Source organism: Anguilla anguilla, chromosome 6 (genome assembly GCF_013347855.1).
Source record: "Anguilla anguilla isolate fAngAng1 chromosome 6, fAngAng1.pri, whole genome shotgun sequence".
Classification (NCBI taxonomy): domain Eukaryota; kingdom Metazoa; phylum Chordata; class Actinopteri; order Anguilliformes; family Anguillidae; genus Anguilla; species Anguilla anguilla.
The window spans coordinates 14,470,002-14,614,180 of NC_049206.1; the positions used below are offsets into that span (position 1 = coordinate 14,470,002).

Here is a 144,179-nt window from a genome sequence, read left to right on the forward strand (position 1 = left end):
GAAAAGCACATCAAATATTATATAAATTACACAGATAAACATAATAAGAGGGCATTCCCAGAACACATGAAATGTTCATTTTGGTAGCAAGGGTAATTTAATATTTCCTAATAGGCCGTGAATATGAATGGCGTCCAGTCAATCTAGCAATTTCCGTGGCAAAAGATAAGGAGTCCGTATCATCACTAAGCCTTAACAGTATCCACCTCGCTCCTAGTCCAGGGCTCAGCGCCGTGTCTCCTGGACTAATGCAGCTCACTGGTGGGTCTCAGAGCCATTAAACGTATCCTGCTCGTCCAGGATGAGGCAGCTCCTCTGCTTCTCGGCTCCCTGGAGAACGCCCGGCGGTCTGCTGGCGTGGGCTGAAGCGCACCTCTACAGACACGTCCTGTCCTCCTTTATTCACAGCAGCCCTGGAAATCAAGTTGCCGGCTACAGCTACAACCGTACCGCTTTATCTATCTGACTTAAGCTCCTTCCGTTTTTATGGCGATATTGATTTGTACTAAGAGCACCATGACACGTACTTGCGCTTAATATCTCATTTCATTCCCTAAAGTAGGGACTGAGGATGATCTGCTTTGCACTAAATGCCTATTGTGTTACTGCCTCCTCTGTGTTCTGGTGCCTGTAGTTACCCTAGGTGTTTGCACTTGCCCTTTGCTATATTGACTCATCAAGCACTTTGAACAAAATGGTCTGCCAAAGAAATAAATATATGGATTTGCTTTTTAATAGGCTTCTTGCATTACTATGATTACTGAAACTCACATTATGATTCTGATATTCTTGCAGGATAGCATAGCATCTTAAAAAATATTGTTTGAAAATGCAGCTAAAAAGTAGCGTTGCATGGAAACAATGCTAACATAATACTAAAGGTTCTGTAATATAAACACTGATAACATTGCAATGTTTTGACTGCAACATTATTGAATATGATAACTGCGTAATTGCCTGGCTAAATATCTAATCCACCACTTCAGAGTGTCACTAGAATGCAAAGTTGGAAATCAGTTAAGCTTTTGAAGAGCTACTTAGCTAATCCCATCTGCATTTCAGTTGTATTCACCCATGTTGGTTAACATCAGCCTCTTCAAACACTCTGATAAAATTAATGCTGATAAGGTGGCTGTATTTTCGCATACATTTCTTTAAAACCAAATGCTGACAAATCAGCTCTTCTGAATAAGCATGCAAGCAGAACTAAGTTTCCAAGCAACCAGAGAGAAGGCATCTGTGTGGCATGGCTTCCATTTATGACAGATATATCAGAACGCAGCCTAAAGTTTGGTGGTAACTTCTCTTCTTAGGGTGGGATTCAGGCAATTAATATGAAGGTCCTTCCCCACCCACCCCAGGCCAGCCAATGTCATGCTTCACTTCAGCCCTGGTTTGGCTGCTGTTAGAAGACTGCAGATTTTGGCCAGGTCCATCCTTGAAATGCCTCCTCAACTGTCCCTCAACAAAAGGTGACTCAAGCCTATTGTAGCATTTGAGGACTCATGCTAAAAGTTGTATTTTGGCCAAACATATGCTGCCTGTACTGGAACTATATCCTGTAGTTTTTCCCTCAAGTGCTATACAGTTGTTGATTTGTAAAGCAATGAAGTGGAGGAGCTGATCATCCTGACATTGCTTTGTTAAGGCTTTTCAGGAGTGGAAAATGTTACAAAGGTCAGAAAAATCACAGTCTGCACAAAACACACAATCAGACTTAGAAGCAGATTTTGTCAGTCATATTTTGCAAAAGTCTAAAACAGCTCATGAACAACTGTCATGACATACATGCTGCAGAGAACTGGAGGTTCTAAAGCTGTTGCACTTCCAGCAAATGTATAATTCATACGAGTCTGAGCCTGTTCAGTTCTCGCTCTCTCCTGCATCTCTCATAAGGTCATATTACATGATAATCACTTGTTTCCTGTTAGGCATGCTGTCTACACCTGCACACTTCTGTCTGCCACACCTGAGGCACTGCATGTTCTGATAGCCAGGAATAATCAGGACCAACACATCGAGAAATCTACATCAAATACCAGCATATAGAGAAATGTGAACCAAATACCAGCACATAGAGAAATGTATACCAGTTATCAACATAGAGAAATATCTATGCCAGCCATTACAAGTCCAGAGAAATCAACACCAGCCATTACAAGTATAGAGAAATGTAAGCCAGCCATTATGAACACAGAGTAATCTACACCAGCAGCCATCACCTGCACAATAGTAAATCAACATAATTACCTGCACAAAGATAAATCTAAACCGAACATCTCCAGAACAGAATAACAAATTTACAAAGGCAATCTTTTCTGCATTAACCATAAAGTGTATATTATGTGTACGGACATACTGTATTGACAAGTTAATTCACAAAATCATTTGAAGTTACCAATAAATGCAAGGTTGATAAGCAAAAAAAAAAATCTTTCTCATAATTTTTGGAAACATTTTACAGATGAGCTTCAATGAGTTAGGCTATTAAATAGCCATGTAGCAGTATAGTGCAGACTACAATAAAGAATGGCACTACCATAACTATTTTAAGAAAAAATTATCTAAATATATTTTATCATAATACAAGATCTCTTTTGTTGTGAGCATTCACTACCCCTACCGGGCTTCCTACTGACTTACCAGCCAAGCTAGTCACTAAAGAGTCTCTAGAGTAAGCAGACACACTCCAATACAAAAACTTAATTAAAAAGACATGTTCAAGAAACCCCAGCGGGGAATCCACACCAGCGGTAAGCAACCCTGGTCCTGGAGAGACAGATATGTTACTGTACTTGTGTTTGTTCCTTCCAAGCATGACGGTTCGGTTTTACCTATTATTCTAAGCTTAAAACAGGCTATTCACACTAGTTTGAATATGCTGAGTACTGTACCTCCAGAACATGCACGTCTGTGTTCGCTAAACCTCACAAGTAATGACACTTTTGACTTCTGATTGAACAAAAAGCAGAAACATCACTGCCAGTTCAGGACCGGGTTGCCTATACCATCTCTATAATGTGGAAGTTGCTCTTTCTCTAATGCATTTCACGCAGCACATCACAAATGATGCTCCCTTAAGGCCACATTCAAGCAAAGACTTAAGTCGTTAGGGTACTGGGCTTTTAATGCCCTATAATTGCCATTAAACATATTAGCTGAAGACACTGCAAATCAAGCACCTTTCAAGATATGTTTCTTAACCCAAAAAGTTTGCATTCATTTCCAACAAGTCCATGACACAAGTACATCTGCTAAAATTGATAAAGATTAACAAGACTCAATAGCATCATAAACACCAAGATCCTACTCCTACAATGTGTAAAACAAAACCATTCAACATTTCCTTAAATCTTGTTAATGCTTTTACAGTGTTAAGCTTAGTATTTATTATGAGCATGCTATTCATGCACATCCATCCATTATCTATACCCGCTTATCCTGAGCAGGGTCGCGGGGGGTGCTGGAGCCTATCCCAGCGTGCATTGGGCGAGAGTATTCACGCACATAATACTGGAAATCCTTAACTCATATGCTTTTACCTGCAGTACCTGCACACTGAAGTAAACAATTCATCATCACAATACTGCCTTGAACAGTCCTGATCTTTTTATCCATTGATATTTATTTTTACAGCACCATTTATAATACCACTGTCAAACAAAATAACAGGGAAAATCCCATTTGTGCCAATGTCAAAACACATTCACTGATCCTTAACAGATGATTGAACTCCTGATAAATAATAGAATTCAAAGGTTGAAAAGAAGAACAGAATGTTAATAAACTGAACACATAAAAGAATACATGAGGTCAATACACATAACTAAACAGTCCACTCAACCCAGGTAAGTTTGTCAGTACCAGTCAGTCTGAAGCAGTGGTGCCCACACTTTTTTTGCTTGCGATCTAATTTCAGAATGGCCAGACCGACGTGATCTATCAACCAGATGGAACCGATGTCGTACCAGGGAGTCATTGACAATTCATTACAAATTACAAAGTACCAGTAAATTTCTCTCATCAATTACTCCGACCTGACATTACAAGCCCATAGCTTGTAAATCCAGTGATTTATTTTTGAGTCTACTTAATAATATTGCGTACAACCACTATCCAACATTTCTTTAGTGTAGTGTTCTATTTCTATTGAGTGTTGGGCAGAGCTAGTACCTTAACTACATTTTCCAGTAGCATGTGTGTAGTTTAACTATTTCCAAAATAAGTAGAATTGTAACTGTACTGGCATGAAAGTAAAATCATTAGGCTAGTATCATATATTGAAAGTGAAATTCCCTGCCTAAAAATGAACCAGATTTATTGTGTCACCTCCATGACTGCTCTTCCCCATAAAATGCATTGGCAAAGTTATTGTGTCATGATCACATATAGTAATATTGGACGTTTACTTGACCATACCAGAGAATTTTGAGTGGACAATTGTGTCTATATCATGAATGGGCATCAACAGCAGATAGGCCGCATTTCATGTCAATCGTGTGTACCTGTCTGTCAGGCCAAAGCCATAGGGAAGAGGGATGAAAACAGGAGGAATCAGAATTTTAACTGATGCATTTTTAAAAATGATACGTGAACTACCAGCAATCGACAGGTCAATCGCAATCAATGTATAAGGCACACCTGGTCTAAATGGTATCCAGTGCTGTGTCAAGCATGAACTTGAACACAACAAAGGTTCTCTGCCTCTGCTAAATCACCTGGCCAGCTGTTCCACACATTGACAGTTATCAGTGTAAATAAATGCTTCCTGATACTGCATCTGTGTGGAATTAACAAATCAATTAAGGGCCCTTTAGGTCTTTTAATACCAGGACCTTTCATACTAGGAACCAATTTAGTTGCCCTTCTTGGTACTTTTTCAAGAGCTTCCCTATCTTACTTACAGTCTGGGGCCCAGAACTACCCATATGGTCTGACAAAGGTATCAAGTAAGATAAATATATTGTCCTTTGATTTATGTGTAACTTTTTTAATCTCACATCAGATCATCCTGTTCACCTTTTTTATAATGCCACAGCACCATTCCTGGACCCGGACAGACTTTGATCAACTACTACTCTCATATTTTTAACATTGAACAAGTACTAATTTTTTTGTTTTTTTAAATAATCCTGTCTTAATTTTTATCACCCAAGTGCAGAACGGTAAATTATCTATACTGAATGTTGTTGGCCAGGTTTCCACCCTCTTCTGAAGGTCATTTAGCAGCTTTCTGCCAACTTCTCGATTTTGATGTAACAAATATAATAGAGTTATGTGTATCATTTTTAAACATGATTACAATTTAGGCTATCAAAATGCAGCCTATTTAGAAATATTACACAGGTCTTTTAAAAAATTAAAGTTCAGTATACATTTAATTTCAATACAATATCTGGCCAAACTGAATTCACTGTTTGAATGGTATGCTCTGACTGTACTTATAATATACTGTTACAACTGAAAGTTGTTGCTGTTTACTGTGGTTTTTCCTGTTGGTATTGTACATTTCATTTATATGATTCTGTTTTAGCTTTTAGTGAACATACAGTCATTCTTTTTATATTGCAATTGTTTTTATCATTACTACATTTGTCTGTCAGGTTTTCATTTTGTTATTGTGATTTTTAACATATAATACATATAATTCTGTATTCTGATTGCCCCTTTTGTATACCATGTCAAACCTTATATACATGCTTACAGATTAATCTGAAACTGTTATTATTATAATTATAATATTATAACTAAACTGGCAATTTCCTGAAATAATATTTTAGGCTACTGATGTGTAAGACAAAGGAAAGAGATACGAGATGTCTGACTGAAACAGTCACTTCTACATTGAACTATACAGTTTTATATATGAATATTAATATGTAAATAATCATAACATGCATGTATTTAAATAGGTATTAGATCTTATGTTCCAGTCATATACATTATAAATATCGTAATTGATTACGTCTAGGCACAGCGTTCAAAAAATGCGTAATTTACAGTTAATCAGCATTACTGGATATGATACTGAAACACACTTAGCATCACACATCATTCATTCAAACAGCATCGGACAAAATAGCAACATATTGGGGGGGAGTTTGCTTTTCACTCTTGGAGCTGTAGCATAACTGAAGCCAATTTCAGGTTGTGCACCTCAGACAAGACTGGCACTTTTCCAGTTAGCAATTCAGTCCACTACTTGTCCTGAATTTGACTTCACAATCACAGAGTTGAAAATTAGTATTTTTTTTTTTTAACACTTTCCAGGTCAGCCGAACTAACAGATGTCTTACATCATTTCACTCACGTGGAAGCCTCCTGAACAGAAAATCGTCATCACCTGATACATTCTAACCGCACAAATCATTACATGTATTGTACGCTCTCAGTCTTGTATCCAAAAGATCTGTAAGCATGCGCCCCTTTCACCACAATAAAATAAAACGTAGAACTAAACATATCAATATAGATATATAGTAATATCGCGTACAAATGCAGCTTTTCTATTAAAATTGCATAAAGCCCAGTGATCCCATGCATAACCTAATCGAATTAATAAAACTATTGTGAATTGCGGAACTTCAAAGAAGGACAAAATGATTCTCAATCACCAGTTATCGGCACATAAAGGTACAGGGTACATAAAATTAATTTACTTGAAAAATGTTTAGGTTGAGTAAGAAATGCTGAATGTGAAGTCAGCCCGGTCCCGATTCATAGACTATCGCATGGGCATTTCAAGAGCATATCCTTTTACTGCGCTATGAACCAACGTGCATTTCGCCGATTCAAAGGGACACCAAGAAGTCCTGAAAAACTGTGAGCATCTACATTTAAACTGAGAAACGATAATCAATTTTGGAATTATTTAATTTATTTCACCTGTGTCGAGCAAACAATTTACAATGGATGATAATTGGTGATGTTACCTGAGTGTTGGCAGAATGCGTCGATGCCTACAAGTTCATTTAAATGTGGACGATCAAACAATCTCCTTTCGACGAGGCTTATTTCACAGCGCAGCGTCAATCGACTCTTCAGGGGCGACTGCGGACTGTTGAGGGGCGAGCCCCGAATCCCAACGCACAAATTCTGAAGTAGGCTACTTGCAATGTTTCACTTGGAAAATATATCGCCCATAACGCCATGGAATGGATCATAGCCCCGGCAGACTCGTAGCGCAGGTTGCTCCCGTGTATCAAACATTTTGAATGGAAAGAAATGCTGCTCTTCACTGGCAAGTTTTCAGAGGTGAAACTTTGCACCGCGATAATACATTTCGCTGAACGGACGCCGGTAGCATCTCGAGGAAAGGCGTAAAAACGCGCCCCCACCTTCCTCCTCCCCGCCTGTCACCAATACTGTTCTTTGCGAAATATTTGGATGCAAGCCTCGCGCTGCAAAGACCCCACTTTCAGAGCTAACCGTGCGTGACAGTCACGATGGTCCTTCAAAGCCACACTTCTGCTCAAACCACACTTTTAACCCGCTCTATCCATAGTTTGATACAGCAAATCATTTCAATTTAATCCTGAGTCAGTTTTTTCTGTTCGGCAAACTAAATAGAGGGTGTAGCTTACTGTGAACAGCAAGCTGTCCTTATGTTCTAATACTGTAATTTATGCTATTGTATTTACTATCATGATATTAATAAAGCAATAATATTTTGTTCCTTATCCACTCGATTAAACCAACAAACAGGGAACAGGCAACACGTCCTCCTGTTTCATTGTGCTTTTCGCACGGCTCCCCGCGAAACGCACAGCCTGTCATCCACCTCCGGCAAGCTCAGAGAGCAGCGGTGGTTCATGCGCTGGCTCACCTCCAGGCTTAAGAATTTACTAGCTTTTCTAGTCATAATACGTGGAGACGGAGCTCAGTTCTCAAGGGGGAGTTAAATTATAAATGCTGATAGGAATAGCTACAGCAACATGATGCAAATATACTCTAAACGTGTAATAAATATAATTTAAAAAAATACTACGTAAATAGATGAGCCTAAATGATCTCAAAGTATCCTAATTTAAAAACTATTATCAAAATACAGTATTAGCATTAAAAATATAATTGTGAGGAAAAAGCCTGTTCGTTGTAAAGGTTCAATTTAAATGTCAAATGCGTTGTTAATTTGAAGGGTAATGCGATATATACTTTCATTTAAAGATTGGTTCCGCAGGACGGAGACCACAATAATTGGCAAAGTCAACGAGAGTTGAGTTGTTCCGGTCTACGAGACCCTGTGTGGCATTTGACCGCCCAGATTAGAGAAAATTGAAATTCAGATCAAGTCAAAGGACCTCCTTCAACAGCTCACTTCTTATTAAGCACTATGCGCGGAAAAAAACATGACACTTCATGCCTCTTAATTATACTTGTGTTTTACAGACTCTGTAGCCTGATATAACCTCACTCCCCTCTCGCCTGCTTCTCCAAGGCATTGCTTAAATTTCCCTTAAAAAGTGCATGGGAGGGAGTCTCATTATCTCTGGTAAGAGGATGGCCTGTGGTCCTGTTTTTAAAAGAGTGAGAATATGTATTAGTGCCATATACTGCTAGACCCGTGAAGCATGATAAACAGCCTTCTTTGCTGTTTGGCCATTTGGTGCAGTGGCCTGCTGTTTGACCAATCAGCTTTCCTGGAATGAAATAAATGGAAAAGGGCATAAAATTAAATTCATTTGCAGGATAGGGTCTGGCTCAACATTTAAAGGAAAACAGGCCTTATAACTTTTTATAATGACCAGAAAAAGTATTTGAAAACAGTCCAAATTAAATAGCTTTTCATTTCCAGAGACCAGTCAAGAATGATTTTTAAAAGGCCTGGGGTTTCCAAGAACAATGCTCCAAACCCTAGCCAGGACTATCTGTTATTTTTTACTTGTGAGCCTGGTTAAGTGCTCAGAATTAATGTCCTAAGTCTTTTAAATTGTTAAAGTTTGTCACTGTCCATAACATGAATATTTTATCAGACGGGCGTAGAATAGGTGCAACTGCATTATAAAGATAAAAAATATATACATTTTACTGATCTGATTAATTGACTGGTCCCCAGTTTGAGAGGTTATCTTTTAGTATCCAACTATTGATATGTACAGTTTTAAGGGACATACATAACCTGTGGACCAATAAGAAGTAGTGCTCTATTTTGCTATTAATCTTTATTTGAGGCTTACATATTCAATGGTTTGCCTCTTTTATCTGTTTGACAGCTGTGGCTGTCTGGCTGTTGTTACCTGGTAGGCGGAAATTAATTTCTCCTTTCTCAATTAAGCTGGCGAGTGGGTGTTTGGTACATTCACACCAGTGTGCTACATTTATACTACAGCAATTGGAAATTGTGTATCTGCACTACAAGCTGCAATGCAGTGGTTTTTAACACACTGCTGTGTGAAAGCATGTTTAAATTGTGATGTCGTTATATCATGGATTAACATTTTGCCGTTTAACATAATATAAATATTTACAATCATAACAGCATTGCCAAGGATATGTAAACAAGACAGTTCATTTGAGTGTTTTTCCTATCTGAATGTCAAAAATCTGTTATATCTTGAAATATGTAAATATAAAAATTTAAAATAAAAAAAAACGGCAAAGAATCCTCAGGTGACCCTAGGGAACCCCTTGCTTTCTCAACTTCTGAACTACGCTTTGGCTAGCCTATACATCAGCACCATTTTGTCAGGCACCAGTGTTGGTTGCGTTGCCCTAACTCTCAACATGATATTATACACTCTCCAGAAATTAATTTTTCTACAGGGTACCAGACTATATAAATGTTCATTATTTCCTATTTTTAGAAACTTCTTATTCCATTGAATTTAATATGTCAAATACATTTTGCTGGAAGTATTGGACATGAGTGAAGAGTTGAATGATGGGGTGGAACAGAGAAGGACACAGAAGGTGACATTCTCCTGTGGAGACCTAGTGAGAATCGGGGGCCCTTCACGGCGAGACAGACAGTTTGAACATTCATCAAGTTTTACTGCGACTTTTAAGTATCAAACGCAGACTTTTATTGCACAACAACAAATTTATTGTACAACAAACTTTGCTCAATAATGTTCTGTTGAGCAAAAAAAACAGGATCGTCTTATTTTGCTGTCCGTCACACAGCAGTAAAAACAAGTACATTCATTATGGAACCTGTCAAATGGATACATGGTTTTCTGTCCAGGCCAACATCTGTTCCTCGTACCGCAGCCTAAAATCTGCGTCCTCGGTAAGAGAGGCAAACATTTGCAGTGATCCAGTGCATCTTCCGGAGACTTTGATTACCTTGCACTTTATTTCCATGTTGTGGAAAGTTTCAGTTGTGGCTGAACGCAGTAATGGATAAATTGCCCCTTTTTCTAGCTGAGGTGAATTTGATGGTGATTGATGACAGAGCCACCCTTGTTAGTGAGGGAGAAAATTAGCAAAGTCAGGTTAGATGTTCTCCTCGGTATATGCCTGCTCTTATTTACATTCGTGGGTGTCCCCAGGGTCCTTCAGTTAAGACTTTACATTATTTTGATAAAAGCTCCTTCAATCTTCATACAGACTGACACAACATTGATTATTCTCCTCCTCCTCTCCCGAGCGTGCCCCTCTTTATCTCGAAGGGCCTTCATTTCACAAATGCGTGAGTACGCCTGCCTGAATGTGCGCATCTGTTTGAGCTCGCGCGTGCTTCTGCGCATGCATGGCGCACGTGCGTGTAATATAACATCTGTGTATTTGTGTGTAATATAACCATGGAGGACATTGTGTGTGACTGTGGTGAATGTGTGTGTTTCCATGCTCATGTGGGTGTAGGTATGTGCTGCACATGTGTCTGTGTGTGTTACACCTGCTGACTTGGTATGTAGGAGGCATAGAAAACCTGTAGGAATCAAAATTCAGCCGTAGCTAATAAAATCTGGATATTGCTATAGAGTCAAGCATTTTCAGACACCGACATAGCATTTCTAACATGAAAAAAGTACTCATCTACAGAAAGCACATACTTTCCATGCATCCGTAAAATACACAATTCCTTAAATCTTTTTGCAGAACAATTTTGACATAAATATGACGGCAAATTAAAACTAAACGTTCGCCACTGTTTTCCAAATCTAAACAAGCATTATTCTGAAAGAATGCCACCAATATTTTCCCATATTTGTTCATTTATAATTTGCCCATTTGTTTCTTCATCTTACCATCTGTAAATAAGGACTGCCCATTTTTTGTGTCATCTTGAGTGTTCTCTGGTGTTTAAATGTCCTATCTTTACATAGCCTAGAGAGATCATGGAGATGAAGGTGTTTACTGCCGTCTTTGCCACAGGATATCATGGCCATGGCTCAGCGACTGGGGATTATTCTAACTGAAACAGCCATCCATTAACACCATTGTAAAATAAAGGATCGAAATGCTGTGAGCTGCATTTCTGACTACTTCTATACCAGCGTGCCGGAGACTGCGTATTTATGCTTGTCTACTTCCCGAGCAGCCAGTACAGTGTTTCTGGACCCACTCCAATCACTTTGAGCTCGAGGGCTTATTTGTGAAAAAAAGTTTAAGAAGAAATATTAAAAAGCATTGTGAATGATGGGGAAGCATGAAGGCTGTAATGAAGGAACAAGCAGTTTAAGGTTTTAGAGATTTTCTCTTTTGTAAGAAACTTTTTGTACTATCTAGACATTTTGAAAGTTTAGAATAGTTAAATGAAATACGATTTACTCATTATGTATAGGCATTTTAATGAATAAATAATCTTGTTTAATATTTAAACATGTCAATGCGTATCCTGATTCAGGAATTCTGTTCTCCTAATACTGTAATAAAAAGTCAAAATAATCATGAATTAAGTATTACATTACTAGGGCTCTATTCTGACAAGATTTACATATGTGATGTTATTGTGCTCTATTGTTTTTCTAGTGCAGAATGCTTTCGGTGCTTTTCTAGAGATACTGTATGAGTGTATTTGATAAAAGCTGTCACTGTACAGATTTTATCAGTTGGTTTTACTGAAAAAGGTCAGCGCACCTTTTTCAGTAATTAATTCTAATTAATTGTTTTTATATTATTCTAGTTTAAATGACTATTTATTAGTATTATTATTATTATTATTATTAGTAGTAGTAGTAGTAGTAGTAGTAGTAGTAGTGTTAAATGTTATGAAACATTCCATAACTCCATAACATTCTTCATTTATTATATTGCTTGCATAGCACTTATAGGTTTATGATTCTCCTTGCTCAGTAATGGAAGCTGTACATGTTTTTTAAAGGTTTTTTTTGCATATACTGTATACTTATATATGTTTTCTCACCAAAGTGCTCCTTATCTTTCTTTATTGCTTATCCCTTATTGACTTATTGACCCAGAGTTATTTTATTGCCATGCTCCCACTAATGTGAGCCCATCCAAAAGAGCTAAGCATCTAGTTTGGTTTAGCACCAACGCTTCCAGGTTCTCTGCGACTTTTGCCTCCTTGGACTCCGTCACTATTTTGCTGACTGCAGAATTAACAAGGCATGTATTTTTTATAGGTATATACTATTTTGCAGATGGGTGTGGGTGGGGATCATTGTTTAATGATGCAGCAGCATTTAATGTGCAGACTGTTATATAGGAAGCTTTTTAAATATGCATGCTGCCCTTGAGAGTCATAACTGATGCTGAAATTTTCAAACGCTTTATATGTATTTTCCTATTATCGGTGACAATTGGCAGAGAATTATTTTTTGTCCCCCACTGTAGCTTTCTCTTTCTCTAAAATCAATGTCGTTGTCACGAAGACAGCACTTTTATAATCTGAATCTGTCACAAGATTAGTCAGAATACACACATCCTGAAGCACTTAAGTAATTCTGCATCCGATGTCAAGCCTGTACATCAAGTCAGACCTCTAATGGAATAAGTGGATTGATTCAGATGTTGCAATGGGAATACTGTCATTCATTGCTAAGTAGTTAGCCTGACAATCAACACAACACTAATCGTTGACATGAAAAAGCACCATTATAAAGGCCAATGTGGACAACTGTTGGGTGATATTACATAACCCAAAAGAAGACAAAACTGTCTGAGGAAAAACGACTGATCAGTTGGCAAATACAGGGTAGCCAACAGTGTTCCAAAACTAGAAGTATTCGGCTGTCAGGCAAACTGGAACTATTATCACCCCACTTTAGTTAACCACAGTGGGAGGGAAGGGGGCTGGCTGGCACCATGTTGTTTTTTAGGACCATAATGTTACTCGGGACCGTGACGCTGATGACCGACTGACTAACTGACTGCTGAGAGGGATATTGTTAAGGAGCAGAGAAGCAGCTGGAGGCTTATGAAGAGACATCAGGCTCATAGAGTGAGACACTACTGATATATTTGGATTCTTAAAAAAACAAATCCGACAGTCTTTTTTTCCTCCTTTCTTCAGCTCGAAAATGCCAAGTTTCCCTTTCAAGTGACGGCTGAGCCGCCCACACCTGCACTGGCAGCGCTACCTTTGAAGTGCGCGCACACTTCTGAAAACTTGCCCAACAGTCAGTGTGTATTTCTCCGGTAAAGTTTCATTTGATGACTATCATCAAAGGTGATTTGCATTTTACTGAAGCACTTACCTCTCTGGTTTCTTTAGGGGAAACCTCAAAACATTTAGGCCGGTATTATTTATATATCCCGTACGTGCTCGTGTTATTTATACATTTAAAGTATCATTTCTTATTTTGGCCCGGTATAAATGTCTAAGTAGCTGATAAATGCACTGCGCCGCGGTTAGGTCTCTCCTCTTCAGGAAGCGGAAGGCCAAAATTAATTTAACGAGTGAAAGGTTTCATACAAGCCCAGTGCTTTATTCAGATTTCACCAGCTGAACTGCAGATCCGTTTCAATAGCCACCTAATGAAAATATACAGTACTTCCCCCATTCTTACTTTTCCTACCAGAATGATCTAAGTAATTAAAAGTTGTGAACCAGAATCAACCTGGGAACACATTACTAACTTTTATGTGGGTGGTGTTCTCAGCCTGTAGGTTGCTACAGAGTATTAGAGATGAGCCAGGTTTTTCATTACATAACATTACAGGCATTTAGCAGACGCTCTTATCCAGAGCGACTTACATTGTATCCAGTTATACAGCTGGATATATACTGGAGCAATGCAGGTTAAGTACCTTGCTCAAGGGTACAACGGCAGTGTCCTACTGGGGAATCGAACCCGCGACCTTTAGGTTACAAGACCAACTCCTTAGCCATTATACTACACTGCCGCCCATTTTTCCAGTGTGCTGTCATCCAACATATTAAAAAATATCCATCAACGAACCAGCTTGTCCAATTATAATATGTTATCATACTGGACATTTTTCAGTTGAATCTGTACTGGTATCATTCATATACATATCATTCATATTCATAAACTGTTAAATATGCGGGTGTTCTCATCACAGTCCACATACAGAAAAGCAGCTTGGTCATATACAGAGTGCATAGTGCTTTCAGAGTCTTCCTGTAGATTGGCACAACCCTACGAAAGGCCAGATAACTTAGCCCGATTGTTTCCTCGAATACAAAACTCAACTTTATTTAAACCATCATTAATGAACAATGGTATACGATGGTTTTTTTTTTTTTTTACTTTGCTTTTATATGAGGAACAGAACAGAATATTGTTAAAAACTAAATGGATAGGTCAAGGGGGCTGATAAAACTGCTGATTGAACATCAAGGAAAACTACTTTTCTATATATGTAAAATATGTTTTATTCTTCATGTTTTTAAAGAGGTGAAATCAGTCATCTGTTCATTTCGGATGAAAATGTGTAAAAATGACATACCTCAAACACATAATTTAGAGCTCGTCAGCTGTAATACTTCAATTCAAATAGATTTCTTAAAGCACCAGATAAATGCAAATGTAAATAATGTCTTCTGGCTGGGGAATTGTGGTTGTATAAATCAAAATCTGGATGTTTTTTTCTTATCCACAGACAAATCAATCAACATTTCCCTGCAACATTATTTTTTCCTTTTTCTTTATTTCCCTTACTGGCCATATGGGTGTGTTTTAGTTAACTGGACTTATGAAACTATGACGGGAGTAACACAGATTCATTTCCCCCTTTAGTTTGGAGGGCAGTTGTGGCATTTGGCCAATTCTTCACTCTTTTTATGGCATTTCTCTGTATGAGCTTCTATACAGCTGTAAGCTTGATTTAAGGTTTATAGCTTTTGATTTTTTACTTCACTAGTGGCCCATTAAAATATATCATTTTTGTGGCTCACCTGTTATTAGGTTAGCGATGTTGGTTTTTATTTTGTTGTGTGTATTTTATATACTTTTGGTCATGTTTTTTTTTGTCTTTTATATTAACTTGCCTGTCCTTGTATTCTTTTATTTTCCCTTGTTAAAATGCATTTTAGCATTTAGCATATTCTATTGTTTATATTTGTAGGCTATATATAAATCACACCGGTGGTTTACTGCAATGGTTTTGGGAGGGATTGCACATTGAAACAAAAACCGTGGCTGTACATGCATGCGTGACCATAGCTTTCACTCACCTGGGAATGAATATGACCATACAAATCACCACCTGCACCCCCCCCCCCCCCCCCACATTGCCTTATCGCACAAAGGCACAGCACCGAATCCCCATCGTTATTCAAACTCATTTCACCCTAAATGATCCGTCTGCTCACAATCCACCTGTCCTCGTTCTCCTGGGGATGGCAGTGGGAGAATGGGCAGGTGCATGCTTTCTCTTGCTTTGTTTTTGGGATGGAGGAACACTGTTCTGTTTTAATGTTGCTGTGGTGAAATGCCAAGACATGTACCCTTCAAGATAAGAAAACAATGTATATAGCTACTAACCATTGAATATATATATATATATATATATATATATACCGATCAGCCACAAAATTAAAACCACCTACCGAATATTGTGTAGGTCCCCCTCGTGCCACCAAAACAGCTCTGACCCGTCGAGGCATGGACTCCACCTCTGAAGGTTTCCTCTGGTATATTTGGATTTCTGTATATATTTGTATCTACTGTATGTTTGTATCTGATTGTGTTACTTTGTTGTCTTTGATGCTGCAACAGTGCAAATTCCCCCCCGGGATCAATAAAGTCACTACTACTACTACTACTACTTATTACATTATTGGTTTTTATTACATAAAAAATTTGAAGGGATTACATTATTGTGAGTTATTACACTATTGGTAGTTTATTACATTATTAGTTGCTACAGGGCTATAACAAGCTAAGATATTGTAGAGGGTGAATTATTTCCACATGATTCAAAAAACTCTTGACGGGTCAGAGCTGTTTTGGCAGCACGAGGGGGACCTACACAATATTAGACAGGTGGTTTTAATGTTGTGGCTGATCGGTATATATATATACATACATACATACACACACATCTGAGACAAAGACATTTGAGCATGATTTGGCTCTGTACTCCACAATTTTAGATTGTCATCAAACAATTCACAAGTCCTCATTTTCAGCTCATTTTTCGTAAAGGGTATTTTTATACGTTTTGGTTTAATCATGTAGAAATTACATCACTATTTATAAATCGTTCCTTCCATTTCAGAGTGTCATGATGTTTAGAACAAATGACTTCACAGGTGTTTCTGATTAGTCAGGTGTTTTCAATTGCTTCCTTAGTGCGTCTACAAGAGGGCTTTCGGTATCTAGTTTTGAATCTGGACCTTTGATTGCCTTTGTTATTGGCGTTAGTCGACATGAGGACCATAGCTGTGCCAATGAAAGTCAAGGTCTTGTGTCCAGAAAATTACATAAAAGATTTCAACAATAATCTTTTTAATCAAGGCCCATGAATCACTGAAGTTTGCTGATTACAGTAATACATATTAATTCCAAAATAACAAATGATAAATACATTCAAAAATTAGACTCGAACAAGTCAAGAGGACATTAGTACCAGTTAAACATCTGGTACATTCCGTCGCCAGATGGAGGTCCAACTTGTCTTTTGTGTATGCCAAGCTAGGGATGTCAGCCGTAGCTCTCCAAATGGGCTTCCTGTGTTGCCTGCATCCGCGGCAGAATGGCCCTACAGTAAACAATGCAGAGCTGTGATCCGGGGACATGTAACGTTAGCTAGGACTAACATTACATCATCATCAGCTACAAGGTAGCTACTACGTTATTCGCAGTGCAACATAGCTAATGCTAAATATAACATCGCATTGTAGTATGTTATCTTGATATGTAATCATGACAGTATGTACTTTGTTAACTTGGAAAAACACTTCTTTGTTTTGAATTAACGAAACCTCTGACCTAATCTAGCTCCATAGGAGGGATCTGACATGTCTCACACGTAAACATAATTTATGTCTTATTGTGTGTACATATGGCAAAGTAAGATGTGTGCACACATACCTTCCAAAGGGATTATTGTATATTGTTTTGCATGCCAGAAGAGCAGGTTTTGAGGTGATCAAAAGAAAATTGTGATTAATGTTCAACAGCCATGCATTTTTTTGCCAACATAAGATCTCAGCACCTGTGTAAGATAATTGTTGCACAGTAGTGTGTTTTGGGTCTACAACAAAACAGGAGTGATTTAGTTTATTATTGTCATCCACCAAGATGTAGTGTCATTTTGGTGAACACCTTTTTGTGGACAGTAGAATTTCTACTAAATATTGAACTACTTTGCGTTGTCTGAGGATAACAAAACTGTTTCTCCATGTTGAAAATATTTTTTTTTTGGCTGCACAAAAACAGGAGGAAACCAGCAAAATGGAAAAAACCTGGAAGAAGCCTGAAGGCCAGGCTGGTGTAGACATGAAAACTGTTTCTTATAGCTGAGGGGAGTCCATTTTTCCATGTCTCGGATTGTGGAAGTTTGTAATGATATATACTTTAGGGGTTCTCTCCATTCATCTGGTATGCTCCAGATGTCCACTTCATTACACCACACCCCTTCGGCAGTTACGATCACTCCACTAACAATAGTGTGTGCGAGTGTGTGTATTCATGCAGCCATGCATGTATGTACAGTACGTATGTACATATTACTGTATGTATGCACAGTATGTACATATGTATGTACAGTATGTATGTACGTATTACTGTATGTATCCACAGTATGTACATATGTATGTATGTATGTACAGTATGTATGTATGTATGTATACAGATGTAGCTGTCACCTATTTATTTTTGTGGCCAACAATACATAAATACTCTTTTTCATCCTTTGCAAAGGGGAGCTAAATGAGGAATAAACACTGATAGTCAGAAGCTACAGTAGAAACTGCCCAATTCTGCCCTGCTGCATGTGGAAAATCACCTTTGAGCTTCCGGACGTGCTGCGCCGGCCGAGCTCCCGGCAGCAGAATCCTTTAATGGCCTCCGTCGGTCCGTCTCGCCCTCCGACGCGGCGCTCGAGCGCACACCGAGCCAAATGGACCTGATTCATATTCACACGCCTGACAGCGGGGCCGGGAGACAGCGGGGCCGAGAGACAGCGGGGCCGAGAGACAGAGGGCCGGAGCGAGCGTCGGGGACGAGACGAGACGCGGTTCGAGGCGAGGCGAGGATTGGAAGCGCTCGGCGGGCGTCCCGACCCGCTCCATTTTATCAGCTTTAACATCGGCTCCAGACGCCGCCGGCTCCGGATCATTATCCGCCAAAAGGTCCTTTTGATTAAAGGCGCCAATCCTCCCGGCGTGGTTTTAGGGTCGCGCGTGTGACGGGGACTGATACCGAACGGCAGGGAGATCAATAAAATCAGAGGAGTTTAAGGGGAGTTCTTCTGACGAGGGGCGCTGAGCGAAAGTGTCACACATCTCGCTGCGCTGGTTTTTAAGTGAATCGGAGGCGTACATTCTGACCTGAGAGAGGGACCTGCGTAGCTCGTGTAATGGGAAGTACGTGGTCGTGTGCGCCGAGTAATACTTTCCCTCCGTCTGAGGACATGCTCCCAGATGGCTGGTACATTTTAACACGGGGTTCCAGTTCAGCTGTTCTCTTCCAGATCATTGCCGTTTATTGGGCACTTTATGTACATTTTGGTTGTGCAGAAGTGATGAATGGTGCAGTTTGTTCATTATTGTCCTGAAATAAAGTGCCGCTCGTGAAGGTGAGTCAAGCAAAGACATGCGTGCAACTCAAGTCAGGGGAAGTTTATGAAGCAAGGGTGTTCAGGTTAGGGGATTCAAGTGAGGGGATTGAGTGTAAGTGAGGGTGCAGGTTAGGGAAGTGTTCAGGAGAGGGTGTTAATGTGAGTGCAGTGTGTGCAGGCTAGGGGAGTGTGTTTGGGTGAGGGTGTTAAGATGAGTGACGTGTGTGCAGGTTAGGGCTGTGTGTTTGGGTGAGAGTGTTAAGGCGAGTGAAGAATGTGCAGGTTAGGGAAGTGTGTTTGGATGAAGGTGTTGAGGTGAGTGAAGAGCATTCAGGTAGGGGAGTGTGTTCAGGTGAGGGTGTTAAGGTGAGTGAAGAGTGTGCAGGTTAGGGCTGTGTGTTCGGGTGATGGTGTTAAGGTGAGCGAAGTGTGTGCAGGTTAGGGTAGTGTGTTCGGGTGATGGTGTTAAGGTGAGTGAAGTGTGTGCAGGTCAAGGTTGTGTGTTTGGGTGACGGTGTTAAAGTGAGTGAAATGTGTCAGGATAGGGGAGTGTATTTGGGTCAGTGTGTTCAGGTGAGTGAAAAGAGTGCAGGTTAGGGTTGTGTGTTTAGCTGAGTGTGTTAAGGTGAGTGAAGAGTGTGCAGGTCAGGGTTGTGTGTTCAGGTGAGGGTGCTAAGGTGAGTAGTAGTATGTGCAGTTGAAGGCAGTAGGTAAGAGCAACATGCTCACAGGGTGGGATTCACAGTATTCTATCTCACTGCACTACACATATAGGCCTCCACCACACAGACCACTTCCTCTGTACACTGTAGACCTAAATAAATATAAGCTATAAGTACATATTCGCTACACAGTGCTACCATTCATTCAATCAGTCTAAAGGTACTACCTGTAATTGCAGAGCAACTATATAAAGAGATTTTCAAAGAGAACACAATTAAATGTATAATTCAGAGGGAAATTTTTAAATCTGATTAATTTTTGATGCGATTCCTGAACGTTTCCACCTTTCAATTCAAAATACTTTCTGACTTCACTATCTCATCATGAGTCCATTTAGAACTAAGCAACAAGTAGCAAGTGCTTACTTTGTACAAATTATAATTTTTTATGTATTCATAATCACGTAATTACCTGAGACAGTTTGTCCGTAACTGTCTCTGGTAATTATGTAGCATGATTACAAGAAAACACCCTCACACAGGGGCCAGTAATGGAAGCTATTGACTCACTTGGACGGTGTTGCCATTCTGACACACCGCCGTAGAGTGATCAGGGTCCGTGAGGACTCATCAGGGTCCATTAACGAGAGCCCTTATCCAAAGGGTCTTAAAGCCAACGCGCTTCTAGATTCTATCACAAGGCACGCAAGCAGCAAGACACAAGAGACGCAGGTCATCCAAAAAAAAGGAAGCACCAATGCGACGTTTCTTAATGGGATGTTGAGCCGCCACATGTGGCCAAACCCTGTGCCAGGAGGAAATCAACAGGAGGGTCTGTGAAATACAGGCGGGGGGACGGGGGGACGGGGGGGGGGGGGGGGGGGAGGGGGCACAACTGACTACGCTGCAGGTTGACACAGCTTTCAGCTTCACACTGCTTTGCAATCACGCCACATGCTCTACCGGGTCGTGGCAATGAACGGGGAAAGATTTTTTTTTCACGCAACCAGCTGTTTTATTTTATTCATTTATTTATTTATTTCGCAATAGCAGCGCGCGCTCCGATTACCAGGCTATTGTCGTTAACCTCCCACAAATCATTCAGCGGCTAGAAAGCAGGAGGACTCAGGAACCAAGCCAAATAGATTCCGCCTTCAGGATTAAAAAATAATTAGGCCTATTAGGTAGCTAAACAAGGCAATGAAGGCATTGCTTTGGGAAATCTCCTGAATCACGGCTGAATCCAAACGCATTTGTGCATTTTAACAGCATGTTATCAGACATAAATTACAGGGGGAAATAAACACAACGATGCAGCTGAGGATGTAATGCACCCTCATGCCCCCCCCCCCCCCCCCCCCCACAACCCCCCCACCCCACTGGGGTTTACATGTGGCCAGTGTCATCCTCTGGTTCTCCCTGTGTTTTTCATCATTTGTAGACTCTCTGAAACCGTGTGCAGACACTGTAGGCATTGTGAATGTTATTGATTCATTCATGATGCAATGAAAAAAAAACTTTACAGACAGTTAACTGTGGACACAAGTTATTCTTCCCCTTTGTGTCTAATGGAGAGAATATTATTTCATATCGCGCTAGAACATGTTGAACAGAACAGATGTGATCAATATTTAGCTATTTAAGTCACTGGTTCAGCTGTTAATATAAAACTGATCCAAAGTGCAGCTCTAATGTTTCTGGGCAAAGCTAATGTTTCTGGATGTATGGCCAATGCAAGCGGCAAGCACTCAGCTTTCATCATGCTGTTAAAACTACAACAAATGCTGCTGCTGCTACTGCTACTGCTACGACATCTATCATTACATGATTGCACGGTCTGTCTTTACATATCTGTGATTTCATTCCATCATACTATCTGTCATTCTGTCTGAGGTTGTAGGCAGCATAGTCGCTACTGATTTGCATTGATTTTCCACTGAAGACAAGAAGCAATGTCATCACTTAATGATTTGAGAATATAATTCTCTGGATAATATTTACCTGTCTAAACAAATACGTGCACCACGCCCACAGAAGTTACTTGTATAATTTGGCATCGGTTGTGTTGGCGAATGAAATCTTTTAAGAAAATGATAAATATTTGAGTGAGACGTCTTGCTAAGAGGCTGCACAGTTCTATTAAAAAATGAAGTAGTGCTATCATCAGTCATACCGCCTGCACTGTGATAAAAAACCCCTGTTTCAGATGAAAGAATATAAAATATTCTGATTTCCTGAGAGGGGGGCGAGCCCGACCATCTTTTAAAGAGCCTCTCTCATTCGCTCCGGCGTCATCATTCACACTGTACGCGCGGCCCAGCTGTGCGCGGGGGGGGGCGGGGGGGGGGGGGACCGGCGGCGTATCTGCTTTTTGAGGGAGGGCTTTATGCGCGGAGGCGAGCGCTACCCTGTGTGGCTGCAGCTGGCGCGGGCCGCGGCGTCGGGGAGAAGCAGGTGCGGTCCCCCCCCAGCTGGCCCGGCTGTGTGGAGCCATTCTATCCGCTCCGGCCGTCCACCGGCGCGCCTTCCTGCGCCGTGTCGCCCATGCAAATGCGCCGTGCCGCTCCGGCCCCGCGGGATGAAGGGGGCCCTTCAGGGGCCCGGACAGGGCCGCTAATGTCCGGTTTCACAATCGGCGCACTGACCGCGGCGGGGATCCGTGGCGCGCAGAAATCGCATTCCTGCCGGCGGACTTCTCCGCGTGCGGCGCCGCTCCGTGTCTGCAGGCTTATTTTGCCGGGATTACAGCCAGTTTTCACGGAAACCGCGCCGTCAGAAACCCATTACCGTCGTGTTTATTGCAGTCTTATTATGTATAGTACTGCAAGCTCTTCTCCATTTACAGAAAAGAAAGACTAGCACAGTGTCCTTGCTTCACAGAAATAAAAGACTAGCACAGTCTCATTTCTTCACAGAAAGGAAAGACTAGCAGTCTCCTTTGTTTACAGAAAGGAAAGACTAGCACAGTCTCCTCCGTTTAGAGAAAGGAAAGACAAGCACACAATCTTCTCCATTTACAGAAAGGAAAGACCAGCACAGTCTCCTTTGTTCACAGAAAGGAAAGACTAGCACAGTCTCCTTTGTTTACAGAAAGAAAAGACTAGCACAGTCTCCTTTGTTTACAGAAAGGAAAGACTAGCACAGTCTCCTTTGTTTACAGAAAGAAAAGACTAGCACAGTCACCCCCGTTTACAGAAAGGAAAGACTAGCACAGTCTCCTTTCTGCACAGAAATAAAAGACTAGCACAGTCTCCTTTGTTTACAGAAAGGAAAGACTAGCACAGTCACCCCCGTTTACAGAAAGGAAAGACTAGCACAGTCTCCTTTGTTTACAGAAAGGAAAGACTAGCAGTCTCCTCCGTTTAGAGAAAGGAAAGACAAGCACACAATCTTCTCCGTTTACAGAAAGGAAAGACCAGCACAGTCTCCTTTGTTCACAGAAAGGAAAGACCAGCACAGCCTCCTTTGTTCACAGAAAGTAAAGACTAGCAGTCTCCTTTGTTCACAGAAAGGAAAGACTAGCACAGTCTCCTCCATTTACAGAAAGGAAAGACGAGCACAGTCTCCTCCATTTAGAGAAAGGAAAGACGAGCACACACTCCCCTCTGTTTACAGAAAGGAAAGACGAGCACACGCTCTCCTCTGTTTGCAGTCTGATTCCAGACAGTGGAGCTGCACACGCTCCATGGGCTGCTGTCAGGATTTGACTGCACTGCAGGTCACATCACTGCGCAAAGAACAGGCTCCTCAGCCGGAAGTGTCAATCACATAACATTTCACAGATACTGTAAGTGCAGCTGGTTCCAACACACGGTGAAACAATAAACTAAAGGCAAATGCATGCTCAGGTTTACTGGTGGTATTTTGCAACTTTGCAAAAGGTTGTGCACATTAGTCAGCACAATTTCTGCATCAGGATGCTTTATGCAGCTGTTTGGTTTATTTAATTCTCCACTGTTTCATAAGTATTGACGGTGATCTCATTGACATCATTTTAAATCATTTAATCAGCGAAATCATTTTAGTTAGAATTAATGTTTCTGGATGCCTTAGACAAAACCAAAATTATTTACTCATAATTAATATTGGATTAATAAATTGATTTGGATTGAATACCTTTGTTGCCTTTTCAGGAATGTTGTTTTAAAGTTCAATTAAAAACCAGGCAAAATATGACACATCACATTTAAAACATTGGACTGCTACAGGCCATAGAGATCAATCCTTAAGTGCATCCCCCCCAACCGGCCCATTATTAATGTTATACAGCCCTTAACACTCAGCCTGAAATCTGGCAACCCTGCTCCACTGGCTCCTCATCAATATTATTGTATCAACTGGCCTCAGCCTGCAATCTGGGCAATTTGGGGAGGAACTTGGATGTGTTACTCTGCAGGGGAGGGGGGGGGGGGGGGGGGGGGGGGTGAGGGGAGGGAGTTTGGGTGTCTAAATGCCAAACTGGCTCAGGTTCCCTCGAAGAGCAGTAAGTAATTACCCCAACATCTGTCTCGCCTCACCTTCTCAACAAACACCTACTTACAACCCCAGAGAAATAAAAACACACAATTAGCAGCCTCCGCCCTCCATGTCGCTGCTGGTGCGGCATATGGAGAGATACAGAGAGACGGGCGAGCGTTATGAACAGCAACGCTGATGCACGCAGAGTCCCAGGGCCAGGGCCAAGCCCTCAGCTTCTGCCAGCCTTTCTTTCATTACTTATGCTAATTCAAACTGACTGATAAATGTGAGGTCAAAACTAAGGCAAAACTAAACGAACGCACTACTAAACTGATTTAATCTTTCATGTCACAAGCTCGGGTACATAAGGAATGTAAAGAAGAGAAGTCTTCTTCCTGTCAGTGAGAAATCAAACAGGCTCACTAGAGGTCATCTTTTGTCCCAGCCAATATTTACAGTACTATGTACTCTTCTAGCAACGCAGGTCTAACAAAGAAAAATCTTACTTGCCATTTGTATAATTATTACAGGCAGAATTTATACTGGAAGTGTACGAAAAAGTGTTTGTTATAGTGAATTCATATTTGCGCAAGAATGTGCAATAACAATATCTAACAGGAACATTTAAACAACAGCACGTATAACAATCTGGTTTTTACCTCACAGATAAAAGAAAGACATGACACAGGAAAGATGTTTATCTTGTGCCAATACTGCTGGAGGTGAAAGTTCCGGTTCTGTGAGTCCTCCTGCAGGATTAAGTTGTGTTAAAGCTTTGCTTTTCCGGCGGGAGTTAGCATGAGCTTTTACTGTAATGCAGTGCAATAGATCTTACGAGCGCAAGGCATCTCAGGAGGCGCGGGGAAATCACAGAGGGACTGACAGGAATACCGAAACACCAGACTCAGCACCTGCTTTCCCTCTCTCTCGCCGCTTCCTCTGTCACTGCGGAACCATTATACCTTAACTGAGTTATGAGCCGTTGGGAAAACACAGTAACGGCGACTGCTCGCGCCGCCGCGAGAACAGAGCGGCGCGGGTAATTACGCGGAAGGGCCCAGATCAATCTGCGGAAACAAACACGCGCAGCCAAAACGTAACCTTTCCAAACGGCTACTACTTCTCAAGGATGCATCGTCTCTTCTTTAAAATGCGTATTTTGATCATTTGATTTCACTTCGTTCATCGAGATGAAAATGTGTGCATAAGTGCAATGAAAATGTGAAAATTGGAAGACAGTATAGAGATTATATCTGCCATATTTCGTACATTAAGCTAAGATGAGTGTTTTTCTCTTTGAGTTTTAAGGACTAAAGTATGTCCCAGCGCCTCATTTATCAACAGTATGTATAACAGAAAATGCATCCTGAACTAGATTATTTTTATACAAAAGTACAGTACAACTCCTAAGATAATAAGCCACCAGAAATGGAGGTAATTCAGAGCAGGGCAGTTGATGGTGCAAAATGTGACAGGGATGGCCTCCCTCCCTACCAAAAATCATACCCCTAGTCATAAAACTGCATCCAAACACACTGCACTCCATGACACATGGTAACATCGGTATACAATTGCACATCGCTGTGCCCTAGTTAATGTACACCAGCTAGATTCTCACCTCAGAATATGACAGGATGAGATTCCCTTCCACATTTTAAAAAGACACTTTTAAAGATGTAGGGTCACACAGAATACTGCAAGACAAACACATTATATAACTGATTATATCTCGAAAGAAGCGCAGGCTCAGGTCCTCAGGGAATGTGGTGATAGACATGCCATTTTGCCAATAGTACGTGTGTTCGCTGGTGCACACACACACTGTACCTGGTAATGCGAAAAAGATGAGCAGTGGCCTCATCACAGAACAGTTTGTATGACCTTGCCATCCTGCATCACACCCACTCAGGACTCAATGAACACAGCAGGTTGGAGACCAAATTAGCATCTGAATGGTTTCCTACTGTGCCATATTTAATCCCTCTGAGACAAGACCTTGTAGTTTGAGGTTTCTGAAAAGAAAAAAAAAAATCACAAACTCAATTTACAACTTTTTTCCATGAGATTCCTTGCCCTATTTTACAAACCGCCACACACTGAAACATTTTTTTTTCCCCACAACACATTGGATATCTCAGCAGGAGAAATAGAGTCCATTGGGATGTTAAAGACCAGGCTAGGCAAAGGCAAATTATTAAAAAATACACTAACCCCTAAAGCAAGGGTGCTGAAACACCAGTATTAAATGTGCTGATTTAAATACGAATGTAATGTCACCCTATCACTGCATAATACATAAAAATATCATTGTTTATTATACCTTCTAGTCAGTCTGGTCACCCTGTCCAACAGTGACGTACTGTATGGCAATGTGAAAAACTGGGATTACGCTGAAGCTCCTTCATGTCATATGGAAAACCAGCCAAACTCATTTTGCATTTAATACTCCTAATTATGACTGAAACCAAACAACAAAAATAGTAATGATTCCTATTTACTTTACACCTATAAACTAAATGACAGATTCAAGATTCATTATAGCCTCCATTATTTTTTAAGTGTTCACTGTTGGAATCAATGCCTGTCTATTACCGTGTGGGTGGGTGGGGGGGGGTGCATTTGTGCATGTGTGCATGTGTGCGGTATGTGCATGTGTGTGTGCACATGTAGTGGGTAGAGGGGGGATATTAGTCCGTTTCTGGCAGACTATATTTCAGAGCCATATGTTGAGCCCAGATGAGCCGACAGCCACTGGAGTCACTGGAAGAGTTAATATTCATTCTGATGGTAAAAAGGTTATCCAGCAGTAAATTAGAGCGGCTTATGCTCTCACTAAGTTTGTGTTTTGTTGAGGAGGTGAACTGTTGTGCACTGAAGCAGATGGGTAGAGTAGAGCCCAGGCTCTGCCAGAATTAATTAGCAGACAGTGCATCCAAATATACCCCCCTGACACTGAATCCAAACACACCCACATGTCACTCCATACAAACACACATTTGTGTTTTTTCAAAAGTTCACATATTTGACCTTAATCTAATATCTCTGACATTTAATAAATGTCTATGTTCTAAAATGGTTAATGTATTTAAATGGTAAATGGACTGCATTTATATGGCGCTTTTATCCAAAGCGCTTTACAATTGATGCCTCTCATTCGCCAGAGCAGTTAGGGGTTAGGTGTCTTGCTCAAGGACACTTTGACACACCCAGGGCGGGGTTTGAACCGGCAACCCTCCGACTGCCAGACAATCGGTCTTACCTCCTGAGATACAATACTTATTTAGCCCATATTTATGGAATATATGACAAGTTTAGCTCTCTCTATATATATATATATATATATTTAGATAACTACATTTGAGTAAATATTTCATGCATTTAACAATAAACAATAGCCACTCTGTGAGTAGGTTTCTCAACACACATTCAGAACATTTCAGAACCAGGAATCCAATGAATGAAAATAAAATTTATTTCCCATTCTTCATATAAAATATACATTTTTTGCAGTTTTACCTGGTGTATCAGGTACTAAGAAACGCAAGTGAGTGTTCATGGTTGGAGAACAGTTTGATTCTACTGTCTCATTAGGTCTTACATCGAAACATAATTTAACATGTCAATAGAAAAACAACACATATTCCACCAACGACCAAAGCATTTGACTCAGCTCCTTGGATTAGTCCTTGAAATTGATGTGGTTCCTTGGATCAGTGTTTCCTGAGATTAGTCTTTCCTGTTATAAAACTGTAACACGTGTGGAAGGCCATCACAAAAGGACATCAGTATAGAGAAACCAGGGCAACAACGTGCCCTTCAGTGCACAAGTCCAGCAACTCAACTTACCAAGTGATTCACAATGAGAATGAGTTCCAATAAGCAATAAAGTGTAAAGTGCATTACGTGCTGTATTATTAGCTAATGCTTTTTGAGTTTATTCCAGTGAACAATATTTTATCACATATAATACCGCACATTGCTCATCCAAATCCATAATTGCATTTTTCATACATTGCCAAACCAGGCTCATCACATTTTCCTTAGCCGGTAAATGTATCCCATCTTTGTTTTAATATCTTCATGTTGATTGTGAGTCTAATTTGCGCAAATGCTTAACTAAGTTTGGGATCATTTTGCTGTTGTTTTACATGCAATTGAAACTAAGTTTATTTCTTTCATAGTGCTATCTTCAGCATCTGGACAGTAACAAGAGAGAAGAAAGGCAGCCATTGGCCCATCTATCCACCTCCACAAAGTATGAAACATTTATAACTTTCAATCACTAAATGTTTCAAACATTTCATGCACTGTATGCCTGTTAGTGTGTTAAATGTATGAAACGTATATGATTGAAACATTTAACAGATATTGAAACAACTCAATAACATACATATCCAAAGCGACGTACAAAAGTGCATTTCATGGTCATGGACAACTACAAAACACAGGTTCAGTAAGATACAATACTTATTTCGTACAGCTATTTCTAGCCAAGAACACAGTTTAGTTCACACAGTGAACACTATTCTGACCTAACCTCTGCCAAGCCAACTAGGCAGAAGAACAAGCTACAATATTAGGACAAATACGAATTACCAAAAAGTGCTGGAATGGGGGTACATGTAACGAGTGTCAACGAAGTTCCTTTGATCACAGCATTAGTGTGCCTGCAGAATATTTATGGTGAATGCTTTACTCTGATGGTAAGGTTCAATATGAGTCAGGTTTAGATTCAACAGGGCTGACTGCAATCAATCCTGGCTGTGTTCAATCAGTTGAAGCTTATTAAATTTGATTAATTTGTTGATTGAGCAACTAAGGGGGCAATCACTTATTCACATGGCTAATATGAGTGTTTGATAACATTTTTCTTTAAATAAATGAAATAATCGTTTAAAAATGTTTTGTGTTTACTGTTTACTCAGTTTCTCTTGGTTTAACGTTACATTTTGTCTCAAGATCTGACGCCATTTAGTGTGCTATAATAGAGGAAATCAGGAAGGGGGCAAATACTTTTTCATGGCACTGTATATAATAATAGAAGTCATAAATGTGAGCTTTCAGTCTAATGTTTTTACATTTCTCATTTTACCATATTCATTTTTTAAGTTCCTTTTTTCTCGTACTCTGATGATGACCATTCTTCTACTCTGATGGTGATGCAGAGTGATTGTGTACTAGCATGTAATGTATGCAGATTGCTCTCATTATATGACACCAACCCACGGTGTTAAATCTTTGCTTAAAAAAAAAAAAAAAAAAGTATTTTGATATTTTAAATCTTGCAGTCCAAGCATCAATTTCTGCTGTTAAATGGGACACAGTCCATCTGCCTGCTATTTGAATTACCGCTTATTGACAGAATGAAACTGGCTTATGTTGTTTGTCTGGTCATTGCCTTGCATAGAAAACAAGTGCCTCATTCCGTGTGCAAGACCAGTCCTGTAACCAACAGGGGCGTGGCTCCTGATCCAAATGCACCAAACCATCTGCAGATATTTAAGATTCCTCTACCATCTCTCTGTGCCTCGCTGCTTAAAATCTGAAGTTTTCTCACACTGGGACACATAAATGAGTTTACCTGCACAGCGAGTCCCCTGGCTGGACTCGTATCTCTCAAAGCTGCATTTAATGAAGGCACATCTTTCAATAATCGCACACTGATCAGCTCGAACAGGTTTATTTTATGAGTTTATGATGCACGTCAATGTGCACTAAATATCTCACTGTACAACCAGCTCATGTGAAAACAAACTATACAATTTTCCTCAGATCAGTAAGCTAAGCAAATGAATACTATAACAATGATACAGCACTCGGGAGTTAACATCCTTCTTTCTTTGAAATATTATTGCTCGCTAGCCCGATGGAATCTCCAGACAAATATAAACAGGGGGGTTGTTTTGTTTCTGTGTAGCGATAAACCCATGGGTGTCAGAATCAAGTCCTGCAGGGCCACGGTGTCTGCTGGTTTTTGATGTGTTTCAGCACCAGTGATTTGTTTAAGTTGCCGATTGGATAATCCACATATCTCATTCTCATGGCCTTAGTTGGCTGCTGATCGAAAAGAAATCATGAAAACCTGCAGACACTGTGGCCCTCCAGGACCTGAGTTTGACACCCCTTCCATGAATCTTGACTTTTTTGTTTTTGTTTTTTTTGGGGGGTGGGGGGGTGGGCGATTGATTGAGCATGATGATTAGCAAACTAAGCTAATACCCTTGAAGGTACTTCACCTGAGTTGCTTCAGTAAACATCCAGCTGTATAAATGGATTGTGATTAAAATGTAATCTGTGTAAATTACTCTGGATAAGAGCATCTGCTACATTCTGAAATGTGATGTCATCATAGTGCTGAAGCTTGAAAACATCTTGGTTACATTAGAATTATAGTTATTTTTAGGATGGGGAAAATGATAGCAAAGGGTTGGCACTATTGTAAAATGGGTTTACTTAACAGATTATGCCACCTAATGTAGTGAGGGTGTGACTGATTAATGACCAATGAAATAACCCATATTTTCCCCTTTAAAAATCATGATTGCATGCCATGGTCATTTGGACTGGATGCAACAGGAAAGGTGACATTCAAATAAAAGGCCTTTTATTTAATAAAATATTCAGTGTGGGTAATTTTCTTAGGTACAAAAGCATTCATAATTCATCGCATATCTACTCCGCATAATGCGCTACCGACTAATGATTGGCCCACTGGTTCTGAGCGGAGTTTCAGCACTTTTGTCACGATGTAACACGATGGATTTTGCATTTTCAGAGCAATTACTTCAATTGTTTCAAAGGTCCAAAACAACATGTTTATTATCACAACCGCTCAACGTACAAACGGGGAGATTCTATGCGCAGCGCACTGAGAAAGAGGCTGAAAAGTCAACGAGATACACTCGGGCTGATTAGGATTGAGCCTCAGCTGTGCTTGCCTGCTGGCGTGGCTGGGGCTGGTGCAGCCCGCGGTTATGAAGGCCTCCCAGGTTTGTGAGGAAGCTGATGGCTGCCAAACAGGACGGGCAGCCCAATCTGATATTACGGGCCCTTAAGGATATAAAATGGCAGACAGCGTTACTGGCAAGAGATTATTTTTTGCTTTTTTTTTTTTTTTACAACTTTGGCTTGAGGTCAAGTTCGAAACGCGGCAATTCCGTCCTTCTTTCTAAAAGCAATATCTCACCCCCGTTTTATATCCTCTCCCATTTTTGGAACGCCAACTCGTGTTTGTAAGCCCGTCACACATCCGCGCGGCGTCCTCTGTCGGTTCGGGAGAACGCGCCGGGAGCGCGCGCCGCCCTCTGAAGAGCGTTCCGCCAGCCGCGGCTCCCGCTCGACGCGCGACGCGTTGGCCGAACAGCGCAGCCATTGTGCGGGAAGGTCTAAATTAATTCCGCTGCCAACCCTTGCATTGTCAGCCGCAGACTTGATTCATATGATTTATGAATTGTATAGTCCCCTGCCTCCATTATCCGTGGTTCAACGTGAACAAATCTGTATGCTAATTTGCTGTCGCTGGCGAGCGTCTCTCTCCCCTGTTCGCTGTCTGTCCCCATATACTGCTGTGTGGAGACTGATGCCTGCCAACGCGTCGGCTGGAAAACTTCAATTATACAGTTTTTCTGATGGCTGGACGACGCAGAGCCACAGACGGTGGAAAGAGTTATGTCGCAAATGTGAAAATTAGCTTTGTACAGATTTTTATTTTGAAAGGTTAGAAAAATGGATAGTGTAATCATTGAAACATGGCTAAAGTTCTTTCAGCGTGTGGAAAAAAAAACCTAAACCCTTTACTGGTGCAGCCTGTGCACTTTGATATCCCATTGAGAATGAATGTGTGAAGAGCATCCTATTCCAGACTGAATTTAATCAGCTCCTCCATGCATATACAGCACAATATGCTGCGCTGCAGAACATTACCAGGCCACCTGCTATTCCACAGATGTTAATGGTCCCTTTTATCCATACTAATACTGTGCCAATATCCAATAATGGGATTCACTTTTTTTTTGCAGACAGCTGACACAGAGTGGGATTACTGCATTCTCACACAAAGGCAGATGGTTCCCATCCCGCCGTTGAAATGAACAAACTTTCACATGTCCTCGTCTGAGAGTGCAAAGAGCTGGGAGAAATGCCATCACTGTATATCCTGTGGGGTTATACAACCTATATATAAGTCATATAACCTATAAGGTGGGCATCAACTGTGGGAATCAGACAGGACCGGTAAACTGGTTATCACCTGTGCAGACAGCACCAGTAAAGTGAAAAAAGTGATAATCACCTGCATAGACAGGGTCAGTAAAGTGGCCATCACATGTATAGCTGTATAGACAAGGTTTTTAATTTTGAAAGGCATATTAATTGCGCAGTATACACAGGGTGCAAATAGATTTTTCTGCGCTATGTGGTTCCCCCCGCAGGCTACCTAAATCATGGAGCCGGATCTGAAGGTGGATATCACTTATACACACAGCACCAATAGGTTGGGTCTCACCTGTACAGAAGTATTTTGTAAGATGGGTATCACTTATACAGACGAGACCAGTAAGGTGATTATCTCCTGTACCGACAGGTTCAGTGGGATGGTTATCTCTCGTACAGACAGGTTCAGTAGGATGGTTATCTCTCGTACAGACAGGTTCAGTGGGATGGTTATCTCTCTTGTACACACAGGTTCAGTAGGATGGTTATCTCTCGTACAGACAGGTTCAGTAGGATGGTTATCTCTCGTACAGACAGGTTCAGTAGCATGGTTATCTCTGGTATACACAGGTTCAGTAGGATTAAACTTCCTATTAAATCTTCCCTCCCAACATACTGACTAAGCAAACTCTAACTTGTGCTTTCTCACATAAGAATATGATTGAACGTTTACATACGGTGTGGCATATTTGTATCCTTCCCTTAATGAAATCTCTGGAACAATACTTTTCATGTCTGAAGCACTTCACACCCTGTTAGGCGACACAGTCGTTGGATGAATAAACTTCATTAGACTGAACTAATTACGTTTGGGTTAAAGGACTCTTTCTGCACAAAAGTGTTCATTATCCAATTTTCCTATTTATGTAAATATGACCAGAATGTGATTTGCCTGGAAGGAAACACAGCTTGCGTGTTAAAGGAAATTAATTTGAGTGTGTATTTACACCGCAATTCTGGAGAAAAGAGCTCTTACAACTTTCCAGCCTTGCTACTAGTATTTCATAAAAGGTTAAACGTAAAGATTAGTTTTAATAAAGTGTGTGTTTTGCAAAGTAAATTATCTTGATATTGATGGGTACATTTTCCATCACACATGTGAGTAAGAATAAAGTCATCCCAGCAGGGCAAAACCTCACACTCTTATATCCTTCACAAAAGGCATCATATCAGACCTCCTGGATTCCTCACAACTATTGCTGCCCACTCCTTCTTCACTGTCACACTAAAGAAAAGTTTTCAGTTTGATTAATTCCTTTGCCCTTTAAGAGAAACTGCTTGAATCTCCCAATGGAACATACAGTATTTCTCTGATCAGTAGACCAGCACCTTGTTCTACTTCCTGCATACTTTGTGCTGCTTCTTGCCAACTTAGTGCCGCTTCCTGTCACCATTTAATGTGTTTTGCTGCATGTTTAGCAATGCTTCCTGTATACTTAGTGCTGCCACAGATATTCCTACACATTAATCAGCTCCATTGAAAATGGTGTATCCCTTCCGTTGATACTGAAACAATCTTTGGACAATTCATGAAAGGGTGTGGCCAAGTACAGTGCAGTTTCAATGGATGCTGTTACTAACCAGAGCTTCCTGTAGAAAAAGGATGACAAAACATAGTTGATCATGTCAATAATAATATCTGTGGGGCTGCTGACAGCCATTTGTGATGCGGATATTTCCATGATGGTGGACTGAATGAATGCCCTGACATATATTGAGACAAGATACAGTACCTTGCTAGCCGGTGCTACCTATACAGCCAATAATGTTTAGCATAGCCAGCTAGTTAGCCAATCTGCTAAAGTTACTGTCAGAATCTATGCAAGACTTTTTTTTTTCAAACTTTTCTCCTGAGGTGCTACCACCTCTGCTATCCTCAGGGACCTGCTTCCCAGCTAAATGAGTCAAAACATCACTGCCTGCCACAGGCCCCCTCTCAGTTTCTACATTCTCACCTTTGTGCTTGTGTTGGGTCCTGCCAGCTGAATTTTTATTTTTGGCTATAAATGCTTTTTTTTTTGTCAGGCTCCTGTTTCATAATAAATAAAGGCCCTGGGCTTATTGCATCTCATTTTCCCTTGGTGTCTGCTTTCTGCTGATCCCTATAACCCCGAATCTCCAGCCCACAGAGTTCCACAGTAATTACACTCATTTCTAAAAATCAAATATTCATAACCTCTATGGCATTTTGTGCTGAAGAAAATACTCACTCAATTTACAAAAAAAAAAGTGACTGTCATTCCTGATTGCTTTTGCTAGTTATATACTGACCGGTACTGAGTAAACATAAGGTCCAGGTCAGAGGATATTGTAGAGTGGCGGACAGTTAACGTGTAATCAAGAATGAATGTGCTGAAGTTGGATATTTAACCTGCCCCAGGTAAGAGTCATAGTAGCGTGGTGGATATTTGAAGACCCCATGTTTCTCATAACTATTATCAGGAACAGGGAGTTTTATTCTAATCAGCCAGGGTAGAACTAGCTAAAAACCCAACAGTAAAACCAGGTTCTGCAGTGTTTATACACGCTTGATCTGAGCATCGGACTGTGTGAGATCTATAGTGCCATCCCCAAGAAACTCCCTATCCGACACCAGTCAACTCAACTTCTTGCTGGTGGGCAGTACAAACCTGTTGACTGTATAATTTGTTTTGTAATGGGGAAATGTCTCAGGTTTTTGTTTAATTTGAGAGGGATGGTATATTGACAATAGACTTTAAGTGACATCAATTTCTTTTCTGGTAGAAGGAAAAAGCTAAAGATTTAATTAAAACTTCTAGTTTATCAAAAAATGGTATGAGACCTGCAAATATATTGATCCACATTTTCAGAATAGATGACTGAGAAAACTGCCCATCTTCTATATTGCCTTTTTATTATTTTATACTTGAATTATTAAAATCACTGACTGTGTAATCACTGATATCTGCATTTTTCAAAAGGTGATTTTGTCCCGTTTGTGCGGGTAATGTACATGTCAGAAGAACTTTTTCTAAGTTAAAGCACTTTTTAATGTGAAGCTTATTTCATCCTTTTGTGCATTCAAAATGTAAAGTGGATGCAGATAAACCCCTTTTCTGAGGTGGCTTGCAGCTTTATTATTTCAATTCAGAAATGGAAAGAATAGAAGGAAATAACAAAAGAAATAACATTGTTTTAGAGTACCAAACATTAATGCAGCCAGCACTTGTTGAGTCTGTTCTATTAAAAAGGTGCCATTTTTATTGCTATGTTATAAACTTGCCAATTTAATTGTAAAAGATACACATCTTGCCCCTCCTGAATTGTATAAGAACTCGATTTCTCAACGAAGGAACATCGAGCTCTCCAGAAATTTGTGGGGCTAATTTTAGCATCAGACATTGTGATGCTGTCACCTTGGCTGCCTGTGTGTGAAGAAGGAAGGCCATGTCCTGAACCGAGAACACCGCTTCCTAAAAGATTACAGAAAATATTCTTCAAGGGCAATGCTCCAAGCCGTAATATCCCCATCATTATGAGTCATGCAGAGTAATACTCAATACGAGTTCAAAGAAAAGTGAAGGCTTTTTTATAATAAAGTTTTTATAATAATTGCTCCTTTCCCTGAAAGCAGAATCAACGTAAGGCAGCATTTTCCATATAAATAAAAAAGTTTAAAAAAAACTGTGCAGCACAACTGTTTGGGGTATAAATGCTCATTCATTACAATCCGGGGACTGTCATAATAGCCTGTGGAAGCAATTAAGCCACTGGCTACATTAGGAACCTTGGCCGACTTAGACCGAACCTAAGCTATTGAGGTAAGAACAATTTTGTCCAAAGTGAGCCCCTGGGCTAAATGTGTGACATAAACAATGCTGTGACCCAGTCCATGATTGTGAGAAACACCTTTATCAACTGAGCCACAGATGTGGTGGTACGCTGATGACAACATAGTGTGTCTTGGTTTTGACACTTACCTCATTTTAAACACTATACTGTGTACATGTGTGTGTGTGTGTGTGTTTGTGTGCGCGCACATGCGTGTGTGTGTGTGTGTGTCTCTGTGCGTTTGTGTTTGTAGTACCTGTATTTTCTGTATGTGTATTTATTGGAAGTTCCTGCAAATATAAGGGGAAGATTATAAAGAAGAGATGGGATTAGCAAAGACTCATTACTTTCACTGAATTCCCCTGCCCCCCCACTTCCAAAAAATCCTGGAGCCTGCATTGCGTGTTGTTTGCAACCTTCTCCCTATGTGCAGTGTTTTCAGGCAACACAAGGTTGATTTACTGTGGAGTTTCTCATTACAGCCAAATGGCTGAATGTCCTTCCAGAACCTTTCTGTCAAATGGAGGGCGATTATCAGTTGTGGATGTTTACCATTTCCTCAAGTGCAGAGTGGAACAGGTTAATTTCCTTGTATTTTATATTTTATCAAAAACCATCCACCACATTTATGGCCAGCTGCCAACCTTTGATTCCTTCAGTGAACACTTAAGCTATTGCCTCTGCAGACTGCTTCAAGAGCAGGCAAGAGCAACTGCAAAAGGGGAGACAACAAATCCAGCCAGCGAACTACATTCCGAAAGCACAATTCCCTTCATCTACAGGTGGGAGAGAAAGTAACATACCCCGAAAAACCAGAAATTGAGAAATTAATTTTCTGAAAGTGACTACTTTAGCTACCTGTAGCTACCTCACAAACACCGTGTTATGGAACAATGGCAAAAGAGATCAGTTGCACATACTGATTTTCATTCATGTGAAATAAAATGAGCTGAAATCAAACCTTAAAATACATTAATAAGGTGCAAAACCCACTCGCAGCTTACACCTCACTTAAACCTTACTCACAACCTAAACAACCTACTCACAGCTTACACCTCACTTAAACCTTACTCACAACCTAAACAACCTACTCACAGCTTACACCTCACTTAAACCTTACTCACAACCTAAACAACCTACTCACTGCCTGCTCACACTACATCAGCTTACTCACACCCAGCGACTCGTTTTTTTTCCTTTTCTGTGCCACACAGCAAAGTTTTCTGAGCTCCTGACACAGTGGTAGGTCAGCTATGGTAATAACTTGGCTGCCGGTTGCTCATCACATCCACCTGACTGCCTCTGCCAGGCAGTGCGGTGCTCCGATGCCCTCGCTAGAATTTTCTCTCTCCGTGTCGGGGAAAACCAGCCAAACTCATTTTGCATTTAATACGTCTAATTATGACTGAAACCAAATAACAAAATAGAAATGAATTCCCATTTACTTTACACATATAAAATAAATGACAGGTTCACGATTCATTATCGGCTTCATTATTTTTTAATTGCTCACCGTCGGAATCGATGCCTATTACTTGCGCGTGTGTGTGTGTGTGTGTGCGTGTGTGTGTGTGAGAAGAACATATATCATGATGAAAATATCATGTTCGTTCAGCTTTATGTATTGTGTGTATGTCTTCTGTTACAGAATGCACACAGGATACAGAATGACTTCAGATTATGTCCTTGTGTTATTTTACTAAGTCACATTGAGAAGAAAACCTTTTACAAGTGCGACCTAGGCAAGATGCAGCAGGGGAAACACAGAAGCAAATATATGTTTCAAATGCAAAGATACAAAACACAGGCATTACAAACACATCATAAAATACATACATCTTTCAGCAAGAGGTTTAGTTAATCTCTACTTTCTACCATAGGACTCATGTCTTTGGGTTTAGTTTGAGGAATACACAATGTGCGTGCGCTTCACATTTGAAAAGTATACGCAGTACACATGTTTACCGCTGTGACAGTGAGAAAGACTTTCCTCGAGAGAACTAATGCTAACTTCATTTAAGAACTAAAAGAGCAGAGAGGCATGCTGGGTGTGGACAGCGCAGGGAACGAGAGCAAAATAATCACCATTTTAAAGTTACACGAAACCTTTCACGCTGAGAACATAATTGGCTAATTATCACCCCCTCAGACGCGTTTCACATTTCAGCCAGCAGCTGTGCAGGGGAACGAAGCGAAGCGGAGAACGGGTCAATCACACTTTTAATGCAATAAAAGTGATTAGCGGAGCTTTAGCTGAACATGAAACAAAAATCTTTACCCGGTGATTGTGATCTGTTTATGAGTACGTGCTACATGGGCTGTGATATAACCCTGTGGAACACATTCTTACACTACTTATACTGGAGGAGACACCTGTTAAACTCTCTGTGTTTCACACAAATATCCAAATATCTCTGTCACATGCTTTTTTGACATCCATAGGTTGTTCTTAACTGTATTTTTACTGTACAGCATTTACCAACATGCTGAAGATCACTGGGGCACTAAACCCCCAACCTCTCACACACACGCACGCACGCATGCACACACACACACACACACACACAAGCACGCACACGCACGCACACACAAGCACGCACACGCACGCACACACACACACACACAGACCATGTTCCGGCCTAAGAAAATGCTGTAATCAACACACTCCTTCTGCTTAAGCAGAAAGTCACAAAATCCCTAACTCTCCTGATATTATATATTGCAAAGTATAGATCTATAACCTCAGCAGCTCCACCTGCAATCCATGTAGCCTAGACATTCTACCTGATCAGGTTTATGCCGGAGAATCCCTGTGTAACTTCACCCACACCTCATTTGTCTGTGCAGTCAAGATAGCATATCCTGGCGGGTAGCTTTCCTTATTACCTCATGCAGAGTCATTCTGTACATGTCTGCTTTTTCTGCAGTATTAATCTGTGACTGATAATCACTTAAGCGGACACTCATCTTATCTAAGTAATAAACTTGTCAGATATGTAATGCAATAAAGTGCAAACGAGGCATCAGTCTTTTCTATTTAAGCTGCATTATTCATCAGAAGTGATCAGCTATTGCCATCACACAATGCTGTGTGCATTTAATGTTGCTTGATATTGGAAGCCCTTTACCGGCAGTGCCTATTAAATTAGGGCATGCATTAAAGTATTAACCACACCTTTTGATTAGAATACTTTTTGTCAATGGCAACCACAGCTGGGAGGGGTAAATTCAGCAGGGGTGGATTACTGTCACTGCAGGAAATCCAGACTGGGGAAACACCATGGAGAAATACAAGCACTGGAGACAGCTTCCGCTTACCGGCTCCATGGATTCCTATGGGAGCTGCTCATTGGCGCATGTAGCCTGTTCATGGAGGCTGCCATGTTTGACTGTGGGGCTTTTGGCACCAGAGCATGCATACTGGGTACCTGAATGTGAAAGATCCTGGTAAACCGGTAAATGCAGAGCAGTGACGTGACCTGTAGGGGGTGCGCTCAAGTCGCGAGAGAAAGCTTTCAAGTCGAAAAAGCTTTCAAGTCGTCCGCAAAACTGACATTGCATCTAGCAGCTGGCTGGCTACGGGATTTTTTGGAAGAAAACAAGTGACTCATTGTGACAAGGACATTTCTAATGTGGTTTCTAATATTTCTGCAAATTAAAGTAATAAATGAGGCAGTCCATTTTATTTTATAGAATCATTCGGCAGCACTAGACTGTAACATTACATTAGCTGGCTACATACACGCTAAGAGATTGCAAATTCACTAAAAGAATGAACATTCATATCTTTCTAAAAGCAGTTAGTTGTAGCCTACAATTAAAAGCGGAAGGCGACGGCATTGTCGCTATGTGCAATCAACTGGAACTAGCGCAATAAGAACTTCAATGCACGTTTATATTAACTCCTGTAGCCACAGACATGATGTTTGGCCTGTCACAGCACACTGCCAAATTTTTGTGCTTACTGAGCACATTGAACTGTGAGGTAGCCAATAAATAATAGGTCGCTTGATAAAATGCAAAAAATATGTAAAATCTGTTGATAAATTAGTCGTGTGTATTGTTTTATATTCATACAGTCATCATCTTTGTAATTGACGATTATCATCCTCATCAACACCACTTCACCTTAATCAGCATCATAGTATTTTCTCAAAAATAATTTTAGAGCAAATTATATATTATGCTTTAAGTTGGCCTAATTATTTTTCATAAGTAATTACTCTTCGTCATCATCAGAATCATCATTACGCAAAGACAGAAAAACTACAACGAATAATATTTTCAATAGCCGTAATCGTTGCCTGGAGAGTAATTAGTCTATTGTGAAGAAATTTTAGAGTCAAAAGTACTGACCAAAATAATTCATTTTGGCCAGGGTAAATTCGTAGTTTTGAATGGACTTAAATGGGGAAATTTGCATTTTGGCACCAAAGGCTTACTAAACTGCAATACCCAGAGTAAACACTGGAGTTTGTGAGCTTCACGGTGAATGGCAATCCCTGGTCCCCTGGGGAAACACGCATGCCAGTGTGTGGGGACTAGGAGAACAGATGTTACAACATTGGCTCAATTTCTGGACATCATCTTTATTTCATGTGTTAAATTTCTCTCTAATCATTCTTTGTTTCCCAGTGTTGACTTCTTATTATTTACCTAAATTACATTTCTTCTACGTTCATTTTTTTAATTGCTGCTTAATCTTAATCGGCTTGATCTTTAAACCTCTGTAAAAACATTATTTTAAAACTAGGCTTGTTTTTGTTCTTTGACGGTGAACTGTGACCTTTATGTTACCATGTGATATCTTGAAGTGGCCGAACAAAAACCTTATCAAAGGCGATGTCTGGGTCATATATGCACAGTGCCAGCTGTAAGCCACATATGCATGATGTCAACTGTAAGCCAATTAATGATCTCCTTAACACTGAAATCTGACAGAAAAACTGTGTGGCTAATTAGAGAACTGTGAACTCATTATGATAAAATGGCTAACTTCATCATTCCGGACAATTAATCAACCACAGAAGACCAGCCACCAAGTAAGGGCTCATATTTAAGCCACAGGTACAATCACAGGCACCAGTTGAGCCAGGATAGAGAGATCCAGAGACCCATAAAGTCAGATCAGGTAACACTGTGGTAACTACAAATTTGTAACTCCATAAATGCACATCAGAAAGCACTTCACTTTTGATGTCCACATTGCCCTAACCTGTGCACTTCAAATCTGAAACATTTTTATCCTTTTATATCTTATAAATGTGCAAATGCGCTCGGAAATTGCATGCCAAGGGTCAGTTTAAATTCCCACCATGGCAGATTATAATTAACACTCAAATTGTTTGTTCCCAGTTAATGCATGCATACGAAAGGTCAAACGAAATTTCCAATATGCAGCTGGATTCTTTTAAAGGAGGAAATTATGGACATCGTGCAAATTATCCTTTGCAAGGCCTCTGAGGGTTTCCATGGAAACATAAAATAACCATAACCAGTTGCTGATGTCACATAACTGTTATTTAACATCTCCTCAGGATAACAGCGGTCTGTTAAACATCCTGCAAGATGTATTGCTTCCCTTGGGAGGGTGCGCAGTCGAACAGTGGCGGCCATTCCAGCGCCGCCTGTGTCTAAAGTGTGGGGCAAGGTCAGGGCTTGCCAATCAATCTCCCAAAATCACCGCCCATGAGGAGAAAGGAGCCTGCTGCACCAGTACACAAATTGGTTGTTTTATTTAGTTTGAACAAAGAGAGGTATCGACTCTCCTCCGTTCGCAGCCCACTATAAATCATGGTGCCTTGTGCTGTGGAGAATTACCACCATAAACAGATCCATAAGTGCATCACGTGTGTCCCTTTGAAAGTCGGTCGTCAAGGTCTATCGTTTGTAACAAGCCCCTCCGGAATAATTTACACCATCGCGTATCAATTATTATTCAGAAGACGATCAATTTAGAGGTTCTTCCAGAAAAAAAGTTATCCGGAGACAAAAGTAACACCTGGATATTGTACATCTTCTTGATTTGTCTGCACTGTGTTTGTATTCTCTAACTGCATTGTGTTAATCTGGGTTTTGCTTATTTTGTTTGGTACTTCATTGCATATTTTGCTCATATTTTACAAAAAACATCACAATTATCACTTTCAGCAAACACAGAGTGGCAAAATAATCTTAAAGTTTCTCAGCCACATTTGCTAAAAAAAACGCAATCATCGTCATACTCCATATAGTTCCTGGTATCTTTGCAAGATAAAAGAAAATGTGTCCTTTGACCTTGGAAAGATTTCTAGAAAGGGTAACAATTATTTTTGAAAGGTCACAAATAACCTCTTTGGGTTCAGGCCTTTAATGGACAAGTAGCAGAGTGATAAAAGATGTCACACTCGCAATCAGTTACTCTACAGGCCACTGGGTTTAATAACAGCGCATTTAATCTTACAGTGGAGAGCCATTTCCTAAAAGGTAGCCTGCTTTCCTACGGCTTCCAGTGATGGAGTGTTGTGCTGCCAATGACAATGCGATACACCTCAAGGTCGCCGCTGAAAAATGTCGAGCCTCATGGACAATCTGCCATCCCATGCAAATGAAGCCCAATTCTTCCTTCGGAGTCCATTTTCAGGTGTTTCGCATTACCCTTTCCCTTACCTGAGAGAATACAGGCTCCCGCGTTCTGATTCGACTCTCAGTTTATACAATACCGACTCAGCATTACATCACGGTGATTAATAGACAGATTAGAAGTTTTGCGGGAAACGCGCGTGTAGTTTAGCATTTCCTCGCTGCCCTGTTGAACGCGGCAGCCAAATGAGCCCTTGTTATTCCTGTGGTTTATTTGCATGTGCACCCCGGTTCGGTCCAGCTCTGTATTTGGTGCACACGAGGACAGCAGGGTGCCCTTTTTAAAATGTCAAACTCTATCACTGTGAAGGAATAGATGCTCATTCCTTTGTGACTTTTGCTAAATATGTGTGTTTCGCACCCCCGGGCCACTCAGGGAAGCTGCAAGCTGGAAAATCCCGATTAGCGCACTCAGCTAGCGTACTCAAGTTCTCTGCAGTGCTTGAACGGAACCATTTTCAGTCATGCTTGGCAACACTGCAACGCTGGGCCAGATTCTAAGTGGACCTTTTATGTCTTTTTCTGCAAACAACCCCGAGTTTAATGTCACCATGGTGACCACGCCACTCAGTTATTAAATGTTGTGCCTGTTGGGACGCTACAGTTCCCAAATGAAGAAAGATTTTTTTCGCGAGTCGATGAACCAACAGATGGTTGTGCGGGTGACGGTGGTCCGCCTCCTGATGCCGTTTGTCGCCACAGTGCAAATTATGCATCAGCATGACAAAGCCGACATAGCCCATGAAAAGGGACAGATGCTTCCTTCCAGCAGGCAAACTCACATAGGAACAGCTGGAGGCTTCCGGAGTTTTTTCAAACTTGATATAAACTAATAATTTTTGCAAATCACCCTGGCAGAGAAATGAGCACTGCTGACAAAATGTATCAGAGCATTGAGTAGATTCTGCCCATTAATTGAAGGATCTCTCTGTCAGAGGGACAGAGTCCAGGGGATTGGAGTTACGCAAGCAGAACATGATCGATATCTGTTCGCGTCTCTGAAAAGACTTCGGGGATCACGTCGGACAATTTCTGATTTCGCGTGAAGGACGCTGTTATGTTTCTCGGACAAGCATGTCGCGAACAGCTAGCACAGATAGCGTGATGAAAGCTGTCACCACTTTGAAAGCGCCAACTACCACCAGCAAGGTGAAAAGGTTCACGGGGGCTATGACTCACCGAGGGAGCACTGCTGTCAAGCTCAGCCATGACAAAGACTAAGAAGGGATTTGCCGAGGAAAACACGGGAAGACGCGGGGAGCTCAAACTGCAAAAGGCTGGAGGGCCCAACGGAGCTGATAAACAAGGAGACTTGCACTTTCCTGTCTAGAAACGCATCACCATAAGACTAAGGGCGCTGTAACCGAAAAGCAGGAACAGGCTGTCGGGTAGAGCTTAACAGCACCGAGCAGATGCGTGAAAGACATGGTAGACACCACTTTGGCAATTGAGCACTATGCGGACTCTCTGAAAGGAATTACTTTTACAATCAAAATAGAGCACAGATGTAGGCCATGGGTGGTGTATACAAATTAGGCACTTGCTCATAGTGCAATGATGCTGGTCTGTGGAGGGAAAAAGAGCAACAGCTGGCTGCAAGCATTAGTGGAGGATATTGTGATGATGAGACCAGCTCACACTTAAAACTTGGCATTCAAAACTGGAGGAGAAAATAAAATGGGGAATAAAAAAAGGACCATAAACCACAGATTCCATTTCTCAGTTCAAAAAAAAAAACTTGCGACTGCCTGCAAGAGTCAGCCTGTACGTGGAAGCAGTATAGTTAAATGTAGCTGTTACAGAGTAACTGGTGGAGAACTTGGCACAACCAAAACAGATGAAAATGGGAATAGTTATCTCAGTTAAATCATGGCAGACACTAAATAGCGTTCTGTGCAGTTGATAAACTCATGACTCACACTACCTGTATAACCTTGCATGCAGTTGATAAACTCATGACTGACACTACCTGTATAACCTTACCAGCATTCCATAAGCCTACAAATGACACTGCCTATATAACCTAACATGTATTGGATAAGCCCACAAATGACACTGCTTATATAACCTTACCTGCAGTTCACAGAAAAACAAAACATCAATGTGAAAGAGACGGCTGCCTATGGGGAACAGACAGAGGAATTCAATCATAGAAAAATAAATTCAAAGTAAAAGTAATGAGGTCTTGTCATGTGCAGGGAACTCCCAAGCAATCTGTGTTCCAGACAGTGCCCCAGAAAAGGGCTGAAGATGCAGGGTATGTACTGTACTCATACTACACCATATGCACAGGTTTATCATCAGCAGTCCAGTGAAGACCCAGCCACATTTATAACATTAACGCGATAAACCAACCATTTGTATGACTATTCCTCATAGTTCAGTTCAGAGGCTATGGTGCTGCTTGGGTCTCCAAGCAGTCTACTGAAACATAGCAAGATTTTCATTTCATACACATGAGAGATTAGATGTGTTTCATATTCAATTATAATTCATTTAACTGTACCACAGTGGCAAAGGCAACTGACATTCTACTTGTGATTTCATTAAAATACACTGTTTCTCTAGCAGCACAACGTAAACTCAAAAATAGAAAGGGCAGAATCAATGGGTTAAGGTTAACCTTGGGGCGACATAGCTCAGGAGGTAAGACCGATTGTCTGGCAGTCGGCGGGTTGCCGGTTCAAACCCCGCCCTGGGCATGTCGAAGTGTCCTTGAGCAAGACACCTAACCCCTAACTGCTCTGGCGAATGAGAGGCATCAATTGTAAAGCGCTTTGGATAAAAGCGCTATATAAATGCAGTCCATTTAACCTATCTCACAATTTTCATAATTTGCATAAAACACAATGTACTTGACTATGTTTTATGTTTATGTAGTGACTGAATGAACCGTATCTTAACTCTTGGAGAACTGAAAAGGTTTTAGTGATTAGATTAGTTAAACGTAAAGGTAACAAGCACAGTTTTGCATTCTCGTTGCAAGATGATCTTCCAGCCCGACGTGCTGTGCTTTTTCCAGTAATGAACTCAGATGTTGCCGTTTCAAGCACTTGGCCTCGGTTGCATCAACTGCAGCTCCTAATTATACATGTAAATACCACGTCAAAAAAAGAGAAATCACAGAAGTTGTGAAAGGTGGGTCCAATTAGCTGCACAATGATGCATCCTTCCTTTGGAACAGTGCTGTCATTCCGGCACAATGAACTCAGTACGTGCTAGCAACAAACATCGAGTGCAATCCTTGAGAGTCAAATTAAGGAGAAAGTAATTAAGGGTACAATAAAAAGGTACGTAATATTATGTTCCACGGAGGTACTGTCAGCAGAATATTCTTATTTCATGTAATTATTATCTTATAGCCACAGGACTATCATACATGCCCTACAGACTAGTCATCTAGCATAGGCCTTCACAACACAGAATTAATGAATATCTGTCAAATTACAGTTAACGCTTCATTACATACAAGCAAGATGGAAGACATAGTTGTAAAACATATAGAATATTCCCTGTTTGGGTCTTATCTGCATGAATCAGAAATTCATACACTGGCATACACAGATTTGTGTCTTTTCTTTTCATTGGGCCTACTTTTTATAAGTTCAGCCTCATTTTGGAGCCTGTCAATCATGTTGTAGCTACTTGTGAAATCCAAACTTTTTGTTTTCCTCCATGGGACAGTAGCAATGTCCTTGAATGATTCGTCTTACATGTATTACACGCCTTTGAGCTTATGGAATTCCCTTAAAGAGCTAATTACAGTCCCATGTTCTTGCTGAATCTCTCATTGATTCTGACTCCACTGGGGTCTCATTTATTTTCTTTATAATCCATTTATAATTACTGAAAATTCCCCTTGGTGTCACTTTATTTGAGGATACAGAGCCTGTGCTTTTTGAGTGTGGATTTAAACCAGCATGTTATTTAAGACAATGTGTACTCATACATATAAAATACAGCTCACCTATTTGGCTCCATCTCATTGTGTATATATCTTCATGATGTCTTTCATGATGAGGTTACTGTGTGTGAATGTGCCTATGTGTCCTGGACAGCTTGATTTTGACCTTCCACAAGTGATGTATTTTATTGGCAGGCTTGACTTCTTCAAATAAATCCATCTTGAAGGATTAGTTTTGGAGATATCGAGAGAGAGAAACAGAGAGAGGCTGCACAGAGCAAGATCTGCCGCTTCAGACAGCTGCTGGGGTTCTGGAAAATTCTTTATTGACTTTGTTTGAAATACCTCAATTGGTGCCCCCTTTTTTATTTACTATTTTATTTATTTGTTTTTGTGTATTTACCGCCTGTGGTTGCTGTTGTTATGCTGTTCTGTATAAATATAGAAACTTATTTTAAAAAACAGTGAATTAAATAAAACTACAAAACAAATCCACCGCACTTTGAATAATACCCCATAACTCCCGACAAATAATACAAAAATGCTTTTAATTCGGCAAGGTGCCATTACCACTACGGGATCCAGCATATTAGCCCGTAGCTGTGCCTTGAGATGAGACATTATGCCTGCAGGGAGAATGCCTAGCTTAACTGAAACACTTTATCAGATGAATGAACTGGAGACGCTAGTAAGATCCTACTGAGTTCTATTCATACATCCTTTTTTTTCCATTCAAAAATTGCCTTGTTAAGAGGCCAATTGCTGATGGTCAAAAACATGTTTGCAAGGCAAATTCAAACAACGGTCTAATGGTGATAGCTAGAGAGAGGGCATCTGGCTGTGTGCTGGCCATTTCAGGGCAGAGTGGTCCAGAGGGGAATCTGCCACAGCCTGAGGCATTACCCTTCAGCACTACTGAACCGTGCAAACACTATAGCTACCCCCCCATCCCTCCACCCACCCCGCTATGGCCACCAGTCACTAAACCCCTTCTCCCTAACGATCGCCCTCCACCTAGTGAACTCCCCCTCCCCCCCTTCAGCACCGCTATGCCTCGAAAGCCCCTCTCCCCAGAACACAGCACACCTGTGCTCTGTTCTCCTCCAGAAGCTAACCTGCGCCGGTCTCTCTTCGCTTCGCTCCGAAGCCTATCATGTGTCCTTCAGACCACGCAGTACACCCCATGCTTCACGTTCCAGCTTCCATATATAGCTGTGCTTTGGCCAGTACTCGCTGATGTGATTTATGGTGGGCCTAGAATAAATTGGCCGGCTCAATCTAATTATTCAAGCCAAATAAAACAATCAACCTCCACCTTTGGACATCACAATGTGCCACACTTGTCTTTTTCCCCACACACTGATAGGCAGTCATATTTCAATACTAAATATTTCATATTTCCACTCTAGGATAAACTTAAGAAAAGCAAACAGTGGTAGTAGGTGGGATTCAGTCAAATGTATGCGGTCTCTTTAAGAGCATATGCAATGCCATTAAACTAAAACAAACCATACTGGATTAATCCTGTGCTGTTTCTCAAAGTCTGTTTTGCTCACCATATGTCATTACATTGCTGGGAGTAAGGTCTTGTAAATGAAAATAAATTTTTAATTGTGATTGGCACCATGGGCTACATCTTGTTGGTCAGGCTGCAGTAAACATAAGTGTGTCCATTTGGGTCCCACATTTCCAGAATCTTTACATCTTCACTGTACAGCATGAGAAAGTTAGACGCCTGCCACTTAAAAATAACTAGTGAATATACTATCCTGGCAGAGTAATAAAAATTAATTAATTAATTAAAGAATCAAAAAAACACTGCATGAATGCATGCTTCTCATTGTGCTGCTTAACACGTATTGCTGCGCAAAAAGAAACAAGTAGCTATAAAGGTAATTTCAAGTCAATTAAATCATTTGGGTACGACCTAATACAGTGCCAGCACAAGGTCAACTGTGTTTTCATTCATTACAAGTATAGCCTAATGCTTAAATCTGCCACAACTTAAAGACAGAACTATTTTGTTAATGTCAGTTCTGCATGAGGCCCCATGCATGAGGCTAATTTGATTCTGAGATGCATGATATCTGAATGCAGGTAGCATTTTTTTTATCTTTGTGTAGATGGAGGTTTTTGTTTAGTGTTTTTTGTTCTTTAAAAACCAGTTGACGGTGTTCCATCACTGCAGTATTATTTCTCAGTTCATAAAAGAACTTTATTTTCCATTTTATATGTTCTATTTTATTAATTGTATTAAACCAGTGGGGATTGTAAAGCTGAAGGCAGGCAGATTCTTTGCAAAGGAGAAGTCTGTGGCCCCACCACAAGCCCAGGCACAACAATTTTCAGACCACATCATTTTACATGGATCTTTTCAGTCTTTTTAAACATCAGGTCAGGTCCTTGTGTGCATAAGCTTTGTTTGATTTAAGTCTTGTTCGACTCAGTTGCATGTGCCCTTAAAGTGTGTTTGATTTAATCTCGGGCAGTAAATCAGAGTTACTAATGAGACTGGATTACAATCTGAGGTCCACACTCATGTGATCCACGTACAGTAGGTCTGCACATAAGCATTTGAATGTAGGCCCCTCATACACGATCACTCACAAATTGTTTTCCAGTCCTGGAGGGCCGGTTTGCCCGCAGGTTTTTGTTCAAACCAATTACCTTACTTTTCTGACAGCTCTATAAACTGTGCTGGTTCACTCCTGTGCTTGAGCATGGTAAAATATTTATGACACACGTGTAGTCTGCAGCTGTAGCTGGTACTTATACAAATGTCAGATCAAGATTTGATTGAGCTAATTAAATAACTAAGAGCAGAAGTTGGCACAAAATCCTGAAACGGATCGACCCTTGTCGCGCACCCACCCTGCTGTGGGCCCAGTCATAGACTATTCTCATCACAGACCCATTCGCATTGCAGAGGAGAGGTACATCTCTCAACTAATAGGAGCCTTGTGAGCAGCAAGGGGGACCTTCAATGCAGGCGGAGCAGCTGGGAACCCCTGCCACCTCGATCGCTCCTCACCCCATTAGGATGACCCCCTCTACGTATTCCCAGTCCTTGCCTCCTAATGACGCGGGTATCTTGAACTAGCCTTGGCTGAAGGACTCATACACTCCAGATGTGTAAATGTGTTCACTGTGCTTTAGCAGCACACACGTGAAACAAATACGACGCATATAATGAATATGCAGTAAGCTAAAATGAAAAGTAAGATGAAATAGTCCACCGTGATTTGAAAAGTGAAAGAATACCATTAACTCTGTTTTGTTGATCACTCATGCAACTTTAATAAAAACAAAGGCAAATCACTTGAAGGTGGTTTGAGGAAGGATAAGTAATTAATGGCCCAGTATGAGGCTTTTTAATTCAGGCACCGAGCTTTGTGCTCATCATTATTAATTGCATTTGGATGGCAGTGCTAAAAAAGAAATTATTTCCTGGTGCTCAAATCAGACGGACACAGCATAAAGTGAGAAAGGACGTATTAATTAAATTTATGTTGCTCTGTATTTGCAGACAAAGTTCGACTCTCCTAACATAAAATTTAAGGCATCACCGTACATTTCATTTTTGTGCCACGACAGTAATCAATAATTGTGACAGTAACCTAAATGAGAAAATCACACTTGATCCCCCCACCTTTCCTGATGAATTATTTCTGAATAATTACTTTTATGGATTAATTTTTATTTACATTATTATGTTTTATTAAACGTATTGATTTTTTTCACAGTAAGCGGACATTAATTCCTGAATTAAGGGCTACTGACTGCTTTCTCGCAACATCTTTCTGTTGTGCTCACTGTTATCACTGGTGAATTTATTATCATTAAAGAAGAAGAAAATGAGTTCCTGCTGTTATATTCAATTCAGTTTAACGTAACAGCGTGTGGTGAACATCACATGGTGTCAGAAACATGTACATGGGCAAAGGCTACACTTGCTCACATGGGTGCCATTTTCAAAGATGGAAATAAACATTCCCTTTTAAAAAGAAAACATATAATGAATTTTTGAAATGCTTGGCACATAAAGAACACAGCCAACCACAGGGGCAAGACCCCACAGCCAATTAAAAAGTGCATAAGCTTCACTTATAGAGTAAAAAAATTACTACTGTGAAATCTCTCCTAACGAAAAGTAATCCTGATTCTTTCATGCTTAACAAATTCAGACTCAAATTTTTACTTTTCCAGCAAAAAAAAAAATCCTTGAGAAACTAGTTTTTAAACAACTAAATGCTTAGCTTAATTTAACTCTACATTTCAGAAATTTCAATCTGGCTTTTGTGCTCACCACAGCACTGAGACAGCTCTACTTAAAGTTGTTAATGGCCTGAGAATGAAGAAGCTCTCGAGACTTAAGCGCTGCTTTTGATACAGTCGAGCGCAGTATCCTTTTAAACTCCGGAAGTGTGTTGGCCTCTCTGGCAGCTTTAGACTGGTACAGGATTTACGTGACTGTCTCCCTTGGTGACCACTCCTGGGCTAACATTAATATAACATGTGGGCTCCCTCATGGCACCATTCTGTAATCTGTATCCATTACATGCAGCCACTGCGAAATATCATCAGGGAGTATGGGATTGATTTTCATAGCAACGTACAGAATTTCCAATTGTACATCTCTATATCACCCACTGATATCAGCCATATTGATAAACAGGTTCAGTGCATTGATCTTATTGACCTCTGGGTGTCACATACTTTCTTTCAATTAAACAGTTCAGTCAGGACCACTGTTGTCAAAGTTAGAATCTTTGTTAACAAAGTTAACACTAGAACTCCCAAGATTCCATACTACCTTAAATTGCCAGGAACAGTCAAATTGACCGTAGCATGTAAATAGCATAAAAAACATTGCATTTAATGTTAACTATTGTGAAAATAATACTTTAGTTGTGGTTGGCCAAGGTAATAAGAACCATGAAGACTCCATGTTTGTATGTCAATTAACACAGTAATATTCATTTATTTATTCGAAATTTAATAACAGACTCACTCTTGATGGTACAATATCGCACAACTCTAGCAGGAACAGCTGTACACAACCGCTGTATCGACAGGAGAAAGATGACTTCTTTGGCTCTGCCTCTGTATTTCTGGCTCACTGACCTCAGTATAACTTCCACAGACCCATCACTGTCAGTGTCATCGACATTCATTTCCTCCCCTGCATACGATTCACCCTCACTCACCTCCTGTAGCATCGCAAAACACTATGCAGCAGCAGCACAGCCTTGTAATTCTGCAGCATCACATGGCGATCAAAATGATCAAGCATGCAGGCAAGATGGTCAATTTGACCACTCACGGCCATTTAAGTAAGTGTTAATATCTTTATTTCCTTAAGCAATACTGATATTCAAATTGTAAGTTCAATGTTCAGTGCGTATGTTTAGGAAAAGTCATGAAGGGGGCGCCATATGTATTTCACAACGGCAGAGTGATTGATCTTCTTACAGTGACAACGGTCAAATTGACCGATGTGGCGTTTCTAGCGTTAAAAGGAGCCCTTTTAACGTCTGGAAGCCCTCCCGCCAATCCATGCAAGCATGAATCCATAAGACAGGAAGTTGCAGCAGCAAACTCCCCCAGAGGTTTACACAGAGAACAGATCCAGCAGCAACGAGGATTATTATTAACCTTCATTTAAATAGGGTAGGTTGACTGCATGTCTTTGGATGAGGAAGGAAACCGGAGTAACCGGGGGAAACCATGCCAACCAGTAAGGATAGTCTAATAATCATGAGGGTGGAGCTAGGGTACTGGAGGAAGCAGCCAAATGAGTGGGGGGGGGGCATTTAAATAGACCCTGTTATGTGGACAATGATCGGTAAACATCACTAATCAGCTGATTCAGCCAAAGCCGGGCTTGACTCTCATGGCCTGCCTGAACTACACAAATGAACGAATATAACAATGAGGTCATAATTATCAGACCAAAGCCCCAGAGACAGATGCTGTGCGTACATTTAAAATCCCTTGCACAAAACCCCAGGCCCCAGGTTAAAATCTTGGTGTGTTTTCATGTAGATTTGAATTTTTGAAGCCCACATCAGTAATATCACCAAAACTGCCTTCTATCATTTCAGAAATGTTGCAAAAATGCAGCTGTCTTTCTCCCAGGTAGATACTGAGAGACTAATGCATGCTTTTATCAGGAGCAGGCTAGATTGCTGCAATGCTCATCTTTCTACCCAAGAAAGTAAGTGTTATAGACATGGGCTTCATAGGAAGTGTTATCAAATATATTTATAAGATATTTTAAATTATATATTGCCTAAATAATAATATATTTATCTTAACTGTTAAAACAACATCCAACACATAGTCTATCGTATCAAAATTCACAATCCATCATGGCTGAGGTAGCAGATATCAGGGAAAACACTTATCTTAAACAATTTATCCAATTCCATCATTGGCCATTTTGTGAGGAAATATATTTAGCTACCTTATCATGATTTCCACCAATTAAAGTGAGTTGTAATATTTTTTATTACTTTTTACTTATTTCCAAAAGGAAGGTCACTGTTACTGAGAGGAGTCCGGCAAAAAGATCAGATTCACTCCCAGGAGCTATTTATACTTGAAAAACATTTTTTTTTTTTTTTTGCTCCAGGCTAAAAGACATTTAATTATTGCAGATTGAAATAATTACAAGAAATTTGCCCTCTGGCTCTCTTTTTTCATCCAAACTCATTATACTGTAATCTTTGCAGTATTTTCGCTGGTGCTTTCAGTAGCATGTTCAGTAGCACGAGTCATAATACGTGGCAAGAAAACCATTTATCCCCCGCAATCCACCTACTGTATTTAAACCAGTGCTGTGCTGGACTCTGAGAAAAACCACACATATGTACTTAGACCACATGCAGATACCATATGCACAAACTGAACTCTCAGGGAAGCTATCCATATGTAGACAGAACACACAGCAATACTATACATAAGTACACACAGGGAAAAAGACATGTATATCAGTACAAAAACCATAAAACCAAACCATACACCGGTGTAAAGAAAACAAACAGAGGAATGACATACATTCATGCATCTCAATGGTGGCACAATCTAACCAACCCCATTTAAATGCAGGTAAAAATGCTGTTTACATTCCTGGTCTAGGCCTGCTAAGCTCATGCCACAGGCCTTCAGAAGCATTAGAATGTAATAGCAAAACTGAGGCAAGGTTAAGAATACAATATTACTGATATAAACCCTAGAATTTAAAGGCGATATTGAGGAAAGCAAAAAAAAAATTTAAGTTAAAGCAAGCACTCAAATGTAATAGCAATACTGAGGCAACAAAATGTCCTGTTGTCCACTACTTTAATGACATAAAACTCTGAAATCCGGGGGGGTTTCGATGGGTGAAAACTATTTTGGATCCCTGTCTGTTTTTTGACAGGAGAAAACTTTCATGCGCGTACGTACCCCAGTGCCTACAGGTAAGGAGTGAGATCCTCTTCTACATCGCTGCAAAACAAATCTTTCAAGCTGCTGGAGGTGAACGCACAACACGGGCACAAGATGTGCTTTCTGTCCGTCACTTTCCCTTCCCCTGTATCGCGGCTGATTATTCCACTCCGAACAAGTGGAAAGTTCTAGTGAGAAAAGTTCAAGCGAGCGCAGAGATAATCTAGCATACAGATGTGTGAGGATGTGACCGGATTATTAAGGCTGAAATAGATATGTCAATACCTCAGAGGAAGAACTTATCATTTTCCTTTGATTTTAGTCCTGTTTTTTTGTAGAACTAAGCCATTTTACTGGAAAGAATAATGATGCTAAATAAATCCGAATTTAGAACCATTCAAGTTAATCATATGAGGTAAAATACTTTTGTCTCAACTACAAGTGACGGTGAAAAAATGAGCTTAGCGCCCCTGAATGAAAGGCAATAAATGACATATTTGGGATGTTGATAAAGAAAAACTCTAGGAAATTATAATTAAAGTGGTTTAATGGTGGGATCCTCCTAGTTCACGCCTGCCAATATAAACATCTAACATACCCCAGATTACTCACTAGCATATTTTATTTCAGAGAACAATGGTACCCACGGATGTATATGTGGTTGGATTGTTGTTCCCTCCGGGATATTTTTGTTCTAATGGTTGAAATGTTTCCTTCCAATGCAGTGCTTGTATCGCAGCAGCCTGCAGCACATGGGCCACATGCAGAATGGTTTGTAACTTTATTCAACGTATATGAAAGAGGCTGGCACACGTATGTCAATCACCATTATAAAACATTAGATGTTTTCTGCTTTGATGTTCCTCCATTTTTACTTAGGTCCTGTAGAAAGTTGATTGCTAGCAATGTGCTGTATCTTAGAAGAAAAGTGTTTTATATTTGTATACATGTACATTATACATTGTTTAAAATAGCCAGGCTTAGCTGAATTTTGATTGGGGCTTCTGAAACTGGTGGGTAGAGTCCATACTTAAACAGACAGGTGTGTTTACAGTTGGGTTGGACTGAGTTTGGGGTTTGGAACTCAGAAGGTATATTCCAGAATCCTTGTCCTAATGAAGAAACATACCATTGGCCACTGCATTGTAGCTTGTTTGAATTTTTGTTGTTCTGTTTATTTTTTCCTTCTCATTTTCCATTTATTCTTAGGCCTATAACTTGAAAAACATGTTTCTCCTCGATTCCCCCCACATGAATTTTCTTTAGTATTGTTGCATCACAGTGCAATAAACAATGCTATTTAAATCACAGGCCTAGCTGTGTGTGATGTCTCCCTGGATTTTCTGGTGGTGACTACCCCTTACAAACAACTCATGCCAGACGCTAGTGAAAAAAGGTCTTGAGAAGAACACACTTGGGAAATAAGAAATGATTGACCACTTTTTTTAACCACATCGTGGATCCACCTTCATTGTTACAATCTATCTGCCACAGACATCATGTGTAATTCCAAGTAGAAGTGGAATGAAGCAATATCGTATGGTTGTATACATACTGATACAATATTGCTAGTAATCATAAGTCATCATGACATATCTACAGCATATCTATAGCAACTCGGAAATACGGTCTCTGGAACAAATTGGAAATACACTTGGTTTTATTTGAGAATGGTTTTGGAAGGCAGTAATTTATAGATCACCGGAAGCAAGACTGTTGAATAAAAGAAGCAAACAAATGGTTTCCTTGACTGAGGATACACTTGGAAATTGAAATGAAAGAATTCTGGATGGTCTATATGGCTCCGGGGAACAGAATCTATGACACAGAATTTCTGCTGTGTTGTTGTCACAGCACAGCAGTCTATTGCTTTATTAAAAGATTATATTTATTTCCCTACCAATCTACCTACCTGCCATATATATGACGAGCGCATTGACCAAACAACATGACACTGTGCATTATGTGATTATGCTCTTTCAACATTATTGCCTTGGAAATGTAAGAATTGGATGGGATATCGGCTTGTTGTCATGACAGCATATGGGTACAATGTTTTCTTCTTTTTTCTTTTTTAATAACAGAGAAGTGCTTCTGCTGTCCTGTCAAAACAAGCAGTATGCAGACACAAATGTCCTGTTTTCTGAGGGGAAATTCACTGATAATTTGATTGGCCATAATGTAGTAACACACTCATCACACCCTCATGCAATCTGTTAAATCAGGGCAGCCCAATCTGGTTCTTGGAGATCTTGAGTCCTGTTGGTTTTCACTCCAATCAAAGTTTGTTATACCTGATTCTACTAATGAGTAGCTGAACAAGGTCTCTAGCTGTTGAATGAATTGTGCTTTGTTAGGGTTGGAGTGAAAACCTACAGGACAGTACATCTCCTGTAACAGGATTGGGCAGCCCTGTGTTAAACCAAACTTCTTACAGCTGTGCTACTTTCAACTATTGCCTAGTCTTGTAAACTGTAAAAATACCAAAATTTCAACACAACTACACATGCTTGTGCTGCTCTATTGTAATGAGATCTCTATGGTCACTATGGCCAATCAGGTTATGCCCTGTGGGGCTGTCAGCCAATAGGCACTACCATGACCCTTTAGCTTTCGCTTGCTCTTTCTTTAACTTGAGGCCATTTTTGTTGAATTATATTTAAAGATTAAATTGTCACTCAGCAGTCCGAAATTTCATGCAAACCTTCAAGAATAATGCTTTGAACAGATTGGTTTCCACTGCTGTTTGGTAAAGCACTCATGCATGAAAGTGTTCACACATTCAAAAAGTAGTGGCCTTTATAACTAATCTATTTTAATCTATGCAGATAACCTTTAAAATGAGACTTATGGGAATTATTAGCAAAGGTTAAGACATAGAAGAGAAGTCATTATGCTGAATTAAAGATTATGAAGGTTAAAGTTTGATATGTAAATGATTTTATCATGCTAACACAAGCCATATACTGATATGCTGAAGATGACCTATTCTTCAAAGTAATGTTTACAATAGGCTCTGTCAGTATGAGGAGTTTACTGATTGTTCTGTATGGAAAATAACCTTAATGCAAGTAACATTATGCCAAACACGTCTAATTAGGATTTAACACTGAGCTACATCTATAGACCATCTTCAGAAATGGATTGTGGAAAAAATGAGGACACGACAGCACTCTCAAGCATCCTCTCGGTATAAAACGAATTCACTTAAAAACCTCTGAAGAACACAAGAACATGGTGTACTTATGAACTAAGAAAAGGTAGACCACAGCCTATTCACCCTATCTAGACTTTGGAGTGTACTCTCTACAGAGCATTCAGAAATTCTGAAGAAGCCTGGTCTTAGACAGTCAAAGAATTCCATTACCATTATTTTTATTAAAGGATTGCTTACAATTCTGCTACTTTCTTAGCTACTCTTTGCTACATGATGAGATACTTTCCACCAGGTAAACCTGTCCATATATATATACTTAGGTGAGCTTGAAGATTTTAGCATTTCAGCAGTCCTTGGTTAAAGTGCATGTGACTGGATATGGGGAGATTCAAATCTCTTTGTACTGGGGGAACCCGTTCCATGTGATAAGCTAGAAATGTATGAATGCGTTAGAGAGAAGAGGCTTGAAAGTGTAATACCTCTAAAGTCGGAGATTTTTTTTAATCTGCCTTCATGAATAAATCCATTGTTCAAGTTATTGCCTTGCATATATATATATAATAAATATATATATATGTGTGTGTGTGTATGTGTGTGTGTGTATAGCTGTATGAATCTGATAAAGCACTGAAAATGATAAAAGTAATGTTACTGGGGTATTTAGATGGATCGGTATGGAAGATTCAAAGCAGAACAAAAAAAAACAATTATTCTGTCCTAATGCATAGTCTTCTTTATTTCTCTGCTTTTTCTATTTCGGAGTGGAAGGCATGGCAGCTGGTACTGAATGTATAGACTTCTGGAGGATAAAGCAGTTATCTCTCAGCCACAGACTGTTTACTCAAAGAAAAGATTTTCTTGTTGTGATTTCATTTCCTCCGTCTGACATGTAAAGAGTGCCACTTTCCACGGACCCTTCAGATGAAACCTAGGCTCTGCATTGTAATACAGCAAGATAGTGTGCCGTGCGGCAAGGGAGGAGATGGAGGAGTTATCCACTTGAAGCATTAAGCTGTGCTAAAGCTTGCTTTTCCAACAGGAGTTACGTTGAGCTTTACGCTCTGCTGTAGCACGGTGCGATAGATCTTACCAACACACAGGAGACAAGAGGAAATCACACGGGGGACTGGGTTCCCAAACCCACCAGAATCAGCACTGAAGCTGTTTATGGTGACAGCCAAACAAAGCAATTCCTGATAAGGTGTTGAAATGAGTATACTGAATTAGACCCATTTACAGGGTCCTGTTCAATGGATGGAAACAGCCACCAAATGCTAGCAGTCACAGGCGCTGTAAAAAAAAGTGTGTGTTTTAACAGGAAAAACACACATGATGGTGGGCAGGATCCATTTCTGTAATGAGTTAAAGTTGTGTCAAAGGTGTAACTGGCTATGCAAGGATACTGTCCAATCTAGAACATTCCATTTTAATAAGCTGTGGAGTCACAAATAGTGAGTCCTTATTTCTGTGCAATTTGTTGGTACAGTGCATGCTTTTTGCTGTTACTCTGATGTATGATTACACATTATGCCCTTAGCGCGCTGTTAAAAGGCCTTTCAAGTGACCTTTCTGCAAATAAATAGCTAATTAATGAATATAAGTTTTTTTTTTTAATTGAAATTTCAAACATGAAACATGGATACTATATCATAGTATATATACAGTGTACATTTGTATTTTATATGACTTGATTTTCATATTATATTTATAATATAACTGGAACATCTTCTTATGTCTGAGGGGATACTATTAAATTCTATGAAGTATTTTAATAATAATAATTTTTTTTTTTTTTACAATGCAGTCTCTGATAAAGCAAGGACTGTATTTTAGTTTACAAAATGACCCAAACATGCACTCAAATGTTTGCTGAATAACACACAAAAGTGACAGCCTCACAGCCTCACCTCATCTGTGCCGGTACGACGTCGTCGTCTCCGAGCTGCCGCACATCCAGTCTGCCGTCGACACCGAGGGGTCGTGGGGAGGTCAGGGCAATAACAATTACAGGCGCAACCATAAGTAACCCTGACAGATAAAGACAGCCTTTATGCTTTAAAATACAAAACGGAAGAGAAGTGTTTGCCGGCAGAAGGGATGGTGCCAAACGGTGCCCGAACAGTGACTGCTGAATTAAAACAATTTGGTCCGGTTGTGTGTAAATTAGCCAGCAGATTAATAGAGTGGAGAGTAGCACATTATTATGCAGTAAGATTGATGGCCCACTCAAGAGAGTACAAGCAGAGTATTACTCAGTGGCCAACACCCAGGGGAGTGCTGCACCGGCACAGAAAATCCAGCCCGGCTGCGAGCAGAGCTTTGTGCTCTGCGGCTATACGTCCTCGCCAGACAAATACAACAGAGGAGGGAGCTTAAGACACACGGTATTTTCATTATGGTCTGTTTCACGTTTGAATAAAAACAAATTTCCTTCGACAAACGCCGCAGCACACCTCAGGCTTGTTTCATTTCAAAAAGCGCGAGTACTTATTATTTAGACGTCGTCAGGTTAAAGGACGCTAGGCCTGACACCGAGGTTATACTGCGGTAGTATGCCTCCTGGGTGCATATCTACCTTGACAGAAGTTACAATGGCATTATGCTCACAGCTTTAAAGGCAGCTGTACATTTCCAAGTGTTTATACTTGTAAGACATAAAAAGCAGGCCGTGTTTATGTATTCTGAGCATTGTAGAAATAAATGCTCCCTTCCAGCGGGATATTTTTTCTATCTCCCTTTAGCCTTGCATTCAAAGTAGATCTTGTGTTCTAAAGAAAATAAGCCTGTATTAGTCGTATTTTAGTCTCTTCTACAAGGTAGCAGGAAATTTAGAGAGCCCTGGGAATTAAATGCAACTTGCAGCTGGGGATTTACACAGGCTTTTAATGCGGCCAAATGTTCACTACTATTTGGCTCAAGTCTCAAAAATGTAAATAAGGAACTAGCAGACAATGATTTCACGCTGAACTACAACAGCACAGGCCTGTTAAATTACTACACGATCCCTTAAATACTGCACCACACCGGCCTTAAATACTGGATCACATCCCCTTTAAATTCTGTACCACACCGCCCTTAAATACTATGCCACGCCTCCATTAAATATTGCACCACACCTCCCTTAAATACTATATCACACCTCCCTTTAATACTTCACCACATCTCTCTTAAATACTGTACCACATCTCCCCAAAATAATATACCACATCTCCCTTAAATTCTATACCACTTCTCTCTTAAATACTGTACCACATCTCCCATAAATACAATACCACACCACCCCTATATACTATACCACACCTCCCTTAAATACTATACCACACCTCCTTTTAATACTTCACCACATCTCTATTAAATACTGCACCACATCTCTCTTAAACACTGTAAAACATCTCCCTTAAATACCATACCACACCACCCCTAAATACTATACCACACCTCCAGTGATCGCCCGTCTGCATCCTTAGTGTCTTAGTTTTCAGTATTCTTAAAAAAGGGTGTTTATATTCTTGCTCTGTAATTTCAAGGTTGAAGAGGTCTTGAAATGTAATATGGCTCTGTGTTTCAAGTTGTACACAATGTTAGTCACACCCCTGATATCTTTATCGTTCAGAATGATACATCTGAAAATGCTCAGTAGCAAATGAACGAAGCCAGTCACGCGAAGCAGAGAAAGAGCAGTGATTGTAAAGGGTTAACTGCGTTCTGTTCAAATAGCCGTCCAGCCCAACTCCTTTCATCTCTTAAAAGGATGAAACAAATGAACTGAGAGCTCAAGGGTAAAACATGTCACCTTAAAAGATGAAATGCTTTGCTGCACACAAGTCTTATTAAAACCTGCACCATGGAGGAATTCACCTAGCCAAGCGCTGGGGACACAGCTCACTAATGATAAATGTTGATAAGCACACTAATTGAAGGAAACTGCTCCCTTAGTGGCTATGCTATTCATCATGGTGTGATCCAAAGGATGTTTGGATTATCAGGCCTATGCCATTCACATATACAACTTGTTACGGAGACCTATGCTATTGAGAGATTAGTTTTACAGCTTGACATTTGATTCTGGACTTACTTGAGAGATTGGAATTATTAACAATGATTTTGAGACCAATGGAACTCAGAGAGCACTTTGTTTAATTAAGGAAAAAGTATGCACAATACTATGGAGACCTATGTTATTGAGAGATTAGAATAAAACATGTTTGATATGATTTCGCAGGTCGATGCTTTAGCAATGCTAATTAGCCTAGTTATAGTTCTTCATTTCTGGATGTGGCTATACCAGCAGAAGATACAGCCAGAAAAAGTGACATTGAACTACCCAATGCCCATTTCAATCCTCTACATCAATGGAAAAAGCAAAACTAGGGGACCAGGTAGAAAGGTATCAGAACAGGGACTGGAATCTTACACAGATTCAAATGAAGGTAAGTCATTAGCAACAGCAGCAGTCCTAAATGAGTGTACAGCCAGCTCATGCCCACAGCAAGCTGTCTCCATAGGGCCTTTATGAGACGTAACAAAGGCAATGGGCGACATCTGAGCTGATTGCTGATCAGCCTCGGCAGCGTAGACCAGTGGGGCTCGCACTATGGGTGAGAACACAAGTCTGCTGGGTCATGGACTCATCAGCGATATTCAGTGTATAGCAACATTAGAGCTGCAATGCAATTAGCTACAAGAGCCAGAAATAAAAATGTGTCATTAGTTTTCTTCCCGAAGGCCCATACTAGTGTTCTCCAGAACCTTTACTTCTTATCGTTCCATTTCTTCCAAATGCTCTGTCAACACTTTTACACTATACATACCAAAGGCCTCAATCATTAATTGCCATACACCAGTTTGCTTGCTCCTACAATATTTTAAGCTATATATGATATAAATATATAATTTTTTAATAAGATATACAATTTTAATAACTGTCTCCATTGACTGTCTCGCGACAAGTACCATGTAACAGCAACGTCTATGAGGATTCCTGTGCAGTCCTAGTACTATAGTCTGAATAATAATACAAAAGAAAACATATGAAGTAGGACTCCAGGGACATACGGTAAAATGCATAGAGTATTAGGGAACTGGTCAATTTCATGATTTAGTAAAACTTATTATTACTTTTTAAAAGGAAAACAAACAGGCTGCTGGAGTACAAAGTAGCAATAAAGAAATGTTGCTACAACATGATGTGACCGAACCATCATCCGCCCCCCCCCAAAAAAGCACTGCAGCCTACAATTACAGGAGTTCTAACTAATGCGGCAGCAGTATCCCCGTTTCACTCCCATTCAAAAGCGCAGCGTGACTCACAGCAATTAGCTAAATTGCCATCAGATTGCCCCTCAATACCCCCGCTGACTGATAGACCTATAATTATTCCAAACATTTTAATGAAACAAATATAATACACGAGCACATTCTGCCACCCCCCCTTTCTCCTGAAACATGACAACAAGCGCAAGTTTAGATAAACTATAATGAATCGGCGCAGGAGGCTAAAAGGCAACATCGCCGCAGTGCAGGTACAAAGATAATCATAAAAGTGGTTCCACAAACCTGTCCAATTTGGGGCACACGCACACTTACTTTAAGGCTGTAACACAACGGATACATTATTGATAATATACAAAGACCAAATACCACTGGACAGATAGAAGATAAAATGCTGCAACGCAAGAAAAGAGAGTAATTGTTAAGACTATTCAAAAAGAAATATTAGGGACAGACATGATTAATGAGAAAGGAGAGAATACAAAATAACTTTTTCATGCATATAGAACGCATTCAGTCTGGCATGCTTAGCACATAATAACAATTTATTATCTTTGGAAATACGTGATTAATGTAGTTACTAAAAACAATGTTAATTTTTATGCTTTTAATTCAAAATGTCCACAACCACTCCCATCATTCCAGGCTAATCCTAATCATAAAGCTGGCAAACTACTTCTTCTGTCTGACACTTAAAAATCATTCACCCTGCCAGGATGTGATTTTAAGTATTAATATACCTACACCTTGCTACAAACTCATTATTGTAGCTACTACAGTTAGGTTACTGGCTAGCACTAGCTTGCCATTTAAAAAACTAGACTCATTACAAGCTCATAGCAACAGTTGTCATGAACAACTTACTATAATGGGTTGGGTCAAGCATGGATTAATAGCCATCGAGAATATGGCGGAAAAACATTGTGCACCCATGGTGTAGACCTCCCAGGTGGCAAGAGTGAACAGAAGAAGCTGACGGCAGACAAAGAGGAGGGGCTCCCTTCTTCATCCATCTATGCTCCTCCCGTCTCTGCTCCTCCCACCTTCTCTTCCCCTCCCCCTCCCTACCTGCTCCTCCCCCACTGAAATAAAGATCAGGGAAATATCTAGAGATGGGACTCAATATTGTATGTTCCACACTGTGTGTTGGAATTCAGTCTGAGACATCATTACACCAGATAGCTTGTCTTTTCGTTGCTTGGCTCTGCCAGATGGTTATAGTGATTCCTTGAGGCCTTGTTTTCTTAGAGAATGTCATTCAGGTATAAGATGAATGTTCATGGATTCAAGAAAGCTACTAACACCAACAAAAACTTTGGAATGTTTTTTTCAACGACCTCTTGGTCACTGTAAATGAACAGAGATATCAACTAAATAAAATGTATTTTGCATAACCATGCATACACAACATTGTTTTTGGATATGTAATAGCCATAAAGTATAGTTTTAGCATTATTCTCAGGGTAACTGGTCTGAAGTAAGTTCGATGCTTATGCATCACGAAGAGAGTCCACTTTCAGTGTTCATTGCTCACTCATGCTAGCTCATTTGGTTTATTCCACTTAATAACAGTAGATATAAATTTTCATATTGGAAGAGGCCATTGTGATTCATTGGAGTAATGAAACAGCTGGCCTTACCAAAGCATGGCTGAATAGGGGGCACAGTTATTAACTGATGAGTAAGAATGCCGCAGGGCATCTGCTCCAGGGAGGGCTTCGGTCAGCAGGACATCTCTGCCTCTGCAGCAGCCCCCTCTGGTTGACTGGACACCTGTGATCTGCCTGTGCCAGCTGCACAGTCCCCCAGCACAGCACAGTAACTGTGCAGCTCAGCTGGTGCATCAGAGAGCGACAGATATCAGAGGTTTCTGTTATTCATGAGGGCGGACAGCATCGTTGCTATTGTACCCTCGGAAAACTGAGCATATTTAACTCATTCTGTGCCAGACGTGTGTCTACGCATATTCCACTGTTCAACCCATGACGAGAGTACGTCCGTGATCCCTTGCTTTGCTTGCTGCGGAAAAGAGATAAAGTTACTGCCAAATTTGGTGAGTGCAATAATTAACAATAAAATGACATTCTGCTTAAAATGAAATGCAAAATATGCAGCTGTAAATAAGGTGTGGCACAGTAATTAAGGGAGGTGTGGTATAGTACATAAGGGAGGTGTGGTATAGTACTTAAGGGAGGTGTGGTATAGTACTTAAGGGAGGTGTGGTATAGTATTTAAGGGAGGTGTGGTGCAGTATTTAAGGGACTGTGTGATAATTTAACAGGCCTGTGTTGTTGTAGATTAGCGTGAAATCATCGTCTGCTAGTTCCTTATTTTACATTACTGTTACCCTCCCCACACACCAAACATTTCCTGTATTCAGTCAATTTTCAAATGTATTCCAGTCTCAAACCAGAATAGACGGCAATTAAAATAAAAAACAATTTTTTGAAAAAATTCATTTGTTTTGTTCCGGCCACCAGACAGCAACTCCCAAGCAAACGAGGACACTTCAAACTATAATACACACAAGCACTTTTAAAGTGTCGTTTTGTACTTTCTGCGAAGAGCAGTCCTTAAAAGGTCTGCAGATATTTCATTAGAAAAACCTGTCATTGCAGGTGTAGCCTATTTAATTTTGTTTTCTCCTGAGATAGCTGTCAAAACCGTGCAAATGGCAGCTGTGTTAAGCAGAGTGTTTCTCCTGAATAAAGTTAGTGACTGTCCCCAATACATCAACAGCCTCCCTCCCGCTGCAGGTGCGAGAGAGGTCTTCCTCAGAGCTGACAGCTGTTTCGCTGGCTTACTAACAGGCTTTCACTGTGTCACACCAGTATAAATCCATTATGCCGCGTTGTAAATGCCGTCCAGATAAGATGGCTTCGGTCGGCCGAGACAGCCAGAATAAAGGGAGAAGCAAATTGCAGGCAGGGCATGGAGAATCCTGCTCAGTGCCCCGCGATTACAGGGCATAATGCTGGCGTGTTTGGCAGGTGATTGCACCTGACGGTCCTCCAGCAGGGCGTGCCAGAGGAAACAGAGATTGAAAGCACCGCGCTCGCGCGCTATAAGGTTCCATTAGCATCAATCGCGCAACATCAGTCACTGGCTATCGAGCAGTGCGCTAGCTCTGCACCGGAGCTCTGAAAAGCAGTGTGAAATGTAGCGGCCGGTATACTGGGCTAATGAACGCGCCTGCTTGTGTGGTTGAATGAAAGGGTCGGACAGCCGGGCGAACACTGACGCTGAACCCAAAACCACTGTCACTCTGAAATGAACATAAGAAACAAAATTTTATTTGTTCTGGTAGCTGTTAACAGTGGAGCAGTTGTGCTTTTCAGTTGTATTGATTCGTACTGCTTTCTGGTGTTGCAGCGTGGTGCAGCGGTCAGCATTATCGCGCAGTGGTCAGGTGAACTGAATCAGTAATTCAGACACTGCAGGCGCAGACTGTGTTTCTCATTGGGAGAACCGTAATTACGCTGAAAAGGGTTCAGTGCAAACCCAGCTGTGTGACTGGACACTGTAATCCATGCTGCCAAGCACGCGAGACACCGATGCGTAATCACAAAGCCCTGCAACGAATCATTCACACAGAGTCCTTTCTACGACACGACTCCACCTGATAGAATGTTATTTACTATGAATATTATCAATGATCACAGAGCACGGTGACTTACATACTGTATGCTGTAGTCAGATGAATCTGAATCAATAACACACCACATAAACGCCAGGCGGGCAACCTGTCATGTTGTTTACAAATGTCCAGTTTACTTTAACCGCTCATTCAGTACTGTACTCGATCAGTAAAGCTCTTATCATCGAATAAACCGGTACACGTACTCTAAAGTTTCTATTACTGTACCATTAATCATTCATCCAGCTCAGTTGTAAGGCAACTCTGGGAACTTAGGGATCCATTAAAACTGTATAAGATATTTATGTATTCATAACCCCTGGGGTTCGGGCTTTTTCACTCGGTAAAATCCGATGGAACCTGCGTGGTTCCCGAAGGGGACGCTGATAGGTCACATCCTCTGGCGACCGGCAGAGCAGCGGTTCACCGCACACAGCGCGCCAGTCTCACAGCCCGCAGCTTGCAGGTCTCCCAGCGTACAGCCAGCGGGTCTCTCTTTACAGGGCTCCTTACAGAGTCATTCTATTGGTTATTTAAATAACAGGTTTCACTTTTACTGAAAAAAAAGTGATGATGTTTCAGTTTAAGAACAGAGGGCCAGGTCATGCATGCCGGAATCACGTCGTATTACTTTCTATTAGCAGCTACCGTAAGGCTATGTGCACCAACGTCTCAAATATTATTTTTAGTACAAAACAGCATATTAAACCAATCACAGCTGATACCACGTGCACCTTTTCAAACCTCACTATGAAAGGAAAGTAAATTTACAACACTTTACAGGAGTGGTACACAAGTAAGCGTTTACTAATATTGGAACTAGTGCATAAATCATGAGGAATGAATGTGTGAATCGTGATGAAGGAAGGCATAGGCTAACGTGTGACACATCAAGTGCCGGCTAATGGAGAGCCGACCCGAGCAGCCAAGCGAGTCACACATGCATGCGTTTACTAAATAAACTGCCTGAGCTCTATCGCTGAAATCAAAATGCAAATCCTTCCTTCTTTAAGTTGTTCTTTAAAATTTAACAAGAGGCAAAATTTGGAGTGAACGTAAAGTTGACTTTGCCCTAGAAATGTTTCATGCAAGTTAAACGAACAGAGAGTCGCATATAGCCCATGTCGTGCCAGCAGCAGCACAGCCAGAAAACATTTGTGTGTGTGTGTGTGTGCGTGTGTGCCTATCTGTTTACATTCTTCACTATGTATGTGTTCCACAAACAGCCTTTTCAGTAAATAGCATTTGACCAACACTTGATTCCTGCATTGTTGCAGAGCATTTGCCGGTATTATAAATAAGGTCATCTGTGGCTGGTGCAGACCAAATAAAGCAAAATAAGATGGAATACCCACAGACCCCGCAAAACTGCTGGATCATTCATCAGCCAACAGGCAGGCAAGCAGAGAGGAAGAGGCCGGCCCATCATATGACACCTCCAATTTATCTCTGCTCCTTTACAGTCCTTTACTGTGGAAATGAGCTTCCCTTACATCCTCCACCATCTTAAAAACAAGAGCAGAATCTGCACCTACAACCTGCCACCCTCCCTGACTTTCAGAGAATTCGGAGAGAGCGAAAAAGAGCGAGAGAGAGAGATAGAGAGAGAAAGGGACAAGTACAGGGAGATGGGAGGGAGAAAGAGAGGAAATAGCGAGACAGAGTGATAAGGGGCCGAAAGACACGAGGCGATGAGAGAAGGGTGAGCTAGAGTGGAGATAAGAGAGGAAGAGGGAGGGAATGGAACGAGTGAGAGAGCGATGAGAGAAAGAGAGAAGGAAGGCTATAGACAAAAGAGGGACGCGAGAGATATGTGCGGGTAATCATTAGAGAGTGGCAGGGCAGATGAGAGAGGGAGAGACTGAGGGGTATGGTAATCGTTCGACAGGTTGCAGGGCAACTGTGGAACGGAATCTGGTTTGTTATTCGGGTCGCCTCGGCATCACACCGCTACCCTAGGGTTGCCAGATAACAGGATCTTGAAGCTGCTACAACACTGATAAAGAGTGAGTGGAGCAGGGTCACCAGATTTAAGGCTGAGGTCGCAGCTTTAATAAAGGACTTGTAGAGCAGACGCTCCAGCTGGGAGATTCCTGCCTCTGTATTAGACAGGGGTATAGTAACTCTGGTCATGGATGACATAAATTCATTTCTCAAAGCCTGAAAGCTTCAGCTGAACCCAAAGGGTTGTGCCTATGGAGGAGGGGGAGGGGGGTTGTGGAGACATTTCCCAATGCAGTGTGCACATCAGAAAACTGGGGAAATCTTACCAAGTTAGATAAATAGCGCAGTTTCATCTGTCTCACTCACTGGCCACAGGGTCCCCTCTGAAAGGCTTTACTGAATACTATACACCCTGTACAGCAATCGGAGGCCCCGCCCACTGAGGCCCAGTACTCTATAGTGATGCCCTGCACGCTGCAGATCTATACACTTACGTGCTGTACTGCACGCTATGGACCTGCATAATTTAACACACTAATGTCCTACACACGGGGGCCCCATACTGCACACAGAGGCCCTGCATAATTAAACACACCATTAACCTGCACACGGGGGCTCAATACTGCACACTGAGGCCCGGAATAATTAAACACACCATTGACCTGCACATGGGGGCCCAATACTGCACACTGAGGCCCGGCATAATTAAACACACTAATGTTCTGGACACCGGGGCCCAGTACAGTGACGTCATGTACAGTAATGTACACTGGAGCTCTATAATTCCCATGGAGGCCCTGTACACTGAGGTCCTGTATTGTACTCTGGGGCCCTGTACCGCACACTGTGGCACTGCACAGGCAGTACAGCAGAGTAAGCTGGGGGCTTGGCTAAAAACAAGCTAAAGTAAATAATATGTAACCTCCCACAATCTCCTCCTATAGTTAAACTTTACAAACCTCAAGGTATCTTCCCATTCTGAAAGGTACTATATCAAGTGAAAGTATAGAATCAATACATCCCGCTCCAGAAGTGTCCTGATAAATGATCCCTTCTCCACCCCAATCATTTTCATCAACATTCGGAAACAAAATATAAACGAGTAAGGCTACTGATCTAGCAATGACTAAAAGCAAATTCCATGAAGTTGAAATAGTCAATTCCACACTTCTTTCTTCTTTATGAGTATATTTAACCACAATATTAATTTATCGTTGTTTAACTGGATTCTTAAAGTCAGCCAGGCACAACTGCTGAGTTTAAACTTCCATTGTAACAAGTCTAACAGGTTAATTGTCCATATGGGGTTTCAAAAACACAGTGTGGGTTGGGCTACCATTTGCTGTTAGTGACACACACCGATTAAACCAATGGTTTCGCTTAAACCACTCTTTTGACTGGCTCACATGAGTGTGATTGACAGGATACAGTCGCTCCAGGCATTATACGATCCGTGAAGTGTTGCTTTCCAAAACTAGTCCAACGTCTTCTTTGGGGAGCCTTCATGACCAGAATCTGACTGAGGTTCATACATGTACGGCAGAATTTCTCTGATGTTCCCAATCACTCTCAATGCCATAAAACATTGCTTACCAAAACATGGCTTACCGTCTGTCAGCAGTAAGACCGTACTGGCTAAGGATTGATGTGTGATGTCCATGGCAAAAACATAAATCATTAATGACTGAATGAATATGTATGAAGAAAAACATGCAGTACATCCGGAATCTCTTAAAGATTGAAAAAAATGCAATTCAAAATGCTGGAAATATTTGAACTAGTTTAACAGTGTCGGAGAAAAACAATGCCGGCATTGAAACAAAAGCTTTGTGGCTCCAGAAAGGAAAAGTTTCAGAAATCAGAAAAAAATGTTTTATTATATTATGTTCCAGAAGTTTTACTTAAATGGTGTTTTGAATACATTTTAGTAGTCACTGAATCATGAATCATTGACTGTATCCAAAGGATAAGTTTATGGGGCATATTGTTGTCAACTAGACATTAGAACTGGGTGATATGGCCTATAACAGTTTTTTGCACTACTTTCATTATTATTTTTTGCTAGGTAATGATAATTATCATGATATATATGAAATGGAGCCATATTCTCAGTCTGAAAGGGTTTTTCAGCTTAGAACACAATGTAAGACATTACAGATGAAGTCTGAAGAAATCAGAGGGTCCATTGATGGCTTAAATATATAATTACTTATCATAAACAGTTCCAATAGTTGACAGTGAAACAACATTATCTTAAACAAATGCCGGCCATCTGAAAGACAGTAGGTAATAAGACATATCATAATAATACCTTGTCCATAGTTGACAACTGCTGGAACAAACATGCTAAGAAAGTTAGGGTTGGTTCTGGCCATGTTGTATAAGATATCCCATCAGCCAGGGAACAACGAAAGGGTGCAGCAGTCTGTGGACTTAAAGGTGGCTTCTGACTACCTTAGACTACTTCTAATACTGTTAATAAATAATTGCACCAGTCAACATATCAAGCAATACATTTTACTCTGTACACAAGAAGGGTATTATTTTCAGTTTTTAAAGCTACGCCATTAGAAACATGTTCTTAACTCACTAGACCCAATGCATGTAGTTGCAGAGGGAGAGATATGTTTAGTTTTTTAAAGGTCATTTGACCTTTCTTAGAAACTATTTTTACGCATCAATTCCAAAAATGACTCTTCACAATTATATTATTGTTATCTTGGTAAATTTTTATCATGATAATTATCAAGACCACTTTATCACCCGGCCCTGCCAGAGATCTTTAATTGAAAACAAAACCACTGGAGAGGGATTTTTGAATAAAACTTCAAACTCCATTTGCATATTGAATGTCAATTAAATTGGTTGAAATATCACTCAGGAAGGAAGGGCTTCATTTAGCAAGGTATTCTCTGGAGTGAGCAGTGCATCCCTCCAGTGCAGTCACTGCAGCTCAGCTTGCAGAAAAAGCAGCAGCTGGCAACACCCCTGAATTCATGGAGCGTGTAGCACCAATAGGACACGCCAACAGCTGCGTGCAACAGTTGGGCTCTTAAAATTAGGCAAAAAAAGTCTTATATTTGCGTAAACCAATTACTTTTGCATTGCCTAATATTCATTTAACAGGTTGGCTCCATTTAAAAATCTCTGCTACAAGGGATTTAGCAATAAGAAACAGAGAAGACAGTGAATTGGGGAAGATTTAATATGGAATAGAAATCCACCCTGATGAGTGTATTAAAATGAATTCACTGTAAATGTATTTTTATTCGAACGCTCCATGTTGGTTCAATTTCCAGAGAGATATAAAGTATTAAGATACATTAGCATGTATTTGCATAAATTAGCATTCAGTGTGATATTGCATGGAACTGGTCTGGCTTGTTCTCTGAAATAGCTACTCACTCACAGAAAAACACCTTTGAAAACCTCAGGCGATTCTAGGCAGGCCTTAGCAAACAGCCAGCTGAAGACATGTCTGTTGGGGGTCCAAACATGGAGTAAAAACTGTTTAAGCAGACTGAAACAAAACACCACAATATAATAAATGTATTGGAACATGTCACGGGAGAACAACTGGGCATCTTTATGACTCCAACTGACTGACCAAATGTGACTCCAACTCATCTTGGGGGCTAGCTTGCACAGCAGGGTGGTGAAATACCAAATCTTAGGTAGCTAGCTACATTTTAATTCAACTTAAACTTGCAGGATACAGTAAGCGACAAAATTTCTCTTACGCTCCAAACCAGGCAGTCTACCAATAGCATCAGTTTCACACTGTCTGCTGACACTCACATGAACTGAATGATCATCCATCACAATGCCAAAGTGAGCATGTTAACCAGTACAGTCATAATAAACAAGCATCGTCCACATTGCAGATATAGCAAGTAAAATAAGACCCTCTATGAACAGAAGAAACACATTCCTCAACTTTACCTTATGGAGTATGCTAGCTAGCCAAGCTGCTGCTGCTTGTCCATTGCATGATTTGCATCAAAATTGATTATATATAGTTACTCGTTAATTCATCACTCCAGGGTCATGTCCTTATATAGCATAAACTTAAAGGATACAGTTTGATTGCCTTAAGCTAATAAGGAAATGACATGCATTATCTAAATTATATTGCCAAATAGATAATGAGAAATGTAGCTAGAACCATAGGACAAATTGACATTATTAGCATAGTCTACATGACATTGTACATTGCAATTTTTTATTATCATAAAAAGATAATTCATTGAGCAGAAATGAATCACTGTAATTGGCTTTCAAAGACAGCAGTGAGAATATGTACTCGTTTTCTAAGAGATTGATGCGACCGATGATTTGCTGTGGCTTTAATCAATGTCCGATGACACAGCGGAAACTGGCTAGGAACTGCCAAGTACCAGTTTTCGAGGGTGGGCTATAATAAATATAATAAATAAATAAATAAATAAATAAATAAATAAATGAATGAATGAAAAGAGGCCAAAAACAGAGAGGGGCCATTGGCCCCCTGGCCCCTGTTTCCAACAGCAGTGGCTGAAGACAGCGGATCAACTGTGTGCATAATATTTCAAGTCAAGTCATTTTCAAAGAAATAATTAAATGCGTCACATTGGTATTGAGCTGCTATGCTCCAACACCAGAGGAGCATTCTTACCAGTGTAAAGCCGGGTGTTTGTCATACCAGGAATGTGATGGTCGCTCAGAGGACCACAATGGACCAGACTTCCGTCAGCGCCGCCCTGCTACATCCCACAATCTGATCTGTGCGTTCCCCTGCACAGCAGGGGCCCAGTGGTGAGAGGAACAGCCACTGCACGGAGAGATGGGGGCTCCCTCCCCATCAAAACCTTACCTCCCTCCCAAGGCAACACCTACATTTCAGTTTTAGCACTGTCTGTCCCTGTCAGAAAAAAAGCTCTGCCTGACAGAAATCAGCGCTCTTTAAAGGGGACGGATCTCAGGAGAGAAGCGTGTCCGAGTGTCACAGCAATTACAATATGAAAGACTTCAAAAAATGCCCAGTTATTCTTTCACAATGAGAAAATGGTGTTCTTCAAAAACTGCTCATTTGAATCCTCTGACGCGCTGAATTCGTATGGAAATCTATGTACATTTGCATCAGAATAGTCTGTACATGTGAAATAAGCTGAAAAAAACCAACTTGATAATTGAGCAGAACAGGATCAATTACACGGGATGGGTTTCATGTGGGGTCCGTCTCACTGGCATTTTGATAGCAGATCCAAAAATAATCAATTATAGAGTATGGGTTTCATGTGGTCTGTCCCACTGGTATTTTCTGGGTGTGAAAACTTTAAAATGCAGCTTTTCATTGTTATGTTCAGCGTGCAACACAGGAAGCTATAATTAACATTTCATTGTTTAACGGGATTAAAATAAATATTACAGCCATACCTGAGGGCTAGGTTAAAACAGAATAACTACAGACAGACTTCCGTAGGGGAGTCCTTCCCATGAACCTTCACTGCTATATTATAAAAAATACAAGAACAGTGAGGAGTTTGGTTAAAATACAGGAAGGTACGGGCTTCGGTTAGATACGAGCTACAGAGCAACATTCCCACTGCTTCCCATTGACACAATTTCTGACAGGTCTGTGGTTCTTTACAGTTTTTCAGTTTGTAATCATCGAGAGACAAAAATCCTGAAGAAAATTGCATGGCTGGAACCCAGAAACACAATGTTTGATGACGGGAACAAGCCATTCAACCCATTCGAGCTTGTACTTACGAAATGAAGATGTTATTTTTCGCGGCAAGAGGCGCCTCATTTCCCATCATATTTACATGACAGATATTACCGTTCTCCCCCGTCATTTTTTTTTACAAAGTTTGCACAAAAAAGTTTCAGGATGTGAAAAGACGAGAGGGGAATGAAACATTTCCTATTTATTATTTCTTTTGCACCGGTCTTGAAAGGCTGTGTCTTCATTCTCCTTCTGATATACTGTTTATCTACGGTAATGAAACATTGATTACACTTTTTACAAATTGGCAGAATGATGAAGGGCTGTTAGGGGAACTAGATTGAAAAATGTAATGTACCATGCTTTTTACATTAGTGGTGATCCATCATGTGTCATCCACCTGTCAACCGGTGACAAACTCAATACAAGCGGACGGTGAGATCTGACAGGCGTCCTGTCGGACGGCTCTAATTCGGGCTTCGCAGTCCTGAGCCGTGTCCCGGACTGGGCACCTTTCCTTCAGATAAGACCGCGGTGTACAGCCTCGCAAGTACAGCTGCTTCTTGCTGATTCTCCGCTGGGCTTGTTTTAATGATTTTTTTTTCCTCCTGAGGCCAAGGGGGACCAAGGCTCCTGAGATGTTCTGGATCCTTCAATACAGAGATTAGGAAAAAGTTGGTATCTGGCAGGCGCCGGGTAACCTCTGTCTAGAATATCCAGTGTGTAGATGTGCTCCGTGCTCAAGCATAAATTGGTTTTCATATTACAACGTTCTTTCAGTGTTCTTTATCTCAGTGCATACAGCAACAGGTCTGTGTATATTTACTATCACACCGGGCCAACTCATACTCAATGCTTCTAATCAAATGTATCAAATGACCCTGAAACTGTTAGTTTATTAATGTCATTCACGGCATCTCAAATCAGACCAAAAGTAAATTTTAAATATTAGCACACTAACAGTAATGTATTTCAGAAATACAGCAGTGAGCTCATAGACTGCAGCATTGTACTATCAATGACAATGTGACAAAAATGAACTCTCCTGGGTATTAGCAGGTAGCAATGTCAAAAACTAACAATTCGTGTAAATTCAGTTTTCTGGTAATCTGTTTTCAGACAAATTTTAACACAGGAAAGTGTAAACATTGTAGGCTATTGGTCCAAACCAGGAGATTAAGGCTGATTTCTTAATGATGTCACACTCTAAAAGTACTGTTGCTTGAAATCAGTTAGAATCACTCTAATGACTATAGATTGATCATAAAAACAGCCAGTAGAAGCAGTGTGTCAGAACGAAGGATGCATGGAGTCTAAACGTTTGTCATTAATTTCGCGAGGCTGTTTCTGGTGACAGCCCACAGATTAACAGGGATTCAAAAATGTAAAAGCTACTCAATGTGTTGGCAAAAGCTCTAATCCCAAATGCAACTGAACTATTGCACTCAGATAAAGATACTCTCCAAAACTAATATATTCATTCATCATTGAAAGTTAGCTACGTAATGAGTAGCACTGGCTATAAACATAAAGAAAAGCACAAAGCAGCAGTCTCTAAAAAGCAGGCCGGGCCTTTGATACCAAAGAGCCCGGCAATCACATCTTCACCCAAACAAACCCAGCACATTAAACTCAAGCCAGCTCGCCTGATTCACTGAAAGGGCTTAATTGGACATGTTAATGCTAGTATGCGTCATACACCGAAGGCCTTGGAAGATGCAAAAACAAACGATCTTCAGCAATCGCATCAATCAGAAGCTTTGCCAGAAGAATTTGTTTTTATTCCAGTGTCAGCTCGCCTCAGAAGTCAGAAGCGATACCCAATTAGGCACCTTAGTTAGCTGAGAATGTGCTGTCAGTTTTAATGAGCAGACCAGGTTATTATCCAAAGACTGACAAAGCACAACTGATTCTGGAATTAAAGTCTGGCAAAAGAAGCAAGAGATCTGTCAGCAGCGCCTGAAATTGTGGACACAGTTGCGGAGTGGGTGGGTGTGTGCAATGAGGCACACCTTTCACACACGTTTCAGATCTTTAATTCTTTAAAATACATTTATTTGACAGTTTATTTGCATAACACGTTAAAGTGTGAACGAGGAAGATTGAACAAAACATTACAATCCTGTGTAGGTGTGGATAATGAAAATTGCTATGTTAATTAGTGTCTTTGGTGGATGTAAAAATAGGACAGAGCAGTTTCCTTTGGTTTGGTTGTTTATGTTAAACTTTAAAAAAAAATTTTTTTACTTAAAAGGCTTGTAGATGAGAAAAAAACCCTTAAGCCAATCTAGGCTTGTTACTGCGCCCACTATGTATAGAATATCCTGTCTGGTCTTCAGCACCCAAGGATTCTGCTTCTAATGCATGATGTGTCAAGCCATTCCATGCACTGACAACTCTGACTGAAAAAGACCTCCTGACATGCATGTGAATTGCACCTTTTACTAACATCCAAATATGCCCTCTTGTTCTTCTGAAAGAAGTCAACCTGAAATATCCTGTCTGGGTGTCCCAATAATTATAATGAGCAACCAAACGACATTAAATTCATTATTAAATTGAATAGCAGCCATTTATTTAGAAATAACTGTAGAGGTGGAGAGAACCCTCCATTGGTCCTCTAATGAGTAAAGAGAAATGGTGCTCCATTTTTGTGGTGTTCCGGTGTGATGAAAAAAAAAAGGTAACGCCCAGCAGACACCTAGGACCCTCTGACCTTACCCACAATGCATCTGGCAGCAGATGGTGTTATAATTGTATCTTCTGGGCTTTAATAACTGGAGTTGCACCCGCAACACCAAAGACTGCAAAAGGGGAAGAGAGACTGCGTGCAATAAAAGTCTTGAGGGGGAATGTCACCGGCCTAAGCACTGTCTTCCTACAGATGAGTTCCTCGGGACATCTGCCAAAGTTCGGTTCGAGGGGAGAAAATAACAAACTGCACAGCAAAGTCAAGGTGATTGATTTACTGGAATCGTTATCAGACATTTTCTATTGACCACTATTATAAGTCGACCCCTTTGAATATCCCAATACAGTAATGATGGCAAACAAGCCGAGGCCCAGCTATGTGGTATATAATTGCATGTGGTTTCATAACCAAAGTTATTGTGTCGTGCAAATCAATGGGCTTAATACAAGAGGCCCCTGGCTAAGTGTCTAATTTGTGATGCAAGCAGGGCCTAATTGCATGGATTCATAACAGTGGCAAAAAAGAAAATTTAACCTCATGACCTATTGTTGAAGTTATCTCATACACTTTAGATATAGATCTCCTTGTGAATGCATATACTGGAAGGCATTAGCGGTAATTTCAACCAGTTGAGTGATCATAAGGACAACAGAAATTTCATACAAATAATAAAATGTTGTCTAGTGGACGTTGTTGGAATGCTGATGTTTAATGCTTCGGCTCAAATGTGTCAAAAAAAATCCTTTAAGCCTTATAAATGCAGAGATTACAAATAAAGCATACAGTAAAAATTAGAGTAAACCTGACCACCTGTTTAGTTTGGATTGAGTCCTAAAACTGAATTTTCAAAACAAAGGACCAACAGACAAAGCCATTACAAGCTGTGACATTTGTCTTAAAAAGACAAGCTTTGTAATTGGGATTTGAGTAGAATTAAAGGTTGATTTAATTAAAACAGTTTTTCTTGTTTATTTAACAGGTCTTTAATTTCAATTGATCCAGACATGCACAGTCCCATCCCTGCTTTATACTGTGGTATACAGAAGAGCTTCCCATTCCCGATTTATACTGCAGAAAACCCCTGAATTCCCATTCATGGTTTTTACTGCAGAAAACCCTTGAATTCACATTCCCGATTTATACTGTAGAAAACCCTTGAATTCCCATTCTTGACTTATATTGCAGAAAACCCAAGCAGTTCCCATTCATGATTTTTTACTACCGTAAGCCATTGAATTCCCACTCCTGATTTGTTCCACATAAAACCCTTGAATTCCAATTCCTGATTTACACTGCAGTACACACAACCAGTTCCAATTCCCAGTTTATGCTGCAATAAACCCTTGAATTTCCATCCCAGATTTATGCTGCAGTAAACCCAGGCAGTTCCCGTTCGTGATTTACAATGCAGTAAACCGAAGCAACGCATGCTCTCCACCCTTGATTTCACATTCATTGCCTCTAGAAATGCTGCCAATTTTAGAGATATTTTTACATCTCATTTTTCAAATATGTTTAAAAGGACCGACGACATCATAAAAGAATGACAGGCAATTAAAATAATTTTTCCTACAATATTGAGAGTATTTAGCACCGTGTCAAGGCAGGCCTCGAACACGGTAAGGTTCTCTTTTTCTGCTAACATGACTGCTAAGCTGTTCTATGTATTCACAGCACTATATATGTAAAAAAAAAAAAAACAAACATCAAAAATTGTTTCTGTTTGACAAACAGAATTCACCCTCAAATACCTTTCAAATATCTTTGTTTACAATGCATCCTTAAAACTATGTTTTTCCATCATCCTTGCTATTCCCTTTTCAAAATGTAAAAACCTCAGTAAAATCTCCTCTAACTCATGTTTTTTTGAGCCTAAGGAGAATAAGTCCCACTTTAACTTACACATTTGATGCATGATACCAAGCTGTCAACCCTGGAAAATCAACTGGATTTATAAAAAAGGACAAGTTATATTAATGACTTTTTCTCTATGTTAAAATATGATGCTTCTTTATTTAAATCGAATGCATACCCAAAGATTACAATATTAATTAATGTGTCCAAAAGCAGTTCTCACGTAGTTAATAGTATTGATTAATATGTTAAACGTACAAAGCTTTTGATCGATGTGTTCAAACAGAATGCAAACTCGAAATGCTGGTTACTCTCATATTTTGTAATGGTATGAAGCTTGAGACCAAGAATAGCATACTGTAAAAATCCACCTAAAAATATGGCACAAATATTACAGTGTGATGGGTCAACAGATGCCACTGCAATTCCTCATTTCCCAGTGAACATTTTTGTGGTGAAAAGTCAGTGAAACGTCTAGGCATTCAGTTGAAAACCCAGCTACACTGGGTTGAAAACGGAAAGTTTTCTAGCCAACTAGGGCGTAGCCAGGCTACATCTAGGCTATACTGGGTTTAACCTAGCCCGTTTATGCCAAAACATCTCTCAAACTAGACTTCCACGCCTCTAGATGACTAGCTCGCTGGGTTATTATCCAGAGAAACCATCGTACAAACTATAAAATGTGAATACAAATGCCTGGTATTTACTATCTGGTGACAGTGAAGTAGGGAAGTGGAATCCATTTGGGCAGCAGATGGCCGTTAGTGGTGAACATTAGTGTGGATCTGTATACCCCATTAACTGGAGAGATGTCAGCAATTCTGCAATAAAAAAGATGTTTAGCAGAGTCTCGCAGGAGTGAAAACATTGAAAAGTTTTTGCTCAGTTGAAAGGGCCTTGTTGCAGCGTATTGATCTTACGCTGAATGCATTTGATTGAGCATGAAAAAGTCTTGGTGGCTGTACTGCTGATACGTCATCGGTGATTATCAATGCCCTTTATATAACAACCCAAAAGCATCACCTATAATGCTTTAGTCATTTTAATCCCTTCTGTACAAGCGTATCAACAAAACATCTGAATGAAACCCACTTACAAAGTGAAGGGTGCGCTGGATTTCACGCCAAGTCAGTATGTGATTATATGTAATATATACTGCATGCTCTTCAATCTAGTTCTTTCTTATCACAAATCATGTAATTGCATAAACATACTTGATCACATACCCACACCTATTATTCATATAGTACTTACATATCAACATATTGATATGCACATGCACCAGTATACACAGATGTACACGCAAATACACATACGCACATACACATCAGGGTCACTATGGCCTTTCTCCTCTGAGCTTGGCTCCTCATTCTATCTTTCTTTATTGCTATGTTATACAAACTGAAGAATGTTTGTGCCTGGCACCATCTTTATCTGAGTGAGAACGTCAGAACTGTTAAGGGTCAGAAAGGCATGGGTGGGATAACTGGGCATTGATGTGCAAGAGGGAGATGATTGGGGGGGGGGGTGTTGATGTATGGGAAGGCTTTGTGTAAAGAAACTTCTATAGGTGAATGTCTCCACACACGCTGTACCAATCCCCGCTTCAATACAGAAAGAGAAATTACCCTGGTATTAATCACTGCAATGCATTTTTTATACAAACGTGATCATGTGGGGGAATAAATTATGCATAAACGCTTTAGGGAAACTATATAATGGATAAGTCAAGTCCGCTGCTATTGTGTTCATACTACCTATCTTCCTTGGTGGCCACTTAACCAATTAGCAGTCAGCCCTCTAGTCAGTTCGCTCAGCAACTTTAGCTAATTAACCCCTTGAGTCCCACTAGACAGTGTGGATTTATTTGCATTCATTCCGTTTTTCAATCAATCTGGTTACACTATATGCCATTTGAAAGTGTTAAAACTCACTGTTATGTCTCTATGAACTATTTTACAATGCCAATGTTTTAGCGACAACGGTTCCTGTTTTTTCAACATGCAGGGAGGCAAAACAGGCTTGGGGTTTCCTTAGCTTCTATGCCTTTTGGAAAACCACAGATGACACAGATCACGGTAAAATCCATATCGTTACCTCAGCAGGGGTCCAGGGAACAAAATCCACAGAAGAGACCAGGATTATGCCTGTAGTAAAAACGGTTCAAGAATAGTAACCATTCTATTTTGTGAATGTCATTTTCAGGCTTGTGTTAAAAAGGGGATGCTACAGAAGTGGTTACATTAGATTTTAGCAAGTTGTATATCTAGTTAGTTAGGCAATCTGAATGCAGTGAATGAATGGGGGAAAATTTCCGGTTGTTGGCAGACAGTGTGAACCTGCACAGTGAGTACCATGTAGCTTGTTTGCAATCCTGAAGTAATTATAATAATGGATCAAAATGAATCTAAAGATAAGTGCATCTACAGTAGCCTACGCTAGCCATCAGCAGCCCCCATTGCACCATCATTTCTGCTGGTTGTCAGGGTCCTAATTGAGGTCCATTCATTGTCTCACCTACATAATATATACACTTATAAAGTAAAATTATGCCTGCAAATAAATAGCTCTGAGTAAAAGGTATTTTGATATTTGATGTCTCTTTGCAATAGTATTATCTTCTAAAAATAAAATAAAAATGACTTGTATACTAGCTACGAGTTGCTGAAGAGCATGTTTCTCCTTCCAGGAATATTTTCAAAAAACATTGTTATAACTTTGGAAAAAAACGTTCTAGGAACATTTTTAAAAAACTTCTAAGAATGTTTAGTAGAACCCTAAGAATGTTGTGTCAAGATATTTCCAAGTATTTCACAGAACGTTCTAACTTTGGGGGGAAAAAAACATTCTGGGAAAATGCTGCTTGCCACAAAAAACTTCCCTGGAACATTTCGAGCTAACGTTCCTGCAACCTGACGTAAAATTATTAGCTGTGGCAGAGCTCTCGTTGACCGGCTTCACGTTTCTCTCCCTGCGCATGCGCGTTGGTGACCAAACGGCTCTGTCTGAACACATTTCTGCTCTCTCATCCCTAGAGTTTGACTTGGGGTCTTGCAAACCACTTTGCAAAGCCTACCATGTCATTTTAATGGTCTTCATTTCACTAACCAAATGGAATGGTGCCATTTTCCTTAATTAAGGCTTGTAGGCTAAGTGTATCTGTTCACTTAACAAAATAACAAGGGACACAGCACATTCTTAAATACCAATTATTCAAATATATAAGGACGGCAAATGGTGATGTGATAATGCACATAATTCATTCTAAAATAAAACATTTAGCAAAATTGTTTGAAGAATGTATGTATATTAAGTAATTTGGTTTATTTATGTTCAGCAAAATTAATGCAAGCACGTTTCAAACCATTATCCACTATTGTGCAGAGGTAATGAGTGCTCATGAGTTTTTAAGGATGCCTGGTGAAAATCCTTGCCTGAACTTTCGAGGTTGTTTGTTCAAAAGTTTTCAAAATGCTTTCAACTTCCAAAGTAGCACAATTTTAGATGATTTCAAGAAACGACCCTTCATTTTTAGGACTGAACCCTGTACTGTAATCACACACAAAATTCCAGCACGAATGGTGTAATTTCGAGGTAGCTGTATGCCCTATTTCATCTTTCAGACAAATTTGGAGCTCCTAATCATTTTTAGAAGCCTCTCTCATCACTGTCACGCCCTCCATCAATTCAAGGGGCTACAGAGAAGCATTCACGTCCTTTGCATTTTCAGTGTGCCAGCTCCTGCCGTCCAAATATCTGCTACATTGTGCCCGCTCGATCTTGGATTCCGCCTTGGCACTCAGTGCCCACTCCTGTGCTGTACCAGGCGGGCTCGGTACGGAGTACGATGATGGACACAGCTGGACCTGCAATTACATGCCTGCCATTGCAAGAGCGGCAGAGGAGGGCACGGCTGGGGGTGAGGGTCTGCCATTCAAATGAAAACTCCCGTGACCTGAAAAATCGCCTTGTTGCCTTCCACTCATAAAACAAAGGCTTTTCAGATGCATGAAATACCACTGCCAATTTGAAACACCAAATCCAACGTGTTTCCCCCTTCATTTCTCGACTGATTAAAAACTCTTACCACAGTTTAAAAACATTGATAAGGTTCCATCTTTACACATATGTGGCTCAGAGCATATTGCCACTGTCATTTCACTGGCTTCCTATTAAATTTAGGGTTAGATTTAAGGCTTCGCTCACTATGTTAAGCGATTCATGGACCGTTACACATGCGGGGTCTGTTTGAACCTTATGTTCCCAGTCCTAATCTGCAATTCAGCAACTGCTGATTTTTTGAGGGTACAATATTCTGTTGTTTAAAAACAGAGAGGGGAAAAGTTTATAGCTGTTCTGCATCTCATATCAATTTCTATTAAATGCCATAGCTTGGAATTAAACTTCAAGCCATATAAGAGGTGTAGATAAGAGTGGCTGAAGACTGGACCTGCTGGGCAGCTCATCCTGTTAATTGCACAAGCGGCTCCAGGATCTCCCTGGGATGGGAGGGCTTTGATCAACTGGGATGACAGTGCATCATTGCGCAACAGTGACCCCTGTTGGCCAACCAGGCCCCTGCAAGTCTGTCTGTTAAACCACGCATGAAATGTCTTCCTCTGACTCGTGTCTGTGCGAATCCAACTCGTATACTGTGGAGTGATAAGAAGCAGTGGCTTCAAAGCAGGGCACATGCTTATCTGCACTCTTGTGAATGGATAGAAAGTGTGTGCAATGACCTCAGATAAAACTAAGACTGGGCCCTGCAAATTTGAGACAAAACAGTGGTATAGGCATAAACATGACTTTTCAAGGCCTTGGCTTCTCTTGTCCTAATGCCTCTCACACTGAACTTCTAGCTTATTCTGATATATTTTGTTATCGTAATTTTATTGTAAAGTGCCCTGGAATGTTTACACGAAGATATGACATAAAAAAGTTTTGCATTGTATTTTATTTATTGTGTTCAGCACTTCAAGGCTATAGCCACACTGGAAATATTGCACTGTGTCTCTTGGGCTATCATGTACGAACATACAGAGTTTTGCTGAGCCAGGGTATGAGAGCAAATATTTATAGCAGGGCTTCCTATACTTGGTGCTAAGCCAGGCCCGTGCATGTTATTCTCGTTCCAGCCATAATTGCAACCCCTGAATTGTAATGAGTTGTTAATTGTTCTTAATTAGACACTTTCATTGTCTGCTGCGAGATGATTTACCACATTACGACTACATTATGTCAGAAATATATATGCATGCCATTAAAATGAATGTTCATAATTCACATTCCATGACTTTTAATCAGACAGATCAGCTCCCAGACAACTAATGCATTCATTTTCTGTAATGTGTTCTATGGCAAATGATTCCTTTAGAAAGCAGTTTTATTTTTTAATTGACTAAATGATAGACTGGCAGGTGAAATCACACAAGGACATTGCGTTTTAATGCATGGTGCTAGTAGGCTACCGCTATCATTTATACGCTATACTTTTCCATTCGCTTTTTCCACACTACTTTCTACACTTGATTAAATATTGTGAGTCGTGCACTCTTCTTGCAGTCATACTTTAGCTTTGTCTCGTCAGACAAAAAGTTCCAAATGAATAATAAATAAATATTCAAACAATGGCAACAATCAGATATTACTGTCTTAGAATTTTTATACATTGACCTGAATTTTGCAATATAACTACTAACATAACGGTATTACAAACTTCAAAGACATTAAAGAACAGGATAGCATCTCCAATTAAAACATCTTTCCATATTATCAAATTAGTCAAATGATGACTTCAAAACATGAGTTCAAACTCTCTCTTTATCTTTAAACATAATTGGGTTTTTTAAAAACGTTAAATCAATCATCCAAATTATTGCTATTTATCCACTGCCATCACTCTGTCCCCCACCACACACACCCAAACACACACACACAGGCTACACACACACACACACACACCCACAGACCACACACACACACAGACTACACGCACACACGCAGACTACACACACCCACACACACACACAGACTACACACACACACACACAGACACACAGACTACACACACACACACACACACACACACAGACTACACACACACACACACACACACACACAGACTACACACACACACACACACAGACACACAGACCACACACACACACACACACACACACAGACTACACACACGCACACACACAAACTGGAAGCTAAACTGGAAGCTTTTCTTGTCTCTCAGAGACATGCTGGCAGAGTCCTGCTGATGTCACCGTGGCTTTTAAGTGCTTTTATGGCAAGTGACACCTGAAATTAATTCTGAAATTAGAATGGAAATTGAAATAGAGGACCTTCGAGCTCTCGAGCCAAAAAGAGGAGACTATTTGTCATACTGTCATGTCCTAACAGGCCAGGCAGAGAGAGCCCAGAGCTTTGGAATTCAGTCTACATTCAAAATGTTTTCTTCAGAAAATGAATTTAAGCTTTAATGGGATTTTAGAAACCATTCCATTTCACAGGCTTTTTTTGTCCAGAATACATGTGCATGTAGTGCATTAGCAGATGGCCGTATTTGACTAATTGTAGAGTCTTGTGTATTCAGGAATGGATACATGTGAATATTAACACTGTATTAAGAGCAGAAAATGACTGTGCCCACATGCTGCTTGTATAACACACTGTGCCCATATGACACACAATTACAGCGCTATAAATGATTAATAGCAGTAATTATAGCAACAAAAGTAAATGTCAGTGTATACTCATAATGTGCTATAATTTGACCGCTCAGTTGTATCTCTTTGTAAGTATGAAAGGGGTCTTATGTCTCTTTGGTTGTTCATTAGGGCTGAATATCAGACACACACACAAACCTGTCTGTACTGCTCTGCAGGCACTGATATTCACTTCCTATTTTGTCCTATTTTGGATTGCATATAGCTGCCAACCACTGTGTGCATCATTCCGGATCTTTTCTTGGCAGACTATGTAAAACGCTCTTGCCATACTCCTCCGTACAACCAACCACACAGTATATCATGGTATATGACGATATATTTTCAGATAGAGCCAGAAATAAAATGACTGAAGTAGCACTGCACGATTTGGAGGATTACAGGTAGTAGAATGAAATGCCCTCAATTACAGTTTCATACCGAGCCCCCCCAAGGCATCCGAGGTGAAAAAAATCTCAACGTGGAAATCTGTACTCTCGGTTTTACAATCCACACTCGGTTTTGCAATCTGTGCGCTCAGTTTTCCAGTCCATACGCTCTGTGTGTGTGTGTGTGTGTGTGTGTATGTATGTGTGTGCACACGTGTGTATACAGGTGCATGGGCATATTCATGTATTGATATGTGAGTGATATATGAATAATGGGTGTGGGTATGTGATTACTTGGCCAATGTTAAATCCATTCGTAAATCAAGGGTTCACACAGAAGCATCATAGCTACACTTCACATATGTGGAAACAGGAAAAATATTCGAGCCATATGGTGAAATAACCTGTGGTAGCCTATCACGAATATTGGCACGGTGAAAGCAGAGAACCACGGCAAACCACCTAGCCGTGATAATATTCATGATATGGGTTTGAGTGCCATATCGCTTTCATAAAATGGTGTCTAGGTACATGTTGGTGTCTATGTATATCTTATAATAGTTCACTAAAGAAAGACAATACAACAAGTTTTAAAATAATGCTTCAATAGATTGTGTGATGTGTCCTTCTGCTGAATTCCTTAGGTTACTAAGTAGGCTAATGATAATTTCTTGTTTGGACCTAACTTTACTTTAACTGGCTACATACAAACTATGTTAGCTATATAGCTAAATTTAATTGAAAGCTGGCTAGCTCCCATTACAAAACCGAGCACATGGATTACACAACTGAATGTATAGATTACAAAATGTAGAGATTAACACACTGACATATTTTGGAAATGTAGGAAAGAGTCTACTAAATGTAGGACGCAGTTTTTCCAGTGGAGGACTGAAAAAGTAAGACCTCAAAAAGGATAAGTAAAGTATTTACTGTGCTATGTTGTTTAGAAGTGAGTTTTACTGTGTTTACTGTGCTATGTTGTTTAGCAGTGAGTTTTACCGTGTTTACTGTGCTATGTTGTTTAGCAGTGAGTTTTACCGTGTTTACTGTGCTATGTTGTTTAGCAGTGAGTTTTACCGTGTTTACTGTGCTATGTTGTTTAGCAGTGAGTTTTACCGTGTTTACTGTGCTATGTTGTTTAGCAGTGAGTTTTACTGTGTTTACTGTGCTGTGCCATTTAGCAGTGAGTTTTACTGTGTTTACTGTGCTGTGCTGTTTAGCAGTGCACAGTAAAACTCACTGCTAAACAGCACAACACAGTAAACGCAGTGAGACTCACCACTAAACAGCACAGCACAGTGAAAGCAGCACTCCTAAAAAGCAGCACTGCTAAAGTCCACAGCACAGTCATCACAATAAAACTCACAGCTGAACAGCATAGCAACTTAAACACATTAAAACACTCAGTGCTAATCAGCACAGTGCGAGGCCATGGACACGGTAAAAGATAGTGATGAACAGCACAGTTCACAAACACAGGGACACAAAACACAGTGAAACTTACAACGCTAAAGATCCCAGGCACAGGGACCTGAGCGCTAAACTCTGGGGACATAAAACGCAAGACAAGGCCGCTGGCGGGGACAGTAATCAGAGGCGTGTCCGTCGGTATGAAGATTGAAAGGACTTTTATCCAAATAGTGCCGGACTTAAGTGAGAGACCCCGGGGACACATACGAGTTTAAATAAGAGAGGCCTCACGCCGGGAAGGGAGAACTGGCTTTGCCAATTTTCTCCCTCACTAACGGAAAGCCTCTGTCATCAATCTCTGTCACTTCGCCTCACCCGGAAAAAAGAGGCAATTTAGACACAACAGCGTTCTGCGCCACCTGAAGATTTGTACAGGACGGAGGAATGCCACGCAATCTAACTCCGCGGGAAATACATCGACTTGTAATATTGAAATGTATTCCTGTTTACGAGGCTTGTGATGGTGAAACAGCTGTTTCTCTCTCGAGCTCATAACACAGCCTCATTTAAATAAAATATGATTTAAAACAGTCTAGCCTCATTCAAATACTGCACAAAATAGTACAACTTTTTAAAAACCTGGTTTTGTACACAGCCTAACTTTATTAAAACATGTAAAAACACAGCCTATTATTATTCAAACTTAAAAACAAAGTTTAGCTTTACTAAAATACTAATTAAAACCTGTTTATATCTGTGAGAATGGTCTATTCCACTCTTTTTTCAATTTGACAAAATGCACTTATGGTACATTGTGCTTTAGTGTTTCCAGTGTGTGAAAGTGCACAGAAAAATAACCTTCACCTTTTTTGCAATCAACTGTTTTCTATCTCAGAACAGGGTCTGTGTTGGAGATTAACGTCAGCTAACTTATTACCTTTTCAAATTTAATTTGGGCATAAGGGAAACTCCCAGTTGGAATCAGGAAGGAACATTTTAAAGACACAAATACTAAATCAATACAAGTCTACATTGAGCTAGGCACACAATGGTGCCTAAATGGTGATTACATAAAGATTACTTACCACCACTGGCTGAACAAATGTTCACACAAATAACAGAAATGGCTGTGATTCAAGAGTGAAATCGTTACACTCATTAAAATGCTGTCGATATACCATACCTAACTTTTTGAGTCACAGTGAGCTCATGCCATTGAGAGCAGTAATTCTGACTGTTATTAAAATTTCTCCAGTGTATTCCCTCAAGTGCAGTCAAATTTGGCTCTTTAATAAGATTTTAACATCGGTCTATTTACTGATATATTTACTATCGTTCATATATCACTTCAATGATTTTGTAATTTGATGACAAAATTAATGAGAAGTGTTAGATTGCTGGATCAGCCAGCCTAGAGCTATTAATGCACTTTGAAAAGAAATTGTTTTTATTTTAACTTAATTCACCGTGGCACAACAACCAGAGCTTGCTCCTTATTAGCACATAGAACCATAGCTGATTCATTAAAAAACTTAAAGGAATCAGGAAAGTCTAACACAGTGTTTACAATGGGCTTTCGGTGCCAGTGGGAACACAGAAAAGCTTAACTGAACAGTTGCTCTGGTGGCTATCAATAAGCTGTAGGTGTAGGGTTGCGCACTTGCGAAAGCAGAATATTTATAGACCAGTCAGCATCCACAGGGTCTTGCTTAAACAGGTTTGCATGATCAGAAACAGGAGGCTGCGCTCTAACTCCTCATTGTAAAACAGTCCGGCTTCGTTTGATTAGGAGGCGGCCAGTGCCGAGCAGTGGCAAGGCCTCTGTGTTCGCTGTTTGTTTTCTCTTGATTTATGGTGGCCTGCGAACAAGCCGCTTTAAGGGGGGGGAAAAGGTGCCCTCTTCTTCCGGACACCTCTGCAGAAAGCGAGATGACTCTGTTTGCCTGAGATAACATTACACACGGGGATGATATAAAGAGCAGAAAATCTCCTCACCTCTACTTCCTTGCTGAAGGAAGACGGTGGAAGATGCAGCAGGATTGGTAAACCAGGGTCAAACGAGGTGAAATCAGGATACGATGGGGAGACAAGGTGGCTCCACGTGTGACTATGGGGAAAAGGGGTGGAGGCGTCTGGATCATAAACCATAAAGGTACAAGGTGGCCATGACAACCATGCCCAGTTCAACTCATAAGAGTCCAGTCATAAGGTCCAGGAAACTGAAATCGGTGGATTCTTGGCTGAGGTGTTGTTTTAATACTTTTCTGCATTCACAAGTGGCCCAGAAATGTTTTTAAATGATTCTTGAAAAAAAAATTATTCTTCCTTTCCCCCTTGGCTAAAAGCCAGGTTTTCAGTGGCTGGGGTTAGCAGGGTCCAATGTCACTAAATGCTAAGACTGGTTTACTTGTAATATGTAAATGATGCTCTTGCCACTTTTGTGCAGACAAGCAAAGTTGGAAATGCCTAAGAATTGTGCCTTCTCAGGATGCAGTAAACCAATATGTTTTTTTCTTTTCCAAAAAATGAGGAGACCCACAAGACATGGGTTTCATTTCTGGAGCCCCATGGGCACTGTGATATTGCAATAACCCCAACAGTTAATATTTGTAGTGCCCATTCGCGAAAAGGACCATCTATCTACAAAAACAACGTGGCTTTGAAAAGTTAGCGCTGGTGCATGGTGCAGTGCCTCCTCTCCCTTCACCTACCTCCCAAATGTTGCTGTAATGACACCCGCGGTTGTCACAGAACAAACACATAATGGATCGGTAAGTCAGCCGTTAGCTAGCAAAAATTAACTAGTCTTGTAAATGTAAAACAGTGATAATTCTACAGAGGAAATTCACAATGTCAAGCGAAGAGGTGAGGTGGTCAGAGATATTAAAAATAGCATTTTAACAACATGAATGATTCCACTTTGGTGGTAATAGTAGTTATGCATAACGATCTTTACACTGAGTGCACCTCTTAGAATAGTGCCCGTGCAGCCATTTCGATTTTCCTTTCCTTATTGTTTAGCCATTCTAGGCACTGTTTCACGTAGCAGGATTACTGTAGCTCAGAACTCTCCCAAATCTGGAACATATATAAAAAAAAAAACACCCGTTCTGGTTTTTAGTCCAAGCAGTTATCCAGCTAACGCAGTAATCCTGCTTCCTGTAATACCCCCCTGGACATTTAGTTAGACTTGGGATGTAACATTAGCAGGCCATAGGTCTATTATAGCTAAAGTGAATGACTTTTTCATTAAGTTATCCGTAGGCTTTTCAAAACAGTTTGCAATTTTGTTAGCGTTGTTAGTGAAGTTGGCTACATGTAACGTTAGCTAAATATCATTTAAATAAATGCAGATTAATTGCCGGGGGGGGGGGGGGGGGGGGGGTGAGACATCTTGATAAGAACAGAATTCGATGTAAAAGCTAGCCAACCTTGGGCATCTAGCTGCGTAAGGTAACTAGCTAAAACTAATATTACTTACAGGACCAACAGAAAACAGACCAACTCTGTGTCGCTTTTCATCCCCTTGGTGAACTTCAGTTGACGCCACCGACTAAAATAATCCCGAAGTTAATTGTAGCTTCTGAACAAGCTCTAATGGATTGTCTTTTTGCTTTGCTGTATCTAGGCTTCTTCGCATCTGCCAGCAAACTAGCCACAAACACTTTGTTGGAATCTTAAGCCACGCCCACCCATCCCCACACAGAAAAGAGCACCACGCCCAGAAACGTCCCAAACTCTTTTTATTTTATTTTAATTTTTAAAAATTTTAATAAACAGTGACTGCCTGGGTTAAATATGATGAGGAAAATTGGAAACATAAGCCTAAAAATACCTAAATCCTGGTTGAATTTTTATGGAGAGACCCACTATCAACGGGTAAAAAAAATGTATAGAAATTTAGAACAAAAAAAGATCATATGGTAATATATACATCTAGTCTTTACTTCTTGACATAAGACAGGCAAAGTGAAATCATATCTGAAGTTTGGAACAATTCACATGATTTCTCTCTCTCTCTCTCTCTCTCTCTCTTCATGGACACAGTGCTCTCTGTCCTTTCTATTTGTGACATTTAACAAATGATTCCTTAGAGTCCTTTGACTTACTCAATGTGTCCATCTAAATGTATTGGTAAATTTTACGCAACATGAATAGTTATGGGCACAGTCTAAACAGATTGATGAGAATAAGATAACACCTGACAACTTATTCATATGTATTAATAAGATAACATAACAACAACCATCTTGGCCTATTTGATTTCTTTGCCCTTGGCACATGCCCTTACTACCCTAACGCTAAAAGAATCAGATATTGAGTTTGACGTCCAAGCTGAAACTGAACCAGCATATTTGTGGGACCTCAGGGACATTTGTCAAGATCCAATCTTAACCGCATGACCTCAGCAGCCACCGGCCAAATTCCGTCCAGCCCTCAATATTGATCGAGCCTTTCACTTGCCCTCAAACTGGATAAAACAATTGGCCTGTAATATGATGGCTTACAATGTGAGCCCTTTACAGCTATCCTTCACTGGCCTGAGCTGACACACAAGCATCTCAGAAAGTATTAGGAGAATTCCAACACTCCTCTATACACTCAAAACAGAGAATTTTAACACTCCCCTTTTCACTCAACAGAGAATTCCAACAATCCCCTGTACATTCAACACAGAGAATTGTAATACTGACCTATACATCAACACAGAGAATTCCAACACTCCCCTGTATGTTCAACACAGAGTTCCAATACTGCTCTGTATGTCAGCACAGAGAATTCCAACACTCCCCTGTATGCTCAACACAGAGAATTCCAACACTCCTCTACATGCTCAACACAGAGTATTACAATACTCCTGAACAAAATATTTGCTCCTATCAACACCGGAAACAAGAGTCAGCCCACAATGCACTCATTAATTTTGTCATAGCTTATTCCAATAGAGGTTAGTAGCCTTGTATATAGATGTATTAGCTATATTAGCGACCTTTAAAGCTAATAAAACTATATACAAGGCTAATAAGTTAACTAATGTATCATTAACTTGTATATACACAGGTGAAAAACAATGTACGAAAGTACACAATTATGTGATTGCATTGTACCCAATAAAGGCTTGAACATCACAATGATACCTTAACTGGAAATAGATAGATGCAGCCAGTGTCATTACACCAGAATGAGTCTGTAGTCCACTAGGCTATGCTTTTATGTGTATCTGATGGGTCCCTTAAAGCAACTAAATTTCAAATTTGGATCCCGATATAAAAAAATATTTCTAATTTGGGTCCTGATATTAAAAGGTTTAAGAACCAATGATGTATAGAATTATTGCACCTAAGAAGCGCTTATAACACTTATACTTGAATTATACTATAGTGTACTTCAGCCTTTAAGTATCATTAAAATTGATGACTGTGGGCGGAGATAAGGGGGAGTGGTTTAGCTGGCCTGCAGTCACAGCTGTGGACGATTAGATACTCGGCGTTACCCTTTATCTGTGGTGCCTGCAGTAAGACTGGGAACCCAACAAGAGACGCTCACAATACGGTCCAGTGAACAGAGACAACAGCAACAGCGACATCAACAGCCATAGCACCAGCAACAGTACCGGCCATATTACCAGCAACAGCAAGAGTAACAGCTGGAGTTTGCCTTATAATAGTAAAACCAGCGTGCATCTCAATACCTGGTGTCACATCATTACACCATCTTGTCACAAACATTTCTTTATACATAGAAGCTGCCCAAAAGGATATCTTTTTGCTGAAATAAAGAGCTTAGCCAAAAAGAATGAATGGACAAATAAAGAACATTTGTTTTGTGGGGTTCCAGAGGGTACCACCCTCACTAGAATTTAGCTTCTGGAAGTAGAATATGGCTGGGGAAAAAATAGATAAGCACTATATTTCAATTTGGAGTGGTTAGGTGCCATTTTGGGAGGATTTGGGGACACTTGGACCCACCTTTGGGAAAACATGTCAAATTTTACTTTATTAAATCTACATGAAACTTTTACCCTGGTGTTGTATAAATCCTGGGGTATGACTGGCAAAAGAAATCTGGTTTCTTGTAGTATCAGATGTACATACAATCACTACAGAATAAAGAAAATACAAAATGAGAGTAAATATGTCCTGTATGTTTACTGAGTGAGACTCCTGTGGAATCAGGTGATTTGGTCATTTTGGCAAGCAGTATAGTTTGTGAGATAATGGGGTTTATTTAAGACAGGGATATTACAAAAAAGCCAAAAGTGCAAAAAATGAGTTGGAGTCAAAGGGGAGGGTGGGGACTCTGTAGCTATGTATTCCTACTGTTGCTGAGGGGGCTATGCCAATTTAAGATGTTGGGTTTTGGTATAGTTGATTTCAAAGACACCTCTCAGCCATTGTACAAACACTTGCTATCTGTTTGTAGAAATAGAGCATGTGCCTGCAACATTTAATATTTTCTCAGATATGGCATTCATAACACGTACCACACATTTTTACAAAGCAGCATAATTTCCAAACATAACTTCACATAAGCCTTGAATACAATGAAACATGTTGTGCATAGTGGTGTTTGATTCACTTGCCATCCTTGGCTAATTCAGCTGATTAATTTGGACCAGTGGGAGGTTTGCTACACAGCAAGCATCCCAAACTAGTCTATGTAATTTATATGCTTGCGAGTGCATATAATGGGGATAAAGAAATAGAAATTATCGTCCTTAAAAATTTGTGAAAAAGTGAAACAATTTCACAGTCTGCTTATAATGGGAAAGATACAGTAACAATGATAAGCTGAGATTTTTTAAAGTTTTATTTTGCAGTCAAAGCCTCATAATTTTATATGGGTTTCAATGAGAAGCTCCACCATTTTGCCCTCAGAGCAGACATGACCATTACTGAGTACTACATTTCTTGAGCTGGCTGAGGGTGAACTCTCCGGTCAAGTCATGGGTCAATAACGGATAATGTTTTCTTGTCACATGCTTTCCTGACAGCCGAGGTTGGAGCAATGACTGTAGATGTACAGTTGGGAATTCTAAATTAGGGAGGAAGAAGGGGCGGCATATAAACAGTGTGTAACCTTGAATAACTGCTGTACTTTTTTCCTCAGTTCTTCATAGTCTCAGGGTGGGGGTCGATTGGCCAGTGTCAGGGTAACAGGCCATAATCTCAAGGTGGAATATGACTGGCCGTATTATCAGTAATCCAGATGACTGGGCATTGTAGCAGGGTGGTGCATGGCTGGATTTGAAATTGGCCTGGGAGGGAGGGCTTTCTCAGCTTCGCTGCACAAGACCAGCTCCTCTGTTTGTTGGGGTTCCTGCAGCCTGCATGTGCCACTTGCATAAGTGGTGCAGTCCTTCGGGGAAACGACTGTGGAGCTCAGCTGCTGGTCTGCAGAGTGGTTACATGTTGTGGTGTGCTGGAGGATGTCTCTGCCCACCTGCATTCAGAGGGGATGCAGCAATGGGTCATGCCTACAATTAGGCTTTACAAATTAAGAGGGAGAAAAATAGGCAAAAAATAAAGGAGCAGTATCAGATCTAGCCTTAAGGTAAGCAGTAGCCTCGAGGTAAGTTCAGATCATCATCAACCAGCAGGATAGTTGAGAATGTTTTTAGCGGAATATATGCTGCAAAGATCTGATATTCAGTTTCAAAGGAGAGTCTAGAGTTAAAGACGAGACAGCTCCACTCAACAAACCCATGGTCGTTATGGAAACAGTCTTTAATTGGTTAACCTCTGTTCTGATGTGGACTTTAAGATTTTTTCTCCCTCATCTTGCCTGCTCTCACAGTTTTTATATGAACTGGCCTTTATAAACATGGTCAGCATCATATATACTGCAGTATCAGTCTTTTTTATCCATGCAGTATCAATATTATTAAGGTTACAGTATCAGACTTGCTAACAGTGCAGTGGCAATGTTAGTCTTATTAACACAGGAGAATAATTAGCCAACATGACTTTAATTAAATGTCCAATATGTGTCCAGTAGAAATCAGCGCCTGAGAGAACAGGCCAACAAAAAAAAGCAGCGTCGCAATTTGATTTGGGGTTTCTGGTTACACAGCACCCCCATATGGCTGGCAGAGGAAGAGCATCCTGTTGCTCTGGGTAAAAAATGCAGTCCGCGGTGATTTTATATAATTCATTCGTCTTTCAGCGCTCACATATTGACATGAATGGACTCCAAAAATGGAATTTTAGTGAAAGAAACATGAAAAGCATTGCTTTCAACAGAAGTCATAGAAGCTGAATCCTACTATGTGTGCACAGTAATTAATATCAGATATCATGTAATGCTTTGGGTGAATTCTCCATTTCAAATGCACAGCTAAATAATGAACAAAAACAGCATACAGCTTCACATGTGATCATGAAGCCAATGGACCTCTGGACTTTACAAATGTGTGAGCAAAGTGATATTCAACTTTGACGGCTCTGCCAGTGAAGGATGGTCATCCTAACGGGAAATGGTTTTTGAGGGTTTTCATTTGCGGTCAGTTGGATAAAGCTAATCTTGAACATGCAAATTATTAAGTACAATTACAATGCACACATTAATAACACTTATCTATCACAATATTTATGTGCAGATATCAACATCACTCCACAGTAATGATACGCTGATATCAATATTACAGGTGAACTTACAGTGCTGACAGTACGCAGATATCAATATTTACATTACAATTTACATTGACATTAGAATCCTCCAGGCTTAATTAATTCATCTTCTTGGGACCCAGAAACAGTGGTAAGCACCTCCTTTCCTTTTTATAGAAGTCCTTAAGCCACAGGTCTATTCCTGAGGGGCTGAATGTGGAACTGGAGTGCCATCCGATATATTCACATCTCACCCAATTAGCATTTGGTGGAGCAAAATCAGAATACAGGACAAAGATAGCCATCCCTGCTATAGAGAGTGTAGGTAGAAATTCCACTAATGATCACACTGCACAGCAATGTAGCAGCACGAACAGCTGAACAGCATAGCTATCAGTTTGATAAAAACCCTTAATGAGGTCCTTCTTACCACTGAATTAGCAGCGTTGGTGGTACGACCAGATGTGTCAGTCATAATTTTTGGGTTGAAATGTGCAGTGTGTGAAGTGTTCAGTTAAAACAGGAGGCAGTTGTGTATCTTTTCAATACTGCATGCGCAAACAGTCACTCATTTTCTGTGTATCAGGTTGCTTTGTTAGCAAACTTGTACAAGGGCAGCACAGCAGGCCTGTAATGTGTAGGCAGCCTTAATTAACAGAGAAAGCGGATCTTCCCTCCGCCTGGCTTCGCTCTGAATGACAGCAGAAATAGTGTCACATTTGATTAAAGGAAACCGACAAGGATTCATGCGTCTCATCAGGACTCCGCGGGACAGCAATGAGTCGCACGACCGAGACATTCTCCTCCTCAATTTTAATACTAAGGTTTTTGAGACAAAGTCTGCTCTGGCAGAGGCACTGCATTGCTAAACCACTCAAAGTACTGGATTATGACCTCATTTTGAGGCATACCACCTCCAGCTTAAATGCACTGCCTAGCATAGTCTGGACAGTAGGACTGTAGAGTTGTAGGAATAGCAGAGTGTGAACAGTAAGATGAATCACTGATGCTGTTGGCGAGCAGGATGTGATGAACCGGTATATGCGGAAAAACACGCTCCAGATCATCAACATTTCACAAAAAACGCCAGACTCTTTTATTTTCGCGGTCTACAGACACGCCGTTCTTCGTCGTCCGGATGGCACGCCCAGTTGTAGCACCAGCGCTCGGTGCTGGAACTGAGCGGCAGTGCCAACATGCAGAGGTCCTTGAAGGCGGCGTTTCACCCTGCGGCGCGCCAGGAGAGCCGCGGCTGTGGGTTTGCAGCCGTCCGCCGGCCCTGGTCATCGGTGCTGGAAAGCCGTCCTGCAGGGTTAGGGTCCCAGTGTGGCCTGCGGGGAGCAGTGCCGCACTCTGGGATACTACACCAGGGAGGCCGGAAAATCTCACTTTCAACCCCCGTTTTTTTCCCCTTTTCTTTCCAATTCTGAAAGTCTGGAATTGCAGGTCCACGCCATTATTGTAACATTGTCTGAAAAAGCGGTTTGGAAGAGCTCAGACGGGCATGTGCTGCGGTGACTGACTGGCCGGGAGGGGTCACTGGTATGGGACGAGATGGAGGTGAACACAGCCAATTATACACTACCCTACGGGGCTGACACTGGCACGGTCAGGATTGGGTACCACACTGTGCTCCAGAGATTCTGGACCCCGCAATTTGCACCACACGCCCTAAAACCTGAATCCACGGATTTCAGATATACGGAGTAGGTACAGACTCGTTTCCATCCCAAAGGACTGACAGTGATGTTTTGAGAGAACAGACTCAGGAAACAGTGAACAGTTTTAACAGTAGTCATTTATAAGAAACTGGAAACCGCACACAGTCAGTGGGGTTATAAGACATGGACCCCACAGTCCTGACTAACTGAATAAATAAACGCACACATGCTGGAGCCGGCTGACCCAGGTCATGTGACCCTGAACAGTAGGGCATTGTGGGTGTTGCTGCGCCCACACGGAGAGTGGACCAGTTATCCAGGTTTAATAAAAGCATTTCAATCTTATCAAAAGGAATACAACACATTGTCAAGGAAAAAGCACAAAATAAAAGATTAAAAAAAGGTTGGGTTAGGCAAACGGAGTGCATAAAAGTATCTGACTCATTATGTCCTTTTCTTTTCTGTCAGTGATAATTCTCTCTTTCCCCAACCGCTCAATCCATTTCCTATGTGCTTATTCTTTTTTTGTCAAAACAAATTTCTCTTCATATATACACCCTGCTAAATCATCTCTAAATTACACAATACTTAAAAATCTCTTAAAACTCTGCTTTCACTAGATCTGGTCAGGAGAACAATATTATTTATAAAACACAAAACTCACTAACTCATTAAAATATCTAACAAGCTCCGCCCCTTCTCCCCGCACTCCTCCATGGCAGTATCTTACATCTCTGTACAAGAGCGGTCACAGATATTGATATATACATGTACAGCCAGGGGCACAGGTGGACACTGATATATACATGTACACCCAGGCCCGGGTCAGTGGTGGGCGCGCGGGTTGGATCAGCAGCTGCTGTTCTTGAACTCCCCGTTCTCGGTGATGGACAGCTTGGTGGGGTTGGTGGGCGAGAGGCCGTTGCGCAGGTTCTGCATGCTATAGCGCTCCTTCACCTGCGTGAGGGCGCTCATGAGCCGCGAGTTTGCAGCATCCAGGGAGCTGATCCTCTTCTCCTGTGGGGGAGGGGGGGGGGGGGAGGGGAGCGAAGAGACATCAGCGCGCCAGCCTTCCCACAATCCTTCACAGCAGAGGCGCTGGCAGATGGCAGAACTGTAATGAGGGGGGGGGAGGGGGGGCGGGGGTGAATGGAGCGTGTCGAAGCCTGACTGCTAACACTCGCGCGGGCATACCTGCCACCTGGGGAGGCCCCCGGCGGGCCCCGGGGCCGCTCCGCCAACCGCGGAGAGACGGACAGAAAGGACTCGCACGCGCAGGCTGGCACGCCAGCGCCCGCGCTGGAGGTCAATGCATGTCATGTAGTAAATAAAGGAATCATTGCTGCTCCTCCACGCGGTTCCTCTCTCTGTTCTCAATGGCAGTTTTTCGGCTGCGTCGCGCTGCCGGCTAATTTAGCGTCTAATCCAGGCCGCCGTTCTTCTCGCCGTGGGATATAAACGACCGAACAGCGTTCCACCGCCGCGGCGGCTGGTATTGTTCTGCGACGGGATATTCTTCAATGTGCTCTCATTTTATTTCGTATTTGGACAGAGATAAACCATAAGAGCACTACGTTGTGGACCAGAGAGGAGGTGAGAATGTACTTTAAATGCTGGTAACCGAGTGCACAAAAAAAAAAAACACAATGTTTCCTTTAGTTTCCTCCCTTCATTTTCACAATGAACGGAGTGTCAGTGCCATTGGTCGTGAACCAAACAGAGTCAGGCCAAGTCTTTTACCCTGCATGAGAAGGGGGGCGGGGCTTGGGATATGGGGCTTGAAAAGGGGGCAGGACAGAGGGCAAGGATGAGGGGCTGGGGACACAGAGGCAGGGTGCAGGGGAAAAGGGGGCGGGGTCAAAAATACTGGGGAGCGTAATATGGGGGGTGGGAAATGGGAGTGGGCTGGGGAGTACGATGCATACATTGTGGAGACTGTAGCACAGGGAATGCAATATGAGCACAGTGGAGAGTGATATGGGTATAGGGTTGGGGCTATGAGAGTGCGAGTGTGTATTATGGGCGCAATGGGGAATGCAATATGAGTGGGGTGTGGAGCATATGGACTGTGATACAAGCATAGATATGGGGGGGATATGGGTGTGGCCTAATATGGGTGTGACAGGCTATGTATTATGGACCATGGTGGGGAGCATGATACAGGTATGGATATGGGGGATATGGGTGAGATGTAATGTGGGTGTGATCGGGTATGTATTATGGGATGTGGTGGGGAACATGATACAGGTGTAGATATGGGTGTAGTGTAATATGGGTGTGATGTAATATGGGTGTGATCGGGTATGTATTATGGGATGTGGTGGGGAACATGATACATGTATAGATATGGGTGTAGTGTAATATGGGTGTGATCGGGTATGTATTATGGGATGTGGTGGGGAACATGATACAGGTATAGATATGGGTGTAGTGTAATATGGGTGTGATGGGGAGTGGGAGACAGGCCCGTGGCATGGCGGTGTGGGGAGGGGGAGTTCACAGACAGGTGCAGACAAGGCGGGCAGGAGGTAAGCAGCCAAGGCTAAAGCTAACAAACAGAACCTGCACCTCATCCACACCCAGTCCAGCCCAGAGAGGAGCCCTCTACATACGCTGCCTTCCGCCACCTGACTGCACTAATCAAACCACAGCCCACCTCCTCGTCCCTCAAGCGTTACCCACTCCAGTCCTATCCCCGCCAGGAGAAGAGAGAGGACGCGTCGGCGCGGCGCTGGAGGAGGACAGCGCCTTCCGCGGACGCGGGCTCTCCGTTTGAGTAGCGCACTCAGAGGACGCGGGGCTCTCAGCGCGGACGCCTCCCGCCGCCTGTCGGGGGGGGCTGGAGTGGGTGCGGAGAGCGGCGAGCGTGAAGCGGGGCTCGCGCGCGTAGCGCCGTTTTTTCCGCCGAACCGGAGAACCGGTTTTTTTTTTTTTTTACTTGCCTGCTTCGGTTACCTCGGCACCGTTAGCGACCTGGAATTCAACACAGTGACAACAAGCCGGTGAGCACAAGCACTGCCGTCAGACACCTGCAGGGGGAGCCAGCCGGAGCAGCTCGCCTTCAAGCCGCGCCCCTCTTTCAGTTACACAGAACCAATCGCATGCCGACCGACAGCCGGCCCCCTGAGAGACTTCCCCTGGCCGCTCAGATATTCCCCATAACAACTCCGAGGGAGTTAGCATTCAGAGCCAGCATCGCATCGCTCTGCAAAACGGAGTTGTGTCAAATACAGGTCAAATTGACACACAGGCCCTGGCAAATCACCGGGCCCCGATGGGAGTAGAGTCAGAGGGCACCATTTGAGCAGCAGATGTAGTGCAGTCAATGTGCCAACATTAAGTACCCTTTCTCACAGAATTCAAACAACTGCAGGCCAGCTCGGCTAATCAAACAAGACGGGGCTATATAACTCAAATCCACAATCATAAAATAAATGAAATTATCGCCATACTTCTTCAGAGGCCACATTGCCCTTATTTCTCTCACCTCTGGTGCATCCTGAAATTCAATAAATAATCCTCCTAACTAACAGATGTCTTATAATTAACCAAACTGACACGTGTATAAATACACATATGACCTGCACGTCACAATGTACCTAATACATGGGTTAGAAGCTGCCTGGCTGATATGTATGCTTAAAAACAATATTTTAGAATCCAGTGGTCATATGTCAGAATCCGTCAATCTGACAAATGTTTTTGATTCCAAATAGCTGACGGCATGTGTGTTGGTAAGAATCAAGAATCTACATATCTAAATCTCTGAATCCACCTTGCTGACACGTGCTGGTCTCAACGCATGTCAGAAGAGTCAAACTAGTTCACACTAGTTTACTGGTTCACACTAGTCTAAAACTAGAATGCAACTAGGTGGCTTCAAACTTTCCGACACACACAACCACATTATAATATTAATTTGACACATTATAATCAATCAGACGTGCATTAGACTCCACCTCCCTGACACACATGAGAATCCACTCAACTGCCACATGTGCAAGAGTCCACTGACTGTGTTAGATAACCGATAAGTATGTTACTGTCAACCTTGATTAAACGCACTGTGATCCGCCAGGTTGGCACGAGTTTGAATCCACCAAACTGAAGGTTATTGAACCCAGCAAACAGGCAGTGTTAGAAACAACTTAGCCGACATATTAGAAGCCACATAAATGCCACACGAGACATCACCTAACTGATATGTTATACTTCACCAAGCTGAAGTGTGTTAGAATCCAACTAAATGACCCACCCAGGTTAGAACCCATCACGTATCCATCTAAAACAGCTTGAGGAATCCACATAGCCGACTCAGAACTAGATCAGAACTAGTTGAGCCAGTCCATTGCCCCACAGTAACATCCAACAGTCACAACAGATCACAAGAGGAAGTCTTTGATTCATAGGTAAAGACTGTTTTTAGGAGAACTACGTGATTTCATACATCAGTACTCAGTATTTTAGGAGCAAGCACACTGTGTGATTCATTCATTAGTACTCAGTGATTTAGCTGCAAACACAGTGATTCATACATTAGCACTCAGTATTTTAGGAGCAATCACACTGTGTGATTCATTCATTAGTACTCAGTATTTTAGGAGCAAACACACTGTGTGATTCATTCATTAGTACTCAGTATTTTAGGAGCAAACACACTGTGTGATTCATTCATTAGTACTCAGTATTTTAGGAGCAAACACACTGTGTGATTCATTCATTAATACTCAGTGATTTACAAACAAACACTGTGATTCATGCATTAGTACTGTTTTAGGAGCACACACACGATTTGAGTTGTACTGTTTTTGGGAGAAATTACTCCACATGCTTCATACATCAGTATTTACTCGAGCAATCACAACACAAGATAAACACAGTAGCCAAAACAGAGCAGAGGTGACATTCTCATGCATGTTCTTGCATCCTCTGTTCCTTCAAAGTTATAATTATTTATTTTCTTAAAGAACCTGTGCAATCAAAATTTTTCCTTTGTAAATAGGCATCCATTGAAGCCATAAGAAAAAATGGAAAAAAAATTTTCACAATTTATAAACATGAAAATCAAATTTCTTGAACAAGAGAACTGGACAGAGAGGGCATGTTCCTCCTGCAATGAATATTCGCTGATTCACTTTTGATACAACAGCCCACTAATTAGGACACTCTATACAGTATGTAGCTGGCTAGCTATCAGAACATGTAGAACTGTATGGAAAATGACAACGATGCTTACATCGATGACACCAACACCAGCTGAATCAGCGGCAGGATCAGAGCGATTCAGCTGTACGTGCATGAGCTGATACTGGTCAATCCCGCTCATAGAATCATTGCTGCCTCCACCTCCAAAGTGGGATCTTTTTATGCAAATCTCCTAGTTGACAACGTCAGAAACAAGGTCTTACATACCAGGATTTTGTACCAATACCAAATCCTCCAGCAGTGGGCAGTAAAAGAGCTTTTTTGCTTTCAGCATAAAACAATTCATTCAAAATCTCAGCAGAATGAACAAATGCCAAATAGCATAGTACATTTTTCTTGGTTCTTTATCTATAATTGAAGGATAAAAAAATAATGCTTGCACAGGGTCTTTAAGGCAAACAAAATGTCTGGTTCTTTTGAGCTCATGACATGCCCCATTACCTGCGCATCGATAATCTTCTGCTTGGCATCGATCACGGCCTGCATCTCTGCATGGTCCCTCTTCAGCTCCTCCTCCACTGCCATCAACCTGAGAGACAGAAGAGCCCGGTGAGCTCTGGGGCATCCAAGCCACAATGTGGGCTTAATGCGAGCTTTGGGGGTGAAGCTGAAATTTGGGGATCTCTGCCTCTGGTTTTGAGGATGTGAAATAAACAGGCCCATCGCCCATTGCCTAGAGCACTGAACCTTGGACCTCCACAAATATCATAATGAACCAGCTACACCACACGCATGTGTTCTGCACAGTGGAAACAGGAGACATATCGCTGGCACATACTACCATCTAGTGGCCATGAAATGAAACCTCAACTCCCAAAAGGACTGATCTGCAGAATCACATTTCCTATACAATAAACATGCACCTGGGATTTTGGAGACTGTGCTGTACGTTTGGCGAATTTTGGGGTGAATGTCAAGTTTGGGGAGTCTGTGAGAGAAATTATGGGGTGTCAGTAAGGTTTAGAGGCGCCCGGAGAGGGCTGGCAAATTGTGAGTAAATGTGATGTTCGTACAGCTGTTTGTCTATATGAGGTTTGGGGTCTCCTGGCTGTCTGTGAGGTAAGGGGTTGTCCACCTGCAGATGATGCTCTTCATCTGGCTGTCCTTCTCGTCCTGCTGCCTGCGCAGTCGGTCCTCGCTGTCCTCCAGCCGGACCTTGTACTCCAGGAGCAGCTTCTGCATCTGCTGCTCCTGGGCCAGCAGGCGCTGCTCGCACTCCTCCAGCCTCCGCCCCGAAACCAGGAGGCGATCCTTCAGCTGCGTGATCTCCTGCTCGTACTGCGCCAGGGAGCAGCCAGTCAGTCTCTCACCGACAAACGCACAGCTATGCACACCTCAGTCTGTTTACACACAGGCTGTAGCACTGCAGTAACAGTGCGTTAGCATATAGCACTGCAGTAACTGGGTGTTAGCCAGTAGCACTACAGTAACAGTGCGTTAGCATATTGCACTGCAGTAACTGGGTGTTAGCCTGTAGCACTGCATTAACAGTGTGTTAGCCTGTAGCACTGCAGTAACAGGGTGTTAGCCTGTAGCACTGCAATAACAGTGTGTTAGCCTGTAGCACTGCAGTAACAGGGTGTTAGCCTGTAGCACTGCAGTAACAGGGTGTTAGCCTGTAGCACTGCAGTATCAGTGTGTTAGCCTGTAGCACTGCAGTATCAGTGTGTTAGCCCGTAGCACTAGAGTAACAGTGTGTCAGCCTGTAGCACTGCAGTAACAAAGTGCTAGCCTGTAGCACTAGAGTAACAGTGTGTTAGCCTGTAGCACTGCAGTAACAAGGTGTTAGCCTGTAGCACTAGAGTAACAGTGTGTTAGCCTGTAGCACTGCAGTAACAAGGTGTTAGCTTGTAATGATACCTTCTCTGCGTGCTTGCTGTTCTCTCGAGCCTCAGCCTCCTCCTCCTCATACTGTCCATTGTTGAGCACCCAGGCAGCAGTCCTCTCTACAGGGGACATAGAGACAGACTCCACCGGCGACTGCACCTACAGGAGGACGCACACACACACAGGCACACACACACACAGGCACACACACCCACACACACACGCACGCACGCACACACGCACAGGCCTTCTGTCAGTGTCCGCAGGGCTTACAGACAAACAGGCAGAGCAGAGTGGAGATGAGGCGAACTCGGCCTCTGTTTGCATACCCTCCATGTTGTATACAGTATTCTATAATTAGGCAATATAATATATCATGATATACACTATACAAAACCTGAATATTAGCAAAAACTCATGGGTATACCTGCCTACAATTGAGAACACAGAGAAACACGACAACGTCTTATAAACAAAAGTCAATGGTAAAAAATATGAGAATAACAAAATTCACTTCAACAAGGCTAATGAACTGTTTTCAAAAATAGCAATACAAATATGAGCCAACGCAGTGATTCATTTCATGCTACATCTGCTATCGCTGAGTGAATTTTACAAATTGAGCGAAAGCCCATGAAATCTATTTGAATTAACCATTAGCTTTTCTGCACAGTAATAAGACACCTTTGCCAATAATAAATCACTGGAAAAAACTTAGCTTATTAGCTACTTGGTTTGCAAAGACAACAGTGTTTGGTGTATAGTTGTGAGTAGTACAGTGGATAGTTCTATGTATAGTGTTTGGTGTATAGTGTGTATCATACAGTGGACAGTTGCGTGTATAGTGTTTGGGGTATAGTGTATTTTACCTGTTGTGCCTGCGGTGCCTGTTGCTTGTGTATTCTGGCTCTGGGTACGGGGCTCTCTCTGGCAGACAGGTTCTGCGGATGCTGGCGAGCGGCGACATGGTGGGCGGGGTCAGCATGAGGGCGGACGCTAGCGTGGTGGGCGGAGTCGACACTGATGGGGAGGGAGCGCGGGGTGCTGACGATGTGGGCGGCACCCTGTCTGGGCGTGGCAGGGTGCCGACGGGGCGTGGCACAGTCCTCGCTGTGCGTGCTACAGTGGGAGCTCTCCGTGCTCAGGTTCTCCGAGCTGGACTCCACCCCCGGGTTGCCCGGGTTACTCAGGTGGTACACGGGGTTCTGGAAGGACAGCGGCTGCAGGGCGGGGGGCAGCGGCCGCCGCGTCTGGGGGGCGCTCTGGGGCAGGCTGTCCCTCAGGGAGGGCCTGGGGGCGGGGTGGTGGTGGGGGGCGGGGCCCCCGATGGAGACCTGCGAGCCGGTGCGGCCGAGCCTGGGCGGGGCCTGGCTGAGGGGCGCGCGTTCGGGGGGGGGGCGCGTGCGACTCCTGCAGGTCCATGAGCGACACGCTGCGGCCGTTCGGCAGCACGGAGTCGCGCTCCTCCTTGTCGGAGAAACTCATGCTCTGCGTGGACGGCTGCTGGCCCAGGAGGGGAGCCTTCCGGAAAAATCCGTCCCTCTCCTGCACCGGAGTCTTCATACTGCGCACTTCACTGCAGGGACAGAGACACACACACGCACATATGAGACTCACCTCTGAGCACAGAGTGACGCGTGTGGCGCAGTGATACAGAGTGATGTCACGGGCCTACCTGTCGGCCGGGTCCTCGAATATCCTCTGCAGCCCGGAGGAGACGCTGCCGCTAATGTTGGGGGCGGAGCTGTGGTCCTGAAAAAGGCGGAGCTGCTGCTGGAGGGGGGTGGGGCTGGACAGCGAGCGGGCGATGTCGCCCAGGATACGGGGCAGAGGGCCCAGCTTGGCCGCTGTTGCCTGCAGGAAGGAATTTTCACCCTGGGATGTAGGTTACCACGGCAGCGCCAGTGGCCACATCCCCCCGTGATTTGGAAGGGGATGGCAGTGGAGGGCGACAGGTGCCATAATGCATTGGGGCAGGGCAGCGTAACCATGGAAACGGTGTGGTGGGGTAAGGGGGATACATTGGCAGAAAGAGGAGGAGGAGGAGGAGGAATGGAGAAGGAAAAACAAAAGGAAACGAAATTAGGAATAAAAAACAACAACACATGCTTCTACTACAGCCATTCCAAAACCAAACGCATGACATGCACCAAAAGCAAACTAGCGCAGGAGGTGGTGAGTGTGGATGGGGAGGGCGCAAAATAACTGGGGGGGGGGGGGTGTTATGGGACGGGAGGACATGCTTCAGGACAGAAGCAGTGCGAGGGAGAGGGTTACGGGATGTAGGGCGGGTAGTGGGGTCAACACAGCAAATACACAACTTCCAATTCATTCACATGGGATTCACCTTCAACCAAAAAAACCACACAAAACCCCTATTTCCTCAGCAGGAGCCTGTTTCAGCAGATACACACATCAGCACAGTGCTTCACTGAAACATCCTCAACATGTTAACCTGGGAGAGAGCAGACTGGCATCCATGTCCTCCGGACTCAGTCAGCTGAACTGTGCAGTGACTGTGCTGGAGAACTACATTACCCATGAGTGCAGATAGCCTGCAGCACCCAAAATGACCAGAGGAGGCATTGCCCAATGAAGTGTAGGGTTTCCTATGACCCTCAATCCCTCTGTCCTCAAGAACACAGTGATCAGATATGTGGCTCCCCACAGGACTCCCAGTGAGAGTCTGTGCGTTTCTAGCGTGCTGGGCGTTTGGTGCATTGAGAATCTGGGCCACCACACACCCACGAGCCACAATCAAGGTTATATCAGTCAAGCTTGACTCGTTTCATTAATGTGCAGTTCAGAGGAAAGGACAACTGTAAGGAAAATGCAAACATTTTGTCATATGCAGCAAAACAGCGATGGGGCAACTCCAGTAACCTGGACTACAACCATGATAGAAAACACAGCACTTAGCCACAGAAATCAATCCAAAATTTAGAAATACAAGAGAAAATACGTTCAGCGCTGTGCCAAACATAAGACTAATACGCAGCGCAGGGACACCACTTACCATCTGAAGCCTGAAACAAGATCCCACCCACCCTCTGTGTGAGAAAAAGACTCTAATCCCCTCATTCCCAGCTTCAGTTTAGTGGGGAAACAGGCCATTGGCAGGAAACCGACATTAGACTCCAGCATTAGGGGTTCTCTTGCGCTCTCTCTCTCTCTCTCTCTGTGTGGGAGGGGTAAAAATCTCTCTCAGGTGCAGGAGGCACAGCTGGTTAGTGGGACGTCCTGTCTGAGGTACCTTATCCATCTGGGACACCACGTCCCACAGGAGCGCGTGCAGGACGGACAGCTCGCGGCCCAGGTCGATGTAGCCCTCGAAGCCCGGCGTGTTGGAGATGGTGTCTGGGTTGGAGATCTCCATCAGGAAGCGCTTCATGCCCGCCCACTCGTGCTCCAGGAAATCGTTCATAAACGCCATGTACTCCTCCTTATTACCAAACCTGTGGGAGCATCCACACTCACGTCTCTATCGGTACATACACACTCACACCTTCTTCTGTACATCTGCACATACACACTCACATCAACTTGCACATCCACACCCCCATCTCTATCTGCACATACACACTCACATCTACTTGCACATCCACACCCCCATCTCTATCTGCACATACACACTCACATCTACTTGCACATCCACACCCCCATCTCCATCCACACTCACATCCATCTGCACATCCACACTCACCAATCTCTATCTGACCATTCATTATAAACAGCAGTTGAGGCCACATTACTTGAAACGTCCTTTAAAACATTTCATGAATTAACATGAATTTTTTTTTGGACGTACTTGGCGAAGTTGGCCAGGTTCTGGATGACCTTGGCGATGAGCGTGAGGGTGCGGGAGGTGCGGTCGTCGGGGTACTCCTGCATGAGGCTGAAGAGCGAGGGGGACATGATGGCGGGACACAGGAAGCGCAGGAACAGCGAGGCGCTGATCAGACGCGTGCTGATGTCCTGCTTCCCCCGGGACAAGCACTGCTGCTTCCAGGCAGAGAACACCTCCTTCAGCTCCCGCGGAAACACGCTGCAGAGACACGGCACTCAGTTACACGCACACACACACACACGCAAGTACACAAATACATATGCACCATCATACATGCTCGTGCCAATAAGAGCTAATGATCTTGCAGGACATTGCAGTGCATGTGGGTGCATGTGCGTCTGTGTTTCACAACAGTGATGATCTTGTAGCTCATTGCGGTGCATGTGTGCGTGTGCGTGTGTGCGTGTGTGTGTGTGTGTGTGTGTGTGTGTGCGTGCGCATGTGTATGTGATTCTCACCAGTAGGAGTTGATGATCTTGTAGGTCACTGCGGTGCATGTGTGCGTGTGTATGGTATGTGATTCTCACCAGTAGGAGTTGATGATCTTGCAGGTCATTGCGGTGCATGTGTGCGTGTGTATGGTATGTGATTCTCACCCGTAGGAGTTGATGATCTTGTAGGTCACTGCGGTGCATGTGTGCGTGTGTATGGTATGTGATTCTCACCAGTAGGAGTTGATGATCTTGCAGGTCATTGCGGTGCATGTGTGCGTGTGTATGGTATGTGATTCTCACCAGTAGGAGTTGATGATCTTGCAGGTCATTGCGGTGCATGTGTGCGTGTGTATGGTATGTGATTCTCACCCGTAGGAGTTGATGATCTTGTAGGTCATTGCGGTGCATGTGTGCGTGTGTATGGTATGTGATTCTCACCAGTAGGAGTTGATGATCTTGTAGGTCATTGCGGTGCATGTGTGCGTGTGTATGGTATGTGATTCTCACCAGTAGGAGTTGATGATCTTGCAGAAGGCCAACTCGCAGCACATCTTCAGGTTGCTCTGATGCTCAGCCAGCTCGCTGCTGGAGCACTTGCTGGGGTCCACTTCACAGTTCTCATCAGACTCATACAGAGCTCTGATAAACTCTCCTGTAATGGAACACAGATACATCACTTCCACCCTGAAACCATCTACAGTCCTCTTATCCAGCCACTGCATCACATACATCTGTAAAACTATCAATCCTCCAGCCTACAGCCCTGCCAAAACCAGCAATCAGCCAACACTAAGGTGCTAGTGGAGAGCGTCTATGTGTTGCACCTCTGCTCTTACCCAGTGCATCATGGAGGTACTTCTGTCCCACCAGCTTCAGGTACTCCTCGATGGCTTTGGTGGCCAGCGTGTTCTCTCTGAAGATCAGGACATCATGGTCTGCGCATCTGTCCACCTCTGACATCACCAGGTCCGTCAGAAAGTCCTAAGGGCAGGAAGAACCATAGCTAACGGCAAAGCAGCCACACAGGGTGGCCTACATACAGGAAGAACTGCACCTAACTTCAGAGTGGACACCCAGGAAGTTGTACATGCAGGAAGAACTACAGATAACTGCAATGTAGACACACAGAAAGTCCTACATAGAAGAACTACAGTGAAGTGCATTGTGAAAACTGCACCAGAGGCAATACAGCTAATGGCAGAGCGTTGAAGGGTGGAGAATATCTGAAAGAATGTACTACATTACTCTCCCTCTTATTTCTCGCATTCCCAGAAGTCCAAATGGGTGAGCTTGGCCCTTCCTTTACCCTCCCTCCCTTCATACCAGAGAGGAACAGTGTCTGACGCCAAGTTATCTTGGACTCTCAAAACATGTTTGATAAAGATTTGACTCCTGATTTAGAGCCTGTTTTTGCAGATCTAGAGAATGGTGAAGGTTAGAGGACACTGTGCTAACTCAGATTTCAGGATATACGACAATAATTTACTTTGTTAAATTTTACTAAATCCTTATGTATTATCTATTCATCAGTCACATGAATTACTCAAAAGCCATTTTTTGATAATAAAAAGTATGTGCGTATACGTGTGTATGTGAGTGTGTGTGTGTGTGTGTGTGTGTGTATGTACCTTCGCCCTGCCCGTGCTCTGCAGTATGTGCACCAGCGCGCAGGCCATCTCCTCCTTGTTCTTGACGCTGATGACGGGCTCCAACACGGAGCAGAGCATGGTGTAGTTGTTGGTGATGAACTCGGCGAACTCCTTGTACTGCTCCATGGGCAGGATGGAGATGGTCTGGAAGCGGCACTTGATGCGGATGGAGGGCCCGCCGGCCTTGCCCTTGCTGGGGGTGGGGGTGCTCACGGGGTACCACTTCTCCACGAACTGGCGGCCGGTGACGGAGGCCATGGGGATGTTGACCAGGCCCACGTAGTTGTTCTTGTCCTTCTTCTTCTTCTTGTCCACGTCCTTGTAGATGTGCACGGTGACGCTGCGCACGGGCGGCAGGCCGCCGAACTCGAAGTGCTCGCCCCAGAAGAGCCCGTCCAGCTTGGTCTTGCTGGTGGTGCGGGCGTACAGCACGTCGTCCAGGCACAGCTCGCAGAAGTAGCGCTTCTTGGGCGGCAGGTCCTTGGCCTCGATGATCCACAGCCGCAGCACGTTCTCCGACCGCCGGCAGTTATCCTGGAAGGGAGAGCATCATTTGGGAGGGGAGTATTTCAGGTGTACTAAATTGGGAGGGGTGTATGGCTGCTGTACTGAATTGGGAGGGGTGTATTACAGCTGTACTAAATTTGGGAGGGGTGTATTACAGCTGTACTAAATTGGGAGGGCTGTATTGCAGGTGTACTAAATTGGGAGGGGTGTATGGCTGCTGTACTGAATTGGGAGGGGTGTATTACAGCTGTACTAAATTTGGGAGGGGTGTATTACAGCTGTACTAAATTGGGAGGGGTGCATTACAGCTGTACTAAATTTGGGAGGGGGCATTACAGGTGTATTAAATGTACGCAGGCAGGTGTACTACCTTATTGGGCTGCACTGTCCTCTTCAGATTCTCCATCCATTTGTCCCTCTCGGCTGATGAGGAACAGCTGAAGCATTTGCTGCCACCAGAGTACGTCACCTGCAGAGGACCAAGCAATATGAGGAATGGACCCAACACAGCAACACCAACACAGGGGTCAGATCAAACCCACACACAGGAACACCAACACAGGCATCAGATCAAACCCACACACACGAACACTCAACACAGATATGAGATCAAACTCACACACAAAACACCAACACAGTTGTCAGATCAAACCCACACACAGGAACACTCAACACAGATATGAGATCAAACTCACACACAGGAACACCAACACAGGGGTCAGATCAAACCCACACACAGGACCACCCACACAGGGGCCAGATCAAACTCACACACAGGACCACCCAACACAGGTATCAGATCAAACCCATACAAGAAGAGCAATTGCCTATACATGGCAAAATTAAAAAAAAGGTAATGTAAATGCAACAGTATCAAAACTTTACAACAGCAGAATGTGACAGCTGTCTAGCACTACAGCCAGCCTTCCAAAGGTCAAATGACTACTGCTTCTGTTAATGAGGGAGCGACAGAGGGGAGAGAGATGGAGCCACAGAGAACAGAGATGGAATTATAGAGGAGGGAGAGACAGAAAGAGTGAGTGATATATAGGAGAGAGAGAGAGAGGGACAAATGGAATGATAAAGGGAAGAGAGGAAATGACAGTCCTGGTTCAGTACCTCGAAGCAGAACTCCTGTCCCAGAATGCTGCTGTGCAGGGGTTTGACAAAGATGTCTTCCTCCATGCCTAGGTCCAGCGCCTCAACCGCACTGCCAGGACTGAGCAGAGACTCATGGGAGCGCGACTCCTTCAGCTTGGGTAGACCTCGAGCCCTGGAGACAGACACACACACACAAACACACAAATCACGTTAACACACAAACGCACGGCATTATACACACCGCATGCACACGCCACTCTCACCAGCCAATCGGACGGAGCGCTTACGCCGTAACGGGCCAATCAGGCCCAGCGCTTTCTGCATAATCTACAAGTGAGACCGGGCACTTTCCCCGCGATCCGACTGAGCACTTTCTCCACGATCATCCGTTTCCTCAGACTCACGCTTTAACGCACAGCGATAACCGGCGTATTCTCCTCCGCTAATATTTTTTTTCCGTTACGATGTAGCCGGGCCTGCGGAGCGCTCTAATGACACAACAACAGCCCGGCTGAGAACGGTCCCCAGTCGCCTTCGAAACGCAGCGGCTGCTCGCTCGGGGAGGCTTCTTCTCAGATGCAATACCTACGAGAAGCAGCTGAAGAGCCACTTGAAGGAGTATCCCCAGAGCATGGCCATGCAGCGGACCACCTTCCGTCCTCCCGCTCGTCCCTTCCTCTCTTCCCCCTCACATCTTTCGCTCCCGAACCGAATGAGACGGCGAAGCTGGCTCTCCGCCTCTCCTCCTCCTCCTCCTCCTCCTCCTCTCCGCGGGAGACAAACAAGAGGGCCCGTGCCGGCCGCCCCGGCTCCCCCCCTGAGCCCGTTTCCACGGGAACGGCCTACACGGGGACTCCGCGGCGGGCAGCGGGGGATGGGGGGGGCGGTGGCGATGTGCTCACAAACAGCTTCGGAAAAGGGCGTCGCGCTCCGCCAGCGGTATTTAAACGCACCGCGCACGGCCGCTGCGTCGCACACGCTACCAATTTACACGCAAACTAAACGCATCGCTTTACACACCTATCACGCTGTTTTTCTTACCTTCAGTCAGACACAAAACAAAAGTGCTTTCTAGTCTTTACGATGAACTTATTAAGCAGATGGCCTGACCTGCTGCACCTGTTCAACCAGAATAACACAACAACAAAAAAAAACAATGGAACTAAATTATGCACATACATTATTATTGACAGAGATACCACAGACAGTCACTAATTTGTAAACAACATCCCAGACAGAAAGGAGTCTAGGCTCCAGTTCTGTGTGTGTTCTTTAACATCTGCCTTACACTGTATGACCAGGCTCCTCCCTTTAAAATAACTTTGGGGAGGGGGAAACACTAAAAGCTGTCATATACTGTGCTTCTAACGTGAATTGGAGAAACGATGCCTAGGACAAGTGCTTTAGATTTCGTCTTTAAAGAAACGACAGCAGGGAAGCCAGATAATGGAGCAGTCTAGTGAAAGCGTTGATCCAACACTGTAAAAGATGTTATGAAAATTGGCTGACTCCCTGAGGTTGCAGTTGGAATGATAAGCAAGAGGAGTTTTTAGCACCTGATTCATAAAAACGGTGTAAATCCCCGGCTACATCACAAGGAGCCCGCTACTCTCCAAAAAACCTTTAACTGTGCCACTGGAGGCAAAGCTGCAGTTAAACATGGCGAAACCCATGGCGGAATGACAGTAGGATTAAATAATACGGAAAGAACCACGTCTGCAGAAACAGGTGTCCAATTTGAATTACAGACCAGCTGGAAACTCGGAATTTGAGCACTTCCTGAGGGTGCAGCTGCGATACAAGATACGTCACGCTAACCGATCTTTTCCCTGCTAACGCTAACGCTCTGCATCCAACAGGCGTGTGACGTAGACGCCGTACTGGAGAGTCAACACAGGAAGGGACGAGCTAGACACACAATCACTCTCTCTCTCTCCATCTGTCGCAGGGCTTAGGGTGTAACTCAGCGCTGCGACGTAATCCCAGCGTCCCAGATTAACAAACCGCACAGAGACACAACATCCCCTGTGGGGACTGTAGTTTACAGGTCAAAACAGACTCAGGAGCCGGTCCAACAGGACTGCATCTACCTGACAGGAATAGCATGAGCTTCCCTACACACCTGTGCATCTAACACAAACTACCATGAAAAATTATTCGTTTAAGGCTTCACGGTCATTGGACACTGAACTGTACCGTACCCATAGCATTAGCATTTAGATTAGCTGTTAGCCTGCGCGTGAACCCCTCCAGGCCTCCAGTGAAAATCCTGACAGATTACAGACCGTTCTACGTGCTGATCGGGGCACGGTCCTGCGGGTGTTTACCCACAGCTAAGTGCATTTCGGGAGAGAAGCCCCATTAGTCTCCCTCTCTGCCGTAGATTTAACGACCGGGCTATCTGCATCATCTCTCCAGCGCTTAATCCACAGCTATCGGGCTGCTGGCTGCCAAAGTCACAGATTAATAGTTACTCCTGGACTCCCGGTTCAAAATGAACCCTTCCATTCAATAACGCGATAAATAGCTGATCCCAACTGTGTGGGCTGGAAGTTTCAGAGGCACTTGCAGTTTTATATTCCATATTTTGATGTAATGCTTTTATCTCACTGCTTTTGTGTTGTGTCTTTGTGGCCTGATACTGTCCAGTGTTTTGTAATGTGCTCACAAGATCTTATAACTGAAACCAGACTGCTTCCTTACTCTGACTACTGTTACCTCCTTTCTGCCAAGTGCTTCTGGGTGATATAAAGTCCCTCACACTGGGCCTATTCAGCCCCAAGCTAACACCCCACATCCTCCCAGCCCCACGGTCCTGATACCCCCGCAGCTGCCCGAATGCCACAAATGCAGCCAGCTGTCTCTCTGCCTGCTGAACAGCATGCTTGGCATCTATGCTGTGCTAATGCCCTGGCACCATGCTCTAAGAGACGGCCTTTCTCTGTGCCGGCTGCATTATGCAATCTGAGAATAGTGACTTGCTCAGATTAATTGCGTAATCTCAGATTAGCAGTTTTGGCAGACAGGACCTCTCGTCTCACAGCGATGGTGCCAATGATACACATAATATCACTTTAACCGAGCCCCACTCCACATCATACTACTTTAATCTGTGTGGTGTGGCATTATCCTTGTGTGAACTGGCTCGGTCACAGACCAGGTCAATTTTACTGTGCACGGCCCGGAAACAAAGACATCATTTACACCACATACTGTATCTGACACTACATGGCCTGGGCAAAGCCATAGCTTTAAGCTTCGAGTCTCACACAACTGGCATCACACACAATCACATGTAGTTTTACTTTACTTTCATTAGTGGAGGTTCAGCATGAATTGAGAAAAACAATTGGAGCAGTTCTTGCTCAGACAGGAATTGGGTCAATGGGGTGCGGTGTCCCAGGCCGAGTGAAGACACACATAACCACAGGGCGGAGTCTGTCTACCAGAATCACAGGGAGGACTCGTCTACCTGAATCACAGAGAGGAGTCTGTCTACCTGAATCACAGGGAGAAGTCTCTCCTAACCTGAATCTCAGGCAGGAGTCCCTCCTTACCCAAATCACAGGTAGGAGTCCCTCTCCTCACCTGAATCGCAGGGAGAAGTCTCCCCCTACCTGAATCTTGAGCAGAATCAGGGCGGGGTCTTCTCCTACCTGAGCTGCAGTGCTCTGAGCTGGGTGACGCAGGTCCTCTTGAACGTGGAGGCCATGCTGCACGGTGCGCGGCCTGGCTGCACAGCAGGGCATTATCTCCCAAAGCCTCTAAAGCCTGAGCGCTAACAGGGACGCGTGCGCGGCGCTAACGAGCGGGAGCGCGCGGGAGCTCTCTGCGCGCGGCCCGAGCTCTCACAGGCGCTCCGCCGCCGCCGCCGCCGCCGCCGCGGGCGCTGCGCTTAATGCTCCCCGCGGTCCCTGACGGTAAAGCTATAAACCGCCGCACCTGCGCCCGGGTCCGGGAATCAAAACAGGCTTTCTGGGAAGCAAGGGGGGTGAGACGGTGCGCGGCGGATAGCGGGCGTCTTCCAAAACGCGGCGCGCTCCTGCGCCGCCTCCGGCAGGGGAGACGCCAGCCCACAGCCTGGAGCTGCCTGCTCTCTGCGGTGCCCACACTCATAAAGCCCTTCACTACCCGCGCGGCCCGCTAATGGCTTTTTAAATATGATACACGGCAGGAAGGGTTTTTTTTTGCTGAACAAAGGACAGAGAGCCTCGCTCTCTCTCTCTCGCTGGAGGCTGGTTCAACGGCACTCTCACTCTGCTGACTGGGTAAAATACAATCGCGCTCTCTCGCTGGTCACCAGCTAATCACAGCCTCATTCTCAGTGGAAATTGGTTGGTTTAAATATAGCTCACCCTGTCACAGTAGATTGGCTAACATAGTGATTTCCCAACTGTTGATTTGTTCGTTTTATATAGCCTCAGTTTCTCACTGGACACAATAGAGTTTCACTCTTTCAGAGGTGATTGGTTTAAAGTCACTTTTGTGCTCTTCTGTCACTTGTGATGAATGAAAACACCCGCATCATAAAGATTGAAATCAACATTCTTATAAGTGTCCCATTTGTATTTCTCTAAAAATTAGTGACAGCTTCAGTAACATGGCCACCAGGTGGCAGTAAAGAGCACAGAGATGAAGCAGGTTTCAGGGAAATGAAGAGATCTGTTTTTATCTGCCAGCAAAATTAAGGGAAGGCCTACCAGTAACTGACAGAAGGATAAATGGAAGACCCACATGTGACTGTCACTGTCACTGAGATTAAGAGACCTACTTGTGACTGCAACAGAGATAAAACAAAGATCCAGCTGTGACTGTCACTGAGATAAAACAAAGACCCACCTGTGACTGTGAGTGAGATTTAAGGGCAGACGTACCTGTGACTGTGACTGAGATTTAAGAGCAGCTGTACCTGTGACTGTGACTGAGATTTAAGGGCAGACGTGACTGTGACTGTGACTGAGATTTAAGGGCAGACATACCTGTGACTGTGAGTGAGATTTAAGGGCAGACATACCTGTGACTGTGATTTAAGGGCAGACGTACCTGTGACTGTGACTGAGATTTAAGGGCAGCTGTACCTGTGACTGTGACTGAGATTTAAGGGCAGACGTGACTGTGACTGAGATTTAAGGGCAGACGTACCTGTGACTGTGACTGAGATTTAAGGGCAGACGTACCTGTGACTGTGACTGAGATTTAAGGGCAGATGTACCTGTGACTGTGACTGAGATTTAAGGGCAGACGTGACTGTGACTGAGATTTAAGGGCAGACGTGACTGTGACTGAGATTTAAGGGCAGACGTGACTGTGACTGAGATTTAAGGGCAGACGTGACTGACTGAGATTTAAGGGCAGACGTGACTGTGACTGAGATTTAAGGGCAGATGTGACTGTGACTGAGATTTAAGGGCAGACGTGACTGTGACTGAGATTTAAGGGCAGACGTGACTGTGACTGAGATTTAAGGGCAGACGTGACTGTGACTGAGATTTAGGGGCAGACGTACCTGTGACTGTGACTGAGATTTAAGGGCAGACGTACCTGTCGCTGTCGGTGGATCGCAGGGAGGGCAGCCGGAAGCTGGTGTTGCGGTCCAGTTTGGTCTGGCTCTTCGTCCTCTTGATGGATCCCTTCAGCCGCTTGCTGAAGAAGCCCTGTGGGACGGCAGAAGAGCTGTCACCGTGGCGCAAAGCGTCGCTCGCTCGCGCGGCTATCGGAGACGCCATCGAGAAGCGCCCCTCGCTCGCCCGCCCAGTACGGCGCTCGCTCGCCAGGCCAGACAGACCGTACAGAAGTGCCGCTAGCTCGCACGGTCGCCACACACACCACTGCAAAAGCACTGCCTGCCAGCCTTGCCATCACAGAGAGCTCATACAGAAGCAGCACTACTGCTACACTTGCGTTCTGTATTTGGAAGACATGCGGCTGAGCTCTGTGCAGTGAGATACACTGGGGTGTTACAGTAAGCCCTTCTTCACTACACCAAACTGACCTGCTGATTAATGAGAGAGCGATCTGTCGGGCTTGATTATGCAGGAAGCGCCCGGGGTGGTGGTCCGTGGGGTGTGGTTGACTAGCGGCGCCCCCCGGTGCCGGCGCATGATATTAATAATATTAACATTACGCGTACTGAACGCAGAGGCCTTTGTTCTTCGCCGCGCACCTCTGGGCATTCGGGAGATGAACCCAATTAGACAGGCCCACCTTCGGAAGCACGGGGGCAATCCCAGAGTCAGACTCCCGCAGTCAGACCTGCCAGCTGACTTTAAACAAGGCTTCGTCATTAATATTAATTGCAGTCGCTCACAGCTGAGCCGCTATTTGCATATTCATATCGCATTGTATTGGCCCCGCTGCCACATGTAGATGTCTGTTCTCACAGCTCGCGATGCTAATGAAGACTTCATCAGAAGCACCTCTGAGACGTGAGCAGCTGGAAATAGAGGTCAATCAGAACCCTGAAACGTTCAGAAATCTGAAAGTGACATCACAAAATATCCCATTTTAGGAATGTGTATCTTTTAAAGATAAGGATTATAGCATAAATCACTGCATCCTTGCTTTCTAAACAGGGCACTCTCATAAGTACAAACTGTTGTTTAAGTTAATAAACCAATAATTGGGATATTGTGACAGCTTTCTGGAAGGAATCTCTTTAGTGATTCGTGACATCTGGTCTCTTCTGCAAACCTTAATTTTGTCCTGTCCCTTCTATTCATAAAACACTGATGCTTTCCCAGCTTTTCAGCAAAACACGCACCTTTGTCAAATTTTTAAAGCGCTTTGTTTTATCAATTGAACTTATCTAGTTTCCCATTGACTTTTTTTAACCAATGACAGTAAAGAGCTTGATAAGATATAACTGCTTATCCAACTTCCAGTTCCATACCACTTCAGATGAGCTGTTCATTAGGTCCGTAGCTCTGATGCTCAAATGTCCATGAGGTTCTTGCGCCTTTTTACAGAAGAGTCACAGAGAGGCAAACCAGTACTGCGCAATGGACATGTTCCAGAGACAGAACCAGCTCGTAACCCGGGCGGGCGAGACAGATTTACGGACAGCGGCGGTGTTCTCTCTCACCCGCACACGAGGGCTAATGCCACAGTATTTATGAAACGGCCAGGATGAAACACTCGGCAGAGGAAGCAGTAAAACGCCGTAAAACAACACATTAAGAGATCGAGCGAGTGAGACACGGCCGCGCGGGCGACACTACATTACCGGACGGGCTAGCCGGAGAGCGGGGCGCTCCCGCGCTAGCTCGCGGTTTATGGGCTGGGGCGTAATGAATCCGCGCGGCGCGGGCTAGCGGTAAACAGGGTTCACCTGTATTTATGGCTGCGAGCCCGTGGCTTCCCTCCAGCTAAGAGACGGCAGGGCGGGGGGCGACGCCACGGAAAAGATTTAACGGGCGAGCCGGCGGCAGCCACCTCAGAACACGACCTGCTGGCTTCGAGCACGCCTCGCTCTCTCCTAGGACACGCCGTAAAATCAATCAACTCCCCGTACAGGCTCGGTGAAGCCCGGTGAGCTGGTGCACAGACGCAACGGTAAACGCCATGCACTGCAGAGATCTGGAAATGCTAAGTTAATGAACAGCAATCCACTCATCTCATACCCTAATATCAAAATCAACCTTAAAGCTAACTGTGAGACGACTTTAAATCCATCAAAGGGACAGAATTCAGCAGCCGGACATGCGTGCGGGATGCGATGATGCAATGAGGTCTGCACGGCGCAGCGGGGACAGACCTCCTATCGTCTGCTCCCGTTTCACCACAGCCTCCAACGAAGCCACAGCAAAGCCCTCATGCTCTTTTAGGGCACTTTCAGCGCTCTCATTGGCAGCACTCGGGAAAGCAGATAAAAAAGCTTTATCGCTGACTAATGTCATTAAAGCTAAAAGTAGCCACAGCTAGCTATCCGATCTCAAATGCAAGAGAGCCTCAGACGCCGGTTCTCAAATTTTCACATACTCACACAGTGCCAGTTTACGGACACCTGTAAATGAGAGGGAACAGACCAACTTTACAAAGAAATGAGCACGAAGTAGCGCGAGACATTTAAGCGCCATGTTAAAATATTCATAACCAAACGTTCTTTGCAAAAAAGAGACAGTGCACCATTATTTATGCACCACCTAACTTCAGTATTCCATAAACCATTTGTTAGCACAAAATAAATCACAACGAAACGGAAGCGTAGCCACCTTGCTACCAATGCTGGATTTGAGAACAGATTTTAATTTTCCACATTATTTTTGTCCATTCTGGCCACATTAGCTTCATTCTTTACAAAGCTAACCAGTTCAACACTGCATGTGAACGTGCAGTTCTCAAATACAACCGTGTAATGGTCAAAAAAGGTTAATAATAAAAAAAAAAGAGATGCAAGTGCGTTGTGGCCTAAAAACATTTTCAACCCTCTACTCCCTGCCACATAAATAAACTTCCAGTCCAGCCAAGACAAAAATGCCAAGGAGAATTATAACGAGGCCCCCTACACAAATCTTTCAAAACGAGAATCTGCATCTTTGAATCCATCAGGAAATTAAAATGCACCACTTAACAAATTCATTAGGTGATTTATCTGAACAGCAACAGGTCGTGCCGACCAAGCACTGCAACCGTCTACGTGAAGTTAAGTTTGCTCTTTTTTCTGAAGTCATCCTTTTATCCCCCCTTCATTTTCTAAAGCTTTTCTGGGACTAAGTGGGACTGTGTACGAGTCTGATAAATTATGCATGACGCTTTATATTCTGGAAAGACCTCAGCCAGTGAAAACTGAAAGACGACTTAAGTAGCATGGAAATATGAAAGTGCACGCAATTTCATCAACTTTTTAAAGAGAACGTATTTGGATTTAATGATGAATATTTCCCTGGCCAGGCACATAACGTGATGTCACGGTGAGCTGCCGGACTGCCGCTTATTTATCAGTGCTAGCGGGGTCCAGCTGAGGCAGCACAACACGCATCACAGCCACGGCAAACACCCAGTTTACTATGCCCATCAGTCAAGTGGAGCTAAAAGCGCTCCGGTTAATATGGCAGCGGGTGAGTTTACAGACACTGGAAGAGAACGCAGCACGGACTGAATATGGACGGTGCTGCACGAGAGAACTTAACTGTAGTTGTGGTCTGTCTACTGGCTGGCTGGCATAGCACAAAAAATGATAGTAATTGCTCTCAAAACTGCTCTACAATACTGGGTTTACAATCTGATTTACACCGTTTAATTACGCTTCTGTGTCCCCAGTTCCCCCCGCGCTGGCCCGAGCGGATATTTTAATAAGCAGCTAAAAATACAGAAGAACAAGCATTTGCAATTTCGTTTCGTTCCGGTAGCAAATTAGAATAAGGCTCGAACCTCAAAAAGGTTCCCCGTGAGATTTCGGGGAGAGGGGGCGGAGTGATGTGGAAAATACAGAGCAGAGAGGGCTTCTGGGAGGCTCGTCCTTTTAGGGCACTGTTCAAGCACATGGGGGGGGGGGGCACGGTCAGGTACTGAATGCGAGGGTTCCAGGTTCAGGGTTCTACCCTCGCCGAAGGACGGGAGGGTTGGACTGCGCAAGCTCGGGCAGCCCCATTGGGCTGTATGTGAAGCGTCTCCCTATGACTCACTTCTGTGCGAGCCTGACTGGCTGACTGCTCAGATCCTGTGCTACGAAGGAGAGCGCGTGCGTGTCTGTGCTCTCCCGAACTGACAACGGAGGTTGTGACAAGCTTGGCAGTGTAAGCATGATTGGGCATTCTATATTAGGGAGAAAAATGAGGGAAAAAACAGAAATAAAATCACAAGGGAAAAGCTGAATAAATGAGGTCAAAGTTTGAAAGTGAAAGCCAAAGTTTGTCCGCTGCAAATAGAGAAGACAGCACAGCCTTGCAATTGGACTGGTTTGCAATACTGCTCTAGCCATTACTGTACCCGTAGCTCAAAGCTAGTGATGTTAAAGTGGCAATTAATACCCTCGAGTTAAAATGATGTTTGTGACGTTTAAACCGATTTCAGCACATCAAACACTAAAATCATTTCAATTATTTGACGTGACTAAAGAGAACACTATCATCAGAGACAAAAGCGAATTTTCAGTGGGTAAAACCATTCATACATTAAGCCGCGTTTCCACCGCAGGAACTATACCCCGGAACTAGGAACCTTTTGAGGAACTCAGTGCGTTTCCACCGCAGGAACTAGGGTCTAAATTTAGTTCTGGGGGCTTTGTTTTACCCCCCAAAACGTTCCTGCTCGGGGGGTAGTACTTTCCGAAAGTACAGGAACCTTTTGGGTGGAGCTTGCAGCGCTGAACATTTCTGATTGGTCGAGTACTCGTAGCATTTGTGTTGTATTTATTTTCCGCCATTACCCGCCATGTTTGAAAATATGCAGCGGCAAACCAATTTATTTTCATAATAACTTCAAATCAAACTTGTATGTTATGCGGCGCAGTAGCCTACTTTTGGTTATAGCCTGTCAACGTCTTGGAATTATAACGTGTGCTCTTCTGTTCTTTTCTTGCTTTAGTATTCGTTTTATAAAATGCTAAGAATTCGTGCTGGGACAGCATATTACGTAGGCTACCAAAACATTCAAACGGATTAATTCGGTTGCTGAATATTTTCTTCCGGATTTTCTTTGTTAGCCCGTTGTAATTGACTCAAAACGTTTGATACAGTTATGTGAGGTATGCGGTAGTTCTGCATAATTAACATTGGTGATACAGTACAAGCAAACTGGAAATCACCTTCCGCACTTTTTATCCGGGTAAAATAACAGGTTAATTCTAGTAATCTTCCCTTTAGCTTTTTCAGACTGCCGTAATTTTACTCAATTTTACTGCCATTTTTCAATTCCACGAAAAGACCAGGAAGATTATGGACTCATTTATGGTGCATGGTTCGCATCTGGAGGGCACACTTCGCTGCTCGGCTAGCAGTAACTTCGAAGGAAAGCAAACGGTGGCTGTACCACTACTAATTTACATTTTCACGCAAGTCCGAGTTTTCGTTCTATTCTTGTCATTTTGCGATTAGCCTATATGGAATTGACGACGAGAAAGTAATAAAACAGCAAATTGTTTACAACGTGTGCATGTTTTCTGCTGTTAATGAATGTGTTTGAGAGGATATATGAAAATCAATAAATACAAAAGTAACCATATATAGTCATTGTTGGTAACCCGTTGTATATAAGTGGAATAAACCCCTCCGGGCTGTCCCGGTTATTAGAAAATAATGTAGGCTACTTCGGTGGTAGTATGGAGTTACAGAAGAAATCATATGACAGATGGACCGACGACAACGTCAGTGGGCTAATTTGCCTAATCTTCGCGGTACTTTAGACCCCGGTGGAAACGCAGACAACCATTGGCTGCAGGAACCTTTTAGTTCCTGGTAAAGTAGTTCCTGGGACTGAAAGTTCCGGGTAATTTTGGTGGAAACGCGGCTTTAGACGATGGCTTATTATAAACAAAACTGCAGAACATTCAGTAATCTGGCTCGTTTGCTTATCACGAAACAAAGGGTCTGACAGCAATATGGGGCCATTATTTCATCCACGGCCAATTCAAACTCAACGAGCTTTTGCTGGCAATGCACCCTGGGAGAACAGTGCCAACAGTTCCCCGATGTCCAATCACAAAGTGGAAAACCCATCCAGACCTTGTTTACCGTTCTAACTACGAGTGCACATTTTACTGAATAGGCATAATTTTACGAGAGACCAACTGGGCATCCATTTTTCATCGAATTCTGAAGAGCAGTTAAAGGGCAGCAATCTGTTTGCCGAACTGATAATAATGTTTGGGCTGGGGGCCGTTTTTAAACGCGCAGCTGTAGCACTGCTTCCACGCGGAGCGGATCGATAACTCCCAAAGCTTCTGGTAATTACGCGTGATAAACTATAAATACAATACTCAATATCAACAGTGCGGTCATTCATTATTTCAGAATTTATGTACACAAGCTATGCCTCGCTGTGGACTGAAACAGAGTGCGACAGGCAAGCAAACGCGCCCTACAGGAAAAGGCGCCATAAAAGAGCGCAGGAAACGCGAGAGGAAATGAACTGGCGTGCGCACGAGCAGCTGGCTGTGCTGCTTCTACACGCTGTTCTGTGTGCTATGTGTGCGGTGCAGCTCCAGGGTCAGAGCGTACCATGTTCTACCACACCGCTCGCATCAGCACCCACAGGGAGAGGAGATGCAGGGGGGAGGAGTCTGGTTCACACAGCCTATAGGGGGAGGAGCTAAAGGGTGAGGCCTAGACAGAGAGGGAGGGGTTACAGAAGGCGGGACTCACCGGCACTTTGAAGGGGGAGGAGTTTGGTCCGTCCACAGACATGTTCTTCTCTGTACTCCCCAGTCCTGAGATGCTCCTCCTCCTGGGAGACCTGTCGGCCGACACTTCTGCAGAAAGTGGGGAGAGAGAGAGAGACTGTATGGGAACAGCTCTTACACACAGCATGCACTGATAGCCCTGTGATTGAATTTGAAGGAAGCTCTCGCCTTCAAATGCTCCCGCCTCTGCACCGACAGAGCTATGACTGTTCACTGTCACTGTCAAAACAGAAATACACACTGACATTGATATAGTTCTATTGCGCTGATACCAGACACAAAACGAGATGGCAACTGACAGACAATGGGATGCAGACTTCTCAATGAGGAAGCACATATTGCATAATTATTTGTGTCCCTTTGTGACATCCTGACCATTTGTATGAAATGCTGCATGAAATGGCAAAAGGTTATTGCTTTCTGATACATATATATCATGTGTTTGGAAAATGTACTGACTGATACAATTCTAACCAGTGCAAATAAGTGTATCATCTCAGTTACCTGCAATAGACGATAAGTGAGATGGCTTGTATGCAGAAGTTTACTGAGGTAAGATGTCCTGTTTTCAGGTAAGTGCTGAGGTAAAAAGCCCTGTCTCTAGTTAAGAGTAAAGGTAAAATACCGTTTCCAGATGAGAATTGATGTAAGATGCCCGGTTTCCAGGCAAGAATTGATGTAAGATGCCCTGTTTCCAGGCAATAATTGATGTAAGATGCCCTGTTTCCAGACAAGAATTGATGTAAGATGCCCTGAATCCAGACTAGAATTGATGTAAGATGCCCTGCATCCAAGTGCGAATTGATGTAAGATGCCCTGAATCCAGGTGAGAATTGAGATTAAGATGCCCTGTATCCAGGTGAGAATTGATGTAGATGCCCTGTATCCAGGTGAGAATTGATGTAGATGCCCTGTATCCAGACGAGAATTGATGTAAGATGCACTGAATCCAGGTGAGAATTGAGATTAAGATGCCCTGTATCCAAGTGAGTGTAGAGGTAAAATGGCCTGTATCCAGGTGAGTGCCATGGTGAGAGTCTGACATAACAGATCCCTGGTGGCAGTATGACTCAGGCCCCTGGGGCCAGAGAGGTTTGTCAGCTATCCCAGCATACACTGCTCCACTGTCAGGCCACTGTTACTAAGGATTTGTCTTTGTCTTGAGCAGCTTTAAGGTGGTTTAACTGCTATGTGTCTAACTATAAGGGTGCCTCCTGAAATTATCGCAGGCACAAACGTATATTCACATTTAAATATGCAAAGTCTTCACATACCACTTATACTGCATTGCGTATCGCACCGAAAAAGGCAAGTTTCCCAATTGATCCCATAATAATCTGAAATATTCCTAAATGTTCCCAACCAAACCCACAGCATTATGAAGCGAGCTCTACAGCATTAGGCTCGCACGACAGCCGCCACTTAATCACTGGCTGTCGTGGAAGTTCTGAGGTACAATAAAGATTTCATTTTCTTTAAGAGCTGCTTTCAGGTTTACCGTTGGTCCCGGTCCAAACAGACCATCTCACTCCGAGGATTAAAGGAGTCTGCCCAGCGGAGGGATGTAAGCTGCATGAATATTTCCATCATCATCAGTTAACTGAGACCATTACTGATATTAGCACAACCGATTGTTGTTGCTTTTATGTCACTGAGTCATTACTGATAACAGTTCAACAAGCAATTGCTGATATCAGAGAATAAAAGTGGTCATTACTAATTTCTAGTTACTGGGTCAATGCTGACATCAGGTCACTACTAATATCAGGCCATTGCTGATATCAAGTCAGTAATGACACAAGGGCACTGAGTCGGTACCAATATCAGAGCCCTGTGTCAGTAATGAAATCACATCCCTGAGTCAGTACTGATATCAGAGCACTCAGTCAGTACTGATATCAAAGCACTGAGTCAGTATTGACATCAGAGCAGTCAGTCAGTACTAATACTAGAGTAGTCAGTCAGTACTGATATCAGAGCATTCGGTCAGTACTGATATCAGAGCAGTCAGTCAGTACTGATATCAGAGCACTGAGTCAGTACTGATATTAGAGCCCTGAGTCAGTACTGATATCAAAGCCCTGTGACAGTACAGCAGTATTTATTAGAGTGTGGGACTCAGTGGAGAGGTCGGGCAGGCCCGGGCACCAGAGTGACGGCTCCGAGCCCTGGAGGGTAGCCCAGACTGGCACAGGAGCCGCAGCGGCTGCCTCTTCGCACGCGAGCACCTTTCATTTCTCCTCTCAGAATCCCTGACCTCCACGCCCGCGCCCCCCTGCGCCCCCCGCTGCATGCTAACCAGGCGCCGCCGTGCCCCAGAGGCACCCGCAGTCGGAGCGGAAATCCCAAACCGCTCGTCAGCCGCCAACTCCGCTCATATCCAGAGCAACATTGATTTGATGCTAAATTTAGCCGTTTCGACGAGCTGCTCCTCAGTCTATTTTAAAGCGGGAGAGTGATACCCTCGGCAACGTCGATGCACCATTTTTCACTTCGGCAGGGAAGAGGCGCTCCGGTTAAGCGGTCTCAGGACGGGACGGGACGGGGACGCGGCCCGAATCGCCCGCCCAACTTCGCATCGGCTCGGCGCTTTCGCCGGGGAGGAAGGGCTCTCCTCCTCGGAGACGCGGCGCGTCTGTCAGCGGCATCTAAAGGCTCGCTCCGCAACGCCGCGCACCGCTGCCACCGTCGCCCTTTCCGCCGCACGCCAAACGCATCAGCAAGTCAAACGCACGCACCGCGCTCACCTCCTGCGCTGCTCTCTGTCGGGCTACAACTCCGGGGCAAACTGTACCAACTCCTCACCGCCCTGAGGGACCGGGCACGGTATGTTAAAAAAGTAATAAACAAGAAAGGCACACTCAGCCAGCGGCAGATTCGGTCCAGGTTTGCGGCTATGCGATATCAGCAGGGGATTAAGGGGGGGGGGGGGGGAGTACCTCGGTCACAGGTGTTCCCCATCATCTGAGGAGAGTCGCACGGGGTCACCGCAGGATTGGCCGAACGCAGACCGCCATCCTCAGCCAATCAGTGACGGTCTCTCTCCGGCGGTTCTCATAGTCGGCGCCGTTATCCCACCGATGAGTTAAACTGCAACTGGTTTCATATCCTCCGCTCGCTCTGGCAGCCGATCCAACTCTCCATCCCCCTGCCCGACTCTCTGGCTCTTCCCTCTCTCCCTCTCTCTCTCTCTCAGTCCTAACCTTCACTTCATCAGAGTCTGAGCTTTCTGGCTGGCCGGCGGAAGAGGTTTTACCGCAGTTATTCAATCAATGGCTGTAACAGCACTCCTCCATTACTCTCAACCTGATGACGAGCGCTTCCTTCCTCTCCTCCTCCTTCTCTCTGTCTCCGCTCCCCCCTCGCTCTCTGCTCCCCTCTCTCTCTCTCTGCCTCTCTCTCTCTCTCTCTCAGCCTCTCTCTCTCTGCCCCCCCTCTCTCTCTCCCCTCACTCTCCTTCGCTCTCAGTTCCCCTGTCTTTCTCTGCCCCCCCGCCTCTCTCTCTCTACCTCTCCCTTTCTCTCTCTCTCTGCCTCTCTCTCTCTCTCTCTCTCTCTCTCTCTGATGCATATGCGGACGCGTCTGCGTCTGCCTGCAACAGCGAGACGCAGTTTGCTGCAGCAGCCGCGGAACAGGCGGGAAATTTACAGCCAGGTTCTGAGCCAGAGGGCTGTCTAGAGCCAGCGCGGGTCAGTCCTGACTGACAGAGATCTCCTCCCACCTGGGAGAGCTGCTGTGTGTGTGTGTGTGTGAGAGAGAGTGCCTGTGTGTGCGCATTTGTGTTTCTTCCACAAAGCCATTAAAATTAATGTACTGGGGTGGACTGTTTTGGAACAGTGAACATCGTTCAAAAAATTAAATGCAGCCAAGCTTTATATCTTCAGTAGCATAAGAGAATACATACCCTTCTACACACCTTCACCAGAACAAATACCTAATTAACAATCTTCAAACACGGACTGCATTTGTTACTAAGACTTTAATAGTCATGCTCATGCTCTGTATATTACAGGACACACATTACAACTTTCTATAAAAGCCGGATGAGAGGGATAGCTTGAAACATCTTCAGAAGTATCACTGCAACTTTCTAGTATAAGTGAAATAAAACAAATTGCATGAACAGCTTCTCAAAGCTGTTCTGCTGCTGATAAGAATAATGCTCCTTAAAGCTCCAGGAAGTCGGTCGGTGACAGCTGAATCGTGACATCACAGCTCTCTGCACCGCTCTACAATCGGGATCCAGGGATCGGGTCTTTCCAAAATTAGCCTTTCGCCACTCCGCCATCGATCTACATCGACCCACCTTCCCCAGGACCTGCATTCAATTACATCTGAGTCACCCTTCTCCCCTGAGCTCCATGCACTCACAGAGCGGCCCTAACACAATCATATCTAAAGTGGCTGGAAGTAGACTTGTTAAGGACCTCATTTGTGTTGAATGTGCCTAGCGTACAAGCAAGCGTAACACAGTGGGTCAAAACCCACGTGAACTGCATAGAAACTATCGGCAGGCAGGGTTAATAGCGAAATGCACGTGCGCCCCAGAAGGAACGTGAAAAGAAAGAGAGACGAGGCTGCTTTATCTGCAGTGCCCTCCAGCCTGGCTAGCTTACCTTGTTAAAAGCTATGTAACGTGATCCCACACTGCCCGGAGTCTACTGCAGAGCCAGGAGCCCAGTCAGCAGCAACACACACTCGTGCACGGACGCACTCACACTACACTCGCACGCACACACACGCTGTACTCACACACACACACTCACCCTCCACACGCACATACACACACTCACACTACACTTGCACACACACATACATGCTGTTCTCACACACACACACTCACCCTACACATGCACACACACCCTACACATGCACACACTGACAGTATGCCTCCCCTCACATGTACACACACACAACGAGCTCATGCCATACATCACAACGCCTGGTATGACGGGGTGCTTTCTCCTACTCAGCACTGCTCAGTACAGCCACCTATAACCCATCAGCTGCAGTATTTATGGCAGTACATAAATGATGACTCTGTATGTCGTCCTGGAGTCTGTTAAATACGCGATGCACGTACGGGTAACTAACGCAGCGAGCTCCGGTTCCCCCCAGAGGGTGTAAGAATAAGACGCCGTCCGGAGCTTCCCTTCGAGGGCGCACCAATAACCCCTCTGTACTACAGCTTTTCCCAGAGGGACTACGTATAAGGCCCTGGGCTCTACTACCTCCACCTGAGCTCACATAACCAAAATGCTAAGCGCACAACGTGCACAGGAGGTTAGGACGCTTAAGAAAACATACATTCATCTCACTGCGCACATTACAGCATTCAAAAGCTCATCTGCATGCTGTTCAGAGGTCACTGTCGCTTTGGTTTTTCTGCAGAAATTCTAGCAGGGCAACAAGCCAACTATTCCTCCCTGCAACCCTTCAGCTAGTGGAACAGCAGAGGGCAGTATGCACCCTTTCCATGAGTCCAGGTGAAAACCTTATTGTACAGGGAAAAGGGAAACAGAAAGTGGAGGAATGCATTATGTGTGTCACAGAAAGTACATTATTGTTGCCTGCCACACAGGAAGTAGAGTAAAGTGCACATCTTGCAGATAGTACAGTACTGCTCATGCCACACAGGAAGTGCAATGTGCACATCTCAGAGAAAGTTTAGTACTCTGTATGCCACACAGGAAGTACAATAATGTGCACATCTCACAGATAATACAGTACTCTCTCTGCATGCCACACAGGAAGTGCAGTAATGTATAGTATAGTACTCTGCATGCGACACAGGAAGTGCAGTAATGTGCACATCTCACAGACAGTATAGTACTCTGCATGCGACACAGGAAGTGCAGTAATGTGCACATCTCACACAGTATAGTACCCTGCATGCCACACAGGAAGTGCAGTAATGTGCACATCGCAGAGAAAGTGCAGTACACTACTTTTCACACAGGAAGTACAGTAATGTGCACATCGCAGAGAAAGAGCAGTACTCTGCATGCGACACAGGAAGTGCAGTAATGTGCACATCTCACAGACAGTATAGTACTTTGCATGCGACACAGGAAGTGCAGTAATGTGCACATCTCACACAGTATAGTACCCTGCATGCGACACAAGAAGTGCAGTAATGTGCACATCTCACAGACAGTACAGCACTCCGCTTGCCACACAGGATGTGCAATATTGACCACATTAATAATATTGACCTGACAGTAATTCCGAAAATAAAAAGTGGAGCAATTTGGTTTATGATGTAGCCTAATTTTCTTCACTGAGTTTATAAAACTTATTTTACACCATCACATTTTTATGATATGAAAATGAAACAAATGACACGCATGCAAACGGGTATATACCTGGCCTTCTAAACATCGGGCTGGGTTGTAAAATTTAGCTGCATCTTATACCAGACATCTATCAATGCCACCCTGAGATGAAGCCATGTCTCTCTCACCACATTCAGTCAGTAATAACTGTGGTTTCACATCACTCCTAGCAGTCTGGGTCCGGTTCGGCTGTGCTAGTAGCATCCTGCAGTACATTAATAATTAATCTACACCCTTCCATACTTCATATCACATACCTCCATTACCATAGAAGGGTCAGTTAAGGTGGAAAAATAAATCTCCTCTGAGACTGGAAGCCAATTGAAAGGAAAAATGCCCACTCCAGTGGTTTCAGAATCAGGATCTTTTAATGGCTTACTAGCACTTTGTTTCAATATCTACACAATGACTAAGCCCTACATAAGCTCATGGTGAAACATGCAGGTTTTGAACCCAGATCACAGATTGGTAACAAGACAGCATGTCCTTCACTCTGCATGGCTAGAGACCACATCCTTGAATAACTGCCATTCCTTTGTTATACTATCTTATCAGACTGGAGACCAACCCCCGGCTACAGCATTTACACGGCATAAAAACATCATTATATTCTATTCTATTATATTCTCTTCAAGTCAGTACTGAAAATGGCCCTCGTTAGTCTGTCTTTAAGAGAAGCCCTTCCATAAATACAAATGAAATACCTGAGACATGCCAAGAAGAGAAGGCAGAATGAGGAATTGAGTAGGCCTATACTTTTCATTGTCTCAAATATGACTCAGGAAGATTTGAATGACCTTGGTCTGTAAATTTACCAAAACAATTCCTGCTTATTCAGTCACAATAGCAGCATTTCTGAACTGAAACCTCTGAATGTTAAATCTAGCTAATTCTACCAATTTTCTGGTTATGAAGTACAATGATGTTGTTACTTTCTAAGTGAAACTAACGAAAAATAATCTAATGAAACTACTCAATGCCACTTCATAAATATGAATTAGGAGTTGTAGGCCAATGCTGAAGCCAGTATGGAATGTTGATGGAAACCAGGGGTTTGAATGATTAATTCTGTGAGCAATGATGCTTCCAGTTGAGCAAACACCAAAAAAACAAGAAAAAGAGCCATGGGCACACTGTAACCCATCTTTTAATGGGCCCAAATCGCCTCAGCAAACCATTTAGCCTATATCGAAGGAAATTCATTGCAACCCATGAGAATTGATGCGATTGCTCAATGAGCCCTCTTGTACAAACTGTGAAAGAGAAGTGAAACCGCTTCACATCCGCTATATCTGTCAATGAACACTGTAAGCACGTCACTGTACCCCCCAACCAATATAATCCATTCCTCACCACACTAGGCGCCTAATAAACTTGAATAAACTCGCTTCTGTGTGCAGACATAAAGGAATTTAGACTCTTTCTTTTACCTGCTGATGAACCAGGAATCAAAGCTATTTCTGGAATTGACTGTCACGTGACAGAACCTGTTTGGCGTTTATCCTACTAAACATGCCCTGCTGGTGTGGCATCACCTACTTTTGTTATCAACTCATCATACTACACAAGGACACACACCTGCTTTGGCAACAAACTGAGCTACAAATGTTGTAAGTTCAGGCTTAGCCTTCACATAAATTTCTGACATAAAACACAAATGCATATAAACAAGCTTAAAGGAACAAGCTTCGTGGTTTTTTTAATACAATAAAATTAATTCCACTACTAATTCACAGAAGAATTTGCAACAAACCACAAAGAAGCAACTGATAGGACATTAGATATAAATATACAAGCATGACATAGGCTATTTTTAAGTTTAACAGTCATGGCTTTAGCCACTAAGCTTTATCGCAAAAAATATATAACTATAATAAAGCTAGGTAAATATTAGCCTAACACTTGAAAAGAGTTGAAATGGTGTGAACGGAGTTCACGGGCCCGGTTAGAGTCTATAAGGTGAATAAATAATCCAGCAAAACATACATTCTTACAATATTCATCACATAAACTATACTTTCATATAGAACCGTTTCCATATAAAAAAATAAATAAATAAAAAAACACCATTCTTGACGTTTCCTTCTAATTATTTTTGCGATTAAAGTGACAGTTTATAACATGACAGCTGGTACGGGCCAACAGAATTACAAGCCGCGCGTCGGTTACATTGTTCAGAGTCATTTTCAACAGATTGCCTACAAAAAACGTTGAGAGATATTCACAAATATGGGACAACAGTACAACGGCAGCTCTACCCATCTGTTTTACACTCTTTTTTGCTTTCCCAGATGAGGAATGAGTCTTTAAAACTGGAAAAAAATAAACGCACCATGTCCCCAAAAGCAGCAAGTCGATCTTTAAGGTACAAACAACCGAATGCCCGGTGCGAGTTTTAATTCCTGGTGATGTCAGTCCAATATGTCAACAAAAGCGCTATAAGACCGTAAATGCCAGAACTAAGCGTCACTCAGTAAACAGTAAACCAGTTCAAGTGCATGTTGCGCTTTAAGGAGAAGTTGCTAAAATATAAATATGTCAATTCCCCTTGGTACAAATTTAGTGGTCGCTCTAACCACGAGCGGTAGTGTAGTCTAATAGTGTGAACAAATGTTTTATCTGTAGCAAGGCGGGAGACCAAACACTGAACCAGACATGTAAAAAATGCAGAGATGGTTTTCAACGAAATACGCTGTAATACTTTAGATACTTAAAAAATAAACCTTACCTATAAATTCCATGATTTTACGTCCGATATCCACATTACTTCCACAAATACAAACGCCCAAATTCACTCGCAGTGCGTCCTTTACATGGTCCTCGCGCTGATCTCGCTCTCTTCAGTCTGGACTCTTAGGAATGCAGAAAAGCCGGAGCCCGAGCCAGTCAAACCCACTCCGCTTTTCTCTCTATTGCTCCATTGAAAAGAACACAACAATAGCAGTTCTTCTATCTGAGAGTACATCCCCACGCGCGGGCGCGCACACACACACCCACGCACCCCTGTAACAGGCCCAAAGATATTCAAAATAAGCCGAGCACTAATCAACAGGAGGTCGCCCTCCCACCGTTACTTTGGCCAAATGCTGTTTTTTGTAGTTCCGTTTTAAAAGTTGCGCAGAAATGGAAGGTTTAGACACACTTCGTGCGACGTGCGTAGGTCAGGAATTCGGACAGTATCGTCAAAAGGTTGAGACTATCAGTTCATTTCGAACCTCAACACAGTTCCGATAACACGCACGTGAACTGATTTTTCTCTCAGTGATTTAAGTAGGTTACAGCTTTTAATCATCAACGTGAGTTGAATTTGGTGGGGAAAGGCGTAACTGTTGGACAGCGGTGATAATTCGTTTTTCACTGTTTGTAAACGAATTAATTATATCCATTTTAAAACTTAAAATGTTTTTTAAAGGTGCATACACCGACACCATCCTCAAATACGCGCCTGTCCGGCCGAACGTCTTTGCTCTTACGCAACAACTAAGGGAGCATGTTCCGACAATCATTGGATGTTAATGGAAGCATGTAAACAGGACCGCCCACTCTGCAAAGTCACTTGGTGGACGTCGTGTAATGATAACATTTGCACAACGCTAAAGATCTAACAATAGTTGATGAAAAGACGACGAAAAATATTTATTGGAAAATCTCATAAAAATAATGATTAAGAAATATGAGAAACATTATGAAGCGTGCCAAAGCCGAGAGGAGAGCTTAATTTCATGCCGGTTCTCTCATGGTATCACGCTAACTGTTTAATCCGGTTTCCGGCAGCACACAATGTACACAATTAATCTCGGTTCATTCACTACGATACTGTACAATTAGGGACACAGATGGCGTTAACCTGTTGTGTTCCCACAGCAAGCACGGCAATTATAATGCATCCAAACCCGAGGGACGGAAAGTCTGCTGTTATTACCAATACTGTTTTTGTCTTTTTCAATTTTTTAACTCTTACTCTTTCTTCCATTGTGGACTATCACCAGCATCATTGCTTTTGCCAAACAATACCACAGAACATGCTGAACATATGGCCTCCACTGACCTACATTGCCATTTTATTCTGCCATTTCTAATTTGCTCTTTTGTTTTATTTCTAATAGTTTATCTTTTATTTGGCTTGTCCATAGGCAGTCTTGCATTTATGCATCCGAGACAGTTCAGTTCTACACTTCTAAGTGTCCATCACAAGTCAGTTAGCAGGAGAGTAACGGCCGTATTGGAATGAAAGCACACACATTAGCATGTGAAAGAGGACGCTGAATGCTGACCAGATTAAGAAGGTCACTCCCCCCAGTCACGGGTCCTGTCCATCTCTGTGTGTCTCCAGACAATAGACCAGCTGAAACCCCGCCCCCAAACGCCCTCTCCCCCTGCCCTTACGCCCTCTCCCTCTGCCCCCCTCTGAAAGGCGCACAGACACCGCATTCAGCCTCCGAATGTGTCCTGCTCACAGCCCTGCCAGGACAGGCCACGCCCCCTTTTGCTGTGGCAAAATCCCCTGGCCCGAGACGCAACATTCCCGACCGCACCTCCTCGCTGACCACATTCCTGTTGACCGCAGCTGCTCTCTACCTGCACCCCCTCTTTAGCCACACCTCCTTTCTGACCACGCCCCCTCTCCCACGCATTTCAGCACGGCCAGATAAAGCCCTGTCCCAAAGCCTCTGTCACAACAGCCGCCATGCACCTTGCTCTCTTAAATCAGAGTACACTATGACACAGTGGATTAAGATAAGCACGGCATGGGGGCTTGGCTTACCCAGCTTGGTGGCGCCATCTGTCTGGAAGTCGGGGAACTGGCCCTCGGACGGCACGCTGACGGTCCGGCGGAGACTCCTGCCCTTGGAAGACTCCGTGGGGCTCTCATGAGTGACCTCCACTGGCACCTGTGACTAGGGTGAGAGGGGAGAGGTCAGGGGTCAGAAGGCACACATTGTGTAGCCCACATCTCTATGATGAACTGCGCAAAACACTTCCCTTTGCCATGTCCAAAAGGAAACCGGACTGCAACTCAGAAATGGTGAGAAAACGTGGATACTGCTCCACCATAACACAAACCCGCCACACTGCTCCCAGCTGTACACTGATCTAAACCAGCCTTACACTGCTCCCAGCTGTACACTGATCTAAACCAGCCTTACACTGCTCCCAGCTGTACACTGATCTAAACCAGCCTTACACTGCTCCCAGCTGTACACCGATCTAAACCAGCCTTACACTGCTCCCAGCTGTACACCGATCTAAACCAGCCTTACACTGCTCCCAGCTGTACACTGATCTAAACCAGCCGCACTGCTCTCAGCTGCACAAACAGCCCCCCCCCCCCCGCCCCAATCCCCCACACATTACTCACCTCTTCCTCTTTGTTGAGCAGGATGAGCTGGCTGTCGGTCAGAATGCAGTACTTCCTGTCCCACATGCTGTGGTCTACGTACGGGGACTGCCCGCAGGAGAGCCGATGGGTGGAAGGCCCCTTCACATCTGCAGGGACAGAAACAGCGATGCAATCAGCAGGGGATTTACCACGGTTTACGAAGCACAACAGCACAAGCACTTAATGCAGTTTACCACAGCACAGCACAGCATCGCTAGCACCAGAAGTTTACCACAGGAGAGTCCAGGGGTATGAATTAAGTTAGCGTCTGTGGTGCTGGGCTTTGGTACACGGACCAAAGCCCAGCACCACAGACGCTAACTTAATTCATCACAACACACAGTTACCCACGTAGTTTCTGCAAAAAGATGATAAATCTGAAAGCTCACTCCTCCTGATCTATCCAATGTCTCTCTGGGTGGGATAATGCCCCTTTTCTCCCTGTGCGTTCATGAACATCAGCAGCTTGTCTCAGAATAGATCTAGGAAGACACATATGTACTGTGTAGCTAACGTGACTGAAAGGTACAGCTCTCTGTGGGAAATGTTATTAGGCCTATATATAAGAACTATCACAGCTGGTACGAAAGCATGTTATCTCAATGAGCACTGAAGATTGTGTGCCACTAGAGGGCAGTGTCAGTCTATCCCGCAGTAATACAGTTGGCTTAGTACTTGGAATTCAGCCTCCGCCAAAATACGACATGGGACCATCTTAAAATAACAAACAGGAATAGGAACTGCTCCTCTAAGTGAGTAACTAAGTACATAATGGCTGACGGAAACAAGGGTGACCGAGTGACGCATTTTGCTGGAAAGTTCCTCCCATTTACATACATACAAAACTTCCAAGAACTTTTTTTGATAGGCTTAAGTAGCCTGTATAAAATTATTTCTTTAAAAAACACTACACCGTACAAGGAAGTGAAAGGACTTGTCTGTGGATGACTGAGCCCCAGGCCAAAAGCGACCGGTGCGCTCACACAGGCCCGCCCTGATTACACAGACGCCGTCTGCCCCCCAATCACATTCGGTCACATTACAGCATGATGTAATGGCGCACGACGAGACCCCTGACTGCACGCTGATTTGAGCCAGTACCCGGCCCAACCCAGCCGCGGCCTTACATAAGACTCGGAGCATCTCGAATGGGAATTTACCCGCTTGCACAACGCCAGCCGCCACCGCCGCATGTGGGAGAGATTAATAAGTTCCTGCTGGAGGGTGGACCAGATACAGCAACAGGGCAGAGACAGCAGGAGAGACACAGCAGGACAGAGACAGCAGGAGAGACACAGAAGGGCAGGGACAGCAGGACAGACAGCAGGACAGAGACTGCAGTTTAGGGACAGCAGGGTGACTCCATAGGGGCCTCAGCTGAGCTGAGTAAGTATTTGTAAGTTTGGTAGGCTCAGTGAGCATCCGTAGACAGGCCCTGTTGATTCTGGTATCTGTTGTGTGATTATCTGTAGGTGTACTTAGCTTAGCTTAGCTCAGTAGGTACCTGTAGGTAGACTCAGCTTAGCTCAGTAGGTATATGTCGAAAGGCTTAGCTTAGCTCAGTAGGTATCTGTAGGTAGGCTCATCTTAGCTCAGTAGGAATCTGTAGGTAGACTCAGCTTAGCTCAGTAGGTATCTGTAGGCAGACTCAGCTTAGCTCAGTAGGTATCTGTAGGTAGACTCAGCTTAGCTCAGTAGGTAGACTCAGCTTAGCTCAGTAGGTATCTGTAGGCAGACTCAGCTTAGCTCAGTAGGTATCTGTAGGTAGACTCAGCTTAGCTCAGTAGGTATCTGTAGGTAGACTCAGCTTAGCTCAATAGGTATCTGTAGGTAGACTCAGCTTAGCTCAGTAGGTAGACTCAGCTTAGCTCAGTAGGTATCTGTAGGCAGACTCAGCTTAGCTCAGTAGGTATCTGTAGGTAGACTCAGCTTAGCTCAGTAGGTAGACTCAGCTTAGCTCAATAGGTAGCCTATCTGTTGGTAGACTCAGCTTAGCTCAGTAGGTATCTGTAGGTAGACTCAGCTTAGCTCAGTAGGTATCTGTAGGTAGACTCAGCTTAGCTCAGTAGGTAGACTCAGCTTAGCTCAGTAGGTATCTGTAGGTAGGCTCAGCTCCCTGGATGTTTTGAAACAGGTCAACACAGCAGCTGGCATTCAGACTAAGGAAAACAGAACAGGCTATTCCAATCCGCACCGCATGCCAGAAAGCATGCCACACCCACTGACATGCAAAGCCTAGTGCGCGGTACACAGAGAGTGAGAGAGAGAGAGAGAGAGAGAGACAGCTGTAGAGCGCTCAGCCTTTATTTCCATGCAAACAAACAAGGAAAGAAAAGCAGTTTGCCCTGAACACTCAGGCCTGATAAGCGGCCTTGTTCTGAAGGCTGACTTCCCCTCAGCACAATACAAGAGCTCCCTGCTTTATTGTAGGAGGAGCAGCTCCTTGTTCTATTGTAGGAGGAGCAGCTCCCTGCATTACTATAAGAGGAGCACTGGTCCCTACAGCGTGTTATTACAAAGATTACATCACAACAGCTCCCTGAAAACACCCCCCTCCCCCCACTCCATCCCCTGTCAGGACCCAACAGTGCAGAACATTCAGCAAAACAGCTGAGCATCTTGGCTGTGGTCAATATTCCCTCAAAACAGCTGAGAATGCCAGTTATGGCCAATACTCCCCCAAAGCAGCTGAGGATGGCAGCAATGCCACACTGAGCGCGCTCAGAGGCGCCGCGCTCTGCTCCGCAGCGTCCTTCAGAGTGGGCCAGGGCTCCGCTCCCATGATGCACGCACTGAGGCCGTCGACATTACCTCCGCAAGGTTGCCCGCGGCAACAACAGGTAATACAACAATATGCGCTCAATCCAACAATAGGCACCCAGAAACTCCCCACACACTGGTGATACGCCCTGCCACAAGCACCATTTCACATGACAAACTCAAATCACCACAATAGCACAAAGACACTCAGGGGGGAAAACGTTAGCACGCACACCAAGGCTCTTTAACGAAACCACTTCTATTATTACTCAATTTAGAGCCCAATTCACTATGAGCTCAAACACTGATGCGCTGCCACTGGTGGGTTACCTGTGTGGCTTTGGTAGGTGGAATGCCTGTGTCACTGATACAGAGAGCACTACAACTGCCCTCTGATAAAAAATTTAAAAAACTGAAGCAGGTGTTACAGCCTGACTGTGAGGAGTGCTGTTACAGAGTGTGTCTGTATTTGGGGCAGTATGTTGCTATATGGGTGGTGCAGGATGTGTCTATATGGGGCAGTATGTTGCTGTGGGTGGTGTAGGTTGTGTCTCAAGATGGAGCAGCATGTTGCTGCGGGTGGTCCAGGATGTGTCTGTATATGGGGCAGTATGTTGTTGTGGGTGGTACAGGATGTGTCTGTATATGGGGCAGCACATTGATGTGGGTGGTACAGGATGTGTCTGTATATGGGGCAGTATGTTGCTGTGGGTGGTACAGGATGTGTGTATATAGGGCAGTATGTTGCTGTGGGTGGTACAGGATGTGTCTGTATATAGGGCAGTATGTTGATGTGGGTGGTACAGGATGTGTCTGTATATAGGGCAGTATGTTGCTGTGGGTGGTACAGGATGTGTCTGTATATAGGGCAGCACGTTGATGTGGGTGGTGCAGGATGTGTCTGTATATAGGGCAGTACGTTGATGTGGGTGGTGCAGGATGTGTTTGTACATAGGGCAGTACATTGCTGTGAGTGGTGCCTTGTAACAGGCACTGTGGGACTGTAAAAACAGGCAGTAAAAGACCGGGCCTCTGTGTGAGAAACTGTCTGGCACCCACAGGTCATGTGACACGAGCTTGGTAAACAGAGCCCATGGAATTTAACCCCCTAGCAAATTCATGCATGCTAGCTCAGCCCGGTAGTGTCAGAAAGTGCAAAGCACTACTTCAAAAGACTACACACTGGCTTCCTGTAAGCTAATCTAAATGAGTTGTATGCATGATTTGCTTGTTGTTATGAGGGTGTTCAGAGATAGTTAATCGTGAGATTCACTATCACTGCTTCCTGCGCTACATACCACCGGTCCAAAGGCAGCCGTGCCTGACTAGGCTGTTGCTTCTCAATGTCTGCTAGCAATAACTGTTTCTGTGGGATAATATATGTTCCAGCCTTTTTCCTGGTAAAAAACAGGGAGTAGTGAGAATCTCATTACTGCTTTTGCATATTTGGCATGGTGTCTGAGTGTACGCGTGCGTGCAGTGTGTGTGCATGAGTGTGAGTGTGAGAGCAAATGTGAGTGTGTGTGCATGTGCGTGTGCATGTGTGTGTGTGTGTGTGTGTGTGTGTGTGTGCATCCGTGTGCGCCAGTGTGTCTCCATGTGTTTCTGCTTGTGTTTCTGCTTGTGTGTGCACATGTGATCCGCATGGCATAGCAGAGGGGGACGGAATGGGGCGAGGTCCCACCACCTGTCTGGCATGGGGTTTCAGGACCTGCTGCAGGACAAGCCCCGAAACCGCAGAGTGCGTTCAGTCCACAAGACGCTCTCTGTGCGCACACAGCGTGTGGAACAGCAGCCCCTCTCACTGCTCAGGTCTCCTCCGCAAGAAAAACAGCTTCTCTGCTGAAACGCTCCCTACTCAGTCCAGCTCCTTTCACTAACACAGCTTCACTACTGAAGCTCTCTGACTACACAAACCAGCTCCTTTCACTAACACAGCTTCTCTACTGAAGCTCTCTGACTACACAAACCAGATCCTTTCACTAACACAGCTTCTCTACTGAAGCTCTCTGACTACACAAACCAGCTCCTTTCACTAACACAGCTTCACTACTGAAGCTCTCTGACTACACAAACCAGCTCCTTTCACTAACACAGCTTCTCTACTGAAGCTCTCTGACTACACAAACCAGATCCTTTCACTAACACAGCTTCTCTACTGAAGCTCTCTGACTACACAAACCAGATCCTTTCACTAACACAGCTTCACTACTGAAGCTCTCTGACTACACAAACCAGCTCCTTTCACTAACACAGCTTCTCTACTGAAGCTCTCTGACTACACAAACCAGATCCTTTCACTAACACAGCTTCACTACTGAAGCTCTCTGACTACACAAACCAGCTCCTTTCACTAACACAGCTTCTCTACTGAAACTCTCACAACTGAAACCAGCTCCTTTTAGTAACGTGGTTTCTGTACTGAAGTTCTCACACTACTCAAACCAGCTCCTTCTACAAACAACAGCGTTTCTGCTGAAATTTTCACAGCTGAAACCAGCACCTCGTACTGACGCAGCTTCCCTACTGAAGCACCCTCACTACTCAAACCTGCTCTTCATACCAACACAGCCTCTCGACTCAAGCTCTCACTACTGAAACCACGCGCTTACACAAACACGGCAGTTCCCGGGGTAAAATTAAGGGAGTCTGGTGTCGGGAATGGGGAAGCGCTGGTGTGAGAGGAAGTAGAAAAGGGGATGTTATCGCACAAAGGGACTCATCCTCCCAGCCAGACAGCTCTACTGTACCACTTCAGTTCCATGTGCCTGTACATCACATCCTGTAATCAAACAGCATCAGCATTCAGTAAATGACAGCTTGATTACGCATGAAAAAAAAACCCCAAAATGGCCCTGAATGAAAGGTGTTATGTTAGCCTGTTTGTGACGGGGGATTAAAAGGCGGCTTTGGCCACACCCACAGACCCACCCCGCGGGGCACAGGAGCTGCTTTGTGTGGCGGCAGGCGCACGCACACAAACAGGGCTGGGGTCCCCATGGCAACCTGCAAACACAATCAGCCCCAGGCATGACAATACCCTGACATCATCCCGTTTACCGGCCGAGAGGTAGGGGGTGGGGGGAGGAGGGGGGGTGACTGATACCGCACTGTCGACAGTCTTTAGCCCGAGCTAAAAAAAAACAGGCTACGGTGCTGCTAATCTGATCCCATCCGCAATGATAAAAAAACAGAGACGCTAAACACTGACTCAACTGCAAGAACCTGTGCAGGCAGGGCAGATGCAGCCTCATGAAAACCACAGATGGGGGAAGATACGGGCTAAGAAGCAATGAGAATCTGCAGAGGTGGGGCTGACAGAGTCTAATATGACAACCTGCGCAAACGAGCCAGATACCGTACCGTCCATTAAGAGAAACTGCGCAGGTGGAGCAGGTACACAAACCAATTACTACAGTGAATAATGGATTTTAAAAAATGACACTCTACAGAATCAATAACCGTGGAAACGGGTCCTGTACAGACACACTGTTGAATAAGAGCGTTTCCTCCGAATTACACTTACAATTAAGGCTCCCCAGAGCCAAAGATAATTAACGGCATTGTTAACGAGTGCACGCAGAGAGCAGAGGGGAGGAGGAGCGAGACGCCGCCAAATTACCGCAACGTGCAATTTGGGCGGTAATTGTAATTGCAGCCCCGTCTTTATCAAATTGCATGCGGTGAGCGAGCGTGCGGATGAATGTGATTACGCTGAGGCCAGGGTGACAGCTGCTCCCCCAAACAGCCCTGCTGTTAGCATTAGCACGTTGACTGAGGTCCCGTAGCCTGGAATGGGCTCAACTGTTAGCATCATCACACTGCCTCACATTCTATCTTGAGGGATGACTCAGCTGTTAGCATTAGCACGCCGCCTGATGTACTGCAGTTTAAACTGAATCTGCCGTTAGCACTAGCACGCCACCCGAGCTCCGGTAGTTTGGAATGGCGAAACCGTTAGCATTAGAATTTCGCTTGAGGTTCTGTACCCTGGAATGGCTCTGCTGTTAGGTACAACAAGGTGCCTGATGTTATACCTTTCAGTGTAAGTATTTGCATGCGGTGTGATGTACTGCGGCTGGGAACAGCTTTGTTGTTAGAATTAGCGTGCTGCCAAATGTTCAGTGTTTTGAATGGCTCTGTTGCTCGCGTTAGCATTCTGCCTGGGGTTCTGCAGTTTGGAACCTCCCTGCTCAACGAGGCCTTCAGAACCAGCCATTAAAAACAAAGACTTGGCCCCTCCTCCCATTGTGTGATCTGGGTCTGTTTCCCTTCTCCAGTTTCCTCCTCTTGAGACCGTTCCCTCTCTGGGAACACACTTTCCATTAGCCCAGTCAACCGCGTTTCACCGTACACTCCGCACTGCAGAACACCAGTCAAGGGCACGTAGCATCAGAGAGATATCTCAAAGTGAATGACCTTCCGGCACACTTGAATAAGAGTGATAAACCAAAGCACATCTATCTTCCTGCACGCGGTGGTAAAACCACCAGACCTGTAGAGAGCACACAGGGATCAGCTTCATCAATCCTAAATGTCCTACGCAGAACAATATATCAGTCAGGTATGAAACTCCGCAGGCTATAGCAGACGACTGGAAAATATGAGATTATAACAAGTCTGATGTATTTATCATTCTGCGTATTAGCCTTCCTGCCCACTGACACATTCGCCTTTACGGCCATTTCACTCTGTAAAGATTTAATGCGTCATAATGCGTCAAGGCTGAGTTAATGCCCCAAAGTTTTTAAAAGATTTAACGGGTCCCATAGGCCTATTCATGGGCTGAGTTAAGGTTCCAAATTTCCTAAGAGATCATAGTTGCGGGCTGAGTTAACATTTCCAAGTTTCAAAAATGTGACGGGTCACATTCACGGGCTGGTACCAGACAGCAGAAAACCCCAGCTGAAGCTTAAGCACTTTCTGCACACGGGCAAAGTTGAAATATTTCACACAGCTTCTGTAGCACATCATCGGTTTCCGTAGAAACAAAAGGGGTAACCTGAGCCCCAGGTGAGAGACTGATGTAATCTCGCTCGAGTGTCACCACGGGGCGGAGCCGGAGGGGCAGTGTCATCTCTCAGTGGCGTGAGCAGGGACGCGGTCTCAGGGCGTTCCTGGGTTGCGACACAGTCAAGCGAAGCGCGTAAGACTGGTTTCAGCTCCGCCAGACAAACAATGAGCTCATTATTATCCTTTAGGGTACACATTCACGGAACACTTGACTGTTTACATTGTGCTCACTCCGCGCACAACGTGTTCCCACACTGCATTGGGTCTCATGTGATCCCTCTCTCTATGGACAACATGATCCATAATGCACTGCTCTCATGCAATCTTCAGTCTATGGATAACATGATCCATAATGCACTGTTCTCATGCGATTCCTCACTCAGTGACAACATGATCCATAACGTGCTGTTCTCATGCGATCCTCATTCTATGGATAACACGATCCATAATGCACTACCCTTATGTGATCCTACCCATTATGGATAACACGATCCATAATGCACTGCCCTTATGTGATCCTACCCATTATGGATAACACGATCCATAATGCACTGCCCTTATGT

General features: G+C 43.1%; 2 protein-coding genes and 1 long non-coding RNA gene across 5 annotated transcripts in view; all 3 read right to left on the minus strand.

Annotated features, from left to right (window-relative positions):
- The window catches only part of LOC118229151 (BMP/retinoic acid-inducible neural-specific protein 3-like), a 23,871-nt gene extending 16,082 nt beyond the window's left edge, over positions 1-7,789 (minus strand). The window contains exon 1 of the mRNA XM_035420860.1: positions 6,933-7,789. The gene's annotated coding sequence lies outside the window, so the exon portion shown is untranslated. The remainder of the gene's footprint in view (positions 1-6,932) is intronic.
- Positions 7,790-16,919: 9,130 nt separating this feature from the next.
- On the minus strand, positions 16,920-90,566 carry LOC118230771. Of its 3 annotated transcripts, none has more exons than XR_004765920.1 (3): positions 90,433-90,566; positions 88,947-89,058; positions 16,920-17,073 (listed from the first exon to the last, which is right to left on the minus strand). It is a non-coding gene; the product is annotated as an uncharacterized LOC118230771 (long non-coding RNA). The 3 variants fall into 3 exon arrangements; XR_004765918.1 differs by lacking the exon at positions 16,920-17,073 and adding an exon at positions 74,131-74,540; XR_004765919.1 differs by lacking the exon at positions 16,920-17,073 and adding an exon at positions 88,483-88,866.
- A 6,772-nt stretch (positions 90,567-97,338) lies between these two features.
- rasal2 (RAS protein activator like 2) overlaps positions 97,339-144,179 on the minus strand; it is a 49,743-nt gene continuing 2,902 nt past the window's right edge. The window contains 18 exon segments of the mRNA XM_035422076.1: positions 97,339-98,238; positions 102,868-102,955; positions 103,502-103,704; positions 104,287-104,412; positions 105,123-105,645; positions 105,647-105,829; positions 105,929-106,128; positions 107,507-107,708; positions 108,062-108,298; positions 109,042-109,186; positions 109,371-109,515; positions 110,163-110,717; positions 111,061-111,159; positions 111,810-111,963; positions 117,333-117,445; positions 124,091-124,197; positions 135,229-135,361; positions 135,823-135,950. Coding sequence (XP_035277967.1) covers positions 98,071-98,238; positions 102,868-102,955; positions 103,502-103,704; positions 104,287-104,412; positions 105,123-105,645; positions 105,647-105,829; positions 105,929-106,128; positions 107,507-107,708; positions 108,062-108,298; positions 109,042-109,186; positions 109,371-109,515; positions 110,163-110,717; positions 111,061-111,159; positions 111,810-111,963; positions 117,333-117,445; positions 124,091-124,197; positions 135,229-135,361; positions 135,823-135,950 — 3,509 coding nt within the window. The 3' untranslated portion in view covers positions 97,339-98,070.